We start from the raw sequence: 134,944 nt of genomic DNA, 5'->3' as shown, positions 1-134,944 counted from the left end.
TCTCTCTCTCTCTCTCCTCTCTCTCTCTCTCCCCTCTCTCTCTCTCTCTCTCCTCCTCTCTCTCTCTCTCTCTCTCTCTCTCTCTCTCAAACACATCAGTTAATCACAAAGACAAACAGTGAACGTGCTGCCTCCGACCACAGGGCAGGGATCTAATGTGCAGCAACGCAGGGGAGTTAATGAGAAGAAGATGGCAGGAATACTTTGGAGAGCAGAAAGGATAAGAATGCTCCACAAGCAAAATATGAAAAATCATCCGGAGCCTGACTGTAAGGACAAATAGAAGAAAAAAAGGGACTCTTTCCTTATTTTAATATTGCACAAAAGGACGGAAAAAGACAAAGTATTACAAATATAGGTTTGCATGCTAATTGATGAATGTGTTTGGTCAAATGTTTGTCAACTAACTAATACAATCATTGTTCAGAGGTGGAATTAACTAAGTACATTTAGTCAAGTACTACACTTAAGTAAAACATGGGGGTACTTGTACTTTATTTAGTTACTACTTTTCAGATTTAGGTGATTAATACAAAATATGAAAAAACTAATATATAATCAAATATTATGATTCGCGGGCTAGTATTATAATGCCATTCTAATAACACCCAATTTAACCAGGTCTGCACTTGGAGTGAAGTACACATGAATGCATCAATAATTATAGTACTTCTTCCACTTTCATGTATTATTGTGTGTGTGTGTGTGTGTGTGTGTGTGTGTGTGTGTGTGTGTGTGTGTGTGTGTGTGTGTGTGTGGTGTGTGTGTGTGTGTGTGTGTGTGTGTGTGTGTGTGTGTGTGTGTGTGTGTGTGTGTGTGTGTGTGTGTGTGTGTGTGTGTGTGTGTGTGTGTGTGTGTGTGTGTGTGTGTGCACTTGTTGTGGCAGAGGTTGGAGAAACCTCTGGAGGAAATGAAATGTGTTGCAGCGTGGATCAGGTTGTTATAGTGAGAGAAGCAAACATCAACATGAGTCTCAACTTGCACAGCAACAAAGCCTTTGTCTCGTGACACACTCACTTCCATTTCCTTCTTATGTAGCTGCAGGTCCTGAGGAACACGCTGAGTTGAAGTGGAGGGAAAAGCCTTATTATTAATGGAAATACTAATTATGTTTATGTTTGTCTTTTTGCAGAAGGCTATGTGAGAACCCTATGAAGCCAGTGCTGGTGGAAATATATGAGTGGAGAAATCAATGATTTCATCCACAGGAGATTCATTTGCAAATATTAAGAAAGTTCATATTGAAGTCATTTTCCAAGAGAACATACTAAACACATCCTTTATCTTGTGTCTTGTGTAAAAGTTCATCATTTTGACAGGAGGAAAAAACAAGTTGAGTTAAGAGCTAAAACTTTGATTTAAGGAATCCAAAAAGTTTTTTTTTTTCTTTTATTAACTAATAGAGAAATGAACTTGCAGATTATTAGAGAATGAACATAATCATTAGCATCAATAATCTTCTGTTTAGCTGTGGAGATCCACATGTGCAACTCCTGTAAATCTAAACTAACCAGTGATGCAGATTATTTTCCAGATTAATAATTTAGTCCAGCAGATAATAGAGGAAAATGTTGTTTTTAATTGTTTTGTCATTTCAAAGCACAAAGACATTAACTTTAATAAGATATTTCATATTTGAGAGGCTGAAAATATTGTTGCATGAAAATGTACTTTCACATTTAATTGATGATCAAAATAGCAAAACAAAAAATGATTTTGATAAACTAACATTAGTCAACTGATCTTAGCAGCTCTACAGGAAGTCTGCTTAGCTTCAAGCTGATATTAAAAACATCAAATCATCAGGTAGGTAGGTAAGAATGGAGAAACCAGCTCGAGCAAGCTAGAATTTGAAAGTACACAAAACAAATCTGCCCCTTCCTTCAGACTTCCTTACAGAGCCCCTCCTCCAACACACGCGCCAATGACCAATGAGGGCAAGAGATAAGTTTGTGCACGAGATGGAAGGCTGACAGGCAGGTAGGCCAACCAGTTATTTGCTGCGGGCCGAGGCAGATCATTGGACTTGCTTTTTACTGCGCCACGGCTTCCACGGATTAAATATTTGTATATATTTATTGTCAAAGCATTTCATGTATTCATTGCTATCGGGATGTTAAGAGCATTCCATGGAATAACAACAAGTGTTTTCTGAAGTGAATGACCTACCCCACCTTTAAGTGCAATGTAACTGAAAGCTCCATGCTGAACAGGAAAGGAGTAACAGTAGTGTTGTTAACTGTGAAAACTTGTGACAACAACACTCAAATGTCACCATATAGTAAAATAATACAAAACAATAGCACAAAAAACTAGGATGCCGGTAAACTCATTATTAATCTGTTGGAATAATAGTTAGTTTTTATAACTTCAAATGATAGTTTATGATTCTGATGAAGAGATTGGAATAAACTAAGTAAATTTTATTAAGTACCCTATTTAATTAAAATGTTGAGGTATTTGAACTTTTGTAATGCTTGATACTTCTACTCGACTTCATTTATTTAACAGCTTTAGCTTCTTTTAACAAAATGCATCTCTAAATATGAAACTAATGGACTAACTCTTTAAGTCACAGAAGAGTCAACTTATTTAAATATTTTACAAAAAGTAAATCAGAGCTATTTTTAATATAATTATATACATATAAAGGTAATTTTTCTGCACAATGATTTTACTGACGATACTTTTGTACTTTCACTTGAATGCAGGACTTTTACTTGTAATGAAGTATTTTGACAATGTATTACTTCTGATCTGAATGAGAACAATGTGGTACTTCTGATATGAATACTTCTTCCACTGCTGACAACAAACGTGTAAAAAGTAGACGCCTGGAGCCAGGGCCGCCCCTCCCTACAGGCCAATCACGCAAGCTGCATGGGGCCCTGCCTTGCGCAGGGGGCCCCGCCCAGAGGGCCTCAGCTGCTGTGCACAGTTCTCCGCTCAGTTCTCCGCGCACCCCCCGCTGACACGCGAGAGTGAGAGGTGACAAGGGGAGCACGTCTGTAACCCGACACCGTTGCAATGAATCGACATCTGACCAATCACGGCTTTGATACGGCCACTAGTGCAGGTGAAGAGATGTCGGTGAAAAGACAGTTTCAGTCCGGCGCAAGCAAGAGGGGTAAAAAACATGAAGAAACTAGAGCATCACTCGAAGGTGGGTTATTGTATGAGTCAAATGTACAACTTGCGAATGTTGTATAAGTCAAATTGCCATATTAAAACATCAGCTGCAATTCAGGACACGAAGAAGGCAGTCTCTGCAGAGCATACAGAGATGCAGTTATTTCCAGCATTCTTTATTTAACATTCATTCAAGTATGTTATGCCTTTTATCTGCTAGTGTACAGGAGGAAGAGTGATAAACTGTCTGTCTAGTTGGCTTATGTAACAGTTAAAGTTTACAGCCTAAAAAACATGGAGCATTTTTTCCCCTTTTATTCATTTTTATGTCAATTTGCACATTTCATGGTGATGCTCAGCCTCTCCCCTTAACTCCTAACAGTCATCATCATGTCAACCACAACACAGAGAAATACTGATAGAAATGTGTGTGTAGTTGTTGACACATTGCTGACAGAGGGAACTAGAATACAGATTTAAGAAATATCAGTTTTTGAGCATGTCATAAGCATGTTTTGTCTTGACTATTACAACTATATTATAATAAAATAATATGGTATTTATATTATTGAATTGATTATGATTATTATTATTAGTAGTAGAAGTCGTTTATTTGCATTAATTATATTTTAATCTTTTTGAGGCTAGTATTTGGCAGGAAATGCATACGCACCTGTAAACGCATACTGAACGACATACATGCACATTTACCATTTACCTCACTGTATAAAAAAGTAACTGTTGATAATAATAATAATAATAATAAACAGGAATGATATTTGCAAAGTGGCCTACTTTGTTTCCAAAAAAAATGTGTTCACTCCTGTCGGTTGGGGGGGGGCCTCATCTCACAATGTCGCTTGGGGCCCCAAGTTGTCCAGGGGCGGCCCTGTCTGGAGCTATCAATAACAAGTGCATAAACGGAACCCCCACATTCTGAGCCCAACCCCCCCTTTGCTGGGGTCTTGGTTGTTATTTACCCGCTTCCAAGGAAAAGCAACACTCTCTCTCTCTCCCTTACACACACACGCGCGCACGCGCAGGCGCAGGCAAGAGACAAAAAAACATCCGATTTGCGACAAAAATGCCGTAAGCTTGTAGAAGGACTGTGCATGAGCCACAGATACATTCAGACAGCCACAATAAGCGATCAGTAAACGGCTGAATATTACACACCACTGAAGTCCTCATTTATTCAGAGCATGTTACAGTATGATGCACACAAACAGCTTCCACATTACAGAAACCAGAGGGGGAAGTAACCAAGTACATTTACTCAAGTACTGTAGCCTACTGAAGTACAATTTTGAGTTACTTGTAGCCTACTTTACTTGAGTATTTCCATGTTATGCTACTTTGTAGGCCTACTTCTACTCCACTACAGTTCAGAGGTGCACTTTTACTCCTCTACATGTATTTAATACCTTTAGTTAGTGTGGATGAATGATGTAAATATAATCAAGTGTTAAATCTTTAGTTCCACCTGGAGTAAATCCACCAGCTACCCTGCAGTATACAAAGTCATTCAAACTAGCTGCACCTTTACCAGCTTTGAGAACACTTTCATGATAAATCATTATAAAACATATCATATATATTATTCTGAAATGGACCAATCTGCACAATGACTACTTTTACTTTAACTATATTTTGATGCTATTTTTTTGTAATTGAGTAACATTTATAATGCAGGAATTGTACTTGTAAAATAGCTTTCCTACATATGCCTACTTGTACTTTTACTCATGTACAAGATCTGAGTCCTTCTCTCACCACTGACAGTAACTTGTATCAGTCCTCTCTCCCCTCTCAATGGGACGTCCCCCTATCTCCCTCCGCTCTGCATGCGCCACACTTGATAAATATTCGGAAATTGCCTAAAACTCCGCAGATTGTTGAAAACATGAACCCAACATCAGCCCCCAAATTCCGGGGGGCAACGGACAAAGTGCACCGTGTCAAACAACTCCACAGATCCGACCTGGCAACACATTTATCGAGCAAAAAGAGCCTCGCGAGGCAGAGGAGGCGAAATTAAAAATTAAATACCCAGATCCTTCCACGCTGCCAGAAAAACAAGCAAAAGTCCGCTGGTAACAACACAACACTCGGCGGTGGCGCACTTCGATGCGTCGGGCCGGGACAGTGGGTATACAGTTGTTTAAAAGGCAAATAATGCACACATCGGGACGTGCAGCCACATTATGAGTCTAACTGAGAGAAGGGGAGCAGTTTACCCACCAGAAAGTTTCCAGCACCGCATTAGTCAGCTCACATGGAGCCCCGGTAAGCTTCCATCCCGGACCGGATCGACACCCGCCGCACGAGAGCCCTGCCGCCGCTCCGCGTGCTTTCCTCCCCGCGGTCTGGCCTTTTATTAATTTTTTCGATTTTTTTTCCAATAATTTTTCTATATTCGGGGCCTGAGAGTGTGTCTGGCTCCCCTCAGGCTGCAGCGGAGTTATGGGGCGGTAAGCATTGTGGGAGTGTGACGTCAGGACTTTCAGAAACTTTTTTCTTTTTTTTCTTTTTTTTCTCAGCAGAGACAGTTTACTGGTTTATCTCCACTGATCATTCTGTTAACACCTGCAGCTATACATCCTGTGACACATACATAGAATTAGCACTTTATTCTGTCATTCCCGATCCTGGAGCTAGAGTAGCCTATTAGCCTACATATTAGGCCTAATTACAATTCAATATTTCAATTATTTGTGTATTGTTGCCAATAGTCATACATATAAACAGCGTTATTTAGCCTACTGTTTGATAGCCTAAAATGTTTATGTGAATATTTTAAAGCCTACTTTAGTTGTAGCCTACATATAAAAAATTATTCTTAAATTTTTTTAAATATAAAATAACGGAACTATCTTTATTTGTTTAGTTTGTTTTATTCGGCTTTGTGTTGTCATCCGTGAAAAACAAGAAATCACCTGATTCAATTTCTGCTTGTATACAAACACACATTATATCCGCAATTCCATTCTACTTTTCATAAAGTTTAAGACAGCCCATTTTGAATGAAATTGTACATAATAGCTTACAACAGAATGCAGTGCATTTTATGAATTAACGCCATCACCTTAACTTTACATTGTTTTCGTTCAGGGGGGGGGGGGGGGGGGGGGGCGGCTGCAGGAGGAGGGTCGGAGCCCAGCAGCAGGAATGTGGGCCCGGGTCCCCACGTGCAGAGGCTGCCCTGCTGCTGCTGCTGGTGGTCCCGTCCTCTCCCACCTTGTGTTTTTTTTTGGGGGGGGGGGGGGGTGAAAGAATTACTTCCAGGGCACATCAACTCGTTTCCTCATCACCCTAGAACCCCCCCACCCCCAGCCCGCAGGGTGAGTGTGATTGTGAGAGAGAGTATGAGGGGTGGGGGAGCAACAGTCTTCAATAATGTTGCTTTCAAGCGCTGCCCGCCTGCTCATATTTGATATCTCTAGGGAAAAGAATAATTGTGTGTGAGTCTTTAAGCCCTGCTGGAGATACCACCAGTATAAACGCACTCACAAAAGAGTCATATGTGTAGGCCTGTTGATTTATTTAAAAATTACTTATCATTTTTTATGTTTTTATCATTAAATAACCATGCTTCAAAATGACTACTTTAGCTTTTATCAGACCACTAAATCAAAAAGGACTTCAGCCTCATGGTCAACATTACTATAATATATTAATATTTCGTTTCGTAATCAATCGCTCCCTCGTAATTGCGAAATTTCCGACCGAACATGTAAGCATCAAAAGGCATTGTCGTGTTCAATACAGGAGCGGCAGAACTGCCGCTGTTAAAGAGGGAAGCTTCCGAAAGAACAACGGCTTACCTGTGCTGCTGAATATATATGATAATATAGTTTAAGAGTTCGGTAAAAAAAAAAAAGACAAGTGTGAGGACCATGTGGACCAACATGTTCAGGTACTGCTTCATCCTCAGGGTCGGCTCTGTTTTCTGTGGAGTCTCATTTCCGTTCAAACTAACTAACTACTACTTTAGAACTTCGTCGAGAGCTGGAGAAGTTCTTCATATCAAATCGGAATATGTCCAGAATGATGTTTCACTTTCGATAACGCTTTAAAAAGTTACGTTTTTGTCTTGAAGCAAACTTTTATTTCTGAAAGCATGTCGGATTGAAAAAGATATGAATGAATCATGAACTGAGAGACAGAACACAGGCTCTTTAGGAACGAGTTTCCTAAACTGCTTTAATTGTTTGAATACAAATATTGGAAATAAAAAATGTAATTACTTATAGGCCTAAGTGATATCATATTCGAGAACATCGGATTTCTATATGTTTTATTAATCTTAAGGGCACATGTAAGGTTATTTATCATTCATTAGTCATTCATTAATAAGGAACAATTAAATAACCGTTTAAAATGCTTTTTTATTTAAAACATGCTCACATTAAAATGTTAAAATGATATCAGTTTGCTTCTGTTGTGATGTCTCCATCATAACACCTTTAAACAAGAAACATCCAAACATGACAAATATTTCATCAAAATTAAGTTACAATTTCATTGCTTTTTGTTTTGGAATCATTCTCTTTCTTATCAGTCAATCATATACACAGTCTTTCTCAACTGTATATATGTGTGTTTGTATGGAAGAGGATAAGGGCGAGCCTATGGGAACACCTTGTTTGGGATGTGACCAATAGTAACCAAGAGTTTTGACTTTAATCTCAGAATTCGGACTTTCTTTCTTAGAATTCTTAGGGGGAAAAAAGGTTAATTTATTTTCTTTAAATCTCAGGATTCTGACATTTCTCAGAACCCTGAGATTAAGATCAGATCTCAACATCCAGAACACGTTTCTCATGTGGCCCTAATCCTCTTCCGTATTGATGTACTATGCAAAGAAAGTTTCCTACAGATCCTCACTCTGTCTCACAGATGTTTTATTTATTATTTGCCTGCAGGTTTTCACGTGATGATGCGGAGACACAGGAATAGATGAGCAACAGAGAGATGGATGAGGATGAGGAGCGTTCCCAGCCTATGAAGTCCAAGACGTCTTTCATTATGCCATTGTTTGTTTATTTGGATTGCAGTGTGGTGGTTGATTGCAGTTGCGTGGTGGTCTGTTATTTAGAGTTTGGAGAGATTTGTAACTATCTTATGAATGCCATATATACTTGCTGTGATTCCTCTCTGTCTGTCTGCCTCTCATCTCTGCAGACAGTACACACAGCAGCATCCCCCCTGATTAGACTTATGTAGGGACGAGCAGAGCTTCTGATGACAGGACAGAAGGAACCATGGGCTCCTTAAAGGAAGCTTCATCAGACATCAGCACAAACATAGAACCAGTGAACCATTTATCCATTCACTATTTTACCCTTTTTGGTAAGTATATTATATCATCAAGTTCATCTGGACTCTTTATCTACTTTCTGTAAGAGGAAACATCCAAAAAACACATTCCAATGTTTATTTTCATTCATTCCTATTCCACATGCTATTGTAAATGATTCCTCACGTTACCAACAGTTTGCATTCGATAAGACCTTATTTGCAGATATAAACAACTTTTCAGAATGACTAATGCAAAAAACAACTTTCTTAATAAGTCATCAATAGGGGATATTTCGTGGTGATATCAGTTAGAAATGTTTACCCTATTCACCTTTTGAATTTTAAAATACATATATAGTTTTCTCTGTCATTCTTACACATTAAACTCTCCATTTTCCAATTATGTTTAGAGAGGGTTTTCCTAAATCATTCAAAGTCTGATTTAAAGAGCATTTTATTAGACATGATGAATATTGGTTTATGGCTGTCGACAGTATCTGAAGACACATCTAAAATGTCCTCTGTCAAGAAAATAAAACAGGAACTTTAACCTGGCTTTATCCAATATTGACATTTCTACAAGTCAGCACATTTTTATAACATAATGCCTAATGTGGATATTTACCAGAAGAATTTAGGAAACACAAAAAGAATAATTCGCCAATGGAAGTAATCAACAGGACTCGACACACACACACACACACACACACACACACACACACACACACACACACACACACACACACACACACACACACACACACACACACACACACACACACACACACACACACACACACACACACACACACACACACACACACACACACACTCACACACACACACACACACACACACACACACACACACACACACACACACACACACACACACACACACACACACACACACACACACACACACACACACACACACACACACACACACAGCACTTTCAGTCCCAGTGCGAAAAACATAAGGCATCTAAAATCAGCATCAGTGAACAACAATAGTAATTAGTGCAAGGGACAATTTGTTCACATCTGGAGTGGATTTCCCTGCCCCCAGAATACCCAGCAGTCCCTTCTTCAGGCCCTGCCGTGGTGGGAAATGACTGTGTGTGTTTTTATGTGTCTTGTTTAAAACAGATGGGCGGTTTACTTCAGCAGAGATGGCTATAAACAGCTCAGGGAAACCTCCGGGACACAAACACTACTGATGCTAAAATAGTAGTACAAATATATCATTTACTATATACTTCAATATGTCAATTTAAGGGGCTGGGGATTGAACCACTGACCCTCTGATTGGTTGACACCAATTACCCCCCTGAGCCTCATCCTCCTTTTTATAATGTACATTCACTGGGCAATATGAGAAAAATATTTCAACTCATATTACATGTTTCTTATGTGATATATTGGCCTGTCATATGAGGAAATGTGTAGTTCTAGACATGCTTATATTTCATTTGAAAGCTTCTTCGCATGACGAGGCAATATCACCGCGCATAGAGAAAAGGTAATGTTATTCTAGCAGGTGTCATGAGTCTGGGTCTCATGAGGCACAACATAGATCCTGTTTGCTTCATGGGCAACAACAACTTGGTAATATATGAACATGAGTCAGACATAAATGACAGCACAGCATCATCCAACTACATTGGAGGTTGATTAAAATCCAACTCTAAGGCCTTATGATCTATATGATTATTGCTCCAAATACAAACATGATACACAACATGTGGCCTGAGATGACACTCACTGACAGTATGATCAATCCCTTTACAAATGATGCAAGCATTAAGCTGATGGTTGTGCTTCATTTCTGAGTCTATCTGAGACCCCGGCCACACGAGGACGAAAACGCATAGGATTAACGCAAACGCAATCGCAAACAAGCTTCCGTCCACACGCAATAGTTATCCGGATAGTGTCTGCCCACACGAGACAGCTCCGTTTAGCTCCAACCACTGGAGAAGCTGCAGTACATATGCAGGAGCCTGTACGTGGCGCTGTAACTTCCTCCACAAAAGCAGCGAAGAAGCATGGTTGTCATGGTTGCCCTTCTGTTTATTCTCCGCGGTGGGGGCCGAGGGAATCGGGCAGAGTTTTTCGCCAGTCAACGTGAATTAAAGTTTAAATCTTCCGACAAAATTATAAAAGTGCCGGTCAAAGGTCTTCTTTGTTATAGATGAGAGTAACCCCTACGTCACTTCCGGGCAAAAATTACGGCCCCGCCCACTTTTGGGGGAAAACAACGCTGTCATTTGAATGGCGGTCAATACAAATTCTGAAGTTTTTGCCAATCCGATCACATTTTTTTGAAAACCGTGGATTTTTGGATCTTCAAAGAGCTCGATTACGATGGCCAGTCAGGCAAACAATTACATTCGATCATTGGAAATCGACAATCAGTCTCGATATATGGTTAAATTAAAATCAGTAGGCGAGCCTGTAATTTCTCCAGCTGTTACTCTCATGAGCGAGGCGGAAAATAATAGTTTTAACATGACAAAAAGCTGCTGTGTCGTTTATTGCACCTCAAACATAAAAAATAATCAAGAGTTCAGTGTTTCTGAACTTCCTCTAAGAACAAAGGACAGTAGCAGAAGAGCTCTGTGGCTTCAGGCTCGATCGCCATTCAAATGACAGCGTTGTTTCCACCAAAAGTGGGCGGGGCCGTAAAGTGACGTAGATGTTACTCTCATCTATGAAAATCGATAACCTACTGCTATATTTAACCATATATCGAGCCCGATCGTCGATTTCTAATGGCTTAATGCAATTGTTTGCCTGTCTGGCCATTGGAATCGGGCTCTTTGAAGATCCAAAAGTCTCCGGTTTTCTTACATTTCTGATCGGATTGGCAAAAACTTCAGAATTTGTATTGACCGCCGTTCAACTGACAGCGTTGTTTTCCCCCAAAAGTGGGCGGAGCCGTTATTTTTGCCCGGAAGTGACGCATTTGTTACTCTCATCTATTTATTGAGCTTTAAAACAAATGAATAACGACTCTATATAATATAATAATAAAAATACACGGAGCCTCTCTTTTTCCTCCCTCTCTTTGGACAGCGTCAGTGTCTGTCTCATGCATCAGCTGATCCAGTAATGAGTGACCCGGCCGACAGTAAAAATAAACATATTTATAACTAGTCTAGGTAGTTTGAGAGGTGTCTCCGTCCTATCAGATTAGACTTCACTCGCGTTTATGTCCATATCGAGAGAAAGATCAATAATCTGAATTCAGTGTGCAGTTTACTTTAACGAGCAGCAGAGGTGGGGAGAGGCGGGGCTATTGCGCAATCACTATCAGAAAATGTTCATATAGGGCGCACACACGGAGCCGTTTGACCCCCCAGAGCGTTGCGTATGCCGTTCTATCCACCTTGGGACCCGTTATCGTTTCCTCAGTCGTTTAGTGCCGTATTCGGTCGTCCTCGTATGGCCGAATGGTCTATATGACACTAAACAGTAACGCAAACGGCCGTTTTCGTCCTTGTGTGGCCGGGGCATGAGACAGACCACTCTGTGCTGGCGGGGTGGGGGGGATCAGGTCTCACACAGCTGACAGGAGGGGCTGCAGCAGGTTGATAAGGTGGATGGGTGGAGCTGTCCTCCACTTCTATGTCACTGGGGGTCCCAGTTCACAGACACACAGACCTTTGGCTAGCTCTCCTATCAACCACACGTGTAAATAGTATTTAGTTGTAATGTTTGGAGCCTAAATGTTTTATACGGAAATTATTCTTTCTTTGTCCCAGAAATATCACGTATATCTTACACTAAGTAAGCCATCCTGCTGCCCTTGTGTTTTTGTCATTTTTGCTGCTTTTAACCTTTTAGGTAGAATTTGAAGGTGTCCTGAAAGGCTGCTACATCAAATATTATAATAAGAGCAGATCGTATACACTGGCACACAGAGAATATGCAGGCTCTGAGCTGGGAGGAAAAATAAAAATAGGCATCGGACAACACTTTCTTTTTAGTTTTGCTATTATATGAACACATTTAATTTAAATAAATATTTAGAGAACAAAAGGTTTGGTTAGTTTTGTGGCTGGGTTAGGTGTTATCAGCATCACTACATCAAGGCCATGGGCCTTTCTACTGAGAGAAAACCATTTTTGAAGAAAGTAACAAAAAAATCCTCTTTTTACAGCTAGATTTTGTTGGTTATATGTTTGATTTGGTTTGTATTCATGTCTTTAGGAACACAGCTCCCACTTCCTAAGCAAGACAGTATTTGTTGAAAGATTTTTGTTAATTTTGACACGTTTGTAAAAGTCCTGAAACTAACTGTATTATTAGAGCCCATGTGTCACAATCCTAATGTCATGTCACGTTTTTAGTTTAGTCCGTCTTGTTTTGGTGTTATGTTGCTGTTCTGTTCCCACCTGTGTCTTGTTATCCTGTCCTTAGTTTCCCTGGTGTGTCTGATTGTCTGATTGTGTTCACCTGTTGCCCTTGTGTTTCTCCTCCCCTGCCCGGCTGTTTCTTGTCTCGTGATTACCCCTCTCTGTATTTAGTCTTGTCTCTTCCTGTGTTCCCCCGTGGGTTCATTGTGTGTTTGTCCTCCCTCACGCTTCTTGTTAGTCTCTCCTGTCTCCCTCCTTGTTGGTCACGTCACTTTTGTGTGTTTGTGCTACCTGTGTTTTTCATGCCATGTTTGTGTTTTTTCAGCTTTTAAATAAAGCTTGCTTTTGTTTATAACCTTTACCTTTTTGTCGTCTGCATTTGGGTCCTACCTTTTTCCACGATTCCTAACAATATGGGTTAATTTAATGTCATATTATACATTTTACTCTCAATAAAGGTGCCTCATATTCAAACAGGTGAACTGAAAATGAAAACTATGTTTGACTAGCCAAACTCTAAATCTTAAAGAACGTTCAAATGGAAGAAAATAAGTACAAATTAGCATTTTTTTCAACAGTTTTTACTGTATTTTTTTGACATCTCGACTATATTTCGTATTCCAAAAAAGTGACTTTTGTTGGATTATGTTTTTAGCTGCTCTTTATTTTGTCTTACAGGCCTATTTGGTGGAGAAACTGCAGTTTGATGCAACCATTTTGGGCCTTTGTTGAATATTTTCTGAAAAGTGAGATAACAGCATGCTAGTCCCAGCCTCACTGAGCATAAAGCCAGGTTGTAAGTAACAACAGAGGAAGGTCACCAGCAGGCGGGTTGTTGAAGGTTGTCTACCTTATTCCCCTCAGTGAAAGGCCACAGGCAGAGTTAGGCCTGTTATTCTGCACCAGCAGAGAGAGAGAGAGAGAGAGAGAGAGAGAGAGAGGTGGAGGGAGAGGCGGGGAAACAGGAGTGACATAAGCATCCGTAGAAGGTATAATGATATGCAAACGTCACCTACTTCCTCTGCAGCTTCAAGTCAAGTGTCGGAGGAACTCAGATTCAAAAAGGGAAATGACATTTTTAGAACATGGAACGTGAGTCAGAATCACACCAAAAAACGAAATGTGAAATCAGCCTTTATATTAACAGATCTGTTGAGAGCAAGATCATTTACACAAACGTTCAAAAACACTGAATAGTTTAGGGAAGTCACATGTGTATGTCTCTTTAGGTCATGTTCATTGGTTCACCTGAAGGAAGTCTGTGTGTTTCTCATGGTCGGCCTGTGAGTTGTGGTTCTTTGCATTGTTATCATTGCTGTCATCTCTAACAATGAAAAACAGTGTGTGTTCAGGGGATGGGGGAGGAGCAGACACAGAACGACACAGGGAAAGAGGGAAAGAGCAGCCAGCTGTCGAGCATCAGAGAAAAGAAAAAGGAGTGATCGAACACAAAGAGAGAATACGTTAGGCTGGGTCGGCTGAACCCGAGGATGTGGAGGGATTACAAACCCTTCAAAGCAAAACAGAAGAAAACATCTCAAACTGCACTGTGAAGACTCCAGAACTCCTGCACTGAGGAAAGAAAGGAATATCTTAACATGTTTTTGCTCATGTGTTATTTGTTAGATCCTCAAAGTGTTATCAGCATTGGATTAATTAATTGCAGTAATAATGAACAACATGCCAATCCCATCAGCTGGAGCAGTAGATAATAATCTCTTTAATGTGACTTGTTTAAGCAATTATGAGTGGATTCATTCAAACAAGGCCGGCTGGCAGAGTCCACACATTTAAATGAAAGTAACAAAGGTTCTGAGACCGCACCCAGCCACATGTTGCCATGCGGCACACATGTGAAGGTATAATGAAGAGGGCTGCTCCTCCACCCTGTCAGAGGAGGAAAAATGATTAATAATCTTTACTAAGGTAAAAGTGCTGATACATTAATGTTACGTGGAAGACATTTCTTAAACAAAAGCTGCTCATTCTGCTGCAAAATGTCCACTATATTATTATACATTCGACATTGATTGTTAATATTGTTCAATTTATGAACACACACACACACAAAAGGACACGGTAACGTTGTGATTCACTTCAATTAATGATAACTACGGAGCTTGCTAACAGCAAGGCACAAGGCTACTTCACTGATTTAGCTAATGTAAGATACAAATGCTGTCGAGCCCTCACTGCTTGTAAAATACTGTTCTCCATCATTTTTCTCCCGGGTTGTTGTGATCACATGACTGACAAAGCCGTGCTCTGATAGGCCAGAAGTCGGTTCGATTGCATTCAGGCTCGATTGCTTATCCTGTCTGAGTAGCCCGGATGATGTTGCATCGCAATTTCGGACATCGAATTTTAAACACCGAAATATTTGACGTTGAATTTTTTTCACTTGCATTTTTACATTTGAATTTCACATAGGATAATTCGGAGCAAAAATATTCAGATACACGATTTTCAAAGTAATTATTTTCAATGCTATAAATTCGGGGGCTGATCAAATTCAAATACTTCTGTCTCTTGTTTGCTTCCATAACAGCATTTCACAAAACACAACAGCATTTCAGAAAACGCCACAGCGTTTCAGAAAACGCAACAGCATTTCACAAAATGTGCGGCAACCTGGAAAGGCAACCTGGAAAGGCAATCAGCCACCTCCACGCTTTGGCAATGCGTCCAAACCGCAACAAACAGTTCTCCATGTCCTCACCGCACTGGTACTGTGGAATCTCCGCACCGCTCAGTGCCTCCACCCAGGCGCCGGCCGATCAGGCTGGCCATCGGAGTTCGAATGAGGAAACGGATCACCAACCGGAACAGAAGTCTGTAGGTCCCGGAGCTCCGCCAACAGCAACCCCTCTCGCCCTGGTCCACTGGCCGACCCCGAGGCCGCAGGAGCCGCAGGAGCCGCTGGGCCCACCCAGGACCCGTCCTCATCATCGTCCTCCATCTCCCATGCCCGCTCCGACCCGGCAGCCGCGCTCTCCTCCTGCTGCTGACACCGGGATCTTTTCCCGGAAGGAAAAGCAGTTCAGTCTTGTCAAGGTTGAGCTTGAGGTGATGAGCAGACATCCACTGAGAGATGTCAGCTAGACAAGCAGAGATGCATGCGACGACCTGGGTCTCTGAGCGGGGAAAGGACAGAATTAATTGGGTGTCGTCAGCGTAGCAGTGGTATGAAAAACCATGCGGGCTAATGACAGATCCGAGCGAGTTTGTGTACAAGGAGAAGAGGAGGGGACCAAGAACAGAGCCCTGAGGGACCCTGTAGTTAATTGACAAGGGTCGGACTCTGACCCTCTCCAAGTTACCCTGTAGGTACGGTCTTTGAGGTATGAGGTGAGGAGGGAAAGTGCAGTGCCTGAAACTCCAAGTTCTTGGAGAGTGCGAAGGAGGATCTGATGGTTCATCGTGTCGAATGCAGCAGACAGGTCCAGAAGGATGATGACAGAGGAGAGGGATGCTGCTTTGGCAGCGTGCAGTTCCTCAGAGAAAGCAAGGAGAGCAGTTTCTGTGGAGTGACCTGCCTTGAAACCAGACTGGTGCAGATCCAGAAGGTTGTTCTGATGGAGATAACAGGAGAGTTGTTTAAAGACAGCGCGTTCAAGTGTTTTAGACAGGAACGGGAGGAGAGAGACAGGCCTGTAGTTTATAACATCAGACGGGTTGAGAGTGGGTTTCTTTAGGAGAGGGTTTACTCTTGCCTCCTTGAGAGTGTTTGGAAAGTGACCAGAAGTTAGAGAAGTGTTGATGAAATGGGAGAGAAACGGTAGAATATCAGGAGCGATAGTCTGAAGGAGGTTTGAAGGGATAGGGTCCAGAGGACAGGTGGTAGGGCGGGCAGAGGTAATGAGGGTAAGAACCTCACTTGGAGAGAGGGGAAAAGGAGGTCAGTGTGTGGGTGAAAGGAGGGTCTGGTGACCCACCAGTAGAGGTGAGTCAGAAAAAGAAGAGCGAATATCATCAACCTTTTTTTCAAAGTAGTTAACAAAGTCGCTTGACAGAAGTGAGGAGGGGGGAGGGGCTTTTGGAGGGTCCAAGAGGGTGGAGAAGATGGAAAATAGTTTTTTGGGATTTGAATAGGAAGATTGGATCTTATCTTGAAAGAAAGTGCTTTTTGCCTGAGAGATCGAAGCAGAGAAAGAGGAGAGGAGAGCTTGATAGGTTAGGAGGTCGTCATGGTGTTTGGATTTCCACCGTTTCCGCTCTGCTGCCCGAAGGATGGTTCTATTAGCACGCAGTGCATCATTTAGCCAGGGAGCAGGAGGGGACTGACGAGCCTGCCGAGATGTGAGAGGACAGAGAGAGTCCAGAGAGGATGAGAGAGTAGAGAGGAGAGTTTCTGCAGCAGAGTTTGGAGGTAGGAGTTGGAACGAGTCAGAGGAAGGGAGGGCTGAGAGCACCGATGAGGCAAAGATAGAGGGGGAGAGGGAACGGAGGTTACGGCGGACAGGTGCAGGATGAGAAGAGATTAGTTCGTTATGTTTGGATAGGGGTAGAGAGAATGAAATGAAGAAGTGATCGGAGGTGTGGAGCGGGTTTACAGAGAGGTTAGAAGTAGCGCAGTTCCTTGAGAATATGAGATCAAGGACATTGCCAGCTTTATGAGTTGGTGGGGATGGAGACAGTGAGAAAGCAAAGGCGGTTAACAGAGATGTTAGTTCGTCTATCTTCCCTGTCTGGAGGTTGAAGTCTCCGAGAAGTACAGCGGGAGGGCCAGTTTCAGGGATGTGTGAGAGGAGATGATCTAATTCCTCCAAGAAGTCCCCCAAGGCGCCTGGTGGACGGTAGAGAACAACAATGGTTAACTGTATAGGATGGGTTACTGTGACGGCATGGAATTCAAAGGTGGAAGGAGTGAAGTTAGGTAGCTTGAAGAGGGATAAGCTCCAGTTGGGAGAGAACAGGAGACCAGTGCCACCTCCTCTGCCAGTGGGTCTGGGTGTATGGGAGAAGGAATATGCAGTGGAAAGAGCTGCTGGGGTGGATGTGTTGGATGGAGTAATCCAGGTCTCAGTGAGAGCAAGGAAATTCAGAGACTGCAGGGAAGCGTAGCCAGAAGTGAAGTCAGCCTTAGGAACAGCTGACTGGGATGGGCTCAGAACAGTCTCATAATACACACATGCACACAGAAGGATTCACACTTGTATTTCCGGATCCACACTTGTGTTTTTCAATGCACACACAAATGTGTTCCGTTTCATATAGGCCTACATGTAAATAAAATCCAAATACAGAAAGAAGTTTTACATATGTATGTTTGATCCACACATATTTGTTTTCCGTTTAAATCCTCTGAACCTGCAAACACAAACCGCTTTCTGTGCACAGATCGCTGTGCATTCGTGTGTGGGTTTTTTGAGACTCCCCTGACGGTCAGCCGATTCGTACTTGTAATTTTTCTATCTATAGCCAATCAGATGTCTCCTCAATTCTAAGCCAATCACATGAGCGCGCCCCCACGAGGGTAGATTTCTTGCGTTCATGACGTAGTGCTTCATATACGCATTTTGCGCAGTCCGGAGCTGACAGCTCCATGGAGCCACTATCCGAACCATTGAATGCTTGTGTACACAAAAACGGCAGGCAAAACCGTTTTAAATGTGTGTTTCCTGTGTGGCGAATACAGCTGCTTTATTTATGTCTGTATGAAGTTGTTGTGAGTGTGGAGGGAGCAGCTACAGGTTAGCTTAGCTTAGCCTAATCGATCAGTGCACTACGAAGCCAGTGCTAGACAGTGAACTGTCAACGGGGGAGCCCCGCCGGTCATTATCGGCCGATATTCACTCTTAATAGTTTGATCGGTGCTCTCTATAAAGGCCGATCAGGAGAGCTGGATCTGATCGATATGGACATAAACGCGAGTGAAGTGTAACCGGACGCGAGAGAGAGATCAGATCAGCTGCTGAGTCTGATGGACACCAGAGACACGCAGCTCTGCATAATCACCTGAAGCTCCGCCCTCTGTTTAGCAAGCTGACCGGACTGCGCAAAATGCGTATATGATGTGTCATGAACGCAATAAATCATACCCTCGTGGGGGCGCGCTCATGTGATTGGCTTAGAATGAAGGAGACATCTGATTGGCTATAGATAGAACAAATTACAAGTACGAATCGGGTGAGCGTCAGGGGAGTCTCAAAAAACCCACACACGAATGCACAGCGATCCGTGCACAGAAAGCTGTTTGTGTTTGCAGGTTCAGAGGTTTTAAACGGAAAACAAATGTGTGGATCAAAAATACATATGTGAAACCTTTTTCTGTATTTGGATTTTATTTACATGTATATAAAACGGAACACATTTGTGTGTGCATTGAAAAACACAAGTGTGGATCCGGAAATACAAGTGTGAATCCTTCTGTGTGCATGTGTGTATTGTGAGACTGTTCTGAGCCCATAGACTGGCAGTTCCACAGGCCACCTGCAACTAGCTGTTGGATCTCAGTGGAGCATGTGGGATAGACGAGAGCAGGCCGGTTATATCGATTAGGAGATGCACGGGGCCAGTGATAATTGCGACACATGAACAGGAATGGAGAAAATACACATGATTATAGCATGAGGGGCTAAAAAACCAAATAAAATAAAATACTAGAGATACTTAGCTCAATCAAAGTAGGATTTGCCTCCTCTTTGCCTCCCTCGTGACTCCAACAGGACTCCAGCAGGACTCCAACAGGACTCCAATGTCTTTGTCAGTATTTGACTCCAGCAGGACTCCAATGTCTTTGTCAGTCTTCGTCTGACGCTGAAGTTGACGCTCCAGGAAAGAGCTACCTAAAATGGACACCTGATTGCTGAGTTCTCACAGCTGTGGGGCCATACCCCTCTAATTAGTTAACTCTCTACAGCTGATGGGCGACAGCAGAGTCTTCCTGCCTATTGTAATGCAGGGTTGAGACGAGTGACCCACTGAGACCTGTGTAACAGGTTCTGTTGAGCAGATCTGAGATTTAAAATCTCACAAAAGCGCCATTTCAGCTACAATAACTGCAGAACAATTATACAGAGTAGAATAAATGAAACAGAGAAGTCTATTTAAACAAGAATATAACTTACAGTGATTGCTGCGTCAATAGGTAGTGTCGTCACCCGGTCTAGATGCACACTGAGTTCTTCAGATTTATAATAGCAACAAAAAAAAAATAGCGAACCAGCACAAGTTAGACAACAAAATCAAAATCCACAAACAGTGTTCTGAGTGACACAGTCCAAAAAAAATACAAGGAACCAACACTGTCCCTTTTGACCCCATAGCTCCTCCCACAGGCTCACCGTCAACAGGTGACACAATCAACTCAAAACCACATTTCAACAAAAGAATCCGACCCAAACATACACAGGTTAACCACCTCTTAACATAATCATTCCCCGTAATTAACAAATGTAAAATAAATAAGAAATTGCATGGTTCATTTGACGGAAGAGAGCAGGAAATGTTTGGTGTGTGTGTGGTGTGTGTGTGTGTGTGTCGGCTGTCAGTGGCAGAGTCAGTCACTCTGTGACCCGCTCTGTCACAGCCACACACACACACATACACACACACACACACACACACACACACACACACACACACACACACACACACACACACACACACACACTCTCTCTAACACACACACATACACACACTCTCTCTCTCTCACACACACACACACACACACACACACACACACACACACACACACACACACACACACACACACACACCACACCTCACACACACACACATACACACACTCTCTCTCTCACTCACACACACACACACACACACACACACACACACACACACACACACACACACTGGATGTCTCTAATACCTCATTCACACCAACGGTGTTTCAGGGCCGGTTCGGAGCTGGAGCTTGAAAAGCACCGGGTTTTCCTGTTCACACCGCAGCGGAGCAGCCTCTTAGCTCCGGAATCCGGTTTGTTTCAAGCACCAAATAATTGTCCGGCTAGAGCAAAAGCACCGCATACGTCACGCTTACGTCGAGGCGGGGTCAGGGGCGGGATCAACTCCTGAACAACAACAAAAAGCCTGCGATGGAGAAACTTAACAAGCAGCAGTGGTCCACTGAAGAGACCAGTTACCTACTGGGAATATGGTGTTCCGAAGAGGTACAGAGGAAGCTGGAGCACAATCGGCCATTGTTGTTGTTGTCGGTGTGAGCTGTGAGGGGTTTCCGCGTGGTTTGGCTAACGGTTACGTCATGACGCAAACGATGACGCAATGATGCAGCACCAGTCGGACTCTGGGCAGTGTGAAAAAAGCCGGAGCTAAACCGAAGAACCGGTTCTGAACCTGAAAAGCTCTAGCACGGAGCTTGAACCGGAGTTGCGTTGGTGTGAATGAGGTATAATACATACAGTTGCAAGAAAAAGTATGTGAACCCTTTGGAATTACCTGGATTTCTGCATAAGTTGGACAAGCCACTGCTGTCCACGTTTGAAGTTTGCAAAAGAGCACCTGGATGTTCCAAAAATATTCTGTGGACAGATGAAACCAAAGTTGAGTTGTTTGGAAGGAACACACAACGCTATGTGTGGAGAAACATCAAAACCTCATCCCAACTGTGAAGTATGGTGGAGGGAGCATCATGGTTTGGGGCTGCTTTGCTGCCTCAGGGCCTGGACAGATTGCCATCATTGACGGAAAAATGAATTCTCAAGTTTATCAAGACATTTTGCTGGAGAACTTAAGGCCATCTGTCCACCAATTGAAGCTCAACAGAAGATTGGTGATGCAACAGGACAACGACCCAAAGCACAGAAGTAAATCAACAACAGAATGGCTTCAACAGAAGAAAATACGCCTTCTGGAGTGGCCCAGTCAGAGTCCTGACCTCAACCCAATTGAGATGCTGTGGCATGACCTCAAGAGAGCGATTCACACCAGACATCCCAAGAATATTGCTGAACTGAAACAGTTTTGTAAAGAGGAATGGTCCAAAATCCTCCTGACCGTTGTGCAGGTCTGATATGCAACTATAGGAAACGTTTGGTTGAAGTTATTGCTGCCAAAGGAGGGTCAACCAGTTATTAAATCTAAGGGTTCACATACTTTTTCCACCCTGCACTGTGAATGTTTACATGGTGTGTTCAATAAAAACATGAAAACATATAATTGTTTGTGTGGTTTTAGCTTAAGCAGACTGTGTTTGTCTATTGTTGTGACTCAGATGAAGATCAGAACACATTTTATGACCAATTTATGCAGAAATCCAGGTAGTTCCAAAGGGTTCACATACTTTTTCTTGCAACTGTATGTAAAGACACACACACACACACACACACACACCACACACACACACACACACACACACACACTGAACATCTCTACCACACACACACACACACACACACACACACACACACACACACACACACACACACACACAACACAACCACACACTCTCTCTCTCACACAGACACACACTCACTCACACACACTGAACATCTCTACCACACACACACACACACACACACACACACACACACACACACACACACACACACACACACACACACACACTGAACATCTCTACCACACACACACACACACACATACACACACTCTCTCTCTCACTCACACACACACACACACACACACACACACACACCACACACACACACACACACACACACACACACACACACATACACACACACACACACACACACACACACACACCACACACATACACACACACACACACACACACACACACACACACACACACACACATGCACACACTGGATGTCTCTAATACACACACATGCACACACTGGATGTCTCTAATACATAAAGACACACACACAAACAGGCCAAAGGCCTTTGCCCACCTAACCATTGTTTTTATGGGTGAACCTCCCAATGATTGATGTCAGACATCTCATTTCGTTTTTCTACACCTCACACTCTCCAAAACAAAACACCCCTTCAAAAGAAAAGCCCTATAGATGTAATGCTACTTGAACTTATACTACTACTACTACGTACATGTGATATCTAACTCCTTCAGCCTACTTTCAGCTGCACAAACTATTCAACTATTAACTTATTCAGCTATTGCAGGACATTGAGGCTATACATGTTGTTGTTTATACCTTTTTTCAAACTTTTTCTTTGAAATATTAAACTTCTTCACTATGTTTCCTCCTCTTCCAGTTTAACATTTCACTTTCAAGTTTTCAACAAAGTCATTGCAATGCATTTCAGCTGTAACATTTTGATTCAAATCATTTCACTTTTCTGCATTTCTCCGCTAAGTTCAGCAACACACTTACTTGGTCTCTGTAGCTAAAAGCAGCTTCCATTCAGCTAATAACATATTCAGCTTTTTCTGCATTTTCAGCTAAATTCAGCCACAAATGTTCACAGTTTACAGCATTCACACACATTTTTTGCAGGAAATGCATTTTCTAGTTCAGTCTGATCATCATATGTTGTCAATCAAATAAAAATAAAACCACACCCACACAATATAGTTTTGGAGTGTTAAAGTGCTATTAAAAAAACAAAAACCCAATCATGCTTTATTCCTCATGACTCATGTTCAATGATATACAAATATGAACCGAAAGAAAACACTAACAGTTGTGAAGAGGGAATGGAGAGCAACACAATGCTCTACAATGCTCTACAACAAGCGGAATAAGTAATAATCCTGGGGAATAATAATAGATACTTTTTCTAATATTTATCATTTTACCAACTGTTTATTTCCTACCTTACACATAACACACTCTTTAAATTGAGTTGATTCTTGCATATTTGTACAGCTTGTGAAACTTGTTTTTGTAATATTATTTTGTTTTCACCTGACATATTAAATTAACTGTTTTTATGGTAGTGTATCTCAACTTATCCAATTATATAATTTTTGTAACACTGATTGACCTTGAAACTAGGATGGTTTATGCAATCTTGTCATCAATTTCATTTTCGTTTCGTTATCGCTGCATAATAGGGGAGGTTTCTTCATTAGCAATTTGTTGGCTTCTTACCTCTCTTGTGCAATGTTCTAACTTTCTCTTAAATTCTTTATGTTTTTTAAAATGTTAAACATATATATGTACAATCAAACAAAAAACGTTTAATGCTAAAAAGGAATCCGAGGAGCAATAGTTTATATCTTTATCTTATAACTGTTGAATAATATCTATATTGTTGCTATTGTTATGTTTATTTCAATTTTATTTTTTTAACGATTATCAATTTAAACCTTTAAATACTTCGGCCCATCTGTGGGAATTTTGTGTTGAACAAGAAAATGTATTAAATATTTTGAAAAGAAAATATTTTGAGTGCACCCATTATCCCAGCGGTTCTGTGTATATTCTTTGTGCTCCACCCCCTCCAGAACACGAGGTGGCGGTAAACGTGTTGTGCAATTGAAATCTCACTAAAGCGGCAGAAGAAGAAAGAAGCCGACTGACAGTCAGCCAGTGCATTCTGGGATATGTTATGCACAATAATGGCGGTCAATCAGCAGACTTGCAATTCTCTTACACTAACGTCTCTACTTTTAGCATTTCTTCTCCAAACGTGTCGGACTTTTGCCGAAGAATTGAATTGGGATGAGAATGGCTACGTGTTGTACTGCCCGTGCATGGGTAACTCCCTTTTTGTAGCTGATACTTTTAAATTTTAAATTCATGTTGCATGAAAACAGTAGAGCTAGCGAAGCCCAGACTTTAGACGTCCATTAGTTTACAGTGGAGGTCTGTGGAGGCTCATGATGCATACACATGTCGCACGACCTGGGGGGAAATACAGTGCAAGAAAAGCAAAGATGTTCTAATGTTTCAATATCAGAATAACAAAAGAAACATATCTTTAGATGTCATTCTAATCGGTGGTGTAAGAAAGTTAGCAGCTAACTGAGTGGAGTTTATTTCTTTTTTTAATGAGTAGCCTACCAACAACATAGCTTTCAGAGTCTTCAAATAATAAAATCCAGAAGGCACAGGTTCATACAGAAGACAAGAATAAACATAACAACAATTGACAAAACTCATTGTCAAATGTAGGGTTTGCTTTTATAAATGTGGATTTATGAATTTAAAATGTACACAGAATAACAATATTATTGAAAAAATTATCTATATGGTTGTCTAAAGTTAAATGAATTATTTATTTTTTTGAACAAATCACACATTTTGGAAAAGCCTACTGAGTGGCGCTTAGGACAAGCAGTGTGTAATACTGAGAGTAATAATAGAAGCACAACGTCCCCTCCGGTCAGTCAGGTGTCCACTTTCTGAAGAAGAGGTATAACGTTTACTGTTGATGCTGAGAGCATAAAGTGCCCACTGTTATTGTTTAGGTCGCTTTGGAAACCAGGCAGATCACTTCCTGGGATCTCTGGCCTTTGCCAAGATGTTGAACCGAACCCTGGCAGTACCTCCCTGGATAGTGTACCGCCACCACACACCCCCGTACACCAATGTGAGTACAGGCAGAGAGCAGCACACACTGACAGACATACAGCATTTATCAGAGAGAGAGCTTCCAAAGGGACATCTGAGTGTTTAAGCAGCCAATTCATAATAATCAGAATAAAAACAACATGAGGACACAGATAGGATCCATTGGGTGTCTGATTTAGAATCTGTATGTAGCTATGTGCAATATGTGATTTTACTATTGTTATCTAGCTGCTATTACAATACTTTCTTCTTGCTACAATTGACTTATTTCATGAATACTGCTGCTGCTACTTACTGGCACATACTTACTACTTACTTACACATTCAGGTTCCTACCTGAATGTGTGCTTCTTTAAATTGTAAAAATTAAATATGTGAATGCCTTTCATCTTATAGTGTTTTATTTGTTGTCTCTATCTATACTTTTGCTGTAAATATGTCAATGTCCCCTCTGTGGGACAAATAAAGAATTCTGATTCTGATGTATTGGATAGACAGTCATGATAGTGTCCCGTAATGTATTATGTGCTACATAAGTGGGCATTTCAAGTAGATATAATTTAAAGCTATACAGTAAGGTGTTGCACACTTAACTGCACACTGAAAATAGATAAAGGGATGGGAATCCTTACTGGACCCAGTATTACCTGTCACCAATTTATCGATGCTTTTTAATGTTTTGGCTTCTCAATTGGACACTCAACAAAAATATAAACGCAACACTTTTGTTTTTGCTCCCATTTTTCATGAGATGAACTCAAAGATCTAAAACATTTTCTATATACACAAAATAACCATTTCTCTCAAATATTGTTCACAAATCTGAAAAAATCTGTGATAGTGAGCACTTTTCCTTTGCAGAGATAATCCATCCCACCTCACAGGTGTGGCATATCAAGATGCTGATTAGACAGCATGATTATTGCACAGGTGTGCCTTAGGCTGGCCACAATAAAAGGCCACTCTGAAACGTGCAGTTTTGCTTTATTGGGGGGGTCTGGGGGGGTCAGTATGACCACCATTTGCCTCACGCAGTGCAACACATCTCCTTCGCATAGAGTTGATCAGGTTGTTGATTGTGGCCTGTGGAATGTTGGTCCACTCCTCTTCAATGGCTGTGCCAAGTTGCTGGATATTGGCAGGAACTGGAACACGCTGTCGTATACGCCGATCCAGAGCATCCCAAACATGCTCAATGGGTGACATGTCCGGTGAGTATGCTGGCCATGCAAGAACTGGGATGTTTTCAGCCTCCAGGAATTGTGTACAGATCCTTACAACATGGGGCCGTGCATTATCATGCTGCAACATGAGGTGATGGTCGTGGATGAATGGCACAACAATGGGCCTCAGGATCTCGTCACGGTATCTCTGTGCATTCACAATGCCATCAATAAAATGCACCTGTGTTCGTCGTCCATAACATACGCCTGCCCATACCATAACCCCACCACCACCATGGGCCACTCGATTCACAACATTGACATCAGAAAACCGCTCACCCACACGACGCCACACACGCTGTCTGCCATCTGCCCTGAACAGTGAAAACCGGGATTCATCCGTGAAGAGAACACCTCTCCAACGTGCCAGACGCCATCGAATGTGAGCATTTACCCACTCAAGTCGGTTACGACGACGAACCGGAGTCAGGTGGAGACCCCGATGAGGACGACGAGCATGCAGATGAGCTTCCCTGAGACGGTTTCTGACAGTTTGTGCAGAAATTCTTTGGTTATGCAAAGCGATTGTTGCAGCAGCTGTCCGAGTGGCTGGTCTCAGACGATCTTGGAGGTGAACATGCTGGATGTGGAGGTCCTGGGCTGGTGTGGTTACACGTGGTCTGCGGTTGTGAGGCCGGTTGGATGTACTGCCAAATTCTCTGAAACGCCTTTGGAGACGGCTTATGGTAGAGAAATGAACATTCAATTCACGGGCAACAGCTCTGGTGGACATTCCTGCTGTCAGCATGCCAATTGCACGCTCCCTCAAAACTTGCGACATCTGTGGCATTGTGCTGTGTGATAAAACTGAACATTTAGAGTGGCCTTTTATTGTGGCCAGCCTAAGGCACACCTGTGCAATAATCATGCTGTCTAATCAGCATCTTGATATGCCACACCTTCGAGGTGGGATGGATTATCTCGGCAAAGGAGAAGTGCTCACTATCACAGATTTTTTCAGATTTGTGAACAATATTTGAGAGAAATAGTTATTTTGTGTATATAGAAAATGTTTTAGATCTTTGAGTTCATCTCATGAAAAATGGGAGCAAAAACAAAAGTGTTGCATTTATATTTTTGTTCAGTGTATATAAAACGATACATGGCTACTTTTCATGAATGAATGCCAAATTGAATGGAGACTGTTGGCTCTGGTCTTACCATTTTGACAATAACAAAGCATTGGAATATGACCACCTTATTATTTATAGCGGAATGACCCTATGCTGCTTCATTCCGTTGTGTTCTCTCCAGGTCCATGTTCCCTACAGTGAGTTCTTCCAGCTGGAGGCCCTGTCGGCCTACCACCGTGTGCTCAGTCTGGAGGCCTTCATGGAGAAGCTGGCCCCCAAACACTGGCCCTCCGGACAGAGAAAAGCCTACTGCTTTGAGACTGCTGCCCAGAGGAGTGCAGACAAGAAATCCTGCCCCATGAAGGTGAGAGGAGTCAGTGTGTGATCCACCAGTGTCAGGTATCTAAGGAGAAGTATATTTATCTGATTACAGGTGCATCTCAATAAATTAGAATGATGTGGAAAAGTTAATTAATTTCAGTAATTCTATTTAAAAGGTGAAACTCATATATCATATAGATGAATTTCACACAAAGTGAATTATTTCTAGCGTTTATTTGTTTCAATCTTTATGATTAAGGCTTACAGCTAAAGAAAACCCCAAATTCAGTTTCTCAGAAAATTTGAATATTACACAAGGGCAATGAAAAAACGTATTTTTAATACAGAAATGTCGGCCTTCTGAAAAGTTTGTTCACGTTTATGCACCCGGTACTTGGTTTGGCCTCCTTTAGCATGAATTACTGCATCAGCCTGTGGCTCTGCTGAGGTGTGACGGAGCCCAGAGTGCTTAGATAGCGGCCTTCAGCTCGTCTGCGTTGTTGTAGGGTGTTGTCTTCCCCTTGACAATACCCTATTAAGGTTCAGCTCAGGCCACTTTGCTGGCCAATCAAGCACAGTAATTCCATGGTCATTAAACCAGGTATTGGTGCTTATGGCAGTGTGGGCAGGGGCCAAGTCCTGCTGGAAAATGAAATCAGCATCTCCATACAGCTGGTCATAAGAAGAATGTTAAAATGCTTTATTTATTGTTATGGTTCCAAATATTTGTCAAAATGTGCTTTTTAGCTAATCTACTTGTTATCTGTATTTTAGCTTCTTGGTTTAACTTCATTCTAAATGAAGTCTCTCCCTCAATGTCTTTCCAAGTTAAATTAAAGAATGAATACAATCAGCCTCATTTGAGAGAAGGTGCTGCAGAGCCTGAGCCTGTGTCAGTATTGATGTGAGGGTGAAATGCTGCCCCCTGGTGGCTCATGGGAACACGCTCAGAATCATGTTGCTGCTGTTACACTGTCTTTGCTCTGATGTGGGCCAATGGTTCTGATTGATTTCCAGGATGGGAACCCGTTTGGTCCATTCTGGGACCACCTGGGTGTGGAGTTTGACCAGTCTGTGTTGTTCGGTGGTATTTCCTTCAGTGCCCACCACCATCTTCAGTGGATTAAGAAGTGAGTACACTACTGTAGAACTGTTTAGGATTATTACAGATGACCAGACCCGGCCCCATGGGGCCCGCCCATCCAGGATTTGGGCCCGCCCAGGAGAAATCAGGGCTGAATAAAACATTTAAACATTTTTATTATTATGTTTATTGTTGTTATTTGTAGGGCTTTGTCCTAATATTTATTTTTGTATTAAACTATGTTGAAAGATTAGTTTAATATCTTTTTCTATTTTGCTAGGAAATTCTGAATGAAAGTCTGCGCGCGAGACCGGTTTTTCGCTGGGTTGAGTCGTGTGTGGATTTTTTTTAAGTGTGGTTTTTTTGAGTGAGATACGGCACAGCAGCCTGTCAGTTTACTCAGGCTAGGTTAGTTTGGCTGTTATCATGTATATTTATCTGCAACAATGGATTGATATCCATTGTTGCAGATAAATATACATGAAAAGTACACATGGAAGTGGTTCACGAACAAAAAGAGCTCACAAAAGGATGGCAACTCAGCGCCAGATGCAGGCACTTTAGAAGAAATCAGTTACGTTACCAACGAGCTAGCAAGCCAGCCAGGGACAGCATCTTTAAAATAACTGTTACGTAAAGAAAAACACACAAGGGAGGCTGGCAATGAATTATATTTTGAAGAAAAATTGACTCTCAAGCCTTCTCACTAACTCCCTCGCTCAACCTCTCTCTCCCTTTCTCTCCCTCGCTTAACCTTTCTCTCTCTCTCCCTCGCTCAACCTCTCTCTCTCTCTCTATCTCCCTCGCTCAACCTCTCCACCCTGTGTTCGCTCAAGTTTGCCTGTGTGCTCGCTCAAGTTGGCACAGCGTTACAAATGTGCCACAAAACCAACCAATGGATGTATAATAAGACCGTCAACAGCCTGATGGCAACCTAAAACCCCTCAGATCGAAGATATGATTGGAGACGAAAACAGCCAATCACAGAATAAAATAAAATATGATATATATTAAAGAAAATTCAATATAAGCTTAATGCTGCGTTCACACCGGACGCGATGCGAATATTCGCTTCGCTCTAATCGCTCGAGTTTCACCGCGGCTGCCAGCTGTGTTTACTCGCATCATTCAAACAAGACGCGCTCGGGAGCTACAACTACAACAAAATGAACATATTTTACCGTGATTAAATTGTAATACACGTTTCTAAATGATGCCGACGTAACAACATACTGATACAGGTTAGTAAAAACCATGAATTAATGCTTTGACAAGTCTGCAGACAGACGGCAGGCGAAAAACCTTTTAGAATGCTTGTTTTCTGAATGGAGATTGGGTCGACCAGGCTAAGCTAACGTTGTATATGCTCACTCCACACTCATAACAACGGCCTACAGACATAAATAAAGCAGCGACTGTATTCGCCATGACACAGACAGTCTGTGGTTTGTACTTGTTTAACTTCTGTACAGTTTCTGAACAGATATGAGGAGCTGTGATCTCTGTGTGCTAACTGTTAACAGCTAACGGCTGATGTTTTCTGGTTGAACGTCAGTGACGGCAGGCTGAGATCCTCACCGATGATTGGCTTCCGCGAGAACGCGTCACGTGAATTTGACGCTCGAGTTGAAAAAGTTTAACTCTCGCGTTTGACGCGCCACTGTTCAATCGCCTCAATCGCGTGATTCATGCCGCGTCCACCGCTTCATGCTCGTCGTCGGAGCGAATTTGCGTCTGTCCGCGTCTCTGCATTGACATGTAATCGCGCCACCCCCAAACATCGCATCGCGTCTGGTGTGAACGCAGCATAAGTAGTGAAAGTAAATTGTCTATTTAAAAAAATGGAATACAAATATTTATATAAATATCAGTAAACCGGTCAGCTGCCTACATCTATTTAAGACCCCCAAAAAAATGCTATATTTAGAATATTTTCACCACTTTACCTCACAGTCAGACAGCCCTTTCTGACAAGGAGCCAAAGCCGTTATCCCAGCTCTCTTCAAAGCAACCTGGACAAAAAACACCATTCTAATTCATAGAAGAAGAAGCTTGCTGGCCTACCTTTGCCTCCATCAGTCAGTTTGTTTTTGTTAATGTGTGACGTTGGTGTTGATTGAGGCAGCGGTAGACTAGCAAAAACTGCTCTGAAAAGTGGAAATACTGTTTGAGCCGTAAAACTATTCTGAATATAGCGTACATTTACACTGTTGGCTTTTTTAGTAACTAAAATCAGTTTTGCTGCTGTACCGGTTTGTTTCTACAAACTCCACCATTTGCTGTAGGTAAAACACTGACTGTGGATAAATATCTCATACAAACATTATGGATGTAACGATATACCGAATATCGCGGTATCGTGATAAATAAACGTCTCAATACCGTCGTGAGACTGACAAAATCTACCGCGATATTACATGGTTAATTCATTTATAATAATTCCTAATTTTTTTTTTAAACCTTTGTTTAACCAGGTGGTCCCATTGAGATCATCAATCTCTTTTTCAAGGGAGACCTGTCCAACATGGCAGCAAGTAGGTTACAACATCAACATAAAACAACAGATAACACAAAAGGACATCATATTTACAGGGCTACTAGAGACATTGACAAGTACCAACAGTATATTTATATCTCGCCCTGTCAATAAGCATCACCTTCTTGGCAAAAACTATTGTTTTTGAAGTGGTGGAGAGACAATGCACAGTTTTACCCACTGCTGTCACCCATGGCCAAAGCATATCTCTCTGTCCCACAGAGGTGGCGTTAGAATTTTTCGCTGTCCGTCATTTTGACAGACAGGATCGTAACATTTACGTCATAATCCTTTATTACCCGTTGGGTCTGAACTTGCCACTAACGTGTCACGCTGAAAGCAGTGCATGAATTGGGCTCACCGGGATGGGACTTACCCATCTGGTACCGTTACTTCTTACTGAGTACCGGTACGGCGGTAGGCCTACTCAGTACTCAGTAGATGCGTCATTTCGGTTCAAATACATCTAACTCAGATGCCTTCACCACAATTGTACACAGTACATTTCTCTGAGTAAAATTGACTCAAATTGAAGAAAATGTTACTCTAAAAATATTACATTTGGTCCCAACCTATATATGTAAAATGTACTCTTTGTTCAGAGTTGTATTTTTAGAGTTCATTTTACTCTATTACGTGCCTAGATTTGACTCTGCTTAATGGTTATTTACTCTATGTAGTGTATATTAAAATTAACTCTACTGCCATTTTACTCATAGAAGGTAATTTTACTAAAAATAGAAAGTAATTTTACTCCCAATGGAACGTCATTTCACTCCAACTAGAAGGTAATTTTACTCCCAATAGAAGGTAATTTTACTCAGAATAGAATAAATTAACCATAATGATCTTTACAATAAAGAGCTTACGAAATGAAGGACAATACTGTTCTTATTACGATAATATATACTATTATTAATGGTAAATCATTTGTCATTCATGACAATATGCCCGCTGTATTTATAAATCGTGATTTATTACAACTTTCCATGCTCAATTCTGATGTTACACAACCGCTCCGAACAAAACAGCTTTCGCCGGTTAGTGTAACAATGAAGCACAAAACGCCTCTTTGTATTAAGCGAGCTGCCACATAAAGTACAGCTTAACATGCTAACCTTTGGTGAGCTACAGTAAAGCTAACTTCATGTTCAACACAAAACCTTTAACGTGCATTACGTTGACGATTTTAAACACAACTTAACGGTCTCTACTACCTCATTCACACCAACAGTGTTTCAGGGCCGGTTCGGAGCTGGAGCTTGAAAAGCACCAGGTTTTCCTGTTCACACCACAGCGGAGCAGCCTCTTAGCTCCGGAATCCGGTTCGTTTCAAGCACCAAAAAATTGTCCGGCTAGAGCAAAAGCACCGCATACGTTACGCTTACGTCGAGGCAGGGGCAGGGGCAGGGGCGGGATCAACTCCTGAACAACAACAAAAAGCCGGCGTTTTATTCAGTTTGTACACAACGATGGAGAAACTTAACAAGCAGCAGTGGTCCACTGAAGAGACCAGCTACCTACTGGGAATCTGGTCTTCTGAAGAGGTACAGAGGAAGCTGGAGCACAATCGGCCATTGTTGTTGTCGGTGTCAGCTGTGAGCGGTTTCCGCACGGTTTGGCTTTATGAAGCAGGCACGCAAACGCTTACGTCATGACGCAAATGATGACGCAATGATGCAGCACCAGTCGGACTCTAGGCGGTGTGAAAAGAGCCAGAGCTAAACCGAAGAGCCGGTTCTGAACCTGAAAAGCTCTAGCACAGAGCTTTAATATACAGTAAAGAGACAAACCCACCAGCATTATAGGATATACTCAGTGCTTGAATTGCAATAAAAAAGGTGCCATGTTGCAGTACTCTAAATCAGCAACTGTTTCAAGTCAATTTATTTATACAGCCCAAAAACAAGAATTTGGCTCAAAGTCATAGTATATCCTATAATGCTGGTGGGTTTGTCTCTTTTACTGTATATTTTAGAAAGGCTCACTGTACTTAAACAAAATGACTCAGGGTGCATCTGAGATTAGAGGGGGTGCAGGGGTAAAGTGATATTTTTACAAGTGGGGAGTGGATCTAACACAAGATTTTTTTTTTTAATGTTGAAGTTAAATGCATCAATCTGGTGCACTTTGAGAGCAAAATTAAGAGAATTATGGATACATCTCAACATCCATATGAAACAGAACTGTAAACAGATTTACTATTTCTTTATGGATATTTTACAAACCACTCCCCTTTTAAACTCTATTCTGGTTTTACTGTCATATACACTGAACAAAAATATAAATGCAACACTTTTGTTTTTGCTCCCATTTTTCATGAGATGAACTCAAAGATCTAAAACATTTTCTATATACACAAAATAACCATTTCTCTCAAATATTGTTCACAAATCTGAAAAAATCTGTGATAGTGAGCACTTCTCCTTTGCCGAGATAATCCATCCCACCTCACAAGTGTGGCATATCAAGATGCTGATTAGACAGCATGATTATTGCACAGGTGTGCCTTAGGCTGGCCACAATAAAAGGCCACTCTGAATTGAATGTTAATTTCTCTACCATAAGCCGTCTCCAAAGGCGTTTCAGAGAATTTGGCAGTACATCCAACAACCGCAGACCACGTGTAACCACACCAGCCCAGGACCTTCACATCCAGCATGTTCACCTCCAAGATCGTCTGAGACCAGCCACTCAGACAGCTGCTGCAACAATCGGTTTGCATAACCAAAGAATTTCTGCATAAACTGTCAGAAACCGTCTCAGGGAAGCTCATCTACATGCTCGTCGTCCTCATCGGGGTCTCGACCTGACTCCGGTTTGTCGTCGTAACCGACTTGAGTGGGCAAATGCTCACATTCGATGGCGTATGGCATGTTGGAGAGGTGTTCTCTTCACGGATGAATCCCGGTTTTCACTGTTCAGGGCAGATGGCAGACAGCGTGTGTGGCGTCGTGTGGGTGAGCGGTTTTCTGATGTCAATGTTGTGAATCGAGTGGCCCATGGTGGTGGTGGGGTTATGGTATGGGCAGGCGTATGGTATGGGCAGGCGTATGTTATGGACGACGAACACAGGTGCATTTTATTGATGGCATTGTGAATGCACAGAGATACCGTGACGAGATCCTGAGGCCCATTGTTGTGCCATTCATCCACGACAGCGTGTTCCAGTTCCTGCCAATATCCAGCAACTTGGCACAGCCATTGAAGAGGAGTGGACCAACATTCCACAGGCCACAATCAACAACCTGATCAACTCTATGCGAAGGAGATGTGTTGCACTGCGTGAGGCAAATGGTGGTCACACCAGATACTGACTGGTTTTCGGACCCCCCCCAGACCCCCCCAATAAAGCAAAACTGCACGTTTCAGAGTGGCCTTTTATTGTGGCCAGCCTAAGGCACACCTGTGCAATAATCATGCTGTCTAATTAGCATCTTGACATGCCACACCTGTGAGGTGGGATGGATTATCTCGGCAAAGGAGAAGTGCTCACTATCACAGATTTTTTCAGATTTGTGAACAATATTTGAGAGAAATGGTTATTTTGTGTATATAGAAAATGTTTTAGATCTTTGAGTTCATCTCATGAAAAATGGGAGCAAAAACAAAAGTGTTGCATTTATATTTTTGTTCAGTGTAGTATTTCATTTTTAGTGAGTTACTCAGATGAGTACCAGGAGACAGCGTTTGGTACTCTGGTACAATTGTGGTGAAGGCAGCTCAGTTAGATGTATTTGAACCGAAATGTCTACAGGCCTAGCAGAAGATGGCATCTTTTTTACAGGAAATTCCAGCCAATCTCTGTTTTTAAACCATGAGCTGCAAAATGAGCGCCTTACCCCACTGTACAGACGAGTTGGGAACTTGTTTAAATATACCTGGGCAGGCTCTGTTTTGCCGAGGTCCTCTGGCACTTGCGGGCCACCGAGGGGTGGCGGTGTTTGGGGCGACGAAGACTGCTGCTCCGGGGGCGGGCAAAGCGGTGGCGGCACCTCATGACGCATCTACTGAGTAATGTGTACCGCCGTGCCGGTACTCAGTAAGAAGTGAGTACCGGCCCAATTCAAGCACTGGATATACTATATGACTTTGAGCCAAATTCTTGTTTTTGGGCTGTATAAATAAATTGACTTGAAACAGTTGCTGATTTAGAGTACTCGCACCTTTTTTATACCAATTCAAGCACTGAGAGAAAGAGAGCACGCTCGTGAACTGATGTTTTATTGAGAAGATGATCACTACGTGACAGAAGTTTTCAAAACCGTTTATGTTCCCTGGTACTTCCAGTCCAACGCCTACTGTTAGAAAATCAGGCCTTCAAACGCGACCCACCAGTTGAGAACCACTGCTCTAATGGGTCCGACTAAAATGACAAATAGCGTTAGTTCCACCTATTCCGTCACCGAAGAAATCATTTAATCATTTTTTTTTTTCAGGGGGGCCACAGGGGGGTCCAAAGTCAGTGTTAGGCCGGCACTGCCCCCCCCCCCCCCCCCCCCTCATCTCACTCCTAACACATTTAAATCTACTTTCAGCAAAGATAAATGTTCATAAAATACATCCATTGTTTGTTTTATATGCTTCTTGAAATCCTAAAAAACACATTGTTTTTCTAGAACAGATTACAAATCGCCTGAAAATGGTACAAACAAGTGGCTACATGTTTGACGAAGGTGTTGCGCTGGGCTATATCTTGCAATCGAAAGTGAAACTTAAACTCGCTCCATTGCGGAGATATTCCCGCGAGAGTGCGGAAAACTTAAATGAATTCACCCCCCCCCCGTTGACAGGGGTCGCCAGTCTCTGGCACTGTTATTTTGAGGGTCGCGGGCTGAAAAGTTTGGGAACCCCTGGTCTACAGTATAGAACATCTACAGTCGAATATATTTATTTATATACTATTACAATACACATTATTACAGTATTTCAAATTCTACATTCTGTTTTTATCTTATCTTACTCTATATGTATATAGTTTACTCATACATTACATCACTTTACTTTCTTTGCAACCCCTTAAAGCGCTTTACATCAGCATTTGCCCCAGTAAAAAGCAGCTTCTCTTCATCCTTCTGCTGTGTTCTAGGTTCCCCCCCTCGGAGCACCCGGTCCTGGCCCTGCCGGGGGCTCCTGCTCAGTTCCCGGTGACGGAGGAGCATGTGAGCCTGCAGCGCTACGTGGTGTGGTCAGACAGCATGGTGGGGGAGGGGGAGAAGCTCATCGCTGCCCTGCTGACCCGGCCCTACGTCAGCCTTCACCTGAGGATCGGCAGCGACTGGGTGAGATGTTTATCACAACTCATAAGCTAAGTTTGGACATATAAGGTTGTTCACAGATATATATGATCTCTCCTCTGGTTCACTGAGAAATTAAATCAGCAACACTAACATTCATTAAGATAAGCATGCCTTATTTTATTGAGGAAATGCACTTGTATCAAATATTTAACCTTTCACAAAAAACACTTGTCCTCCTTGAATTTAAAATTGTATTGATCATGTAAACCAGGGGTGGGGAACCTCCGGCCCCCGGGCCGTATACGGCCCGCGAGACCATTTGGTGTGGCCCTCGAGGTAATTTATAAACACACGCAAAAAAGAAAAAAATTTAAGAAATCTAGACCGCAAAATAATTAAACAAGTGAGTGCCTGTTTTTCCTGGCCAAGGTCAGGGTCCTTGAACACAACACAAGCCTAACGTGTCATCACGTGGTATATGTCTCGTCTGACAGGGGTGTAGTTCTGACGGAGAGCACCAGAACGCCGCTCCGCTCCGGCACTTCCAAACATTGCAGTACCCATAAGGAGCCGTACACATGCTGCAGTTTTTGCGTGGCTGTGTCTTAGTTGTAAGCCCAGTGGCGATCTGTTCATCTGTCATACAGTCAATAACTGTGTTGTTATTAGCATCTGGTTAGCTAGCTATGCTAACGAATATAAGAAGCTTTTTCTACAACCAGTGAGGCAAAGGCACATCTTTATATGATCATTATAGTTATAAAACAAATAAGAGAATAAAGTAAGCAGGTATAAAATACTATATGACAGTAAAAAAAAGTTGTTATTAATAAACAAGAATACAGTTTGAAAGGAGAGTGATTTGTAAAATATCCATAAAGAAAAAGAAAATCTGCTTACAGTTGTGTTTCATCTGGGTGTTGAGAGATGTATCCATAGATCTCTCTCAAAGTGCACCAGATTGATGCTGTTAGGGTTAGGGTTACACTGGGTTTTTTAACTTCAACATTTAAAAAAACAAATCTTCCCGGGGGAGCATGCCCCCCGGACCCCCCTAGAGGAGGTTAGGTCCCCCCCCACTTAAATCATGTTCACATGGATAGGAGTCTAAATACATTTGCACACATCTTGTGTCCATATCTTTCTGTTTTGGTGGTCATGCCACAACCGTGCACGTGCATGCATGCGTGAGTCATGGCAAGATATCTGGATTAAGAGGTTGCTTTTTCTTTGCACAGCATGAAAGAAAGGTGAAATGAGTGGGCTGTGATTTTAGTATTTTTAAGCTAGGTCAATAATTTGTACGGCCCTCGGAGGATGTTGAAAACATTGAAATGGCCCTTGAGAGGAAAAAGGTTCCCCACCCCTGATGTAAACCAACGTGTATGAGTAGGGTTGGGTATCATTTGAATTTCCACGATTCTGATTCCGATTCCGATTCTACTTTTCGATTCCGGTTCTTAACGGTTCTTAATTCCGATTCTTTGAGGGGCAGGGTAAAAAAATGATACATGCTTCTTCCACCAAAAAAATTACATTTATTCGAGAAACTTTTACACAGGTTAGTATACAGTAATATTCACATGAATCAGTCTGTTTATATTCACTGCTATGTAACTTTAACCTGAGAACCACTGAAGCTACAACAGTGCAACAGTCCAACTTTTAAAGAACAGTTCTTGTTGAGAAAAACAAGCATATCTGCCTTCTCAGGCATACCAGGAAGAAATGTTTGAACATTTTAAAGTAAAATGCTTCAATCTGGTGCACTTTAAGCAGAATTACTAGATCTAGGGGGTACAACTCTAAACACCCATATGAAAAAGATTGGTTTACATTTTAATAATCAAATAAGTATGTGAGCATAACCAATAACCCATAGCCAATAACAAATACATGGAACGTATTTTATTTTTGTTGTTCATTCAGATCTTATTTTACTATTTTATTTATGCATATTTTTGTATCTCTCCAGTTTAAAACGATATGTCTGGTTTACTGTCCTATAGTATACATTGGAATGATTTCAAACCTGTTTTATCCCAATAATTATAAAGGAGTGCCTTGGAAATATGTGTTTACATAAATTGTGATCAAAACGTTTGAGACCCACTGAGACAACTTAGACAAAAGTGAACTATCTAAACACTCAAGAGTCCTTTACCTCACTGAGCTGTAGTCATCAGCCTCAGTCTGACTGGACTGGAGAGGACTCTCCCTCCACATCATTGTAGAAACATCTTCTTCTTCCGTTAGAGCAGCTAGCACCACATGCTAATAACAACAGCGCCCTCCCTTTCTCCCTCGCTCTCTCCCACGCTCACTCGCATTTTGGCTGTGAGCTGCGGGTGCCAGATAATCCAACATCCCCCATTTTCATCACTGACAGCGGCCATCGTACAGGGCAAATGAAAAGTGTAACCGGGGTGAAAAGGGTGTTACATTTACTTAATTATGAATGTTGTTACATCAAGGCCAAAAATTAGGATGAGCACCAACGGTCAAAACATTTGTTTTTCCTCCCAGAGCTGTCAGCGCAGCGCCTCCACAGATCTGGCGCCCTAGGCGAACATCTATAATGCCAGTGCAACGGGCCGGCCCTGGGGCCTCATTTATAACGCCGTGCGTAGGATTCACGTGGGAAGGTTGCTTATGTAGTAGAAATCCGAAAAATAGGTACAGAAATTTTCCGACATTTTCCGATTCACCAAACATTGCGTACCGGCGAGGAAAGTGCGTACAGCACTTCCTACGCCGGTTTCCCTTTATAAATCACAATCGACTCGAAATGTGGTGCAGCTTTTGCGGGCTTCACGTAACGCCCATATTTGCCTATAAATAGTCAATGAAACGCCCATTCATTCATTCATTCATTCTGACTGACTGCATGAAGAAGATCGCAGGAAATGACGACAGAACAGCTAAAAAAGACATCTCACACCGTGTCAGATTCTGGTTCTTTTGGGGAGGTGGAGATAAATCATATTGTTTGGTGGATGCCGTTTGAACCAGAGTAGCAGCATGGAGGTCGGATCGTCACCAAAATAAATAAATAAGTGGTCTGAAAAAGGTTCATGACAAAAAAAATACACATAGCCTTCCTCAGGCAGTGTGTTTGTACCGGGGACAGGAGACCCCCCCTTGATGAGAGACTGTAAGAAATTATCGGGGAATCCCTCCGGAGTGGAGTCATGTCGATTGGATCTGAATTATGTTTTTGTATTTGGTGGTTTGTGTCCCAGCTGTCGATCAGCTGTGCGCAGCGTCTCCACTGCAGCAACTCTATATCCACCAGTTAAAGGAAATACAACTAATGTGTTGTGTTATATTAGCTGTACAATTTACCACATATGGTGTTCTTAGCTTCCATACCTCCTGTGTTTTATGAGCGACTTATCAAGTCTTAGCAAACGGCATAAAACATGATTAAACATGGTAGTATATAAAACCATGCTCGTACAACCTATAGAAATGCAAAACCGCATAATTTATGAGAAAACATTTCATAACATTAACACAACATATTCGAGGTGGTTTTAAATAACATATCCGTATTTATTTATTTCTCCAAGTTATGTTTTTGTGTGCACTGAGGAGTCTCAAACAAGCGTTTGTTTCATCATTTTAAGATTGGCTTTAATCAATGTTTGAAAATGAATTCTTCATATATGATAAATGAGAGGTAACGTTTTATTTATGGTATTATTTCCACATATTTCTCTCCATTCTTCCTTCTGCCAACGGTGTCGCAGTTTCTCGTCTCTCCCGTTTTTGTGCTTAGTGCGTACGCATGGGTTAGAGTTTGCGTGGAGGACCACACGTTTTCCCGTCAAGTTAGTATTTTATAAATCGCAAACATTGCGTAGAAACTGGCGTACGCCATTTTTTGAGCGTATATCCCTTTATAAATGAGGCCCCTGGTCTCAGGTTACGCTGTAGGAAGTGTAGGTACAACGCTACATTTCCCGCCCTGCCGCAGTCATACAGTAGGCTACGGAGAGCGGCGAGAAACATTTCCTCAGGCATCGAAAAGCGGAACCGAAATTCACATTTTTAAATGATGCCGTTGGAATCGAAATGTTGGAACCGGTTCCGAACCGGAACCGGTTCTCGGTACCCAACCCTACCGAAGCACAGCACGGCTGCAACTACTTAACCCCAAATAAAATAACCCAATAAAAAGAGTTATTAAATAATAGTGAATTCACGTTGTAATAACAATAACTCATCTCTCTCGCGTTTTCTTTTTGTGATTTGCCAAAAGCCACTGTGTCCTACTTGGGTTGCCGTCCGGAGTTGTCCAATATGGCGGACCATCTCGCACATGCGCACTGCAGATCGGGCAGAGCTGCAGATCGGGTAGTGACAGGGGGGAGTCTCCCTCCGCAGCCGGTTGCCGTAGTTTTGGCACAATTCCGTACAGACCGACGTTAACAGCAGCCCTGTCTGTGCACACGGAGACCGACTCTGTCGTCCGGTGATCTAACCGCCTTCTGGAAAAGCTTCACAAGTACGTCGGTACGCAAATGCGCTTTGTGACACAAGTGACGGTACGCATTTCAGATTGTTGCCGCGCATGCGTACCTGCGTACCAGTTATGTGCACCCCTGGATATATATATAAACACTAGATGGCTCAAGGGGGAGTCGCCAGCGTAGCTCACCGGTGGCCATCTTGCCACAGTCAACAACTACTGCTACAGCTGTTGTAAGGTGAGTGATCTGCACAAATATACTCTTAACTCGCTGAAATCTTGACTGATTTACAAATGGTTTGGTTTATTATAAACGTTATTAGCATGGCTGTGATACAGGAGACAACAAGACATGTTGAAATGATTATAAGTATGCAGTATCATAACTACATCTTTGATGTTTATAACAAACCAAACCGTTTGAAAGTTGGTTGAAAATTGAGCAATCTACGGTTATTTCAATAGTGCACCATAGACATAATGTTATGAATGAGCGAGCTGCCTGTGGCAAGATGGCCGCCATGTGGCAACGTCGGTCTCCATTGACCAGCAGCGCGGGTGAGTCATCTAGTGTTTATATCTATGGGTGTAACGGTATCCGTATTCGTCCCGTACCGTCACGGTTCGGTGCATAGTCACACGACGAATACGCCTTTTTTTTTTACGAGTCATTCAGGGCAGTATCCACTACACTATATATAATCCAGGGGGCGGTATTGCGCCTAAAAGCTGTTTGCCAGCTGCCCTTAACCTGTTGAACCCATGGATGTTTAATAGAGTGGCGAAGTCACGCCCATCTACTTCCGCCCCATGGGACCTTATTTCTTAAAAATTATGTATTGAAGTCAATGGAGAGAGAAAACGTATCTTTCGATCCCGTTTGAATTGTGCCATGAATTACACATATGATGTTTGTCAATCTTAAAAAATAATTTCCATGTCAAAAAAGTCACAGTTTGTCTTAAAACTGTTGAAATATAAGACTATGAAAAATTCGCAACTAGAAAGACTACAAATCCCAGAGTTACACATTACACTCGTGTTACTCACCGAAACCTTGTAAAGCCGGTCCCGCATTCTGGCTCTTACGGAACCGACTAACTCCCCTTTTGTGTATGTACAGTTCTCAACATGCCCAGACTTGTAGTGATTTTCACCTCTTTTAATACTTTTCACTTAATTCTGAAAGAAAGAGGTGAAATGTGCCAATGTGACGGCCATCTTGGTGTTGGTGACATATGCAAGAGCAGAGATGTAGTTCATTGAGCGCTTCACAAAAAAAAATGTGTGACAGCATGGTACTGGATTGTTATGATGGATTTGATATGAACAAGGCGGCCGCAGCAGTTAGCAGCTAGCAGCTAGCGGCTAGAGGCTAGCTAGTAATTATGCTAATGTACACATAAATCGTTATGTACTTTTATATTACGCTGATAACAGGATCTCGTGATATCCAAGCAACAGAGCTTCATTTAGCATGATACTTTTGTGGGTTGTACATGGGTTATACACAGTGTTGTGCTAGTTACTGAAAACCAGTAACTAGTTACCATTACCAGTTACTTCATTTTAAAAGTAACGCAGTTACTTTACTGATTACTTACACCAAAAAGTAATGCGTTACTGTGCAAAGTAACGTTTTAGTTACTTAGAAAAAGGGCTCCCATTAATGCCCTTATAGCCTTCATTTCAGTACTGTTATTGCATTGGAGAATAATACAATCTGTTGATCAACTTGACATGCATTATATGCAATCTGGATTGCATCGATATTAGCTGGCTTTCCATTTTTGTATATTCTTTCTCCAGGTAGTTGGAAAAAGTTTTCCGTCCCATATGCCGTGTGCCGCCCAGACATGGTATCATGCTAACTAGCTCCCTGAAAGCGGGTGACTCCACTGTAGCAATAGCCTGCATGTGTTCTACAACATACCGTGCAATGGCTTTATCGACTTTTCCCTGGCTAGCAGTCCCTTGGTTAAAATCCAGCCGCTGTTGCTTAGGTGGAGGTGGAGTGGCGTCGGCTGAGTCTCTGTGGTCTTAGCTACTAGCTTCGTCCCAGCATGTTGTTTTTGCAGATGTTTTAAGAGATTTGAATTACTGGTTTGGGCAGTAGATCGGCTCTTTGACCCGCCAGGACACAACTTACATTTAACTAAAACGTTCTTGTCTTTGTGCTCGACAAAAGTGAAATAGTGAGAATATCTCCAGGTGGAGAAACTAGACTTGAGCTCCGCCGCCGCCATGATAGTCTTGTTAGTAAACAACACAAACACGCCCACAGCGCGTCTCCGCATGTGACACAGGAAGTATCTAAGTACATTTACTCAAGTACTGTACTTAAGTACAGTTCTCATCTCTGTTCGCCTGGCTGTTGACTATATAAAAAAACTAACGCAGTAACGGAGTAACGCGCCATGTAGTAACGGTAACTGAGTTACTGAATTTAAAAAGTAATGCGTTAGAGTACTAGTTACTGCCAAAAATAAGGCGTTACAGTAACGCGTTACTTTATAACACGTTAGTCCCAACACTGGTTATACATGAAACCACTTACAAATATATATGTATTTTGAGTTATGATCAATTGTGATTTAAATCTTTATCTAAAAAGTAAAGCTGATGATGGATTACTGTGGTGGGGTTAAAATAACAATAGCCTATTTATCTTTGAAATGTGATGGAGTAAAAGGATAGTAACTGTGATTATTCATGTTAAGTACCCCACAAGTAACTAAAACATATAGTACTTGAAGGAAAGGTGTAAAATGTTGCCATAAATACCAATATCACACACTACAACACAGACTATAACACCCCTTGTTGTTAAATACCAGCCATGTGCAATATATCTTTAATTACATTTTCGTAGAGCATTGACTTTTTCAGCTGAATAAATATTATAACTCTCGATGGTTTTGTTCAGCATTGCCAGCTTTACTGTTGAGCTTGATGTTGTGCCCAGCATTCTCCTGTCCTGTGCTCTGAAATCAAAATGCGGATAAGCATAAAACAACACTAAAATAAACACTACAATACAATACAATATTTGTTTTTTGACAACAAAGGTTGTTCATTTGTGTGTATAAATATACAACACAGGCTATATGTATATATATATATATATATATATATATATATATATATATATATATATATATATATATATATATTAGGGCTGTCAAAAGATTACAATTTTTAATCAGATTAATCACAGCTTTAAAATTAATTAATCATGATTAATCACCATTCGAACTATGTCCAACATATGCCATTTCTTTATGTATATTGTTGTGGGAATGGAAAGATAAATGAAAGAAGGCGGATATATCCATTTAACATACAGTATGTATGTTTATTATAAAACATTTCTGTGTGTCAAAATGAAAGCCCACACACCTATCAATCATCAAACCGTGGGGTCTTAATTCATTACGTGTTGATTTCTATCAACGGGGGGGTAGGCTACTTCAGGAAAGTCGACGGGGAGTACTTCGTGACCACAGAGTGTGAACGTTGTGATCAGCTGTTTTAGCGCAGTTCTCCAGTGAAGGGGGGGAGGAGTCTCCCTCCGCAGCCGGTTGACGTAGTTTTGGCACAATTCCGTTGTACAGACAAAAGTTTTCAAAACCGTTTCTGGTCTTCAGTATTTCCAGACAAGTGGCTACTGAAATCAATCTTACTAACTGCTGTCTGTGCAATTCTCAGCGCGAGTTGGCGGACTTTATTTTGCTTACTTTAACATCATTTTTCATGGTGGGGCTGAGCCATTTATGGTATGGGTGTAGCCTACCCCAGCCATACCCTGGCGCTGCCACTGGTGGGATGTATGGGGCGGGCCATTCTGCACATGCGTTAAATGCGTTAAATATTTTAACGCAATTAATTCATTAAAATAAATTACTGCCGTTAACGCGATAATTTTGACAGCATTAATATATATATATATATATATATATACAGTTGGGCAAAAAAGTATTTAGTCAGCCACCAATTGTGCAAGTTCTCCCACTTAAAAAGATGAGAGAGGCCTGTAATTTTCATCCTAGTTACACTTCAACTATGAGAGACAGAATGGGGGGAAATAATCCAGGAAATCACATTGTAGGATTTTTAATGAATTAATTGGTAAATTCCTCGGTAAAATAAGTATTTGGTCACCTCCAAACAAACAAGATTTCTGGCTCTCACAGACCTGTAACTTCTTCTTTAAGAGCCTCCTCTGTCCTCCACTCGTTAACTGTATTAATGGCACCTGCTTGAACTCGTTATCAGTATAAAAGACACCTGTCCACAACCTCAAACAGTCACACTCCAAACTCCACTATGGCCAAGACCAAAGAGCTGTCAAAGGACACCAGAAACAAAATTGTAGACCTGCACCAGGCTGGGAAGACTGAATCTGCAATAGGTAAGCAGCTTGGTGTGAAGAAATCAACTGTGGGAGCAATTATTAGAAAATGGAAGACATACAAGACCACTGATAATCTCCCTCGATCTGGGGCTCCACGCAAGATCTCACCCCGTGGGGTAAAAATGATCACAAGAACGGTGAGCTAGGTCCCAGAACCACACGGGGGGACCTAGTCAATGACCTGCAGAGAGCTGGGACCAAAGTAACAATGGCTACCATCAGTAACACACTACGCCGCCAGGGACTCAAATCCTGCAGTGCCAGACGTGTCCCCCTGCTTAAGCCAGTACATGTCCAGGCCCGTCTGAAGTTTGCTAGGGAGCATTTAGATGATCCAGAAGAGGATTGGGAGAATGTCATATGGTCAGATGAAACCAAAATAGAACTTTTTGGTAAAAACTCAACTAGACGTGTTTGGAGAAGAAAGAATGCTGAGTTGCATTCAAAGAACACCATACCTACTGTGAAACATGGGGGTGGAAACATCATGCTTTGGGGCTGTTTTTCTGCAAAGGGACCAGGACGACTGATCCGTGTAAAGGAAAGAATGAATGGGGCCATGTATCGTGAGATTTTGAGTGACAACCTCCTTCCATCAGCAAGGGCATTGAAGATGAAACGTGGCTGGGTCTTTCAGCATGACAATGATCCCAAACACACCGCCCGGGCAACAAAGGAGTGGCTTCGTAAGAAGCATTTCAAGGTCCTGGAGTGGCCTAACCAGTCTCCAGATCTCAACCCCATAGAAAATATTTGGAGGGAGTTGAAAGTCCGTGTTGCCCAGCGACAGCCCCAAAACATCACTGCTCTAGAGGAGATCTGCATGGAGGAATGGGCCAAAATACCAGCAACAGTGTGTGAAAACCTTGTGAAGACTTACAGAAAACGTTTGACCTCTGTCATTGCCAACAAAGGGTATATAACAAAGTATTGAGATGAACTTTTGTTATTGACCAAATACTTATTTTCCACCATAAGTTGCAAATAAATTCTTTAAAAATCAGACAATGTGATTTTCTGGATTTTTTTTTTCTCATTTTGTCTCTCATAGTTGAGGTATATTCAGGATGAAAATTACAGGCCTCTCTCATCTTTTTAAGTGGGAGAACTTGCACAATTGGTGGCTGACTAAATACTTTTTTGCCCCACTGTATATATCAGGGATGCAAACTCATCAGGTATGAAAAAGGTGATCCGAGCCCCCCGACCCCACGGAATATCGGCTTTAAAATGAGGAATAACAGAGGATTTTAGCAGTCAGAACAACTAAAGCAGCAGTGTTAATAATAACAGAAATGCCAAAGAGTCACATCTAATAAAAATATATAAAAGCATTTATTTTAATTGTGTAACAGTCAGTTTATAATTTTGGCAGCACTGTTGAGCATTTTTGAAAATGTATTTTCATGCCTCTGTTCAAGGCTTAGTCTTTCTATCTGTATAGCCGGTGGTATAAAGTAACTAAGTTCATAAACTCAACAAGTACTATACTTGGGTACAATTTTGAGATACTTGTACTTTATTTAACCTGTTAACATAGCCGCGGGAAGTCATTTTGCTCAGGGGGTGCTGCCAAAAGTGGGGAGGAGGCCGCTTCAAAAAATAAAATAAAATGCGGGGCCGGGTCGGGCCCAGCTGTCAGTGATACGAGCCGCATAAATTGTCTGTTAAAGGCGAGACACCGCAGGCAAAAACATCGTTTTTCATGCACTGGTCAATTTTGAGATGTTGTGCTGTTTTGATTCCATTACATGTTTTCTTTCAGGCTTTTGGAAGGAAAACGTACAAAATACACATTTAAGTGTTCATTTTACTATAGTTTGTCTATTTGCGTCTGTAGATTTCTCCTAAATTCACCAAAAGTTAGCATTCTAACGTAACATAAAGTACCGCGACCGCTGTGTGCACCATGTCAACAGAGATATCGTTGGAAAGATCCGTCTCTCCTGCACAATCTCATCAGATCCAAATATGGTCATTTCCTTTGTATCAGCAACCAATCGTGAAAGTACAAAAGGGTCTTAAACCAATAAACGAAATCTCATTGGCTGGTGTCAATTTCTGACAACGTGATTCGTTCAGAAGCGTCACGTGGTGTGCTAAAAAACTTCCTGGTTAGCTTTCCGCTAGAAATTGAAATCTCAAAATGGCGAAAGAACGGCGAAAAAAACGTTAACAGAGAAGACAACAACAATTGTCACTTGCACGAAGCAAGATTATACAAAAAACAAATGACCCCGAACATGAAATACCTTCACGGAGTGCGTCGATGCGCAAGCTGTCATGCAAAGAACAGGAGGCTTTAGATAGCGCCTCACTGCAATCTTTAAAGGTCGTTTTCTCAAAATGAGTTTTTTCTCCTACTCTGAGTTCGAAATGTCAACTTCAGTAGCACGTAGATACACCAAACCTTCCAGTTATATTCCTATCAATATTATGAAGGCTTTTACAGAAGGGTTTGTTCATATGTCATTCATAGCCTGAATTATATAAGATTTTATACCTAGAAACATGGCGAAAATTGATATGTTAGGGCTGTTGACAGTATTTTCTGATTTATGGAGTGATAAAGAGAGATATCCAAAATCCCTTCTGTAAAAGCCTTAGATGCTAATATGACTACAAAATGAAACGAGAATTTTGAACCTGGCTTTATCCAAAGTTCAGATTTCTGTTCCTGAAATCTGTTAAAATATGCGCACATTTAATCAGATAATGGCTCATTTGCATATTCAGAAAACTTGTAATACAAGAAACAATTGCCTTATTGTAGGTAATTAACTGGAGACATTTCTAGCTGATGTCTTTAAGTTAAAAAAAATTACCCTATTCACCTGGGGTGTCTCGCCTTAACTGTTTAGCTTAATAAACCATTATAGACCTACATCACTTAGCAACAGCTGCACTTGCCCACATGCTAACTATGGGTCTTACAAACCTACATAACATTACAAATAGTCAGAAAATATTATTTACAATATTAATAAAACTAGGAATTCAATTTTAACTGATTGACAAGGCAAAACACTGCACAGCAGCAGCAGCATTAAAGGAAAAATATCGTTTTACCTTGTGTTGGTGCTTCACAAAACTCCAAATGTAGCCTGGGGTGGCACTAACGAAGACCCTCATTAGAGCAGATACATCCACATTGTCCAAAATGTTACTGTGGACATGCATCAAAGTCAGATGTGTCAGTCTCTTCTGTGTCATATTACTCTAGTTGTAGAGGCGATGGGCTGAGGAGTAGCTGGTGGTCCACTCTTTTTATTGAGTTGTTTGTTGGAGAAAAAAAATCCAAAATCCTTTTTTGCGCCATTCTAGAAAGTTGTCATTCTGCAGTGTCTTGTCAATTACGTCACTCTCCCACGACCTACGACCTAGATGACTCAGATTTTATTTATTTGGAAAATAAATTCAAGCCACCTGACTGATACAAATATATACTATGACTGTATACAGCTAATTTTATTTTAAGTAAAATCATAACTTTAATCATTTTTATTTAGGTGGTCACTCAGTTTTTCAAATGTACACCACTCGCCAACAGGGGGTGCTGCAGCACCCCCAGCACCCCTACTTCCCGCGGCTATGCCTGTTAAGCCCGAGAGACCCCGGTACCGGAGCCCTCCCCGCAACATCTTGCAGGAAACAGTGTCTGAGGGCATCTTAACATTTAATAAACTATGAATGTTTTATATCCATGTAGCTGGAAGAAACTCATCTAACTGATCATTTTTTTATTTTTTTATTTTTTAAAACCCACAATGCTAACACTGAGCCTCTGAATTAGAAACGAGCTAAAAATGCTAACAGATTACTGCACCGAAACTCACTTATAAAACCTTATTATTTATCCTTTCTGCACATCCAACACATCGATTCGCATCGTGAGATGACACAGAATCGATGGGTACATACATTATCACTATATGATAAGAACTCACGACTTTATAAACAAAAACAGACATCAAAACATGTGGCGCTAGGTAGCTAAAAAAGCTAACATGGTTTACCTGTGTCGTTGTCTGGTCAAAAGTGGTCTTCAATGGCATTAAAACGATAACAACGCTGCTGAAGTTAATCCATAGGTTAATCCAATATGTCTGTGTCCCTTTGAAATGATTTCTGATCATCCATAAGCAATAAACCTGCTTTTCCGTTTCCAGATGTCAGAGCGAGAGATAGGTTTACTCTGATGCAAACCTGCATGCACAAAGCCCCCACCTTTTTTTTTTACCATGTGTGTGTGTGGGGAAATTCCCCTTCGATTCCATTAGCTCTAGCGGTTATAAAGAGATTTCATTCGTCAAAATCGACCAAGGTGGGCCAGAGATATGGAAAATCCACCCAATTGACCCCAGAAGTGTTTTTTTTTTCTTCTAAATCTCTCTAAAAAGGTAAAATGTCACTTTTTTTTGCATCAATCTTGATACAGGGTACTTATTATATGTTGTACTTTGGATTCCTAAAGCTTTTAGTCTACCTTACCATCATCCAAGGGTAGTTTTCACTATAAGTAAAAAATAATTTTTGGACGGACACTATAATTTACAGTTTTTTACTCTGTTCAATCTGAATTTTCTTTAAAATAAAAAAACATCTATATTGATTCTGACTTTTCTACATCCAACTACATCATTACTTTGAGAAAAAATATTATTAATTTAACCCTTTTAGAAGGGAAGATATGGTCATTTGTTCTGGGAATTTTCGAGCCTGAGACCTGAAAAACAGGCTCAGGGCTTAACAGGTTAAGTATTTCAATGTTTTGCTACTTTGTTCTTCTACTCCTCTACAATTCAGAGATAAAAGGTGTACTTTTACTCCACTACATGTATTTAATACCTTTAGTTACTTTACAGATGTGGATGAATGATGTGAAATATAATCAAGTGTTAAATCAGACTTTAGTTCCACCTGGAGTAAATTCACAAGCTACCCTGCAGTATAAGTCATTCAAACTAGCTGCACCTTTACCAGCTTTGAGAACACTTTAATGATCAATCATTATAAAACATATCATATATATTATTCTGAAATGGACCAATCTGTACAAGGACTACTTTTACTGTCGCTACTTTAACTATATTTTGATGATAATACTTTTGTACTTTTACTTGAGGAACATTTTGAATGCAGGACTTTTACTGTAACAGAATATTCCTACACTCTGGTACTTCTACTTCTACTCAAGTACAATATCTGAGTACTTCTGTTTTACTCAAGTACAATATCTGAGTACTTCGACTTTTACTCAAGTACTATATCTGAGTACTTCTACTTTTACTAAAGTACCAGATCTGAGTACTTCTACTTTTACTCTAGTACAAGTTCTGAGTACTTCTACTTTTACTCTAGTACAAGATCTGAGTACTTTTAATCAAGTACAATATCTATACTTATACCATCTCTGTTTACAGCCTATGAAAACAACTATTAGAAAACGAAGACTAAAGCTAACGTTAGCAGATAGTGACAATGTATGTCAGTTAGCTAGCTCAACGATTCGTTAAATAATATTGCGACAGAAAAAAATGTCTGTTCACATCACGCTCTGCCGCTCCGACAGGGAGCTCTGCTCTGAACTCCCGAACGGTAAGGCGATATGGGTCCGTTCTTATTGTGCATCCATGGCTAAAGGTAAAACGCATGTAGTACTGAACACGTAACATGAACATGCCGGGCGGCGCGGTCCCGTGGGTTAGATGCGCGTTCATAATGCCGAGGAAAATAACTCTCAGAATAACGTTATTAGCACATTTTACAACTTGAGGACCAAATGTTTTCAATAAGGGCTATACAAACGTTCATACTGGGTAGTTTATTTAGTTTAAAAAAAATTATCCAACGATTTACAGACCACTATTTCCCAATGTAAGTCAATGGGAAAAAGTGTTTCCGCGCCCAGCAACCTAACAGAAGTGTAGTACCGCCGTTTGGCCACAACGAATATTTTCCTCAGAGTCCGGCGCACTTCCTGGGGGCTTGGTTGAACCCATAGACTGTATATATAAATGGACGTAGGGTCCGTGACGTCACCCATAGGATTCTGCAGATTTGCCGAGAAGCCCTTAGTAGGCGGAGTCGGACACTAACGGCTCGACAGTGACGTCAGAGTTCAACTCCCGCCTGCTCCAGCCTGCTACAAATAAGGGCAAAGAGGCAGAGCCGAGGCGGGACCTCCTGCACACCGAGCTGGAAGTTCCAGAGCTAGCTGAAGCTACCAAGCTAAGCTAACATGCTCCCCATCTGCACACTGCCGTCGCATTTTACGTTTCTAAGGTAAGCGGACATGAAACTATTCAGCAAAACTATAAATAATAATCTAAGTTATTGAGTTTTTAGCATAATACTTCAAAATCCTAAAATCCCTTAATGTTTGTATGCAATTGGGCTAAATTCAACACTGGAATCAAGCAAATATTAATATGTTTGCATGACATTAGTTATTTGTATTTTGATATCACTTAATTATACGTTTAATACATTTAAGTCAAGCTAAGGTACATGTGATGGTAGCTAGTTAGTGCTCTTACCTGTGAGGCCTCCTCCAAACAGCATAATAACCAGACTGTATCATTAAAACTAGAAGTACCAGTTCTAGATCCTTGACTTTAGACAAACAATTCAAAAGACAAAATGTATTTAAAGACCAATCTTTATTTGAAGGTGCCTCTTAACCTGGGATATTAGTTATACAGTAATAGTATTGACAATCTAAAAAAACTGAGCAACTCAACAGTCAACTTTATATTTCTTATTGTCTAAAGCATTTATTATTTTCATTTTCCCCCTCTCATATTCAGTGTGGACGGATTGAGACAGTGTGGTGTCCAGAGAGCTGCAGAGACTTCAGGGAGAAACCTCTGTGTGATGGACGTCCTGTCTGTTGGTTTGGAGAGGACTGAGGGTCTTTCCTCAGCGAGGAGGACCAGGCCTGATGGAGGAGGACCAGGCCTGATGGAGGAGCCCATGCTGGGCAAAGCTGATACCAACTGCACAGGCCTAGTCTATCACTTTATTTGACTAAATGTGTTTACTTATACATTTAATAGGTTTACACCTTCTGTCCATATGTGCTTTTTATTTAAAACATGTTTGATTAACTTTTGGTTCACATCTCAATAAATTGTATTTGTATTTGCACTCCTTTCGTCCATTATTCTTACTGAAAATGTTAGATTACACATTCACATCTGACTGAAGATTGGCCCCATTTATTTGTGACGTTGCAAACTCTGCGGTACAAGGCACAGGTGATGTGAAGCTCATAAAGTGAGGCAAATAGAAATAATCAGCTGATGGAGTGTAGATGTAGAAATAGGTGCATTCGATCAGCTGACTGTGTTTTCACAATAAAAGTAGTTTCTTAGTGAATGTCCTGTACTGGTCTTAAAATCTCATAACATCAGCTTTTAATGTTCCTCTTGGATGTTCTTCTTGACCCTCAGAGAAGGAGAAAATGTTGTGTCTTTCAGGCATGTCCTTTCCTAACAAAGATTGCAGGAAACATAAAACATATTATTGCAGAACAAGTGTGTTATTTATGAAAGCGGTGTGTTTGTGTGTTTAGGGGCTGTGGATATAATTATTTTGTAATTGTAATTTCTTTTTTTAAATTTCAACAGTGAGCTACAAAGACAATCAGATTATGAATGAACAGTATGAAGTTCATCAACATTGAAATATATGTTATTATCAAAATAATATTTAACTGTTATCAAAACGTAGTGCAACTGTAGAAGCTTGCTCTGTTGTCTCACTGAAAGAATAACTTTTACCACGTTTTTACAAACAATATTGAGAGATAAATAGTAGCAGTTCTCACTATGTGTTAAATATCTTTGCCTTCAATACATTAAATTAGAAAGCTGACAAAGTCATATTACTTGTTAACATCTAAATGTAACTTTTTGCATGGAAAAAACCCTCAACTTCACTGATGTGTAGGTGATCTAGTATTGTTTAATGGAATGTATATCAGTGTATTAAAGTCAATACTTCATTCATTTAAACCAATATATTTCTTGATTCTTTGTACAGTATGAAAAATAGAGTCTTTGTACCTGTGCTGAAGTTCACTGCTGTGAGGAGTCCAGTTCTGTCTCTCACTCTCTGGTCCAGCCTGTCTGCATCACCTGGACACCTTAAACAAACAGATATATATGTAAAGTACCATGTGTACAAACAATACAACTTATTCTCTTCTGTTGAACATGTTGGATTGTGTATTGTCCGAGTCAGGGTCCTTTTTATTTTACTGTAACTTTGGAAGTTGTGTTACCAATGCTTACTGTTTATTTGATACCAATTTGGTAATGCAATTAATAAAAACAACAAGGTTTGGGTTCGTTCTTCAGATGACTGTGACTTTAACGTGTAAGCTCAATAATGAACTCCAGCTCAACCAACCATATCTAAGTAATCATCTTGAAATATGACATTAATAATTGTAATATACACACATCTTATTGTGAGGTTGATTTCACATACACTACTTCGACATTAGCTTGTCTACATACTTGAGCATAGCCAATTTAAATTAACCTTAGCGATGCATACAGTTCCTACCTACATAATAAAATATCTCTAAGTTACAAGGATGACCTTATTTTATCAACCTCAAACAGAAGCCGTTTATTGTACATTATTATCCCACTTAAAGCTTAACACTTGTCTATTTCGTTTTAACCTTTATATATACAGTCTATGGTTTTAACTTGGAGACTACGATTAGCATCGTTAGCACCGATGTAGCTACCACTCGCTTACACGCTAACCCAAGCCTTAACATTAATTACGTAGCTGATTCAAATCATAAACAGATCAATAAGTACTCGAATTTCACTTACCGCAAAAACCGCATTCATGCACCGTCTGTTTTAACCGCAGAGAGAGTCACAATAGTCAATATATAAGCATGAAGAACAAACAAACACGGCCAGGGTCAAGTTGTGTTCCCTAGATGAACTAAGCAGGCAGAGTGCCTGTAGCTTCACGGAGCAGCTAGCAGAGAGACAATAAGCTAACAGCAGCAGTCACTTGACAGAGCTGTCACTCAATGTGACCACGCCCTAATTTATGCAAAAACTTTAAGACCTAATATAAATAATCGGCCAATATATGAACTGCAGTGTGTGGCACTTCCGTATTGGCGTCCCGGCTCTTCCCCAGAGTTCGCCGCTTGGTTGAACCCCATCCCTGTTTTTCAGGTCTCAGGCTCGAAAATGACATTTCCAGAATAATTAATTAAATTAATAATCTTTTTTCTCAAAGTAATGATAAACCTGTGAGTTGGATGTAGAAAAGTCAGAATCAATATAGATGTTTTTTATTTTAAAGAAAATTCAGATTGAACAGAGTAAAAAACTGTAAATTATAGTGTCCGTCCAAAAATTATTTGTTACTTATAGTGAAAACCACCCTTGAATGATGGGATGGTAGACTGAAAGCTTTAGGAATCCAAAGTACAACATATAATAAGTACCCTGTATCAAGATTGATGCAAAACAAGTGACATTTGACCTTTTTTAGCAAAAAAAACTCCACCTCCACCTGTGACACAGACACATTGGATTAACCTATGGATTAACCTTCAGCAGCGTTTTTATCGTTTTAATGCCATTGAAGACCACTTTTGTCCAGACAACGACAAAGGTAAGCCATTTTGCCGTTTTAGCTACCTAGCGCCACATGTTTTGATGTCTGTTTTTGTTTATAAAGTCGCAAGTTCTTATCATGGAGTGATAATGTAGGTACCGATGGATTCTGTTTCTGCTCACGATCAGAGATGGGGTCCTTACTAAAAAAAAGTAATACATTACATATTACATATTACTTTAAAAAAAAAAGTAATATATTACACTACTTCGTTACTCTCAACATAAAGTTACTTTACTCGTTACTTTACTCGCAGGGCCGGCCCGCCCCTCCCTACAGGCAGATCACGCAGACTGCTAAAGTTTCAAATGTTCTCTTTAGTTCAGTTTCCATTAAGACTGATCCAGATAGCTCCTGAATGTTTTCCTATCTGACCATGGCTGTCCTCTGTCTCCTGCTATCTGTATTTTGCGCAGTATATCTCTGAACGATGGTGATTCCACTGTGCAAATGGGCAACATTTCCTCTACTATGAAGGATGCTACAAGCCTGTTCATCTCTGCTTTGGTTACCGGTGCACTCACAACATCCTCACTCTGGGTTCGGGGGTCCTTAGCTATTAGCTTCACCTTAGCATGTGTTCTTTGCAGGTGTTTGTTGAGGTTTGACGTGGTGTTTACAGCAGTGGATAACAGCTTCTGGCCTGGACACAGTTTGCACCTCACCGTCACATTCCTGCCTATTCTTCGAACAAACTCAAAATAATGGGAATACCTCCACCCCTCGAAAGTTATCGCAACCCCAACCCGAGGTACATACCGAACCGTGAATTCTCTGAACCGTTACACCCCTAAGTTCCGGTGTTGTCTACGAGTTCAGTCCTTTTTCATCTTCTCGCTGCACAGGTTACTACTTTATGAGTAGAAGCCAAGCTAGCCTATTAAAACTTCGATTATTCAAGCTCATCGCTACCTTTTACCTCATCTCGATCGGAGCTGCGGGCTAAAACGCTCGCCCTCCAAAGGCTGCGACGAGCTGTCCCCCTCCCAAGGGAGGGGACCGCAGTGTTCACCGCTTGGACTCCCAGGAGCTCCGGACCGGTAAAGAGCGGACGCTCCAGCACGTCAGTCGGTGAGATCGCTGCCATTCTTTCTGATTGTGAGCTAATTTGTGCTATCTATACTCAAGAGGCGCTTTCACACCGCAGTACTTTTCCCACAAAGGTTCATCAGAACTTAGTTCATGAGAACTCTTTAGTTCTCATGAACTAAGTACAGATCGCATTCACACCGGAATAAGTCCCTGGGGGTGGATTAGGCAAATGAAACCGCTGACGTCACTTCTTCTTCTTCTGCTTTGGGTTTACTGACAGGCCGCAAACAACTTCACGGCGTATACTGCCACCCGAAGTCCCCGGCCGGAAGTCCCCGGAGTTGGGGACTGGCTTCAGTAGAAGCTGCTGGGACTCCCAGCAGCTTCTACTGAAGCCTTCCGAGTAAATCGCCAGAACGCCGACACCTCCTCATCTCCACTGCTCCCATGTTTTATTTTGTGTTGCCATAAGTTAGTCTCTCTGTGTTTGTGCTGGGCTAATGCTAATAATGCTAATGCGAGGATAATAAAATGGCGGCTTCACAAAACTTTTTGGGAGTTTTACGGGGCGTGGTTTGCAATCCGCCCAGCCAATCAGAAATAGGAACCTTTTTCTCCCACGAAAGTCCCTGCTCTCTAGCAGGGACGGAAAAGGGGGTAAAAAGGTTCTCATGAACACATTTTAGTATCCGGATGTTTTTGGCGTGAACGCAACATTTCGGAACTATATCGGAACTAAAGTGGGAAAAGTACTGCGGTGTGAAAGCGCCTAAGATTATAGATAATTGCTCCATCCCCAAGTTAGCTGAGTGCTCTCGCTCAAAGCTAACTTGTTACTGCGCTAGTGAAGAGAGTGTCCTCGCTCCCCTCTCACGGCAAACAATTGGTTCCTGTTCCATCCTCCAGTTAGCTGAGTGCTCTCGCTCAAAGCTAACTCGCTACTGCGCTAATGAAGAGTGTCCTCGCTCCCCTCTCACTGCCCACAATTGGTTCATTACCCGTTCCATCCTCCAGTTAGCAGAGTACTCTCGCTCAGGCTAACTCGCTACGGCGCTAGTGAAGAGAGTGTCCTCGCTCTCCTCTCACGGCATATATACTGTTAACTGACTTGTTTTTTCTTACCCCAGTTAGCAGAGCGCTCACGCTCATGCTAACTACTATTGTGTTAGTGAAGGGAGTGCCCTCACTCCCCTCTCACTGCATATATTGTTTCCTGGCCCGGTTATTTACAGTCAGCGGAGTGCTCTCGCTCAGACTGACTTAAGCTGCCACCAGCAATTAGTGTGGAGTTTTCGTTGGTGCTGTCACTATGTTTAACTCTCCCGGCTGTAACACCTGTATGGCTCCTCTTCAACCAGAGGATGGTCATGACCTTTGCCCCTCTTGTCTTGGCCTTGAGCATCTGAGGGAGGGCCTTTCGGAGGACCCGTGCATGAATTGCACCACCATGCAAGAGCTGCTAGACTGGCCGAGGTAGAACTACTGGCTGAGGGTGGCCTTCCCCCTGCACAGTCGACTCCAGCCCAACCTACCCATCCTAGGCGTTGGACCGCAGAGGCTGCGGGTGCTCCGCCCAAGAAGAGGACTAAGCCTGATAGGGTGGATCTGCTAACTACTGAGCTAGCCCAGATGAAGTCACTCCTCCTGGCTCTCCATTCTGTTGCCCGTACAGAGCACGCCGCTGCACCCAATCCACCCATGGCTGAGCTGGTTCCAGAGGACGATGTGGTCTCGATGGCAGCTTCAGCCACTCATTTTAATGCGTATGACGGGGAGGGCCCATCCCATGCTTCTGGGCCTGGCTCCTGTCCCTCAGCTCGTGGATCCTCGGAGGGGGCAGATGACGGCTCCATGGGTGCCGTCATTCGCATGGCACTGGCTCGCCTGCAGCTGGATGTACGGCAGCCAGAAACAGCGCCTGCCAGTGCGTTCTTCAGGCGCACTCTGGCACCTGCCACCTTTACCGTTCCTCCCTCTGGTGAGTATCTGAGGGAGTTACATGCATGTTGGAGGGACACTAAGGCTCTTTCCCGTCTTACGTCCGATGGCCGAGCCCTGGCAGCCATGCAGGATGCAAGATTTGGCCTTGACCACATGCTGACTGTTGCTTCCCTCATGTTTCCCCTGACGAAGCTCTGAGGTCGGATGCCAGGTTCCCTCGACCCCAATGTCGCGTCACTGATGACCTGCTCACTAAGGCTTATGATACAGCAGCGCACATTAGCCGTATAGGCAATTCCCTCTCTCACCTCTTGCTCGCCCTCTCAGCTTCCCTGCAGCAGGATGCTCTCAGCGCTTCCTCTACCAGCCTCAGTGACGCCTCATTACACAATGATGCAAATTAGTCGCTTTTCGGCGCCTTCCCGCTTTTTTAACGCTGATTTGGGTGACACGAGCGTAACGTGGTATATGTCTCGTCTGAAAGGAGTGTAGACCTGTATGAGGTGTGATTTGTGCCAATGAACGAACTCACTGAGCTCACTAACGTGTTGATCGTCGCCTACCATGCCGCGAACTATGCCGCGAGAGAAGTAACGTGACACTCTCGTCGCCACCCCTCTCGTCTGAGAAGCTACATGACGTCTGCGTCTGAAGTTACTTTACTTTGGTAGTTATCACCTAATAACCCAGTAATGTTACAGCTACGCTGTTCAAGCGAGACTCTATTTCAATATAGTTTTGGTATTAAAATAATGTTACACCCCTTGTATGCCCTGAACGCCAACCACAGACAAGAATATATATTTGTAATTATCAAAATGATAACAAAGGCTGAAAAAACAGGAGAAGCCTGTCTTCTCTTGGTCTCCAGCAGAAAACGCCACTGTGTATCACCAGGTCTTCATAGTTTTGTGTGTAAAATAGATCGCTGCAGTGAACACGACTTTATGTATTTGTTTATGGTTTATTTGATATGGAGGGATGCAGTATATAGAAGTTCAGAGAAGAAGCAACCCCTATATATTGTTTATTTTATTTCGTTTCATTTTGGCACCATGGCAGAGGCAAATATAGAGTTAATGTGCGGAGATTATAATGTCCCGTTTACTAAAATATGTATTGTTTTATGATGTTTAGTTGACAAAATAGTCACTGAGCTAAATTTTGCTGCACTCAAGCATACATCTGAAGACAAGAGTTGTGTCTGCCTTTGGCCACAAGGGGGAGTATTGTATATTTATATTTTGTATAGATGTTGCAACTATACAGAGCTTTGGCAATACTATATGTAACTGAGGTCATGCTAATAAAGCTATTGAATTGAGTATACCTTTAAGTGAGCTGTCAGGAGGAAACAAAGGTTCACCAACACATTGCACTCTACTGCTGAGAAAGGCTGTGCAAAGACGTGACACGATGTGCTGCAATGTCTGTGTATTTTTGAAGAAAGTAATAACTCGCACTGAATCCTAATACATTACTTTATTTCATTATTTTCCCCCTTCATTTGAGAAACACTATCCAATGATTTATTATGTTTGTGTTACACCATTACTGAATTAATTCTAAAAACAAGAATAACCTACATACAGCAATAGGGAGCCCTGGATCAAGGACGGACAAAACAAGGACACCACACATGATTCTTTTCCAATTACAGTATATTTATTTAAAGAGAGTAACTCAATTGTGATATCAGTTCATCAGTAATGTGTGTGTAGTGTATGAGTGTGTGATGAGTCAGCAGGGCCGGACTGGGACCATAGGTCAGGTCGTGAATTATACACCCATACCAGTTTGTTTTGGGGGCGTTTTGCTGGATGTATCGTCAATATTTACAACGTTGCTGCCCTACTCAGTTGCAATTTCCCTTGTGCTGGACCCTGAATCTTGAATTGTCTTGTCAACCTCCTCAGCATCTGCTGGTACTGAATAAGAACCAGCATTGGGATGGATTAAACTCTGATCAATAACTATAACTTATTGAGAGAACATGAACATAGCTTGCTTATACTGTTGTCATTACATTTCCTTTGGTTTTGTTCAGTGTCAGTCATAGCCTATTGAAACAGTTTCCTCTGTACCTGCCAGTTCTGTCCACTGAGCTCTGCCTGCATCTCTCCCTCAGGGCCATCACCATCAGCATCATCTGATAGTGGAACTGAATAAGGAGAACATGTAATCATTAACAACTATTTATGAAATAACATTATTCAAGAACATATATTATGCAACACTTATTTTATCACTAAGTTGACCCTGTATTTGCATGGCCTGATACCATAATGATTGTCTCCCCTTTATAGGCAACATAACCATCTCAAGTTATTCACTCACAGTATGAGGGGTTTGTAGCCCCCCAGTTAGCTGCAGTCTAACGGTTATATTACATATATTTGCCTTGAGTAACATTAAGGACATGTTTGGGTTTTGTGTTGCCTTATAGTCTCCAGTCACACAGGGCCTGCCACTAACTTAGCATTGGACTGAGAAACTGTTTTGTTGACAGTCGATGTGCACATCAGGCTACAAGAAAAGTGGATCATATCACTCCGGTTCTGAGATCATTATACTGGCTTCCAGTCTGCCAAAGAATTGATTTTAAAATACTACTGCTAGTTTTTAAATCTCTAAATGGCTTAGGACCGAGGTATATAGACGACCTCCTCCATCACTATGAAGCATCCAGGAGTCTCAGGTCTTCTGGGTCGGGTCTGCTCTCTGTTCCGAGAATAACCACTAAACATGGAAAAGCAGCTTTTAGTTATTATTCCAACAATTTGGAACAAACTGCCTAAATTGTGCACGTCCGCCGAAACACTTCCTATTTTTAAAACTAAAAACGCACCTATTTGCCACTGCTTTTAATTGAGCTGCCCATACTCACACTACAGTATGCCTTTTTAGTCATGTATTCTGTACCTGCTGTGTTTATTTATTTATTTAATTTCATTACCTTTGCTTATTATGCCTGTTTTTAAATGCCTTTTTAATAATGTATTTGTTCTTAAATGTCTTTTAATCTGTAGAGCACTTTGAATCGCCACGTGCTGAAAAGTGCTATAAAATTGCCTTGCCTTGCCTTGCCATAATGTTCGCTCACTTACATTCTGCTTCGTCATTCTATACCATACGGGGGTTCTGAATAAATCAGTGATTTTAGCACATTTAGCTTCCTTTCGTTGCAGGATGGGGGTCCGTCCTTCCACAATGATTAACCTTGCCGTCAGTTTCAGTCTGTCCAGTCTACACTAATGTAAACAGCAGCGCGCTGGTCTCGTGAGAAACGGAGAGTGGAACAACCAATCACATCTTCAATATTCTCCTGAAATTGAAATGTGCCCATTCGCTAGTCTGACAGGTGCGTGGTTCTCACTGCGCCTCATACTGGTGCAACTTCACAAATATATGCCGCATTAATGGTTTGGCCTGCAGTCACCGCATCTGGGCTGAATTACACACCTATTATTTTAGTCCTGTGTGTTTATTAGAGGCCATGTCAGCAACATCATATTATGCCAGCGTTGCGTTCACAAGACATACAAGCCACAAGCTGGCAATCGAAACATGCTACAACCTGAGGGACAATGAATGAGACACACAGACACACCCACACACACCATGAGGGAGGGAGGGAGGGACAGCTGATCGCCGTGCAGCAATCAGCTGTTCCCGAGCAGAGAGAGAGAGAGCTGCTAGACACAACTCTTATTAATCCCCGTACCAGATACTATACAATGCTGACAGAGGTGAGACGTACGTTATTAACACGCTTATCCACACGTAAATCATTCACGCGCTAATGCACACGCACGTCGTTCACGCGCATATCTAAAGATAGCACTTTCAAACTACGACGCCGCCACGTGAGCGCGTACTTTGAGCGCACCTACGTCGCCGTGACGTCTGACAACGTCGTGACGTCGCCTGTATTGTACGTCAACCCATTCAAAATTGATGGAGGCGTTGGCGCACGTTGACACGTTAGCTCTCCGCTTAGATATCTGTTCTTTGGCACAAATGACACCTCATAGACTAGAGTGCTGACTGCTGACGGAGAGCACCGGAACACCGCTCCAGCTCTTCAAATATTGCAGTACCCATAAGGAGCCGTACATATGCCGCAGTGTTTGCGTGGCTGTGTCTTTAGTTGTAAGCAGCACAGTGGTGATCTGTTGTTATTAGCATCTGGTTAGCTAGCTATGCTAACGAATTTAAAGAGCTTCTACGGTGGCCCTGAAGTGCAAGACACCACAGCATTTCACAAAACACAACAGCATTTCACAAAACGCCACAGCATTTCACAAAACACCACAGCATTTCACTAAACGCCACAGCATTTAAGAAAACACAACAGCATTTCACAAAACGCCACAGCATTTCAGAAAACACCACAGCATTTCAGAAAACACCACAGCATTTCACTAAACGCCACAGCATTTAAGAAAACACCACAGCATTTCAGAAAACACAACAGCATTTCACAAAACGCCACAGCATTTCAGAAAACACAACAGCATTTCACAAAACGCCACAGCATTTCACAAAACGCCACAGCATTTCAGAAAACACAACAGCATTTCACATTGGACGGAAAGGGTATTCCTTAGGGAGAACACTTCTTATTTGTGATTGGACAGAGCCAGCCATAGAAGCACTGCTGTGATTGGTTGGTTTTGCTGCCAGTCAAGAAATGACGCTTTGTGATTGGCCCAACACATCAGCCGTTAGCTGTTAGCACACACACAGAGCTCACAGCTCCTCATATCTGTTCAGAAACTGAAATAAGTTAAACAAGTACAAAACACAGACTGTCTATGTCATGGCGAATACAGTCGCTGCTTTATTTATATCTGTATGACGTTGTTGTGAGTGTGGACGAAGCAGCTACAGGTTAGTTTAGCCTGGTCGATCCGATTCCGATAGGATTTACATGGAGATACGGCCCGCCCCCTCTCCAGCGTCTTGTTTGAATGACAGGAGTAAACACAGAATTAATGCTTTATTCATTCATGGTTTTTAAGGGGCTTATCTCCATGTAAATACTATGGTAGACTACCCAATATTCGCATCGCTCTAATCCAGGGGTGGGGAACCTCCGGCCCCCGGGCCGTATACGGCCCGCGAGACCATTTGGTGTGGCCCTCGAGGTAATTTATAAACACGCAAAAAAGAAAAAAATTAAAGAAATCTAGACCGCAAAATAATTAAACAAGTGAGTGCCTGTTTTTCCTGGCCAAGGTCAGGGTCCTTGAACACAACACAAGCCTAACGTGTCATCACGTGGTATATGTCTCGTCTGACAGGGGTGTAGTTCTGACGGAGAGCACCAGAACGCCGATCCGCTCCTGCACTTCCAAAAATTGCAGTACCCATAAGGAGCCGTACACATGCTGCAGTTTTTGCGTGGCTGTGTCTTTAGTTGAAAGCCCAGTGGCGATCTGTCATACTGATCATACAGTCAATAACTTTGTTGTTATTAGCATCTGGTTAGCTAGCTATGCTAACGAATATGAGAAGCTTTTTCTACAACCAGTGAGGTAAAGGCACATCTTTATATGATCATTATAGTTATAAAAAAATAAGAGAATAAAGTAAACCGGTATAAAATACTATATGACAGTAAAAAAAGTTGTTATTAATAAACAAGAATACAGTTTGAAAGGAGAGTGATTTGTAAAATATCCATAAAGAAAAAGAAAATCTGCTTACAGTTATGTTTCATATGGGTGTTGAGAGATGTTTCCATAGATCTAATGGTGCTCTCAAAGTGCACCAGATTTAAAGAACATTTAAAAACAAATCTTCCCGGACCCCCCTAGAGGAGGTTAGGTCCCCCCCACTTAAATAATGTTCACATGGATAGGAAACTAAATACATTTGCACACATCTTGTGTCCATATCTTTCTGTTTTGGTGGTCATGCCACAACCGTGCACGTGCATGCATGAGTCATGGCAAGATATCTGGATTAAGAGGTTGCTTTTTCTTTGCACAGCATGAAAGAAAGGTGAAATGAATGGGCTGTGATTTTAGTATTTTTAAGCAGAGGTCAATAATTTGTACGGCCCTCGGAGGATGTTGAAAACATTGAAATGGCCCTTGAGAGGAAAAAGGTTCCCCACCCCTGGTCTAATTGCTCGAGTTTCACCGCGGCTCTCAGCTGTGTTTGCTCCTGTCATTCAAACAAGAGGCGCTGGAGAGGGGGCGGGGCGTATCTCCATATAAATCCTATGGGAGATACCAACTACAACAAAATGAACATATTTGACCGTAATTTAATTGTAATACATGTTTCAAAGTGATGCCGAAGCAGCTACATACTGATAACGGTTAGTAAAAACCATGAATTAACGCTTTGACAAGTCTGCAGATAAGACGGCAGGCGAAAAGCTTTTGAAATGCGTGCTTTCTGAATGGAATCGGATCCATCAGGCTCGTGCTTCTCAAAGTGTGGTCCGCGGACCACTGGTGGTCCGTGAGCGCCCCCTAGTGGTCCGTGAGTATATTGGTAACATTTTTAATTAATTAATTAATTAAAGTTTTTCGCACTCTCGCGGGAATATCTCCGCAATGGAGCGAGTTTAAGTTTCAATTGCATAATATAGCCCAGATAAACACCTTCATCACACATGTTGCCACTTGTTTGTACCATTTTCAGGCAATTTGTAAAAAACGATGTGTTTTTGGACATTTGTGGAGTTAGGTGGTCCGCGAGTGTTTTTTTATTGGTTAAGTGGTCCTTGGTATGAAAAAGTTTGAGAAACACTGGCTAAACTAACCTGTAGCTGCTCCGTCCACTCTCACAACAACGTCATACAGACATAAATAAAGCAGCGACTGTATTCACCATGACATAGACAGTCTGTGTTTTGTATATGTTGAACTTTTGTCCAGTTTCTGAACAGATATGAGGAGCTGTGAGCTCTGAGTGTGTGCTAACGGCTGATGTGTTGGGACATATTTCGCTGTCGGGTGTTGACCAATCACGAAGCGTCATTTCTTGACTGGCAGCAAAAACAACCAATCACAGCATCTGGCTGGCTCTGTCCAATCACAAACAAGAAGTGTTCTCCCTAAGGAATACCCTTTCCGTCCAATGTGAAATGCTGTGGTGTTTTGTGAAATTCTGTTGTGTTTTCTGAAATGCTGTGGTGTTTTCTGAAATGCTGTAGTGTTTTCTGAAATGCTGTGGTGTTTTCTGAAATGCTGTGGTGTTTTCTGAAATGCTGTGGTGTCTTGCACTTCAGGGCCACCATACTTTTCTACAACCAGGTGGAAGAGAGCTCTCTCCTGAGAGGCTAAAATAACGTCAGCTCAGTGAGGTTAAGACACACCTTGATATGATCATTATAGTTATTAATGAGACATTAGAGACTACATGAAAAACAGGTATAAAATACGATATGACAGTAACAAAAAAGTTGTTACAAATAACAAGAATAGAGTTTGAAAGGGGAGTGATTTGTAAAATATCCAAAAAGAAAAATCTGCTTACAGTTCTGTTTCATATGGGTGTTGAAAGATGTATCCATAGATCTCTTCATGTTGCTCTCAAAGTGCACCAGATTGATGCTTTCAACTTCAATATTTAAAACAAAATCTTCCGGGGGAGCATGCCCCCTAGAGGAGGTTAGGTCCCCCCCCCCACTTAAATCATAGGATAGGAAACTAAATACATTTGCATACATCTTGTGTCCATATCTTTCTGTTTTGGTGGTCATGCCACACCGTGCACATGCATGCATGCGCGAGTCATGGTCAGATATCTGGATTAAGAGGTTGCTTTTTCTTTGCACAGCATGAAAGAAAGTTTGATTTTAGTATTTTTAAGCAGAGGTTGAGTTCAATAATTTGTACGGCCCTCGGAGGATGTTGTAAAAATTGAAAGGAGTTCCCCACCCCTGCTGTAAATAATAATAAAAACCCTTGATTTATAACTTAACATCTCTGTCTCCTATTGATCTGAGTATATTATAAAGAATAGCAGTTAATTGAAGCATTATAGCACAGGCCTTTGTCAGATGGTATATTACGCTGTTTTTTTTCTGCTTCGAATAGTTCTCTCTTTTTTCACCACCTGTGTTTGCATCACTGATTACAAGCATTCACTCTGATATCTAGAGAGCTTGGGCGCCTGATGTCCACTTTCGTCCGGGGTCATACGAGGTCACACGTGACTTTCTTGACATAAATATTCGACATGCGCGAGACAGAAGATATCCAGTGCTAAGCACTGCCTCTGGCAGTTATCCAGGATTCATAGAACCATAGTTACATACGTAACTTTCGTTTTTCTAATTATAAACGAATAATATGAAAAATCTTAATGTACAATGTTTATCCCTCAGTACTTGAGCTCATTGGTTCCTACTGTAAATGTCAAAATGAAAATAAAACTCACACAAATATAGATTGGTGACAGGCAGCTAACGTATTGACATGTACATGTAGATTTTTCTCATGTTTCTCATCCAGAAAGAGGTAGATAATTGGTAGAGGACTATTTTCTGTTGCAGAGTAAATTCAGATCTTAATGTTTTCTATTTGTGATTGAAGGACAGTGCATGTGGGATTGAGTCAAAATAATGAATGTATTGGCGGAGTCAGGATCAGCTTTATTGTCAATTTGTCATGTACAGTATGTTTACACATTCGGAGCTTATTGCTCTCTATGAACGTACACAGAAATAGATACACGGCTAATATAAAGAACCAGTAAGCTGAACAGGACCAACTACCTGTGCATACATATATGCAGTACACCCACACAGCTGCTAGGTCATCTGCAGCCTTAAAAACAGACAAATAGACCAGCGGTTCCCAACCTACCACTAGTGGTCCACGAAGGCATTGCAAGTGGGCCGCCAAATAGTTTAATTCTTTATTTTTTTGTACAGGCTAAAGACACAAACATGGTCTTTAGCAATAACATAAAGAGATGACATTCCCATCTCAGACAACAACAAAACAAAAACAGAAGAAATAAAGATACAGTCGGTAGGATCACTTCAACATTTCACAAACAAAAATAGGTTGACAACCAAATACCACCAAAAACACAACATGGCACGCATATTTATTGTTCCTTTAATCCCACTCTTCGTTAGAGCTAATTATTTCCCATTTCATGGCGTGTTCAGCCACCCTTTGATTTTTTCTGGCAGTCATTTTTTTCAAAATAAATTGTATTTTTAATCTACTCTTCAAACACCTTAAATTAAGATTACTCCTTGATTGACTTGACTGAATATGTATTTTAGCCAGAAGAATAGTTGTATTTATTAACTGTGCGCGGTCTTCATCTAAAAGCCCAAATAAAATATGAAAGGGTGTAAATGTAAATTCAATATTTGTCGCCAAATAATTTGCAAAACATTCTGATTTGTGTGGAAACATTTTCATTATTAAGATTTTTTTTGTTTTAACCTCTTTTCCTTTCTCTTTCTTGATCCTCCTTGGTCATTACAGTCCTTATCTGTTCTGGATTTACAACGTGTCACATGTTCTGAATTGACTAATCAGAACTTTATTTAGCCTCCGTATTGTTTATGGTTGAATGTGGGCTGCGAAAATGTGATTCTTAAGTGGGCCCTGAGTTGAAAAAGGTTGGGAACCGCTGAAATAGACTATTCGATTGCAACCCAGGCCTGTAACTCTGCCAAGAAGAAGCGGCCATCTCCTATCACATCTTAATCATTTTGTTCTTTCCCCCTTACACAGCAAAACGCCTGCAAGATGCTGAAGAACGGTGAAGCAGGGCCTCACTTCATGGCCTCTCCTCAGTGTGTGGGCTACAGCCGCAAGACAGCGCTGCCTCTCTCCATGGACATGTGTCTGCCCGACCTGACGGAGATCCTCAGGGCCGTCAGGCTGTGGGTGAAGAACACCTCCGCCCGCTCCGTCTACATCGCCACCGACTCAGAGTCCCACAGCAGGGACATCCAAAAGCTCTTCAACGGCAAGGTGTGTACAACCTCTGTGATGCATTCACATGTGTCATAAATTACTTCTGGCTTCATTTCTGTCATGTGTTATAACAATCAGACTGCTTGATTTATCCTGGGAGGGGGCAGTTTCTCCATTTTAGGATGAAATAAAATAAAAGATAAATACAAAAATGTAATGGACTCGCTTCTTTTTGACTGTGCTAGTTGTCACAACTAGCACATTCTTTACACAGTCAACATGCCTTAACCCAGAAGACCTTGAGTCTGAGTCCAGATTTGCATGCAAACTACGCCATTTGTCTAAAATGGAAATATTACAGTTTTTGACACCAAGCATTTTAAGAATGTCCAAAAATGGTTTATTTGTGTTTTTCCAGGTGAAAGTGGTGAGTCTACAGCCCGACTCGGCCCAAATGGACCTGTACATCTTAGGCCGAGCCGAGCACTTCATCGGCAACTGTGTCTCCTCTTTCTCCGCCTTCGTGAAGAGAGAGCGGGACGTCCACGGCCTCCCATCATCCTTTTTTGGCATGGACAAGCCTGGAAAATTAAATCAAAAAGAAGAACTCTGAGAACAAAGGTTACATGGTCATCCTGGAGGACTGTAATGAGGAGGTGAGGGAACAAGTGGAAGGCAAAGAATATTTAAATGTGACATGAGGGTTCAGGAAGGCTGGTCCTGTTTTAGAATGGGTTTTAATGTGAGAAGGAGGAAGGGCTTATAAAGTATGATGCAGCATGTCAGTACTGTCTGTGAAAAGTGCTATGATATGGACACAGCTGCCACCAAGGAAAACTATTTTTGTCTGTTACCTGCTTGAAAATCCAATATTTGCACCCTCCCAAGATTTTCCATCCATAAGCCTGTCAAAGCTAGTTTTCCTTACGATCAGGAAAAGCAACAGATCCTCTAGCATTTCCTTTAGCTTCTGCCATAGTCTGTGCTGCCACCATGCTTTGCAATCCAGACATGTTCGCAGGACCTCTGGTGACCTCAGTGAACCCTGAAAAAGACGGCAGTGCCAGTGATCATGTTCCCTCCCTCTCTTTTTCCCTCTTCTCTTTCCACCCCTCCATGTCTTTTCCTGCTTGCTCTTTCCTTTCCTCTCTGCCCTCCATTCCAAGGAAGGAAAAAGGAGACCGTTAACTGAACAGTATTGATATTCATTGAATGTGAATAAATGTATTAGGATGACAAAAAAGTAGATTTGCAGAGGTTAAATTGATTAAATGCGGTTGTGGAATGTGTGTCAAGCTAATTGTGTTCCTCTGTGAATGCAATGATTTTTAAGTCGAATGTTTTGTATAATGTTTTCCAACATTAAAGTGATGCACACTATTTTGTTTTAAGTACAAACCGCCTCTGTTTACATCCGTGAGTGCAAGCTTAGCTGTGAGTACGGTGGAATCAGCTGATATACTAAGCTATGTTGAGACCTGGTTGCCAGTTAAGCCAGGGAACCCTGCATCTGTATTCTTCATAATGCTAGTGTTGCGTTTAACGCCTTGTTATTCACATTCGACGTTTTACGTTTTTTGAGACTGTGTGCTTAACTCTAAAATACATGCTCACTTTAGAAGCGCATTTTTTTATACGGGTTAATGTGTTTTCATAGGTTTTCACACGCACCTCTTTACGGGGATATGTGTTCGAATCTGGCAACCGTGTTGCGGGACCGCTGTGGGGATGAGCAGCGGCTAATGGCTGACTGGGAGTTCTGATTAGCTTGCTGCTGGTAAGTCTTTATCGACATATTTGTGTCTTCTGTAAAACGCTGTGTTTGTATTACAACGGTGTAATGTGACTAATGTGATTTTTACATTTTTGTATGGTGATATATTTTATGGATTTATGCCCCTCCTGCTAGCGATAGCCAGGTAATGCTACCAGTCCTGTGGCTTCGGTTACTAGTGTTTGTCGTTGCTAGGCCGGTTTTGTGGTCTCGTTATGGTCTGCATTTGGCATAAGCTAACGGTGGTTAGCTCTGCCGAACGCTTCTTTAAAAAAACATTGCTAACATCGTTTGAGCAGCTATTAATCCGCGGGTTATCAACCTGCTACGGCGGACGCATTGTTGTCATTGTATATCCTGGAATTCCACTGAGGTCTAACAGCGAAGTTTATGCCTGCCGGTTAACGGGCTACATGCAGTTAGTCAGCTAAAACGGTGTAGTGGCTCCCCTGTGTGTATAATACATAAGAAGCCGTGGTGCAAAGTAACTAAGTAGACTTACTTAAATACTGTACTTCCACTACAATTCAGAGTTACATAGTGTACTTTAACTCCACTACATGTATTTAATACCTTTAGTTTCTTTACATATTTGGATTAATGATGTGAAATACAATCAAGTCTTAAATCAGACTTTATACCTGGAGTAAATTAAAGCTGAGTACTTCTCCCACCTCTGCACTTAAGTAACATAGTGAAAATATGTTTTATTTGGGCCAACTAAAATCTAACATAATAATTTCTCGGGTGTATTGTAACATCTGGAACAAATATCATTAGGCTTTACCTACGCTTGTGTTTCCACAGGTATAAGGACTTGTCAAGACTAAAGATTACTGAGCTGCAGTACAGGTGTCAGTGTCATGATAGCTAACTATCTCAATAAGAAGTCTGTCAATAGCTTTGACATTGAACTTTATTGATTCTTCCAGCCTGACTGTAAAAATGTGTATGATGCATTTACTGTGAAGGTTGTGAGTCACCATGAGTGTTTCCTTGCAGGTCTGTATTAACCATTGAATGTGTTTTCCCTAACAGTTTGTGATGTGGGACCTTGTTTTGGTGAACCATTCCTGAAGGTGCATTTGGAAGAAAGCCTACGAGTGCCAGGCCGTGTAGGGTTGGCAGCCGCTTTGCAACATGTCCAAAAGCAAGAGCTCGGAGTCGATCAAGGTGGTGGTCCGCTGTCGCCCAATGAATGAAAAAGAAAAGGCAGCCAAGTTTGAAAGGGTCGTCTCTGTCGACGTGAAACTGGGCCAAATAATTGTCAGGAACCCTAGGGAGGCTGCTGCCAATGAACACCCCAAAGTCTTCACTTATGATTCAGTATACGACTGGAACTCTAAACAAATAGATTTGTATGATGAAACCTTCAGGCCCCTGGTGGACTCAGTTTTACTTGGGTTCAACGGGACCATTTTTGCCTATGGTCAGACGGGTACAGGAAAAACATACACCATGGAGGGGGTGAGAAATGATCCAGAGAGGAGAGGGGTGATCCCAAACTCATTTGAGCATGTCTTCACTCACATATCCCGCTCCCAGAATCAGCAGTACTTGGTGAGAGCATCCTATCTAGAAATCTACCAGGAGGAGATCAAAGACCTGCTCTCCAAAGACCAGACCCGCCGCCTCGAGCTCAGAGAGAGGCCTGACACCGGTGTGTATGTGAAAGACCTTTCCTCATTTGTCACTAAGAGCGTGCGGGAGATTGAACATGTCATGAACGTGGGCAACCAGAATCGATCAGTGGGTGCCACGAACATGAATGAACACAGCTCCCGTTCTCATGCTATCTTCGTCATCACCGTGGAGTGCAGTGAGCTGGGTGTGGATGGGGAGAACCATATCAGAGTGGGCAAACTGAACCTGGTAGATCTAGCAGGAAGTGAAAGGCAGACCAAGACTGGTGCTCAGGGGGAGCGGCTCAAAGAAGCCACGAAGATCAACCTGTCGCTTTCTGCTCTGGGGAACGTCATATCATCTCTGGTGGACGGCAGGAGCAGCCACATCCCGTACCGAGACTCCAAACTCACCCGCCTGCTGCAGGACTCTCTGGGAGGAAATGCCCGCACAGTTATGGTGGCCAACATCGGCCCTGCATCCTACAACCTGGAGGAGACACTGACAACGCTGCGCTACTCCAACAGGGCTAAGAACATTAAAAATAAACCACGTATCAATGAGGACCCCAAAGATGCCTTGCTGAGGGAGTTCCAGGAGGAGATCGCAAGGCTGAAGGAACAGCTGGAGAAGCGCTCCGGAAAGAAGAAAAGGAGGAGGAGGAGGAGGAAGGGTGGGGAAGGGAGCGACGGTGAGGATCTGGAGGAAGGGGAGACGGAGGAGGATGAGGAAGAAGGGGAAGATAAAGGGGATTACTGGCGGGAGCAGCAGGAGAAGTTGGAGAGCGAGAGAAAAGCCATCATGGAGGATCACAGTCTGGTGGCTGAGGAGAAACTCCGGCTGCTCAAAGAGAAAGAGAAGAAGATGGAAGACCTGAAGAGGGAGAAGGACGCCGGGGAGATGCTGTCAGCCAAAGTGAAGGTGGGCTGATCCAAACTTTTTCTGTACATCCCGTGTGACTGATTGATTTGATTTGAGAAGAAACGGTGTAGCATAGACTACAGAGGTGGGAAGTAACTAAGTACATTTACTCAAGAACTGTACTCCAGTAAAATGTTGAGGTAAATGTACTTTACTAGAGTATTTCCATTTAATGCTACTTGATACTTCTACTCCACTACATTTATTAAACAGCTTTAGCTACAAAATGCATATCTTAAAATTAAACTAATGGACGAACTGTTTAAAGGGGGGGTAGGTCATTTCAGAGAAACCAGCTCGACTGCGCTAGAATTAGAAAATACACAGCCGGAACAAATCTGCCACTTCCTCACAGAGCCCCTCCTCCAACACACACGAACGCGCACATGACCAATGAGGGCACGAGGTAAGTTTGTGCACAGATGGAAGGCTGACAGGCAGGTAGGCCATCCAGTTACTTTAGCCGGGCCGGCTCAGATGATTGGTCGTGCTTTTTACAGCGCTACGGCTTCCACAGATGATGTTTTTTATGGATTTTTTGTCAAAGCACTTAAGATATTCATTGCTATCGGGATGTTAAGAGCATTCCATGGAATATAACAAGTGTATCTCGAGCCGGTTTCTCAAACTTACCTACTCCACCTTTAATTCACAGAAGAGTCAAATTATTAAAATATTTCACAAAAGGTCAATCAGAACTTTTTTTGTCTACAACAGTAAAATGCTACTTGATGCAACAATATTATCTAGGAATGTCACATGTACATTTTAAGTACATTTAGCTGATAATAGTTTTGTACTTTCACTGAGTTATGTGAGATTCTAAATGCAGCACTTTTACTTGAAATTAGTATTTTGACAATATTGTATTAGTGCTACTACTTAAAGTGAACCTATCATAATATATTTGAAACATATATTGTAGGGCCATGCCTATATCAAGTATATAAATAAACTATTTTTCTTAGCGGATGCATGTCAATTTAAATCAATACAACTATTTTTTAAATCCATAAAATCATTTTCTAAATCCATAAAATCATTTTCTAAATCCATAAAAGCATTTCAATTCATATTGGGAGTCATATCGTTACTTTGTTGAGAATATGGCCATGAAAAGAACACCGACATGCCGATCTAGATCCCTCCGCTTGGCGTCGGGCTCCTGATCAGCCTGTCGGTGTTCTTTTCCCCATAATGACCGCGTCGCTGCACATTATCCCTTATATGATTATATAGAGTCATTATTCATTTGTTTTAAAGCATGAGGCGCAAACGCTTGCCTCGGGGAGGGAGAAAAAGAGCCACAGCGGAGAATAAACAGAAGGGCAACCATGGCAACCATGCAAGGGAAGTCTTCTTCGCTGCTTTTGTGGCAGACTACAGCGCCACTTACAGGCCTGGCATATGTACTACAGCGTCTCCAGCGCTTTCAAGCGGCAATGGCCGGCCGTGGCCCAACCTCTCATTCCCCTGATAGGTGGAGAATTGACCAATAGCCGTAGCACCACTTTACTGACATCAGTAAAGTGTTCAAATCTGGATCAGTCTGTATCAGATCCGTTGCAGCCCCTTTTTTAGAGATTTGGGTATGGAGGAAAAGAGAGAGGGTTGTGTTTTCTGACACTTGGTGAGTTCCCTGGAACACCGGGGACACATCTTCATGCATAAAAGACGTACAAGAGTGCATTTTGCATGATAGCTCCCCTTTAAGTAAAGCACCTGAATACAATTGATAGACTCCAAATTCAGATTCTCTTTCTTTGGATTCTATAAACACAAGCCAGTGGATAAACTCATTATACCCTGCTGGCCAAACTGTTTTTGTATTTGCTGATGAAATGTGTCAGTTGTCAATGCTTCTTCTCCCCAATGGGACTTGGTTTCATCCTCTTCTTTTTTTCTTTACAACCCAGGCAATGGAGAGTAAGCTCCTGGTGGGGGGGAAGAACATTGTGGATCACACCAATGAGCAACAGAAAATGCTGGAGCTGAAGAGGCAGGAAATCACGGAGCAGGTACACCACATCCCCGTAATATGAGTTACGCTTTCAGTAAGCAATGCCTTGAAGGTCACATTTCAGTCAGCAATGTATTGCTGCTAACAGGAAAGCTGTTTTTTTGCTGGGGGAGGGGGACAAATGCATAAAGATAGTTTATTTTGTACTTATAACAGCAAAACAGAACCTCCCTGCTGGGGCCTGAGGTATCACTCACGTTGCCCACTGACAAAGCTATGTATTGGGCCAGAGTGCCTTTTTTGGAGAGTTGAAAGGGGGAGACCGAGGGGAGGACATTGCCTGAAACGTTTGGCTTACTCAGCAGCAGTCAGCGCTGACAAGTTTGGTCAACTTTTGTTAATTTGAGATATAAGAACGTTTTAAAACTATTTTTTCAAAGGTTTCATTGTCATATGCACAAAAGCTACAGTGTAGTTATGGGAATGAAACACTTAAGTCCCAGGCTCCTTCAATAATGCTACTTGAATATATGAGTGCAAAAGAAACAGAGTAGAATTAAAATAGTGCAAGAGAATGTTTGAAGTGACCAATGTACAAGTACATGTGTAAGAAGTACACTGTTTACATGTAAAGTAGAAAAAGAAGAGCAAAAACAGAACTTCAAATGTATAATCTTCCCTTTGTGCTGAACCTTCTGGGGTGAAGGTCTGGTACACAAACCAAATACACAAACTGTTACACGATGGGAATGAATGCTGTCAGGATGAGATGAAATCATTTCTGATGCTTTGTGGGCACCAGGTGTAGACTGCGAGACTTGGGTCACTATTTTCTGTCCCAGATACACTGCTTAGATCTAAAACAACACATCCGTGTCTTCATCCTGTTGGGAGCGTCCTCAGATGCTTTCATGGAATCAGACAGAATAAAACCAGTGCCACTTAAAAATAGCACCAATCGTTTTTTGGGCAAAATATACTGCTGCTTTAATCTATGGCAGGAAAGAGAACGGCAAGGGGAGGGGGTTATAGAGCAGGAGGTCAGCAGGTCAGAGTTCAGGACGTACAGATGGTGCTAATGGTGCTAATGCTTCAGTGAAACAATGAGGTAAATGCTGTAAGAAGATATCAACAGAGCCTGTAGAGAACAAGTATCAAATCAGGTTTAAGAGTCAGGGTAGGGTTTAAGGACATCTTGCCCGAACAACGAATATAGATTTTCAAGTGTAATCTATCATTAAAGATCGAAAAACCCAGGCGTGTGCTTATCTCTAACAATCAAAGGAAATGAACTGGTATGTCATGAAGAATAGGGCCCAGGCTCAACATCAGACTTATTGTTTGACAATTTGAAAGTCCGTTGACAGTAAGCCTAGGAAATCCTATTATTTGCTAATGTAGCTTTAGCATTTGGATGTTAGTAGCAATTTCCCATCCCTTGTGTGTCTGTAGTCCTTATAATCAGACCCACTTCTTGCATTATGGGCCCTGTAGGGCATTACATTGGATGAGGAACATTTTACCTGACACTATCAAGCTTAACTGATGTGTGTCCCACATGTGTGAACGTGTGTGTGTTTGTTGGTTCCCAGAAACGGCGAGAGCGGGAGATGCAGCAGCAGATGGAGAGTCGAGACGAGGAGACTCTGGAGCTGAAGGAGACGTACAGTTCTCTGCAGCAGGAGGTCGACATCAAAACCAAGAAGCTGAAGAAGGTAGCAGCTCCAAGCTTTCATGGCTGTCCTGCTTCTTTGAGCTGTTAACAATCAATATATTAGTACATAAAAGGAGCACTTCTTGTAATGGTACCGCATGGCTATAACGTTTTAAAAACCTGGCGCTCAGAACTTGTGAGGCTTTATATATCTGTTGATAAAATGCTTTGCAAGTATATATGACAGGTTGTATTTCAAATCAAGCAAGAATACCCCATAGGCTTTGTTGCTTGATTTGGATATTCCATTTTTAAGGCTGGATTAATTTACCAAGTCTGAATATTATAAAATACTTTTTCCATCATGGTTAATGGACCCTGGCTTCCTGTCTCCTTCTCTGTCCTCCAGCTGTTTGCCAAGCTGCAGGCAGTGAAGGCAGAGATCCACGACATCCAGGAGGCGCACATCAACGAGCGGCAGGAGCTGGAACAGACCCAGAACGAGCTCACCCGAGACCTCAAACTCAAGTACGCAGTCTGCATATCACTATGGCTGCCCTCGACTAAAAATGTTTCTCGTCGATTAGTCGACTAATCGTCGCACGTTTATGATAAATTATGATTATAAATATATCTTTTTTAATTATAATTGTTTTCTCCCCAAATGGCTGATAAAGAGCGTTATTATAACAGCATGGTACGTTGTGCTTCACATCAAATATAAACAGGGATGCAAACTTGTCACCTTTCGGCGAAATTCGCCGTTTTGAATCCAGTGTGTGATTCATGTAGATCTGCAATAAAAATATTTTTGGGGTATGGGGGGGGGGTCTTACCCGTAGGTAATGTAGCTGCTGAAGCTAGACCATCATCGCGGCTGGCAGATTACTTTACTATTCTTTCCTAAACAATCAAACATTGTACACAGATATATTGGTGCTTGGGATTATTGGCCCCAGAAAGAACCTTGAAAAAGAACATGTGTGTGTGTTAGTGAGGGGAAGTGTATGTGTGTGTGTGTGTGTGTGCGTGCTGATAAGCAGAGGCGTATGTGTGTGTGTTGCTGATATCTGGGTCAAGGAGTTTATGTGTGTGTGCTGGAGACAGGGGGTGTATGTGTGTGTGTTGCTGATATCTGGGTCAAGGAGTTTATGTGTGTGTGCTGGAGACAGGGGGTGTATGTGTGTGTGTTGGCGATATCTGCCTTATGGAGTGTAGGTAAGAAGGTTTATATATATATAGGATTACTTCAAAACAGTCCCAAATAATACATGTTCACTTCAATACAGTTCAAGATAATACCTGTTTACTTTAATACAGTTTAGAACAATATCTGGGTGCTTTACTAGCTAGCATACATTGTCACTATCTGCTAACGTTAGCTTTAGCCTTCGTTTTCTAATAGTTTTTTTCATAGGCTATAAACAGAGGTGGTATAAGTATAGATCTTGTACTTGAGTAAAAGTAGAAGTACTCAGATCTTGTACTTGAGTAAAAGTAGAAGTACTCAGATCTTGTACTTGAGTAAAAGTAGAAGTACTCAGATCTTGTACTTGAGTAAAAGTAGAAGTACTCAGATATTGTTCTTGAGTAAAAGTAGAAGTACTCAGATCTTGTACTTGAGTAATAGTAGAAGTACTCAGATCTTGTTCTTGAGTAAGAGTAGTAGTACTCAGATCTTGTACTTGAGTAAAAGTAGAAGTACTCAGATCTTGTACTTGAGTAAAAGTAGAAGTACTCAGATCTTGTACTTGAGTAAAAGTAGAAGTACTCAGATCTTGTACTTGAGTAAAAGTAGAAGTACTCAGATCTTGTACTTGAGTAAAAGTAGAAGTACTCAGATCTTGTACTTGAGTAAAAGTAGAAGTACTCAGATCTTGTACTTGAGTAAAAGTAGAAGTACTCAGATATTGTTCTTGAGTAAAAGTAGAAGTACTCAGATCTTGTACTTGAGTAAGAGTAGTAGTAGTACTCAGATCTTGTACTTGAGTAAAAGAAGTACTCAGATATTGTACTTGAGTAAAAGTAGAAGTACTCAGATCTTGTTCTTGAGTAAAAGTAGAAGTACTCAGATCTTGTACTTGAGTAAAAGTAGAAGTACTCAGATCTTGTTCTTGAGTAAAAGTAGAAGTACTCAGATCTTGTTCTTGAGTAAAAGTAGAAGTACTCAGATCTTGTACTTGAGTAATAGTAGAAGTACTCAGATCTTGTTCTTGAGTAAGAGTAGTAGTAGTACTCAGATCTTGTACTTGAGTAAAAGAAGTACTCAGATATTGTACTTGAGTAAAAGTAGAAGTACTCAGATCTTGTTCTTGAGTAAAAGTAGAAGTACTCAGATCTTGTACTTGAGTAAAAGTAGAAGTACTCAGATCTTGTTCTTGAGTAAAAGTAGAAGTACTCAGATCTTGTACTTGAGTAATAGTAGAAGTACTCAGATCTTGTTCTTGAGTAAGAGTAGTAGTACTCAGATCTTGTTCTTGAGTAAAAGTAGAAGTACTCAGATCTTGTACTTGAGTAAAAGTAGAAGTACTCAGATCTTGTACTTGAGTAAAAGTAGAAGTACTCAGATATTGTTCTTGAGTAAAAGTAGAAGTACTCAGATCTTGTACTTGAGTAATAGTAGAAGTACTCAGATCTTGTTCTTGAGTAAGAGTAGTAGTACTCAGATCTTGTACTTGAGTAAAAGAAGTACTCAGATATTGTACTTGAGTAAAAGTAGAAGTACTCAGATCTTGTTCTTGAGTAAAAGTAGAAGTACTCAGATCTTGTACTTGAGTAAAAGTAGAAGTACTCAGATCTTGTTCTTGAGTAAAAGTAGAAGTACTCAGATCTTGTACTTGAGTAAAAGTAGAAGTACTCAGATCTTGTACTTGAGTAAAAGTAGAAGTACTCAGATCTTGTACTTGAGTAAAAGTAGAAGTACCAGAGTGCAGGAATACTCTGTTACAGTAAAGGTCCTGCATTCAAAATGTTACTCAAGTGAAAGTAGAAAAGTATTCTCATCAAAATATAGTGAAAGTAGCGACAGTAAAAGTATTCATTGTGCAGATTGGTCCATTTCAGAATAATATATATGCTATGTTTTATAATGATTGATCATGAAAGTGTTCTCAAAGCTGGTAAAGGTGCAGCTAGTTTGAATGACTTTGTATACTGCAGGGTAGCTGGTGGATTTACTCCAGGTGGAACTAAAGTCTGATTCAACACTTGATTATATTTCACATCATTCTTCCAGGTCTGTGAAGTAACTAAAGGTATTAAATACATGTAGTGGAGTAAAAGTACACCATGTACCTCTGAACTGTAGTGGAGTAGAAGTACACAGTACCATAACATGGAAATACTCAAGTAAAGTACAAGTATCTCAAAATTGTACTTAAAGGTGGGTAGGTAATTCACTTCAGATACACTTGTTGTTATATTCCATGGAATGCTCTTAACATCCCGATAGCAATGAATATCTGAAGTGCTTTGACAAAAAATACATAAAAAACATCATCTGTGGAAGCTGTAGTACTGTAAAAAGCACGACCAATCATCTGAGCCGGCCCGGCTAAAGTAACTGGATGGCCTACCTGCCTGTCAGCCTTCCATCTGTGCACAAACTTATCTCGTGCCCTCATTGGTCATGTGCGCGTTCGTGTGTGTTGGAGGAGGGGCTCTGTGAGGAAGTCTGGCGGAAGAGGCAGATTTTTTTCGGCTGCGTAGTTTCAAATTCTAGCGCACTCGAGCTGGTTTCTCCATTCTTACCGACCCTACCTTTAAGTACAGTACTTGAGTAAATGTACTTAGTTACTTACAACACTGCTCATATTTAATCCGTATGAACCTGGAAAAAGAGGGACTTGATTTTCAGGAAACATTAACTGAATCTGAGGTTTATCTTATCCACCATTGCCTTTAGGTTAATATAGATACAATTACTGATTGTCTGTAAAAGCGTAGCTTACAGAAACAATCCCACTGATTTCTGGGTTTTGGTGTCTTTCAGCTAACATCCTGTTATTCCTCATTTTAAAGCCGATATTCCGTGGGGTCGGGGGGGGGCTTGGGTCCTTGTCACCTTTTTCATACCTGATGACTTTGCATCCCTGATAAAATAAAACTGTAATAATGAACCTTTGAAATCGAAATGAAATGTAGAGAGCGCATGAGTCACAGCGCACGGACGCAGCGGTATACATGAAAGCTTTATCGTTTTCTGAGGGCAGAATGATTATATTGTAACGTCTTGCTATAGGAACACAGGGAGGCTTTGTATGTCTTTTATCCGGGAGTTTATTAATAATCAGAATACCTTTATTACTCCCACAGAGGGGACATTTACGTTGTTACGTTTATATAACGATCACAGGTTAACCACGCCAAAATAATGAAATAACTCTGTTAAATCCTCACTCACATACTCCGTCAGCTCTCTCGTATTATTCTCTCTCTAGGAATCTCTCTCTTCACAGCTCCCTGTTTTGTTATGAAGCCAGCATTCAGGAAGCTGGGCTGTGATGGTGTGGATATGGAGGAGACTTTTTGCCTTTGTAGTTTGCATGTCACCTTGTGGGACTCGTCCTTTACTCGCTCAGAAAGATCCACACTTTGGATTTCCTGCTCGACCAAATTAACTTAAAGGGATAGTGGAAATGGAACCTCAAATAGTTTCGTTTTAACTTATATACAAGCATAATTACGTACCAAAACAATCACACCTGATTAAAAAAATATAATAATTGCCTTACGCATGTTAGAAGCACTTTATTGCAGCTTCCCCGAAGTTTTTTAGAAACGAAATGTTCGACTCAGCCAAACCGGAAGTGACGAAAACTTAGGAAGACGATACGATAACAAACCATGGCGTCTATGCAGAATGAACGTGGAAGGGCAAATATACCAGACAAAGAAGAAGGATTGTACGAGGTATCCAGTGATGATAGCGAGTCAGAAACATCCTCTCGGCTTTCCTACGAAAATGTCGTTTTAGGAACTGAATCTGAATCCGGTTCAGTAAGCAACGATGGTGACAATATTGAGCCAGACGATGGACCATTACGTCCTTATTTGTTCGAGCCCGAGGTGATGGTTCACGGCATGGGCAATGGCGAGGATGACCAGGACCAGGCGCCAGATGATGCACCCCTACGCACAAATAATCTTGACTGGTAGGTCCCTAAGCATAGCTCACGCATCTTAAGATCACCTGTAGCCTTTACAAATATTAATCATTGTTAACCAGTTAAGCCCGAAGGTCCCCCCAGTGGACCCCTCCCACAGTTTTTTCTCTCTCACATGTCTCAGGGCTTCTTAACATTTATGAAACTATTAATGTTTCATACCCTTTTAAAGGTAAGAAACTCCGCTAACTGACAATAAGAACAATTGTTAGCTAGAAAAAACACAAGAGTAATACCAAGCCTTTGAATTAGCATTGAGCGAAACAATGCTAACTAATGCTAACGCTTTTTTACACACAACACACGGTAGAAATGCCCTTATTACTATCTTAACTACACAAACAAGATATACGATTTAAAGCTGACACTCCACAGATTCCACACATGTAATCTCATCACTGTAAGACCTCGAATTCCTGGAGCTATCAGCCAGAAAAGAGAAAGTAAACAACATCCGGTTCCAAAAATATTACAATAATTACGTCTTACCTTTTTTGATTTGTGATCAAAAGTTGTGTTCAACGGAATAAAAACGCATCTCAAGGTTAATCCAATGTCGTTGTGTCACGTAGAATTATTACGATACGCCATTCTCTGCATTTGCTGTCGCACTACAGCCATACAAAACACATCTATTCACCATAATAAAGGTCGGCTATTCACATGCAAATGCTATTGAATGTCCGCCATTGTTTGTGCCCGTCTTCCTATGCTCTCGTCATCACCCGAAGATTCCCGACGATTCCCGAAGTATTTCGTTTCATTGAGAGGGCGCAGTAAAATTGAAAATAAAATGAAACTAGGCGCATGAAATTAAAAAAAATTGTTTATTATGCTTATTTTTAATAAAAATACATAAGTTAAACCCAAAATTCGCGGATTTCCACTATCCCTTTAATGACCAGGCTCCGCTCGGAAAGAAGTCTGAGCGGGTTTCCGGCTGACGCTCATAGCACATGCAGCGCACAGATGGAGCTTCTTTTTTTTTTTATAGGGTTAGGGTTATATAATCGACTAATGAAAAATTGCTCGATTAAGACTAGGGATTAGTGGGATATTAGGGGGCAGCCCTGCATATCACACTGTCGGCCTGGCAGGAGGAAACTGAAGCAACTTACTCAATAAATCAATCGTTAGACACAATATATAGATTTTAACATGATTTCATTGATTTGAAAATTATCGTATTACAGCGATGAGACAAAATAATACAGCTCCTCTGCGCACCAACGGCTGGAACTGCGGCGACAGCAACGTAACTTAAAATGTTCAGTTTCTGTTCCATTGACCAGTCTTTAAGCACGGCCAGAGCTCATATTGTGTTTCCTTTAGTGTTTACTTCCTGTCTGTCTTCTTCTGCCGTTCCCTTTAGTGTTTACTTCCTGTCTGTCTTCTTCTGCTGTTCCCTTTAGTGTTTACTTCCTGTCTGTCTTCTTCTGCCGTTCCCTTTAGTGTTTACTTCCTGTCTGTCTTCTTCTGCCGTTCCCTTTAGTGTTTACTTCCTGTCTGTCTTCTTCTGCCGTTCCCTTTAGTGTTTACTTTCTGTCTGTCTTCTTCTGCCGTTCCTTTTAGTGTGTTTACTTCCTTTCTGTCTTCTTCTGCCGTTCCCTTTATAGACCCTCCAGAAAAATGCGGGCAAAAATCCTTGATCATGCGATTAAACATGCAGCGTTTTTATGTGATTTTATGCGGTGAAATTGCGGGAAGTTGCTAATTATGCAAAAAGTTGCAAAATATGCGGGAAGCGGAAAAAAGGTGATTCTTCTCCCACACCCTGTTACTAGGCTACTACTGAATGAAAGGGAGCCCTTTTAAAGAGTTTTAAAGATTTAAAGAGAATAGATTTTTTTTTTTATATTGGGCTGTCTTATTTATTTATTCTCTCTCACACACAACCTGCCACTAACGTTAAACCCCTTTACTATTCAATTAAACACATTCAATGTTTATTTATTGTAAAAGCAATTGGGCTATTTTAATCACACTCTCTCTCACACACACACACTCACACTTCTCCGCCTCATTCTGTTTTCATTTACTTGTTCGTTATCTGACCAGCTTCAATCTTGTAGGCTACTCACCTCGTTTCTTGTAGCCCTCGAAAGGGTTGATGCCTCGGTGAACGTGAGTTGTTTGGCTTTCTTGTCCGCAGCAGCAGAAAGCATTTTCGAATGTTTGAATGAATCGAAGTGGGTCGTCACCGTCGATTTTCTCTTAGAATAGTTTTCCCCCACTTTCGTGCAAGACATCGGGGTACTGCTTTGCCCGGTCTTTAGCAGAAATGTTCGTCGGTAAATGAGATGGATTAGATTTTTTCATCTTGGAAAACACTCTACGGTGTTGTTTACCTTCTGTGATGACGTCGCATCATCATCATCACTACTTCACGTCAAGACGAGTTAACTTTTTTTTTTCTCAACTTTGTGTGGAAAAATACGGGGATTATGCGCCCTTTTAATAAATATGCGCCCTTTTAAAAATCTGCGCCATTTTGCTGATTATGCGGTAAATTATGCGATCGCATAATCGCGTTTTTCTGGAGGGTCTTTAGTGTTTACTTCCTGTCTGTCTTCTTCTGCCGTTCCCTTTAGTGTTTACTTCCTGTCTGTCTTCTTTTGATGATTCCTTTGTCCTCCAGCTCTCTGTCTTTTAACCTCTTTCCTTCTGTTGTGCTGTTATCTTGTTCTCGTTTTCTTCGGATGACTAAAGATTCCTAACCTTTACATTTGTTAAAGTGTATATTCAAAAAACGATTTCATGGTGTTTTCTGATGAAGGAAAAATATATTTGTTTGGGCCCCAGCTGAAGTGTACCAGACTTTTTTCCGTGGATTTTTACGACTTAACATATAATCAATACTCCAATAATCAGAGCGTCCTAATCAACGGTCTGCTATTGAAAGAGAGCAGATGTCCAAATTGAGCAGAATAGAGCATTCAACGTGCTAACGTTTTAATAAACCATATAAAGGAGGAAATGGTTTTCCAGTAAGACTTCAGTTATACTGACACCAGATACTTTTTAAATATATTTGAATGATTAGTAAATGTGAATCGAAAATATTATTTGACACCACAGCCTTCCTTCTTTAGTGAAATAAATAATACAGAGTCACAGACTGAGCTGCTGTGTGTCTATTCTGTTTCACCTGAACACTTCCTGTTCTGTCTGTCTGTGTGTGACGGCGTCTCATTGCTCCTTTGTTCGTCTTTTAGGCATCTGATCATCGAGAACTTCATTCCCTTAGAGGAAAAGAACAAAATAGTCCACAGGGCTTACTTTGATGAAGAGGATGAATACTGGAAAACAAAGCCAATCACACGTCTAGAGGAGTAAGTCACACAGAATCATAACAAAACTCACCTTTCCCACCGTGCTGTATGCAGCGTCTCATCGTGTGTGTGTGTGTGTGTGTGTGTGTGTGTGTGTGTGTGTGTGTGTGTGTGTGTGTGTGTGTGTGTGTGTGTGTGTGTGTGTGTGTGTGTGTGTGTGTGTGTGTGTGTGTGTGTGTGTGTGTGTGTGTGTGTGTGTGTGTGTGTGTGTGTGTGTGTGTGTGTGTGTGTGTGTGTGTGTGTGTGTGTGTGTGTGTGTGTGTGTGTGTGTGTGTGTGTGTGTGTGTGTGTGTGTGTGTGTGTGTGTGTGTGTGTGTGTGTGTGTGTGTGTGTGTGTGTGTGTGTGTGTGTGTGTGTGTGTGTCAGTGACCAGCAGATGATGACCCGGCCTCTGTCTGCAGTGGGCTACAGGAGGCCTCTCAGTCACCACGCTCGCAAGTCCATGATGATGAGGCCGGACATGAGATACAAAGTAAGCTCCCCTTCACACCACTGGTGACTGGGCATGTGTCCACACTTAAACCTCCAGAGAACATTTATATATGAATCACAGACTCCTTGGTTCTGCACTGCTTATCCTCTTCCACTGAGCTTGGATGCACTGAAGACACCATACACAAAGCCAACAATGCAGAATTAACAGTGTAGGTATAAGAAGGCAAGTTGATTTAAACAGCCCATTTGAAAACAAGGAGATTCCTAGTGCTTTACCAGACACATTCATAGCATTAAGATAAAGTGCAACAGAAACATGTTCTAAAAATGACATTTGAAAACAGTCATATAAAAGCCAAGAGAATAGAGATGAAATCTAGCTCAAATAGAATACCACAGGTTTAAAAAGGAAGACAAGTTACAGTGCGGTGTAAGATATGAGTACTTATTTGATTTAAGAAAAGGCAGCAGCAAAAAGGAAAGTCTCGAGAAAGTTCTGAAACATGTAATCACTGATTTGTTAAATGCACTAACTAAGTTCTTGTATTGGACCATAATGCCCTGGGGATGTGTCTGTTTTGGGCATTGTAATTAAATACAACAATTAAGTAATTATGTATTGATCCATAAGGATTATAAGATGCACAGGAATAAAGAATGTACACTAGGTATCATGGTTAGGATTTCCCCAATTAAGCTAATATAAGGGATAGTTTGAATTGTTTGTATTGGGGTTGTATACAAACAACCCCAAACAGCCCTTTCTAACAGGAAACTAAAGCCGTTATCTCTGCTCTCTTCAGGTTCCATTTACAGAAACAGTCATTTGAGTTTAAGAACATGGGAGTTGCTGGCCTGCCTCAATGAGTTATATAGTTTGTGTTATTGTGTGACTTTGCTGGGCTGTGGTAGACCATCAACTCCTGTGTTCTGTAAGCATGCATCATTTTCAATACTTAAATGTAATATGTGCATCTGTACTAGGGCTGCTCGATTATGGCAAAAATCATAATCTCGATTATTTGGGTCAATAATTTATATCACGATTATTAAAAACGCTTCTCCATTTACTTTGAAAACATCAATTTATTGGAGAAAAAAAATGTGAACAGTATGTTTTTAACAGTTGATTACCCTGAACTTTAAGTATAATTCAACTGAAAAACCAATAAAAAGACAATTTAATAATAAAAAATTTAAAAAAGTAATAATAATAATTTTTAAAAAAAAATCGTTTTATTTAGATTACGTTGTTTTCGTAATCGTTGCAAGCCATAATCGTAATTGCGATTTAAAATACGATGAATTGAGCAGCCCTAATTTGTACGTACAGTGGGGCAAAAAAGTATTTAGTCAGCCACCAATTGTGCAAGTTCTCCCACTTAAAAAGACGAGAGGCCTGTAATTTTCATCCTAGGTATACCTCAACTATGAGAGACAGAATGAGAAAAACAAATCCAGAAAATCACATCGTCTGATTTTTAAAGAATGTATTTGCAAATTATGGTGGAAAATAAGTATTTGGTCAATAACAAAAGTTCATCTCAATACTTTGTTATATACCCTTTGTTGGCAATGACAGAGGTCAAACGTTTTCTGTAAGTCTTCACAAGGTTTTCACACACTGTTGCTGGTATTTTGGCCCATTCCTCCATGCAGATCTCCTCTAGAGCAGTGATGTTTTGGGGCTGTCGCTGGGCAACACGGACTTTCAACTCCCTCCAAAGATTTTCTATGGGGTTGAGATCTGGAGACTGGCTAGGCCACTCCAGGACCTTGAAATGCTTCTTACGAAGCCACTCCTTCGTTGCCCGGGCGGTGTGTTTGGGATCATTGTCATGCTGAAAGACCCAGCCACGTTTCATCTTCAATGCCCTTGCTGATGGAAGGAGGTTGTCACTCAAAATCTCACGGCCCCATTAATTATTTCCTTTACACGGATCAGTCGTCCTGGTCCCTTTGCAGAAAAACAGCCCCAAAGCATGATGTTTCCACCCCCATGTTTCACAGTAGGTATGGTGTTCTTTGGATGCAACTCAGCATTCGTTCTCCTCCAAACACGTCTAGTTGAGTTTTAACCAAAAAGTTCTATTTTGGTTTCATCTGACCATATGACATTCTCCCAATCCTCTTCTGGATCATCTAAATGCTCTCTAGCAAACTTCAGATGGGCCTGGACATGTACTGGCTTAAGCAGGGGGACACGTCTGGCACTGCAGGATTTGAGTCCCTGGCGACGTAGTGTGTTACTGATGGTAGCCTTTGTTACTTTGGTCCCAGCTCTCTGCAGGTCATTGACTAGGTCCCCCCGTGTGGTTCTGGGATTTTTGCTCACCGTTCTTGTGATCATTTTGACCCCACGGGGTGAGATCTTGCATGGAGCCCCAGATCGAGGGAGATTATCAGTGGTCTTGTATGTCTTCCATTTTCTAATAATTGCTCCCACAGTTGATTTCTTCACACCAAGCTGCTTACCTATTGCAGATTCAGTCTTCCCAGCCTGGTGCAGGTCTACAATTGTGTTTCTGGTGTCCTTTGACAGCTCTTTGGTCATAGTGGAGTTTGGAGTGTGACTGTTTGAGGTTGTGGACAGGTGTCTTTTATACTGATAACGAGTTCAAACAAGTGCCATTAATACAGTTAACGAGTGGAGGACAGAGGAGGCTCTTAAAGAAGAAGTTACAGGTCTGTGAGAGCCAGAAATCTTGTTTGTTTGTAGGTGACCAAATACTTATTTTACCGAGGAATTTACCAATTAATTCATTACAAATCCTACAATGTGATTTCCTGGATTCTTTTCCCCCATTCTGTCTCTCATAGTTGAAGTGTACCTAGGATGAAAATTACAGGCCTCTCTCATCTTTTTAAGTGGGAGAACTTGCACAATTGGTGGCTGACTAAATACTTGTTTGCCCCACTGTATATCAAATCAAGTTTTATTTATATAGCACATTTATAAACGATTTTTGGTCGAGCCAAAGTGCTGTACACATATAATAAAAATAGCCTACAGTAGAGACACTTTACAGCTAATACAATAGCACAGATTGTTCAGAATATCAGTATGAGAAAAAAAAAAAAAAATGCTTGTCAGTGGTGTTGAAACAGATGTTCATCTCCATGCTCCTTGTATTGACTGGCTCCTGCTCTGTCTCCAGGCTGAGAACATCATGGTGCTGGACATGGACCTGCCTGCCCGCACCACTAAAGAGTACCAGGAGCCCGTTATCGCCCCCAAGGTGGCGGCGGCTCTGGAGAGCGCTCTGCGGGACGAGGATGAGATCCAGGTGGATGCCTCGGGCTTCCACAGCAGCTTGGGATCAACCCCCCCCACCAGCGGCAGCCTCAAGAAGCCAAAGTCTGGGTAAGGAACACCGGCACCACCAGGTCAATGAATGTTCATGTGCATGTACATGGTGACACTGTTTCAAGATTCAGTGGCTTAATTGTCACAATAGCTACAGTGTAGATCAGGGGTTGGGAACCTGCGGCCCCCGGGCCGTATGCGAGACAATTTGGTACGGCCCTTGAGGTAATTTATGTACACACGCAAAAAAGAAAAAATTAAAGAAATCTAGACCGCAAAAAAAATTAAACAAGCGAGTGCCTGTTTTTCCTGGCCACGGTCAGGGTCCTTGAATACAACACGATTCTAACGTGTCATCACGCAGGCATGAAAATCACTCACCTTTCGGCGAAATTCGCCGTTTTGAATCCAAAATAGGTCGTTTGTGTGATTCATGTAGATCTGCAATAAAAATATTTTTGGTGTATGGGGGGGTCTGGGACCCGGAGTAATCTGCGGCCGCGAGCTGTTATGTGCCGTCATGACACGCATGGTGTTCTTTTTTTATATATTATAATGCAGCGCGAGCTGTGTGCTCGAGTCTTCCTGCCTGTCGGCTCTGCTGCTCCGCGATGATGGTCTAGCTTCAGCAGCCACATTACCTACGGGTGCGTTCGTTAATATTAACTGCGGTCCGGAGTCACTGTGGTACAGACTGGACCGCTGGTGAACAGCTGTTAGAACGGGCCGTTCAGGTGTTCAGAGCAGAGCTCCCTGTCGGAGCGCAGAGCGTGATGTACACTGAAAAGTTTTTCTGTCGCAATATTATCGTTGAGCTAGCTAACTAGCATACATTGTCACTATCTGCTAACGTTAGCTTTAGCCTTCGTTTTCTAATAGTTTTTTTTTCATAGGCTATAAACGGAGGTGGTATAAGTATAGATCTTGTACTTGAGTAAAAGTAGAAGCACTCAGATCTTGTACTAGAGTAAAAGTAGAAGTACTCAGATCTTGTATTTGATTAAAAGCAGAAATACTCAGATCTTGTACTTGAGTAAAAGTAGAAGTACTCAGATCTTGTACTTGATTAAAAGTAGAAGTACTCAGATCTTGTACTTGATTAAAAGCAGAAATACTCAGATCTTGTACTTGAGTAAAAGTAGAAGTACTCAGGTCTTGTACTTGAGTAAAAGTAGAAGTACGAGTGTAGGAATACTCTGTTAGTAAAAGTACTGCATTCAAAATGTTCCTCAAGTAAAAGTAGAAAAGTATTCTCATCAAAATATAGTGAAAGTAGCGACAGTAAAAGTAGTCGTTGTGCAGATTGGTCCATTTCAGAATAATATATATGATATGTTTTATAATGATTGATCATGAAAGTGTTCTCAAAGCTGGTAAAGGTGCAGCTAGTCTGAATGACTTTGTATACTGCAGGGTAGCTTGTGAATTTACTCCAGGTGGAACTAAAGTCTGATTTAACACTTGATTATATTTCACATCATTCATCCACATCTGTGAAGTAACTAAAGGGATTAAATACATGTAGTGGAGTCAAAGTACACCATTTACCTCTGAACTGTAGAGGAGAAGAAGAACAAAGTAGCAAAACATTGAAATACTTAAATAAAGTACAAGTATCTCAAAATTGTACCCAATAGGCTATAGTACTTGAGTTTATGAATTTAGTTACTTTACACCAGATGCCATAAAGATAGAAAGACTAAGCCTTGCACAGAGGCCTGACAATAGATTTTCAAAATGCTCAACAGTGCTGCCAAAATTATAAACTGACAGCTACACAATTAAAATAAATGCTTTTATATATTTCTATTAGATGTAACTCTTTAGCGTTTCTGTTATTATTAACACTGCTGCTTTAGTTGTTTTGACTGCTAAAATCCTCTGTTATTCCTCATTTTAAAGCCGATATTCCGTGGGGTCGGGGGGCTCGGGTCCTTGTCACCTTTTCCATACCTGATGAGTTTGCATCCCTGATAATACTTAGTAAGGAGGCCATAATATTTTTGACTCATGGCTGAAGTTAAGTTTCTCCAGCTCTCCCCAGGTTGGCAAAAAAATGCATCTCAAAATGCATCAGATTGATGCTTTAAAATATAGAATATTCAACATTTTCTTCCGGGGGAGCATGCCCCCGGACCCCCCTAGAGGGATAATATCCTTCTCACCTTTTTCCCCCCTGACCCGTTTTCATGCCTGATCACGTGGTATATGTCTCGTCTGACAGGGGTGTAGTGCTGACGGAGAGCACCGGAACGCTGCTCCGGCACTTCCAAAAATTGCATTACCCATAAGGAGCCGTACACATGCCGCAGTTTTTGCATGGCTGTGTCTTAGTTGAAAGCCCAGTGGTGATCTGTTCATCTGACATACTGATCATAAAGACAGTCAATAACTTTGTTGTTATTAGCATCTGGTTAGCTAGCTATGCTAACGAATATAAGAAGCTTTTTCTACAACCAGTGAGGTAAAGGCACATCTTTATATGATCATTATAGTTATAAAAAAATAAGAGAATAAAGTAAACAGGTATAAAATACTATATGACAGTAAAAAAAAGTTGTTATTAATAAACAAGAATACAGTTTAAAAGGGGAGTGATTTGTAAAATATCCATAAAGAAAAATAAATCTGCTTACAGTTCTGTTTCATATGGGTGTTGAGAGATGTGTCCATAGATCTCCTAATTTTGCTCTCAAAGTGCACCAGATTGATGATTTCAACTTCAACATTTAAAAAATAATCTTCCCGGGGGAGCATGCCCCCCGGACCCCCGTAGAGGAGGTTAGGTCCCCCCCCCACTTAAATCATGTCCACATGGATAGGAAACTAAATACATTTGCGCACATCTTGTGTCCACATCTTTCTATTTTGGTGGTCATGCCAAATGCATGCATACGCGAGTCATGGTGAAATATCTGGATTAAGAGGTTGCTTTTTCTTTGCACAACATGAAAGAAAGGCGAAATGAATGGGCTGTGATTTTAGTATTTTTAAGCAGAGGTCAATAATTTGTACGGCCCTTTGAGGATGTTGGAAATGTAAATGGCCCTTGAGAGTAAAAAGGTTCCCCACCCCTGGTGTAGATGGTGGCATTACAAATCAGTCCCAGGGAGGGTTGGGTACCAAAAACCGCTTCGGATTCCAACGGTATCGTTTAGAAATCTTAATTTTGGTTCTGATTATTGACTCATGAGGAAATGTATCTTGCCGCTTCCTGTACTGTTGGACGGGGGAGGGGCGGGACATGGAGCGAGCACAGAACCAGGAGGAATAACAGTTGTGAGGACTCACTGTCACTCTGTCACACTCTCTCTCTCACTGTCACTCTCTCTCTGTCACTCTCTCACTGTCACTCTCTCTCGCTGTCACTCTCTCTCGCTGTCACTCTCTCTCACTGTCACTCTCACTGTCACTCTCTCTCGCTGTCACTCTCTCTCACTGTCACTCTCTCTCGCTGTCACTCTCTCTCGCTGTCACTCTCTCTCGCTGTCACTCTCTCTCGCTGTCACTCTCTCTCGCTGTCACTCTCTCTCGCTGTCACTCTCTCGCTGTCACTCTCTCTCGCTGTCACTCTCTCTCGCTGTCACTCTCTCTCGCTGTCACTCTCTCTCGCTGTCACTCTCTCTCGCTGTCACTCTCTCTCGCTGTCACTCTCTCTCGCTGTCACTCTCTCTCGCTGTCACTCTCTCTCACTGTCACTCTCTCTCTCACTCTCTCGCTGTCACTCTCTCTCTCGCTGTCACTCTCTCTCTCACTGTCACTCTCTCTCTCTCGCTGTCACTCTCTCTCTCGCTGTCACTCTCTCTCTCACTGTCACTCTCTCTCTCACTCTCTCACTGTCACTCTCTCTCTCGCTGTCACTCTCTCTCTCACTGTCACTCTCTCTCTCACTCTCTCACTGTCACTCTCTCTCTCGCTGTCACTCTCTCTCACTGTCGCTCTCTCTCTCTCGCTGTCACTCTCTCACTGTCACTCTCTCTCTCGCTGTCACTCTCTCTAGCTGTCAATCTCTCACTGTCACTCTCTCTCTCACTGGCACTCTCTCTCACTGTCACTCTCTCTCTCTCACTGTCACTCTCTCACTGTCACTCTCACTGTCACTCTCTCTCTCTCACTGTCACTCTCTCTCGCTGTCACTCTCTCACTGTCACTCGCTCACTCTCTCACTCTCTCTCTCACTGTCACTCTCTCTCGCTGTCACTCTCTCACTGTCACTCGCTCACTCTCTCACTCTCTCTCTCACTGTCACTCTGTCTCTCGCTGTCACTCTCTCTCTCACTGTCACTCTCTCACTCCCTCACTGTCACTCTCACTGTCACTCTCACTCTCTGTCACTGTCTCTCTCTCACTGTCACTCTCTCTCTCACTGTCACTCTGTCTCTCGCTGTCACTCTCTCTCTCACTGTCACTCTCTCTCTCACTCCCTCACCGTCACTATCTCTCACTCTCTCTCGCTGTCACTCTCTCTCGCTGTCTCTCTCTCTCGCTGTCACTCTCTCTCGCTGTCACTCTCTCACTGTCACTCTCTCTCTCTCACTGTCACTCTCTCTCTCTCACTCTCTCTCACTGTCACTCTCTCTCTCACTGTCACTGTCACTCTCTGCCACTCTCTCTCTCTCGCTGTCACACTGTCACTCTCTCTCACTCGCTGTCACTCTCTCACTCTGTCTCTTGCTGTCACTCTCATTCTCTCTCACTCTTGCTGTCACTCTCATTCTCTCTCACTCTCTCATTCTCTCTCACTGTCGCTCTCTCTCTCACTGTCACTATCTCTCTCTCTCTCACTGTCTCTCTCTCACTGTCACTCTCTCTCGCTCTCTCTCTCTCACTGTCTCTCTCTCACTGTCACTCTCTCTCACTGTCACTATCTCACTGTCACTCTCTCTCTCACTCTCTCTCACTGTCACTATCTCACTGTCACTCTCTCTCACTGTCACTATCTCACTGTCACTCTCTCTCACTGTCACTCTCTCTCTCACTCTCTCTGCCACTCTCTATCACTGTCACTCTCTCTCTCTTGCTGTCACTCTCATTCTCTCTCACTCTCTCGTTCTCTCTCACTGTCGCTCTCTCTCTCACTGTCACTCTCTCTCTCTCTCGCTCTCTCTGCCACTCTCTCACTGTGACTCTCTCTCACTCGCTGTCACTCTCTCACTCTGTCTCTTGCTGTCACTCTCATTCTCTCTCACTGTCACTCTCTCTCACTGTCACTCTCTCTCACTGTCACTCTCTCACTCGCTGTCACTCTCTCACTGTCACTCTCTCTCTCTCGCTGTCACTCTCTCGCTGTCACTCTCTCACTGTCACTCTCTCTCACTCTCTCACTGCCACTCTCACTCTCTCTGTCATTCTCTCTCTCACTGTCACTCTCTCTCACTCTCTCTCACTGTCACTCTCTCTCTCACTCTCTCTGCCACTCTATCACTGTCACTCTCTCTCGCTGTCACTGTCACTCTCTCTCTCACTCTCTCTGCCTCTCTCTATCACTGTCACTCTCTCTCTCTCGCTGTCACTCTCTCACTCGATGTTACTCTCTCACTGTCACTCTCTCTCACTCTCTCTCTCTTGCTGTCACTCTCATTCTCTCTCACTCTCTCATTCTCTCTCACTGTCGCTCTCTCTCTCTCACTGTCACTCTCTCTCTCACTGTCACTCTCTGCCTCTCTCTCGCTGTCACTCTCTCACTGTCACTCTCTCTCACTCGCTGTCACTCTCTCACTCTCTCTCTCTCGCTGTCACTCTCACTGTCACTCTCTCTCTCACTCTCTCTCTCACTCTCTCTGCCACTCTCTATCACTGTCACTCTCTCTCTCTCGCTGTCACTCTCTCACTCGATGTTACTCTCTCACTGTCACTCTCTCTCACTCTCTCTCTCTTGCTGTCACTCTCATTCTCTCTCACTCTCTCATTCTCTCTCACTGTCGCTCTCTCTCTCTCACTGTCACTCTCTGCCACTCTCTCTCTCTCGCTGTCACACTGTCACTCTCTCTCACTCGCTGTCACTCTCTCACTCTGTCTCTTGCTGTCACTCTCATTCTCTCTCACTCTCTCATTCTCTCTCACTGTCGCTCTCTCTCTCTCACTGTCACTATCTCTCTCACTGTCTCTCTCTCACTGTCACTCTCTCTCGCTCTCTCTCACTATCTCTCTCTCTCACTGTCTCTCTCTCACTGTCACTCTCTCTCACTGTCACTATCTCACTGTCACTCTCTCTCTCACTCTCTCTCACTATCTCACTGTCACTCTCTCTCACTGTCACTATCTCACTGTCACTCTCTCTCAATGTCACTATCTCTCTGTCACTCTCTCTCGCTGTCACTCTCATTCTCTCACTCTCCCTCTGGATCTGAGAACTTCTTTCAACACTGAATGCGAAATAGGTAAACTATGAACATGGAAATCGAATAAGATGAAACAGAATGTAAAGTTAAAGCATGTTCAGTGAAATAAAATCCTGCTCATTGTAGTAATATCAGGGTTCTTACGGCCATTAAAAACCTGGAAAAGTCATGGAAATTCAAAATGCAAATTCCAGGCCCTGGAAAAGTTATGGAAAACAATATTTTTCCCAATATTTTGGAAAAGTAATCGAAATGTAACTAAAGTTGCATCAAATATAATTTATATGTTATCTAATCGCCAAAATAGTAATACTATAATGATAATAAATACTGTATCATATAGTAATGAAACGTAAAATGGCATTTAACGGTCAAGGTTTTTTGCTGGTGAGAGATTTTAGTTGCTTTAGCGTGTAGAAGCTAGTAAGCCTATTTGATTTGTTTTAGATAGGCACAACATGTTTTCATATGCAGACCGTATTTTCCTGTTCCATGTTAAAATAAACAATTTTCAGTGGTACCGCTGAGAGAGTCATGGAAAATTAGGTAAAGATCATGGTGAAGTCATGGAAAAGTCATTGAAAATCATTGGTGAAAAAGTGTATGAACCCTGTAATATGTATTTACATACTACTGCTCATTGTAGTCATATGTATTTACATATGACTACAATGAGTAACAGTGATCTTTTCAGTGTTGAAAGAAGTTCTCAGATGACCTATTTAGGTGGACTGTAAACCGATGAAAGGCACATAGATAATATTATGACAACAAGCCTTTGAATCTTGAATCTACATAATGTGATTTGGGTAGAAATCCTATCATTCAGAGAATAATAATGTAACCTTATTAGGTGCAGGCTGTTCAACTGTAACTGTTATTCCAGTAATGTGATTAACCCCTGCTCTCTGTCACTCAGTCGACCCAGATCAGTAAAGAAGTCGAGCACCCCCACATCTCCGTTCAGCCCCTCCAGTCCAGGATCCCAGCTTTACCCACAATCCCGCGGCCTGGTGCCCAAGTGACATCATCCACAGCTCAAACCACCAACCTCTCCGGTGCACCTTCCACTTTGGGAGAAAGAATGATAAAATATGGGATTCTGCAAAAAACGTTAAAGACTATTGCTGCTTTGTAAGTTTGAACTGTAACCACACCACTATGAGCTGCTGCCCACCCCCCTGAGAGGAACAGCAGCAACGCATGAAGCCTCACATCACTAACTGCTTTACACCTCTGAAGTCTTATATATCAGTCACAATGTTCTTAATGTAGAGACAAATGGACCTGTGCACTTCTTCTCCCTACCTTCCCAGGTGTGTGCTGGGTGTTGTCGTCCTCTCTTACTGTATGTGTGAACATTAGTGCAAAGCATTGTGGGGTTAACGTACAGACACGTGGGTGTGTGTGTCCACGTATCTGTGTGTCTTCACTTGGTGTACGTCAAATTGCGCTGTCTTCTATTGTCAGAGCTCTGATAATGGAACATTAAGTCTTGTATGTGTTGTTTTTTGTCTTAAAGGAACACGTCAACATTTATGGGGAAAAAGTGTATTTGCGGAGTTAGACGGGACAAAGAATAATTACACCAGAGACAAAATATGCCTGTTTGGCAGTCTCGCTCATGGAGACGGCAAAAGTCAAGAGGCTCACAAAAAGCAGAACATGTTGTTTTCAAATATCTGTTTATTGGATGAAACAATTGAGGTTTTAATGATCAAATAGAAGGTGGGTCGAGCTAAGTGCTAGCCCTTCTTTTCGCTAATCACAAATGAAGTTTACCTCAAATGTTGAGTTGATTCTTTCACTGTGTGATTGTAAATGCACAGGCCAGAGAGTGCAGCACACTGCAGACCTCTGTCACAAGTTGCTGTTATCAGTAGATGCTGTTCTTCCCGGGCCACATGAGATAGATGGGGGGACGACGACGACATCCACACTCCCACTGCGGACACTTTCTGAGATTCAGGACATGGGAGCTGGCTGAGCAGATCAAGGCCTTCCTCTCCTCTCTGGGAGTGTGTCTCAGATTCATCAGGGTTCCACGGTGCCTTAATGTGTCCTTAATCTCTGCTCTTTTTATTTCAGGTGTGCACACTTTGTTCATTCCAGCGTCAGGAGATTGTTGTTAGCATAGCATTGCTGTTAGAAAGGGGTGCACTCATGACAGCCGTCAGCCTCTCCATGACTCTGGGAGGGGGCCACACTCCCTCTTAGTTTTTACCTCATCTAACACTAAAGATGCTTTTCTCAGTACTGTGGTCGAAACACTATGGATGTCTTCATAATACACAAATCATTCCGTTTGTTTGCCTGCAGGTGGACAATATGCAGTTTAACTCTGACTGTGAGGCTGCTGCTGTGCACGGTTCACTTCCCACCTCACATTTCAACAGGCCTGGATCATATGACAAAGAGACCTTCACAAATACTTGTTCAGTTGATAGTGTTTGTTTAAAGAAATACTTCACCCACATAATCATGATTACTCACCCTGTTACCTTGGCGAAAAGTGAACTGCCTGAACATAGAGAAAACAGAAGTCTTGATGAATTGAAGTAAATGGGACCACGTTTAACATGAGTCCAATTATATGAAAACAGCAGTTTACAGACTCTCACTCAACCAGTGAAGTATCATACAAGTCTAATTTATCCAGTTGTATGCTCACTGCTTCACACATGCATGCATTTTCACTAATACCTTACTTTTTTATACACTTTGGCATGCAACGTTTCCATTAGTTTTGCTGTTAAACTCAGCACCCATTCACTTCAATTCTTTAAGACCTTTCTCCAAAATCAAGTATTCACCCAAGGTAACGGGGTGAGTAGGCTAACTATAAAGATGAGAATTGTGTGGGTAAAGTATTTCTTTAAGAGCCATCCTGGTTATAAAAAATAGAAACTTAAACTAAAGATGATTTGTTGCTGTTTGACCTTTGACTGCACACCGTATGTATTTAGATATGTAATAATGAGTATAGACTTGTTGATAGGCAATCCTCAGTCACTTTTGCAGATATATAAAATTAATTCTAAAATGGGATCCCATATTGATAAAAATCTAACTTATAATCTTTCATTTTTATATACAGATGTAGATATAATTTTCTATTCAGTTTTCTTCTTCAATAGATATTTGTTTTATTTTTTGAGCTTTGTAATTTAATGTTGAAATGTCATTTGTTGTGTCATACATGTGTCTTCTTTTGTATTCAGCCAGGTACGGGCTTTGTTTGTCTGTGTATACATGCATATGGAAAGTGAAAGTGTGGCTCATCTGTGAGACACTGAGAACAGATGGATGTTCGTCACAGTTCCTTTATGTTACTGTTCATTTAACCTCACAAACATAATCATTAGAATAAGGCTTAACTGTTGTGACTGACATTGCAATGAATGCAGTATACCTGCCACATGACTTTAGCAAGCTTGAGTCAACACTTTGGTTGTGGGATTTTCATAATTCATATAGGAATTTGGTAAGCTGAATGTGAAATATATCCCATTGCTGCATCACTGGATCCAAACTCCATCAGAAGACTGGTGTTTTGAGAGGACCATGACGCTCCTCTCTGAGGCTGGCCATGTCTATACCTTGTTTAGTTTCTTCTGATTATTAAAGACAGTTCAATCATATGTTGTATGTCCTGTCTCTTTAGGTACTTTTACTATGTGAAATGATTCAACCTATTAACTTGTACGGTTTCTAGAGCATAGTTTGAGATGTGACACAAAATGAGTTTGCTTAAAGGGACCGGAGAACAAATAAATAAATACATATTTCTCCTCTTTTATTTTTTTTGTAGGGCTATAAAGAGCAACAACTTTTGTTTTTGATGTCACACCTCTTCTAATAGATAGGTTGTGTGTCACAAACACTGACAGAATGCTGAGAATCATTTATTTGTGTAAAAGAAAAAAACACTTAAAGAATGAAGTTAGGGGCGGCATGTGATTCGAAAATATTTGTCCAGGGACAAGTTCCAACTCATCTGAAATGGCACATTCCAACCCATACTACTCACCTTACTTTGGCTTTTTTATTACATTACATTTAGCTGACGCTTTTATCCAAAGCGACTTGTGCATTCGACCAACAAGAAATCATATAAGTACATCATTTAGATATTTAGAGCTAAAACATTTCAAGTGCTACTCAACTGGCTTTCGATAAGCCAGTCCTTTATTAGTATATAAGTGCTTTGTTAGTAATTCTATCGCTCGAAGTGGAGTCGAAAGAGATGAGTTTTCAGTCTGCGCCGGAAGATGTGTAAGCTTTCTGCTGTTCTGCTCATTCCACCATTTTGGAGCCAGGACAGCAAACCCACGCGTTTTTGCTGATGGGAACTTTGGTCCCCCTCGCAGTGCGGGTGCAGCAAGCCGCTTGGCTGATGCAGAGCGGAGTGCACGTGCTGGGGTGTACAGTTTAACCATGATGTAGGAAGGGCCAGATCCATTCGCAGCATGGTAGCAAACCAGTGTCTTGAAGTGGATTCTAGCAGTTACTGGAAGCCAGTGAAGGGAGCGGAGGAGCGGAGTGGTGTGGGAACATTTTGGAAGGTTGAAGACCAGACGATGAGCTGCAGAGGTCGGATGGCACATGCAGGTAGACCAGCCAGGAGGGAGTTGCAGTAGTCTAGGAGTAGTAGTAAGGATGCGGCATGAATCACATTAGTATGCATAAAAAGTGAGGTCACACCTCACCCTACTTATGCTAATGACCCCCTTTGATATGCTAATGACCCCTTTGTTCGAGGTGTTATCACACGTAGGTGTGATATGCCCCCTGTAGTAGAGCCTTTGTTGTCTAATCTAATTAGCCTTTGATGTCTGTCCTTTGAATGTGAGGTGTTATAAGCCTTTGATGTCAATCTAAGTGTTAATTAAGGCAGTCTCTTTGAAGTTGTGTGTGAGACTGTCTGGCACCCCGTCCCCTCTCACCCTCTTCCTGTCACCCCTTCCTGTCACACCCCCTTCCTTTTGCTGTGATGCCAGAAGATAGTGGGGGGTGGAGTTAAGTAAAAAAGAAATCCGTGCAGACTAGATAAAAAGCCAGTAATTTCCACTCATCAAGTCACCAAGGAAAATGGCAAAGAGACGCATCGATATGGGTTTAATCAGCGAGACGCCTGTGACAACTTACCGCCATCCGTCGGGAGCGCCAATCAAGAAACGGATGCAGTATCTGTGCGGGGTTCAGACACCTCCGAAGTGGCTCTTCATGAAAAATGGAGTCTGGAAAATGGGGATGTTTGGGGTTATGTGTTCAACTATATGGTGAACTGCATTTCTACAATCTAAAGAATGGAGAAACGTATGGACCCCGCAGTGTTAAAGCGACGTTGACGTCAACAGATTGGGCTGTGTTAACTGACTGTGTCTTCCAGAGATCTCCACGCAACCATTGTATCAGAAAAAGCAGTGCATCAAGAAACCATCGTGGATGCATCGGTATACAAGAAACCTGCAACAAAAAGCAAAGAAACGCAAACTGTGGTCGAGATCAAAGAAGAATTTTCACCGCAACCCCTCAATGTGGAGGAAGAGGAAGAAAATATTCACCCGCCGCCAGAAGTGAAAAGAATCCTGACAAGCACCGTCTGTGAAACTAAAAGCGGACCCTCTGGTAGATGGTATTACCGCTCAAGCCGTTTGGTGACGCAGGGGAAGGACCCCTCTGATGATTTTGTTTTGGAGTATTTCAACTCTACATGTGGGGTTTTTCAAACATCCTTGCGTGTCTCTGCGTGTTTTTTCCCTATCACAACACGCCTTTTCTCAACTTGAAAAGCCTTGTCACGAGATACCTTCACTTTTTTGTAACTCTTTCTCATAAAAAGTCCCCTTGATCTCTTCTCCATCATAATCTTTGAGTTTGTAAACAGGTGGTTGACGAGGTATGCGCTCGGACACCGTAAATAATTAGTCGGTATAACTCTGTTCATATTTTTATCAAAGACCCCCTCTCAACTTGGAAACACAACAACACATGCAACACACACAACACATGCAACATCTGCAACATCTGAAACACATGCAACATCTGAAACACATGCAACATCTGAATGAATGTAACATTTATGATATTGGGCTATATAAATAAACATTGATTGATTGATTGACATGCAACATCTGCAACATCTGAAACACATGCAACATCTGAAACACATGCAACATCTGCAACATCTGAAACACATGCAACATCTGAAACATCTTCTCTTACTTTTAGACACACTTTGATGTATGCAACACTTAACAACTGGTAGAATATGAAGTACTTTGTAAGGAATTCGGTTTCTTTTAATGGCCTTTTTTTTTTAAAACACTTGTTCAGTTAAACAATGTAGGTTTTTCTTTTTTTATAACCTCACATATTTTAGTTATTTTCTGCTACCAAGATACTTTTAGATACACTTTTGATGTATGCAACACTTAACAAAAGGGTATAATATGAAGTACTTTGTAAGGAATTGGGTTTCTTTAATACCCGTTTTTTTATTTTAACACTTGTTCAGTTAAACAATGTAGGTTTTTTCTGATATTTTAGTTATTTTCAGCTACCAAGATACTTTTATTGATACACTTTTATGTAGGAACATTTTACAACTGGTATAATGTCAATGACTTTGTAACAAATGTATTTTCTTAAAGACTGTGACTCTAAAAGGCAAGTTTGTGATTGTGATTTGTGACATGTCACGCTTTTCCGGTTAGTACCCGTCCCCTTGTGTGTTATGAAGGTTTTTATGCATGTAAACGGTGTGCAGAGTCAAAACCCTCAAAGTACACCATGTAGGGAGTAAAACTCTAACACAGAAAATACCTCCCCGAAACGCCTCGTTGGAGATACGTCACTGTCCATTTGATTCTTCCGGGGACATCATGATGTCATGTCGACCCCGGAACGAAATGGACCAATCCGTGGAGCCGTTACGTTACGTCCGCGGAGCCGTTACGTTAAGCCCCCGCTGATTGGTCCAAATTGACCAATCCACGGACTTCCTCACACACTCAGTGCAAGCAGCTCTGCTGATCTCTCCTCCCTGGCTGCAGGCTGATAACAGACAGTTGGGATCGCGGCGAAATTCTCTCTGCAGACCCATTCTCTCTGCAGACCCATTCTCTCTGCAGACCCGTTCTCTCTGCAGACCCGTTCTCTCTGCAGACCCGTTCTCTCTGCAGACCCGTTCTCTCTGCAGACCCGTTCTCTCTGCAGACCCGTTCTCTCTGCAGACCCATTCTCTCTGCAGACCCATTCTCTCTGCAGACCCATTCTCTCTGCAGACCCATTCTCTCTACAGACCCATTCTCTCTGCAGACCCATTCTCTCTGCAGACCCATTCTCTCTGCAGACCCATTCTCTCTGCAGACCCATTCTCTCTGCAGACCCATTTTCTCTGCAGACCCATTCACAACGTCCCGACTGGTCCCGACCAATCGGAGCACACTGGGCTCACAGGGAGGGGGGGGGGGGGGGGGAGGGCTGGGGGGGGAGGGGGGGGGGGGGGGGGAGGGGTGGGGGGGCTGTGGGCAAGAGCTGCAACGAGCCGTTTAGTGGAGAGAGTGAATACACGTAGTTTACAGAGATGCTGTATGAGAAACCAATGTGAGTTTGGAAAATTGCACAGTATAAATCTATTCTAGTAGACCTCAACAATGGAATTATGATCAGTGGAAATGGCCATGACATGTGACCTTTAACACTTTTTTACTGACACTAGGCAGGTTTTGGCTTTTTTTCTCTTGCCAAGATACTTTTAGATACACTTTTTATTTTTTCACACTTAAAATCAATACTGATTGTAACATCCCCAAGATCTTCTCCAGCACAGAATCCCCCAGATGAAGGGAAATATTATAATGGAGTTTTTGCACTTCGGCCAAAGTATTCATATGCGGTTTTTGGCACAACGAGTGATTACATCTACAAACAATGCATACAAAGCGAGAAGACGTTGCACTTTTGTTTCATCATTTTCTTGTTTAATTTTTTCTGTAAGGCTACAGAATGTTTCGGGAAATGAAGATTCCACAACCTTTTTAAATGTTTTGTTGACAATCGTTTCCCACTGAAGCAGAACACGGGGGGAACGAACCATATCCAACATTTATTCTAGTTTACACATTTTAGCCGTGTTGTTTACACGGGGGTTACTACTCATTCTGTTTTCAATCGTCATCAACAACACACTTATTAAACAGGTATTGACTGCAATCTGATCAATATAGGCTATACAGATCGTTTTGCATACTAGTTCCCCATTTTTATTTTACTTTAAAGAAAGTCAAAGTATCGGAAAAAAAATACCTGGCTTCAATCAACCGCTGGTTATTAGTCTTCTTCTTCTCCATCCAGCTCGGCATGGATCTTTTCAAGTCTCTCCTTGAGGCGTCTGCAGTTTTTGAGCTTGTGCAGAAAAGCCTCCGAAGCGCCCTGGATCCTCCATTCAGCCGTGTAAATGTTTTTATCATTAAGACTCTGGTCAATCACAGTAATGAAGTCGGCGAGCCAAAGTCTCTTCATTAACTCGTTGTAATTGTTTCTGAAGAAATATTCTGGTATGTCATACTCGTGTTCAGTGGCGACTGGTCATTAGGGGCAGGTGGGGCACAGCCCCACCTAGTGTCAGCAGAAAGTATTAAAAATAATGATTACAACAAAATGCAAAAAATAAATTAAAAAATATATAAAATATATTTTAAGATCATGTTTAATCATCTGATTCGTCTGTACATTGCTGTTTTAGTCTGTGTTCTTCTAATTAGTGTCTACAGTGTGTGCCTATTGAGCTGTTTAGAGCCATGTGGGACAAAACCCGATCCTGCCCCTCCCTCTCTCTGTCTAAGTGAACGGTGACTGTAAAAACTACACTGCGCATGCTCAGAATATTTTCCTATTTAATGTTTGTGGTAAAAAAATAATGACCATAGGGGCACTGAGCTGCCATCCCCACCATACGGCATGTCACATCATTCAGAGCTGATTGGCTGTAAGTACGTGTGCCGCGAAAAGTGTGGTGTGTGAAGAGGAGACGAGAGAGCTGCAGTGAGGCGTCCTAAAACCCAGAAGTAAACTGCGCATGGCTTCCCTCTACAAAAAAGCAATGAGATTTCTCCATAGGATTTTAGAAAATAGCTCCAAATAAGGTCTGTGGGAAACAAACCTGTTAGATAAATGCACGTTTTGTTCAGCCGGATAATATCCACATGTCTACCATACTTTTATAATTTTCGAATCATAAATCTATTGATTATATTTATGATAGACTTTTGAAACTACCAGAACATAAGGACTTTTACAAAAAAGTAAGAGATGTTTGTCCAGAAGCAGGGGCGGCGGGTACTGTAGGCTAGGGAAGGCTAAGCCTCCCCAAATATTTGTGTCACTGCATCCTGGTAAAATAAAAATATAATGTATAATGTTTGTGTCTTTGACATTAGCGCTTCTATGCAGCCACCTGTGCCCTGTACTACGAAGCCAGTTCAACAGACCCTGGATATGTTTAAGTTATCTTAACTAACCCTAACAAACGAGATCTCGCTAAGCGGTCCTACGACGCTGCTGGTTATCAACTCGGTAAATCAAGCCAGGGTTTCTCTCTCCAGCTGAGAGCACGTTCACGTGAAAGGGGCGGGGTTAGCTACATTTGACCAATCACAAACAGGGACAAGTGTAGCCTACTGACAGCGCAGCGTCATACTTCATTAATGAAAAGTAAACTAATATTAGACAAATATGAACTTTAAACATCCATGACTTAAACATATAATCCAGGATACAAGCCACATAGCTGCACCTGCAAGGTGAATATAGAACAACTGGTTAAAAAATAACTACCGAGTGTTTGAAAGCGTACAACAGTTTTATGATATCACTGCCCCGTCTAAGACACGAGTGGATCTGACTTTAATTACATTTGAGTTGAGTGTTTCGTCATATTAATGTGTTGCTTAAAATAATACGTCTGCATACAGTATATGTGACAATGTAAGTGTTGCACGGCCAGATACGGCTCGAGAAGCTGACTTAGATAAGGAAATATTGTGATATTATATGATCGATGATCTGATTGATGATGTGATGTCAGTGTGATATGAATGATAAGTGCGACACGTCGGCGTCTTCTCTGCATACGCCAGTTTAAACTATTTCCTTTTTCCTGTAATATGACTTGATAGATTTAAACTCCGCACACTGAGCTCTGATTGGTCAGCAGACGGTGCTTTCACTGAGTTGATCTCTTTTCTATAGACGCAAAGTCAGGTAAAAAAAGTTATTTAGCCTTCCCAAACCTGAGCCTCACGCGCCGCCTATGTCCAGAAGGATAGGCAAATGGACTTCATCTTCAAGTCAAGGTAAGACTGCAATTTTATTGAAAATGGGATCTTACTAAGAGAGAACAATTCAATATTTAAATGATAAAATTACATTTTTTGGGTATCCTTTTGTTGAACTGTCTGTTTAAAATGAATTGAAGCATCAGACAAAAAAAGCTTTTGAAAATAATATTATATTTTGATTTAGGTCAAAATATAATATTTGTAAACGTGAAGAGTCAGTGCCAGTGCCTCACCAGCCATGAACCTCACTGCAGAAGCTTATAGACATCTACGTTTTTTGTGCCCCACCACTTTTGTACATATAAAAACGCCACTGCTCGTGTTGCCTCTGGCCGGGGTGACTGACTCGGCATCCATTGCAGATTTCTTCTCTGTACCGATACAGCACCCTCTCCAGAATATCAACCAACACCGATTTCACTGTGTCCAAAAACAGAGACGTCTTGGCCCCAAGGAGCAACATCAGCAGCAGTACTGCAAGATTCGGGTGTCCAAAATGGTGGTGATGATGGTAGTCCAGGAGTTTGTTCCTGGCTGCAACTCGCGGGGGGAGACTTGGTTTTTCTCAGATCCATGGCTAGTTTTCAACGGTCGTCTTAGTGGGGTCCTTCGTTTTAGATGATTTGCTGAGTGGGGGTGGGCCTTATTGCGTTGAGTGGGGGGATCTGTAGAATTGAGAGTTTTTTTCACCAGTATAATGTCCCTCGCTGTTTGACTCTTTTTAAAAAGTAATTTTTCATCTATCATTTTCAACCAGCAAGAGGACAAATTTAAGAATAAGTAATAGTTTGTCACGATTTTACGGGGAAAAGTCAGAGCGCGATGTCACATCTTAAAGACAGCTTGAACTGGATAAATGGTTAGTCTTTTTCAAACATGCCATACGTTCTGCATGTTAGTATATCTGGCCAATCGGTTTAGACCCTACTGCCCTAGACGCACGCCCTCAATAGGGAAGTCACGCAATGAAGTGAAGAGGTGTTTCATTTCACAGATCCACCTTGATTGTTGTGTGAGGGGTGAAGGAAGAGGGACGGGGGAGGAAAATTCAGAGGATGAAGAAGCAGAAAACATAACTTGTTTGTAAAACGGACAGCATGTCAGTTTCAAGAAAGATGACATCGTGTTTATGCATGACATGCAAAATATCTTGAAGCCCTACAACAACAAAAAAAGGTACAAGTATATTGTGTTGAAAATATCGCAAAAAGTCGTAATAATGTATAATGTATGCATTATTGCATGTTGTATTTTGATAAAAATCACTGTAGTTTTTCAAAAATATAATGGACAAAGGAGAGAAAAACAAAAACAAATATCACAGTATGTTGAAAAATATGAAAAAAGTAATGTTGTGTTAAAATAACATGAAATAAATCAAAGTAAAGCATCTAAAAAACATATATTTAAAAAAAGTAATGTTAGTCAAGTCAAGTTATCAAAACTGCATTGTTTCATCGAAACAGTGTTAAAATCACAGACTTTCCATTTAGAGATTGATTCTTTAAGAAACTCAATTCATTACAAATTAATGAATATTTTACCAAGTTATAAAGTTTTACATCCGTTTAGATAATGTATATATATTATTTTCTCTTTCCAGTGTTTCCTGGGACATTCTGTATGAAGCACTATCAGTGCCAGTGGACAGCAGCCATTAGCTAATCACATTCCATTTGCAGCTGGAAGCTCCACAAGTGAAGCTGTATCTGTGGCCGTGGCTGTGCAACCTTCCTCTCCAGACAGCCAGGAGGAGAGGCTGGATTTGGCTGTGGTCCAACCGTTCCCCCAAGGGCCCCAACCGATAGGGGACTCTATGGCGCTATTGAGACCCCCGACGCCAAGATCAAAAGCTATATTATAGCAACCGGTCTATGTAGGCCTACGGGCCCATTCCCCAGAGACACACATCAAGGAAACAGGTTTAATCCTCTTCTTAGTTCGCTGTGCCGTTGTCAGGCTGTGGTGGTCTGAGGCCAGGGCAGGCTGTTGTTGATAGCCTATACATGTGGCGCTTCTGAGTGGTTGTGTATGTCCGTGCGTGTGTGAGCGCATCAGTGTGCGCTTATGTTTGGGGCGATGGGGGAGGGGCCCCAAAACAATATTTGCACCGGGGCCAATCACAACCTTGTTACGCCACTGGCTCCATCTAAATATAAACTACAACAGAAACGTGAGAGAAGATGCTTCTTTTACTTATCATGTGTTTATGATTCATATAACATGACATTTCATATGTACACAACACTTCAAGTCTCTTTAAATTCAAAAATTCAAATACAAGACTAAAAAACAAACATGACAGCACAGCAACGTAAATCTGCACACTGTCAATCATCATAAACATTAGTTATGTTTTATCATGCTGGTTTATTTATGTGAATTGGAATATTAGTAGCTATGTGATCCTTTACGGTCATTCTCTTTTGGGTAAGAGAATATTATGAGATGTAAAGAAGCACTGAGACTTCTATTTGGATACACACGTTAGGATTGAGCTCAGAATCTTCTCCATAAGTCAGAAGAAGACTTAACTCATACGATCAAATATATGCATAGAAAAAAGGGAAACTTATTTTAATGGACAAAGCTCATAATAAATCTTGAAATGATGAGCAACACTTGGCCTTTGAGAAGCAGCTCGGTTAAATATGTAATGGAATAAACGCTCGCCTTTTATTTGGGAATCAGTGGAACTATGTTGGTCACTAGCTGAAGCTGCGATATAATCTCAGAATACACATCCCTCACAAAGTATGTCTTCCTTTTCAAACTATACCCCTTCCTCATGAATACACACCACGTCATGCAGACCACCAGCTTCCACACAGTCAGTGTATGACCTCTAAACTAGGGCTGTCGATGGGAGGAGCCCCCTGTCTGAGGGACCCTCTGGGAAGCTGTTGTTATGCAGGGTTTGGTCAGAATATACAGAGCAAATTGGTAATGATTTGTGTATTTACATCTATAGGTGTTAGTGACTGTTTGGTTGTATTGCCCCTCCACCCTCGCCTCCTGGTCTATTTACCAGCTCATAGAGTCCTGTTGTGAACCCTGAAATGTTGAGTACCCCAAAGTTTTATGTTAGAAATGTATAGTAGGGTCCCCAGCACATAGAAACTGCCTGATGCTTAAAATGTCTTGGCCGATTTGGACATTCTTGAAGTGATTTTGGAGGTTATTGAAGAAGGTTGAATCAACTCTGACATTTTCAGGATAAACAATTGCAGTTTTGGGTCCTCCAAAACTTGAAAATCCGGAGTACAAATATCACCACTTTGTGGTTAAAACTGCAATTTTTTATCCTGAATATGTCAGAAATTGATTCAACATCCTCAATAACCCCCAAAACCACTCCAAAATTGTCCAAATGGGCCAAGAATTGTTTTAGCTACTGTCTGCATATCTGCATTGACACCATGTATGCTAATGGTGCTAATACCCAACATATGCAGGTCTGTCAGCTTCTGTGTGCTGAGGACATGTACTTTACATTTCTAACATAAAACGTTGGGGAACTCAACATTTCTGGGTTCAAAATGCTGGCAAGTAGACTAAACCCCCCCCACCCACCTCTCCACAGGACACATTGACCTCTTTACAGTGTCAGGGAATGGAGTAAAGAAACAGCGGGGAACAGAGGGAGGGGAAGAGAATGGATGATGGAGGTGAGCGGGACACCGGGGGTCAGTAAGGGGTCCTCTTCTCTTTACGATGTGGCCCCCGGCCCCTCACTTCTCTCTGTAGTACAGCAGGTACATCTTGAGGGGCTCGGGCAGCGGCAGGCCGAGGATCCTCTCTCTTAGGAGGTTGACGGGGGGCTGGGGTCGCAGCAGCTCCCCGGTCTCCTTCTCCTCTTCCTCCCCCTCCTGCTGCTCCTCCTCCTCCTCGTCCTCTTCCTCCACAGTCTCCTCCTCCTCCACCACGGCCCCCGCTCCTCTCCCCGCCCTCCTGCTCCCTCTCATCTGCTGCTGGGCCTCCCTCTCTCCCGCCTCCTCCTCGTCCTCGGCTCCTCCCCCCTGGTTGTTGTTGCTGTCCAGGGGGGGGGAGGCGATGCCGCTGCTGGCCACCACCTGCCTGGTGGCCAGGACCAGCGCGTTGCAGCGGCGCCTGTGGACGCGCCTGCGCTTGAAGCGGGGGCCGTACTTATGGAGCCCAGCGACCGCCAGGCCCCTGCCCACGGAGAACGAGGACCCTCTGCCGCGTGATAGGCTGTCCCGTCCGTCCGTGGTCACTCTCAGGGTGTGGCGGATGCAGATACGAGCCAGCTCCTGCAACGTGCGTACCTCGTACTTGGCTGGGAAAGAAAATAGAAATTAGAAACAAAGTTTAATAGAACAAATGAAGACCTTAACTCACTCCATCAAGCCCTCTGAGGTATGCAGCCAACACAGTGGATATTTCTGAGCTCTCGCCCCATAAATGAAGGCATTAACCAATCACGTTGTGCGGAACAAACGTACATTGTAGTTATGTGGATATGAGTTGGGATTATGTTTTATAGAACAACGACAACACAGGGCTCTAAAATCTGAACCATGATGGCGAAACGTTATCACTCCTGTGGCAATGTACAAAGACAGTGCAATAACTGGTCTACTGTTTCCTTTCTTTCCTTTCACAACACAGCCCTAGAAATATACATTGCCTAACGTAGGTTACTGAAATCAATTAGAGCATTTTGCAAAAAGGAAACTCTGAAATAGAGAATGATCCATCATCAATCCATTATCAGAAGCAGGATTAGTTTATTAGTCCCCCAGCGGAGAAGATTACAGTATGGAATAGTAGGTCAAAAAGGCAAGAAATAAGAGTAAGCGAACATATTAAATATAGCGAAAGCATCATTTGATCTCCGAAGAATCCGCTAGCATGAACATATTTTAATATTTGATTGGTTATTTTAAAATATTATATTTTATATTATTTAGGTGCATCGCATGTGCTACACATAGTTTTGATGGCGAGTATTTTACTTTTCAACAACGTCTCTTCTTTACGCACCGATGGGTAAGGTCTTCAGACCAGTCCAGTCTATGCTTAAGACCAGTGGTGACTGGTCATTAGGGGCAGGTGGGGCACAGCCCCACCTAGTGTCAGCAGAAAGTATTAAAAATAATGATTACAACAAAATGCAAAAAAAACAATATATATATATAAAATATATTTTAAGATCATGTTTAATCATCTGATTCGTCTGTACCAGTGGTTCCCAAACTTGTTGTGCCCAAGGCACACCAAAGGACAAGTAAAAATCTCAAGGCACACCTATTGTGCAAAATAGCCCTTATAACACGTGTTATCACTCATATCATGTAAAATATCTGTAAATGTGCATAATTATTTACTAATGCCAAATAAAATGTGACAAAGACAACTATATTACTCATGAAATATTTATTAACGAAATATTTCAGAAATTAATTTGAAAATTTATCAAATTAGGCTTCATCAAAGCAGCAACACACTAATTTAAACCAGACAGGTCACACAATTAACATTTCAGCAATCAGCATTGAAACATGTGCTATTGTAAATATTTTTGCCGACTTACAAATTAGTGAGATACACGTGCCTGTCGGGGCGCGCAGAATTTTTTAATCCTTGGTGGCACTGAGGAGAGGGCCACTCGCAAGTCCTGTTCAACAGAGAGCCGTGACCTCCGGTTGTTCTTCATGTAAATCAGAGTAGAGAACGCCAACTCCAGAGATGGGGTCGTTACTAAAAAAATGTAATATATTACATATTACTTTAAAAAAAGTAATATATTACACTACTTCGTTACTATCTACATAAAGTAACTCGTTACTTTACTCGCCGAGCACGTACGAACTTGCGCATGCGTGAGTGGCAATAACTTTCCTTACCAGCAGGCGGCGGTAGTGTGTATTTGTCATTCAAAACAGGCAACAACCGGAAGACAGAGAAGAAGAACAGACTATGTGAAACAACAAATAGCGTGTGCGGTAGCTTGTTCTTTGCAGGTGTTTGTTGAGGTTTGACGTGGTGTTTACAGCAGTGGATAACAGCTTCTGGCCTGGACACAGTTTTCACCTCACCGTCACATTCCTGTCTATTCTTCGGACGAACTCAAAATAATGGGCATACCTCCACCCCTCGAAAGTTATCGCTGACTCAGCCATGTTTATGCAGCACTGCACGTTAGTGCTGTAGCGACGCGTCGACTTCAAAATATCGTCGACAACATATTTCCGCGTCGACGCGTCGCTACACACACGTGGGTCTCCCAAAGCAACAAGCAGTTCGCAATCGCACTTCAAACACAATGGAGACTGAAACGGCTACCACCTCCTCCTCACAGGATTGCGCACGAAGCCCCCAAACGAAAACATCTCGCCCTAGGTCTTCAAAAGCATGGGAATATTTTAAAGTTAGTCCAAAACGCAAAGATATTTATATATGTATATCTCACTGAGACTGCTGCATAGCCTAGCAGAAGCAGCAGCTAGCTGTGGTGGCTACCATTAGCAGCTAGCATTTGCTCCGATTTTTACATAAAATGGAATTATGGATTATAAATTCAATCATTTTTTTATACATAGACGTTAAAAACCTATGGATTAACCGATTCAGCCGCGTTTTTTCTCATTTTATTGCCATTGAACACGTCTTTTGATCAGATTACGGTGGTGAGACGATCTCCCGAGAAGCTCTGTGAAGGTACGTGTTGTGATGACTGTATTTGCTTCCCCTGTCGCGAGTCCGGATCACTCAGTGATGATACTATATACCTACATAATCTGTGGAGTCTCAGCTTTAATCGGATATATTGTATGTGCAGCTATGATAAGTAATAAGGGTACTTTTATCTTGAGTTCTGTGCCAATGTCCGTTAGCATTTTTCGCTCAAGGGTCATTTAGATGCTTCTTATGAGACTTGTGTTTTGTGTTGGTAAACATGGTTTGTATCGTCAGTTAGCTGAGATTATTTCCGTTAATCTGGTATAACACATTAATAGGTTCTTAAATATTAAGATCCCCTGAGACACAGTATCGTGAAATTTTTTTTTTTACATTACGTTTTTTATGAATTGAACAACAGAAAAATAATCGTTAGATTAGTCGACTAATCGATCAAATAATCGCCCGATTAATCGTTTTCAAAATAATCGTTTCCCCCCAGCACTACTGCACGTGGAGATGTGGACGCGCAAGTCGCGCAGATTACGTACATATAAACCTACAAAGTACTGATATAGTAAATTAAAAAATTATTATTTTTGTGTAGTTTTATATTGCAATAATAAAGTATGGTCGTCACAAAATCCCACGGCACACCCGGACTTGCCTCACGGCACACCAGTGTGCCGCGGCACACCGTTTGGGAACCACTGGTCTGTACATTGCTGTTTTAGTCTGTGTTCTTCTAATTAGTGTCTACAGTGTGTGCCTATTGAGCTGTTTAGAGCCATGTGGGACAAAACCCGATCCTGCCCCTCCCTCTCTCTGTCTAAGTGAACGGTGACTGTAAAAACTACACTGCGCATGCTCAGAATATTTTCCTATTTAATGTGTGTGGCAAACAAATAATGACCATAGGGGCACTGAGCTGCCATCCCCACCATACGTCATCTCACATCATTCAGAGCTGATTGGCTGTAAGTACGTGTGCCGTGAAAAGTGTGGTGTGTGAAGAGGAGACGAGAGAGCTGCAGTGAGGCGTCCTAAAACCCGGAAGTAAGCTGCGCATGGCTTCCCTCGACAAAAAAGCAATGAGATTTCTCCATAGGATTTTAGAAAATAGCTCCAAATAAGGTCTGTGGGAAACGTAGCTGTTAGATAAATGCACGTTTTGTTCAGCCGGATAACATCCACATGTCTACCCTACTTTTATAATTTTCGAATCATAAATCTATTGATTAGATTTATGATAGACTTTTGAAACTACAAGAACATAAGGACTTTTACAAAAAAGTAATAGAGATTTTTGTCCAGAAGCAGGGGCGGCAGGTACTGTAGGCTAGGGAAGGCTAAGCCTTCCCAAATATTTGTGTCACTGCATCCTGGTAAAATAAAAATATAATGTATAATGTTTGTGTCTTTGACATTAGCGCTTCTATGCAGCCACCTGTGCCCTGTACTACGAAGCCAGTTCAACAGACCCTGGATATGTTTGAGTTATCTTAACTAACCCTAACAAACGAGATCTCGCTAAGCGGTCCTACGACGCTGCTGGTTATCAACTCGGTAAATCAAGCCAGGGTTTCTCTCTCCAGCTGAGAGCACGTTCACGTGAAAGGGGCGGGGTTAGCTACATTTGACCAATCACAAACAGGGACAAGTGTAGTGCGCAGCGTCATACTTCATTAATGAAAAGTAAACTAATATTAGACAAATATGAACTTTAAACATCCATGACTTAAACATATAATCCAGGATACAAGCCACATAGCTGCACCTGCAAGGAGAATACAGAACAACTGGTTAAAAAATAACTACCGAGTGTTTGAAAGCGTACAACAGTTTTATGATATCACTGCCCCATCTAGACACGAGTGGATCTGACTTTATTACATTTGAGTTGAGTGTTTCGTCATATTAATGTGTTGCTTAAAATAATACGTCTGTATTTGTGACAATGTAAGTGTTGCACGGCCAGATACGGCTCGAGAAGCTGACTCAGGTAAGGAAATATTGTGATATTATATGATCGATGATCTGATTGATGATGTGATGTCAGTGTGATATGAATGATAAGTGCGACACGTCGGCGTCTTCTCTGCATACGGCAGTTTAAACTGTATTTCCTTTATCCTGTAATATGACTTTATAGATTTAAACTCCGCACACTGAGCTCTGATTGGTCAGCAGGCGGTGCTTTCACTGAGTTGATCTCTTTTCTATAGACGCCGCGTCAGGTAAAAAAAGTTATTTAGCCTTCCCAAACCTGAGCCTCACGCGCCGCCTATGTCCAGAAGGATAGGCAAATGGACTTCATCTTCAAGTCAAGGTAAGACTGCAATTTTATTGAAAATGGGATCTTACTAAGAGAGAACAATTCAATATTTAAATGATAAAATTACATTTTTTGGGTATCCTTTTGTTGAACTGTCTGTTTAAAATTAATTGAAGCATCAGACAAAAAAAGCTTTTGAAAATAATATTATATTTTGATTTAGGTCAAAATATAATATTTGTAAACGTGAAGAGTCAGAGCCAGTGCCTCACCAGCCATGAACCTCACTGCAGAAGCTTATAGACATCTACGTTTGTTGTGCCCCACCACTTTTGTACATATAAAAACGCCACTGCTTAAGACATATAATATGTATCAATAGTCATACTAGTATTTCCATATTTAACTCACGCAGTGGGACAGTCTTGGGTTTTCCATTGGTGCTGTGTTTGGGCAGCGCCAGAGGGGCGAAGGATACAGAGATGATCTTTTTGGTCTCCCAGCTGTTCGGCCCTGTGCGGGTGATCTTGGTCAGCTGCAGGAAACACAACAGGAAGACAGTCAGTGTGTGTTCAGAGGACGGGGCTGTGTGCTATTGTTTTCTCTGCTGCTCACAGTCAGAACTTCAAAAAGCTACTCTCTATATTTAGTCCAAATTGTCCAAAGAGTGGTCAATTTGTGTTAATGAAATATACTAAGTCAATTCATCCCATAATAAAAGTGTCAAAAGAAAATATTGGAAAAGCTTTGGAGATCATCTCCATGAAAACTCCACAGTTACAAGGTCAAATATCATTATACAAAACCACAATCACTGATCCAAGACAACATTTATTGGCTCTTAATAAAAACACAAATGAGTGTACAATCATGAATCAATATGGACACAAATATCTGTTAGTAAAACAATATACCTGCTTTTTTACATTGAAACGCAGTGTGTGACATGATTTTATAACATTCATATATGCAGTGCATGACATTAAGGATTTTGGGAGATGGCCCTGTGGGCCATCTAAGCTAATTTACAGATGGCCCTGAGCCCAATAGAGATTGCCCTGAAAAATGCGCGTGGACGAAATGACGCAAGAAGGGTTTGGGGGGCCTCCCCCTAGAAAATGTAGATGTTTGCAGGTCTTAGATGCTGTCTGGTGCATTCTCTAGACTGAATTATAAGGTGAACCACCACAATATTATATTGTACAATTTCAATTGTATTCTTCATTTCCCTCTTTTGTTTGTGTTTGCTCGCTTGCATGCCCTGCATAGCTATAAGAAATACTTAAGTTGTTGGTCAAGACACTTTCCATCTGATGAAGGCAAATGCCTTCCCAGATGTAAAAAAGTAGAAAACATTACATTCAGTTATAATTGCCAAAACAAACATTATTTACACTATTATGGCCCCTGTTAAAAATGTTTGTAATGTTATCTACTGTAAGTTGGTCGAACGAATGCCTCCTCATCCGGAAGCTGACCGAGCAGACCCGAGCAGCAGTCGAGAGGAGCCGAGCGCATCCGCGAAGCACACAAAATGGTGAAGTCAGAGTTCCCGTTAGCCGGCAAATCTAAATCTCTTCGGTCAAAATGTCCGGTCAAAATAATTTCCCTTTAGCGCAATACCGCTTCAGTTGCGCCACTTATGTGACAGACAAGAAGAGTATGTGACAGACAAAAAGAGTCCATTCTAATGTCTAACACTTAATGTGGAGAAAGAGATGTCCTGTATGGGTTGATTGTGTGTTGATCTGTTGGTAATGCCTCGGGGTTCCGGTGGGCATGTAAACAAATGCATAATGCTGCGCTATACTTTGTGGCCTCACCCAGTTGCATAGCGACACTTATTGTTTAGGTGTCTTTTAATAAGCAGGTAGTCATATCATTAGCTAGAACTAGCTGGATCTGATCGATATGGACATAAACTAGGGTGACCAGACGTCCCCGTTTGTATTGGCCGGTCCCCGGTTGAAACTGTCCCCGTTTTTTAATATACGTTAAAAACACATAGCAAGGTGAAATAACACGTGTCATGTCAGGAAACACTGGGTAAACAGACTGTGGTCGAGCCAGCCCCCACTTCGGAAAACACAGTCAAGCCAGCCCGCACGTTGTATTGCGGTGTGCGAATATCCTATGCATTACGGTAGAGGCCTGTAAAAACTGCCTTCAAAATAAAAGCGTTTACTCTGTCAATAACAAATATACCTAAAAAACACACCAAACATATTCATATATACTGGAGCTTAAATTAAGAAATATGTACTATATAATGTGATCAATAATAATTTAAAACAAACTACGTATAACTACCACATTATAACTGAGTGAATGTAATTAATGTAAGGATACAGTTATGAAGACATATCTGACATTTCCACTGGGTGACTAATTTCAATTGATGTTGACACCATCTCACAACACTCCTAAAATAACATTACTTTCTGAAGCACAATTTAAAATGTATGCTGTTTAAAATCTCAAATTAGATCTATTGTCCATCTATATTTTTATTATTATTGAATGGAAATCGTCCATAATCAAAGAGTCATTCGAATTCAATAAAATACTTATTTCACTTCCTTCTGTTTTTGTACAAGAATAAATAAAAAACTGTCAAATTATCAAAGACTTATTTCACTCCAGGGTGATAGCAGGACAGCCCATCTAGTCACTCAGAGAGAATCTGGACAATCTGATGTACAGTTTCAAAATAAAAGACCTTTGAAGTCTCATATATTAGCTATCATCCCTCTGTTTTTAGATAAGAATAAAACAAAATCTATCCAGTATCAAATGCTTATTTCACTTCAGGGTGATAGCAGGACACCCCATTTAGTCACTCAGAGAGAATCTGGACAATCTGATGTACAGTTTCAAAATAAAAGACCTTTGAAGTCTCATATATGAGCTATCTTCCTTCCGTTTGTATCCAACAGTTCAAATGTTCGAATTACATTGAACCAGAATTGTCCCCCTTTATTCTTTAACAGTGAAGAAAATTGGATATGTTATTGACCGCAAAACTCAAAATGTCCCCGGTTTTAATTTTGAAAATCTGGTCACCTTAACATAAACGCAAGTGAAGTCTAATCTGACGGGAGAGAGAGATCAGCTGCTGCTGACGAGTCGACACGCAGCTCTGCATGATCACATGCAGCGGTGAGGACAAAACACACACTTCAGGTTAGAATATCACACGTAGCTATTTTAATTACCTCTCAAACTACCTAAACTAGTTATAGATATGTTTATTTTTACTGTCATTACTCATTACTGGATCCGCGAGCTGCATGATACTGGCATAATAGATTGCCCGATCGGGCAACCAGCAGGTGAGGCTTCATTGCCCGAGCTAAATACTAGATGGCCCCGGGCCATCGGGCAGTCCTTAATGTCGAGCCCTGCATATATGTTTTTATAGAGCAGCCTTACCCAGTACTTTTTGTTGTTGACGAATATTAGACATTTCTATCTGTTTATAAGTGTTAAATGAATCATGTGGTGCCTATAATCGCTAAACAGAGAAGCAGTTTGCACTGTGCTGAGTCTCTGTGGCAGAACACCCACCTTCTCCTCCAGAGGCATCACCAGGATGCCCCCCACCTTCAGCAGGTTCTTCATGTAGTCCTCATGCTCCTTCTGCACCCCCGCCCCACAGTACACCCGGTCGTACTGACGGCTCTCCGGAGGAACCTCCAGACAGTTCCCCACCACGAAGGAGGGCTCACAGAACTCAAACCTGCACAGAGACAGGAGAATGAACAAAGAGTTATACAAGGAAAGAATAAACTGAAAAAATATGCTGTAAACTCTGACAGATTTTAGACACGTACTTGTCGAAGCTGTCGCTTGTTTTGATGAAGGAGTCGAGCTTCTGGTACGCATACTCAATCACATCAGCATGGAGCTCGATCCCATGGTTCACTCCGAAGGGTCCTGCAACAGGTGGAACAGCTCAGTTTGAAATAAGACACATTAACATGGATTCCAAACACAGTATGTGGTGTGATGATGACATAACCTGCGTTAATGAAGACCAGTGGGAACATCCATACACCTTTATGAAATGTCTTTAAATGTGGCCCTGAGCTCATTAAACGCTAAGTGGACGGCAGCAGAAAATCTATTTTAATGTCAGCAATAGTCCTATAACTACCGATAAATCAACTGGACTTTGAGGATCCAAAAAATGCAATTCTAAAAGTCTGAAACATTAAGCTTCTGATGAAGAAGGCTTGCTTTTCACTGAAATATTGTCTCCGATATTCTTTTGACTTTTTGTAAAAGAAAAATGTGTATTCAGTTCAGACCTCGCTCATTGATTAAATGTCATCTCAATGTCTCCATAGATTTTTTTTTAAACCAGATTTCAGTTTTTCCCTTTTAATAATATTCAACAATCTGTATAATTGTTTTGGCAACTTTTTAGGATTTTTTTTTTTATTGTCAAAGCATGTGGGATGTAAACTCATCTCTTCCAGTTCACACACCTTCATGCTGCCACATGTTTACTGAACATCTCTTCTAGGGCTGTGCGATTATGGCAAAAATCATAATCACGATTATTTGGTCAATAATTGATATCACGATTATTTTGACGATTATTCATTGACCATTTATTGAACTTTAAAACAAATAATATTATACCAATAAACAAGATCAATAAATGTGTTGGAGCGCACTTCCAAAACCATACTAAACATATATTAATATGATAAATAAAAATAAATTAGACCAAAATAAATGAAATCAAATATGTTGCAGTGCACTGTCACAACCTACTGAAAACTCCTTAACATATAGCCAACATTTTAGTAAAACATATTCAACATATTCCACTCAGTTAAACGTTGAAGGCTGGCCAACCGTCATGGTCCAGAAGTAACAGGAAATAAATGTTGAACTACAATTTAAGACCAAATAAAAATGTTTAGGCCACCATGGCAAATGCTGGTAGGGCTGCTCATGTCATCTCTTAAAGATTTTTTGCAAGAAATACCAGCCTGTTTACATGGTCTGGTTTCAGAGATGAGCGCAGGCAGGTGACAATATTGCCACCTGTACTGAAGACCCTCTCTGAAGAGGAACTTGTGGCAGTGCTGCCACATATGACACAGGAAAAAAAGAAAAGACTCTGAAGAACCCTTTCTTTGCCATTATATAAAAATAGTGTTGCTACAAAAGTATAAATTAGGCTTACTAATAAGACAACTCAGATCTGAAGCTACACAGTAATCTGCTGCAGCAACAGTGCAATAAAAAAGACAACATTAATAGAATCAAACCCATTTTTTGTTGCATTTTATTAGAGTATACAAATAAATGCCTTTAAAATAGGATGCAAGCAACACTAGTTTCTGAACTGATAGACTATAATCAATTTAAACAGAACAGATCTTAATGTTTGCATTCTTATACCATTTTGTACAATAATTATCATGAATAAATTCAAACAAACTAAAACTTACAGCAGATTAATAACGGTATCTAAATTGAGTTTTTATTATATCAAAAACCTGTTGAAATGCTACTGTCCCACAAAAGCGCGTCGCAGCCTCCAGGAAAGCTTCTTTCATAACTTCGCCGTCTTCGAAAGACTTCATGTGTTTCGCAAGAACGTGACTGACACGATAAGATGCTATGGTAGCAGCCTTGCTCTTGTTGTTGGGCCTGGTGAAAATGGACTGTTGTGCATTTAGCTGTGCTCTCAGGCCCCTCCCCTTTTGGAGCGTAGGGCAGAATTAGGAGGGAATTCCGTCTCGTAGCGTTTGTGCACTGTTTTGAAATGCCGCTCCTAAATTACCCTTCTTCGATAAAGCCACGTTCGCATTGCAGATGAGACAGATGGACTTTGAATTGGAATAGATACAAAAATAATGATCCTCCCACTTGGAGTGAAAATTATATATTTTGGGCTTTTTTGCTTCTGCCATAATTGCGGTCTTGTGTGTGTGCGGACTGTCACTCCTGTTGACCATCCATGCTGTTGACACGGACAACGTCAGCGAACTTGTGCACTGCTCACCAGCCACGCCCGGACACATGGGGTGAGGCCGGCCAATCACAAAGCTTTGATGCGTTCAAGTGCATTATTCTGGCACGGGAACATTATGTTACAGGACATTAACGATAAAACAGAATATTGTTGTTCTATTTTTAGACACATCTCGCGATCGACTGGGAATCTCCCCGCGACCCTTCTTTTTAACTAGTTGCTGCTCTTGTTCTGACATCTTCGCTTGCGCTGAACACTCACAACACATGTCACTCCCACGTGGCCGAGTGGGCTTTTAGGGAGGGGCGAAAGCGCACCCAGCAAAATAATCGTATTTTGTCAATTATGCTGTTTTCCTAATCGTCGCAAGCCATAATCGTAATCGCGATTAAAATACGATTAATTGCACAGCCCTAATCTCTTCCCACATACCCAGTATGAGGCCGACCATGGTGCTGAGGTACCCGGTGCCACTGCCCAGGTTGAGGAAGGAGAGTCCGGGGCAGAGGTCCAGAGCCTCCATCACCTCAGAGTAGATACAGGGAGCCGACAGGTGGATGTTCCCATGCCGCCACGCCAAGTCCTAACAACACCAAGCATTCATTATAACCAAAAATCTCTCAGACTATAAAACATTACAAATGCACCCAAAAAACAAAACAAATATCCAGGGACTAATAACAACAACATGTCCCTCCTCCCGGCTCTCTCCAAACCCTGTCATCACCCAGCTGTGACTCTCTCTGGAGCCAGTATGCTCACCTTGTAGGCGTTGTCCCGGTACTCGTCCAGGTAATAGTCAGCGCGGTCGATGGCTCTGAAGGCCCGCTCCACCAGGTCTGAGCGGATGTAGTACGCCTCCTTCAGGTTGTCAATCAAGTCGTCATTGTCCTCTCCGGCACTGACAGCTCCGCCCATGTTGACTGAAGGCAGAGAGGAACAGGCTGTTTACCATCACAAATAACTTCACGACTTGAAGTGGTGTATGTGAGGACTGCAGGAAGCATTGCTGCACACTGGGCTCAAAGCTGGACACGTCTACTAACACTTCTATACTTCTGCTCTCTCAGACTGACTTTTCAAAGGCAAAATAAATCAAATCAAGTTTTATTTATAAAGCACATTTATAAACGATTTTTGGTCGAGCCAAAATGCTGTACATATAATAAAAATAGCCTACAGTAGAGACACTTTACAGCAAATACAACAGCACAGATTGTTCAGAATATCAGTATGAGAAAAACGACACCCTTAGACCCTCACATCGTACAAGGAAAAACTTCCGGAGAAAACCCACAGTTTGAAGGGGAACATGGGAGAAATCTCAGGGAGAGCAACAGAGGAGGGATCCCTCTCCCAGGACGGACAGACGTGCAATAGATGCCGTGTGTAAATCGAAGAGATAATACATTTTACAGCATATAGACCGAATGTTAGGAAATGCATGTGTCTGTAATAAGAAGATGAATCCACGAGGATGTCAGCTACAATCCTGTGGAAGCCATCAGGGAAGCAGCATGGCGAGACCCAAGGCAGGACCGCAGAGACAGGTTCAGCCACGACCCGAAGTCCACGACTTAATCCAGAACTCAGGATAGAGGATCCAGGACACAGGACTACAGCAAGAGGATCAGCCTCGACTCCGGATCCCGGCGTAGATATAGACAGGGGTGCACATAACTTTTTTGCCCTGGTTCTCAAAGGAGCACCTGGAGATGTTGCTTGGTGCTCATCCTTAAAATGAAATAAATAAACCGGTCTTTATTTGCCAGACACACGGCACTGAACACACATGCAGAGGTGAACACAGAACACACATGCAGAGGTGAACACAAGACAACATTAGCACGACCAGTAATCCTACAAGCTGTCATCACTACCCTCTGACTGTTCTCCTCACTGTCTTCCTCTCTGTCAGACATGGTAGCTGATGATGTAGGCCTACTACTTTCTCTCTGGTTGAGTCTGTGATTAGCTGCTTGCATCCACAAGTCAACAGCTGGGTTTGGGTCGAAAGTCCAGTTTTAAAAGGATATTTTTGGTTACTGTCCTATAGTATACATTGGAATGATTTCAAACCTGTTTATCTCAATAATTATAAAGGAGTGCCTTGGAAATATGTGTTTACATAAATTGTGACCAAACCGTTTGAACTTAGACTAAAGTGAACTATCTAAACACTCAGAGTCCTTTACCTCACTGAGCTGTAGTTATCAGCCTCTCAGTCTGACTGGAGAGGACTCTCCATCCACATTATTGTAGAAACATCTTCTTCTTATATCCGTTAGAGCAGCTAGCACCAGATTCTAATAACAACAGCGCTGGTACCGGTGCACCCTCCCTCTCGCTCGCACTTTGGCTGTGAGCTGCGGGCGCCAGACAAGCCAACATCCCCCATTTTCATCACTTACAGCGCCCATCGTACAGGGCAAATGAAACGTGTAACCGGGGTGAAAAGGGTGTTACATTTACTTAATTATGAATGTTGTTACATCAAGGCCGAAAATTAGGATGAGCCCCAACGGTCAAAAATGTTTTTTTTCCCTCCCAGAACTGCCAGCGCAGCGCCTCCACAGATCTGGCGCCCTAGGCGAAAATCAACGCCAGTGCGACGGGCCGGCCCTGAGTTCATATGCAACTCGCAAATATCTTTCTCTCTCTCTCCTCTCTTTTCTCTTCTCCCTTCTCTCTCCTCTCTTTTCTCTTCTGTCTCTTCTCTCTCTCTCTCAATGTTGGTACGCAAATGCGCCTTTTTTCAAATGACCCGGTGCTCTTTTTTTTGGCCGAGGTGCGCATGCGCACCAGTTATGTGCAGCCCTGGATATAGATACAAAACAAGAACAAAGATTTGGCTGGGTTAATCGGAACAAGAGAATACACAGACACAGACAGAGAGGGAAAAGGTCATTGGATAAAAGTTATTCTTGATAACCCTCTAGAAAGATCTCATGAACTTCCCCACTCAATCTATCAAGACCCGAGCAGTTCTATTAGATATAGGATAAGAAACAGAGATAGGGAGCACAACAACCTATCTCTTCGTCAGATGCACTCCCCCGCTTATCTAATGGCGCATTTCCACTGCAGCGGGGTAGCCCCGTTTAAGCGTCCCTAAGCGTCCTCGCTCAGGCCTCGGGCTGCCTCGCTGGCTGTCCGAGGCCGTGGCGCATTTCCATTACAGTTTAGGACCTGGGGTAGCAACGCAGTGTAGGCGGGGCGATCGGCTTTGTTTTTGTTCACATTTCGAGTTGTTCCGTCGAGCTCCCGCTGGATTTGATCATCCCCAATGAGATGTAGAAACGTCGTCACCTCCTCGGTCGACCACGGTGTGCTTTTCTTATTAGACGTTGCCATTTTTGTAGCTCATCCGTTTACAAAATGCTGTTTATAAAAATGCTGCAAGCTTGCTTCTAAATATATATGCGATGCTAGGGATGAACTCGCGCGCAATCTTGTGACGATTCTCTCTGACCAATCAGCAGTCGAGAGTGTTGACGTCACTAGTTCAGCCCTGGCCCTGGTCTGATAGAACCACGATTTTATGGGGCCGGAAAAAGAGGGAAAAAGTACCCGCTAGCCGGTGCTATGCTATATGGAAAGGCCACCAAAAACTGGCCTGGCCGCTTGAGGACGGTTAAGGACGCTTAAACGGGGCTACCCGCTGCAGTGGAAATGCGCCATTAGCGACTCTGTACCCCGTTACCCTCTACAAGGCCATAGACCAGCAGAGGGACCGTTACCCTCTACAAGGCCATAGACCAGCAGAGGGAAAATGGGGGGTGGGTAAGGGTAAGGGTTTTTAAGAATAAACCGCAAGGGTCTAAAGGGAAAAAAGATGAAATATAAGGTACTTTATTTTAAGTAATCCTATCTACTATTCCTATATTCGAATAATGTATAAACTATTTTAAAAATACTTTATGAAATCCTATGTTATGTTATAAATATTAAAATAAAGAACTACATGAATAAATAAATAACTAAATAAAAAATACTTTGTGTGTTCTTTCATGATTTATATAAAAGAAAGCAGACAACTGCCAAAACACCCACCTACATCTGAACTAATTCATCCATTTGGGAAAATATAATGTTTAAAACTTAAGTATAAATGCTGAATGAAGCAGTTTACGGCTGAAATTCAGTGTTCCCTTGGCTACGCTTGTTTCTCTAATAACTTACGACACGGACACAAATCAACTAGAATCCATTCTCTCGTTAATATATCTTAGAAAACAACTAAGATCTAAGAACTGTCTGGTCAAAATGTGGCTTCAAACTCAATAAAAAAATCAATTTAAGAAAGTTTCTGGAAGACAATGCTGACTCATGCTCAAAGGGGATACAACACTGTTACAGGAGACAACATTTCCACATGACTTTGGTTGAAATAACAGATATTAGAAACATTTGAGAAAATGTAAGTATACAATTCAACAAACTATAGAAAAAAGGGGTAGTAATTCTTCCACATATCATACCTATAAATCTGATTGTTGTGATAACTTGGATAAACCCTTACAATCCCAACCTGTGTATACATGTCTGATCCCACAGTAAAAAGGAGTGGGTATTGTTTGAAAATGTTTCCTATAAGAGCTCTTTTGAGACTTTATGCACAAACAAGCGGACTGTAGAGGCCTTAGGCCCCGGCCACACGAGGACGAAAACAGTCGTTTGCGTTACTGTTTAGTGTCATATAGACCGTTCGGCCACACGAGGACGACAGAATACGGCACTAAACGACTGCGGAAACGATAACGGGTCCCAAGGTGGATAGAACGGCATACACAACACTCTGGGGGGTCCAACGGCTCCGTGTGTACGCCCTATACGATCATTTTCTGATAGTGATGAGGCCCGCCTCTCCCCACCTCTGCTGCTCACCCCCGCGTCAAAGTAAACTGCACACTGAATTCAGATTATTTATCTGGACATAAACGCGAGTGAAGTCTAATCTGACAGGACGGAGACACCTCTCAAACTACCTAACCTAGTTATAAATATGTTTATTTTTACTGGATCAGCTGCTGCATGAGACAGACACTGGCGCTGTCTGAAGAGAGGGAGGAAAAAGAGAGGCTCCGTGTATTTTATTATTATATTATATAGAGTCGTTATTCATTTGTTTTAAAGCTCAATAAATAACAAAGAAGACTTTTGACCGGCACTTTTATAATTTTGTCGGAAGATTTAAACTTTAATACACGTTGACCGGCGAAAAACTCTGCCCGGTTCCCTCGGCCCCCACCGCGGAGAATAAACAGAAGGGCAACCATGACAACCATGCTTCTTCGCTGCTTTTGTGGAGGAAGTTACAGCGCCACGTACAGGCTCCTGCATATGTACTGCAGCTTCTCCAGCGGTTGGAGCTAAACGGAGCGGTCTCGTGTGGACAGACACTATCCGGATGACTATTGCGTGTGGACGGAAGCTTTTTTGCGATTGCGTTTGCGTTAATCCTATGCGTTTTCGTCCTCGTGTGGCCTTAATGCAGCGTCTGGCAGCAGAACACAGGGGAGGAGGGGGGGGGGGGGGGGGGGCCGTGTTAAAAACAACACCAAGGAGATCAGAGGGCAGCCAAATGCTGCCCATGGTCATGAGTTAATAAAAGAACAAAGGGGGGGGCATTTACATATTCCTGCATCTCCGCCTTTCAAACCTCTTGTGTTGAAGATGAAGAGGATGTGTTTCAGCCACAGAATCAACCAACAGCAGATGTTGCAAGAAAGTACATCTACAATCTTTCCCCTCTGAAGATGATATATTATATATACAGTGGTGGAGAGCAACCAAGTACATTTACTCAAGTCGTTTCAGGTGCTTTACTTGTGTATTTACATTTCATGCTACATTAAACTTCTACTCCAGTACATTCTGGAGGTACATATTGTGCTTTATACTCCATTACATCAGTAACTATTAAGAGTTATTATTATCAGTTAATACATGATGATATACTATTATGGATTAAGATACCTGGTAGTATAAAAACGTTAAAGAAATTAGCTCCAACTGTATAAATTGCAATGATGAACACAATAATGGATAACAATTATAATCCTAATATATTATATATATAATTCTGAAAATGGCCATTCTGACCTATGAGTATTTGTACGTTTTGGTACTTTAAGTACTAAGTTTGCATGCTAAAACTAAAGTGTTGAATGCAGGCCTTCTACTCGTCTCACTTACGTGCAATATATATATATATATATATATATATATATATATATATATATATATATATATATATACACACACCACTGTATAATTATTGTTTTTACTGGCTGCTCTCTCGTAGTTAGCCAATTCAACTACTGTAACACATCTGTAATACCTGTGCAATATATACTTTTACTACTGTTATCTGCAATCACACTACATACATTACATTACATGGAATTTGTTAAATGCTTTTATCCAAAGCGACTTACATACATTTAGTACTGTGGACAATCCCCACAGGAGCAATTTCGGGTGTGGAAGTGTCTTGCCCAGGGACACAACGACATGCTGACTGCAGTGGGACTCGAACTTGCTATTCCCTGATTCAAAGTCCAGCACACTATCCACCGAGCGCCTACATGCTACACTTATTTGTAAAGATAATACTTTTACTGTTAGTTTTCCACCTGGATGTGTATTTTTGTTAATTGTAATTTGTGTAACTTCTATTTTTATCTTTTATATATATAAGATATTAAATGGGAGTCTATCAGGATGTTTTATATATTTGTTTATCTTACTTAATATGTGATATGTTTGGCTCCTCGCTTTAGCTGTAACAACGTGTCTTTCCCCTCAGTGGAAGGTATTCTGGTGCAGTTTGTTAGCCTGACCACACGAGGGCGCAGCTCCCCGGACACTAAGCGCTTTAGTAGCCTGACCACACGAGGGCGCAGCTCCCCGGACACTAAGCGCTTTAGTAGCCTGACCACACGAGGGCGCAGCTCCCCGGACACTAAGCGCTTTAGTAGCCTGACCACACGAGGGCGCAGCTCCCCGGACACTAAGCGCTTTAGTAGCCTGACCACACGAGGGCGCAGCTCCCCGGACACTAAGCGCTTTAGTAGCCTGACCACACGAGGGCGCAGCTCCCCGGACACTAAGCGCTTTAGTAGCCTGACCACACGAGGTCGCAGCTCCCCGGACACTAAGCCCGTTAGTAGCCTGACCACACGAGGGCGCAGCTCCCCGGACACTAAGCGCTTTAGTAGCCTGACCACACGAGGTCGCAGCTCCCCGGACACTAAGCGCTTTAGTAGCCTGACCACACGAGGGCCGCAGCTCCCCGGACACTAAGCGCTTTAGTAGCCTGACCACACGAGGTCGCAGCTCCCCGGACACTAAGCGCTTTAGTAGCCTGACCACACGAGGGCGCAGCTCCCCGGACACTAAGCCCGTTAGTAGCCTGACCACACGAGGTCGCAGCTCCCCGGACACTAAGCGCTTTAGTAGCCTGACCACACGAGGGCGCAGCTCCCCGGACACTAAGCCCGTTAGTAGCCTGACCACACGAGGGCGCAGCTCCCCGGACACTAAGCGCTTTAGTAGCCTGACCACACGAGGTCGCAGCTCCCGGACACTAAGCGCTTTAGTAGCCTGACCACACGAGGTCGCAGCTCCCCGGACACTAAGCGCTTTAGTCGGCTAGTAGGGTTCTAAACTTCCTGCAGAAACACTGCTGCCATTTGAAGCTTCGCAAATCATCTGCACATTCAATAAAAAGCTGTCGCGTGCATTATTTCAGTGACAGGGTTCACGGGGACAGTAAAGTCCCGCAGGTTGGATTCCCGCACAACGCACGCTGCACGCGGCTGCTGTTTGCACCACTCGGGGATCCCAATTCGACTAACACTCAAATTCAAGCACGGTTAGTCAAACTATCGTCTCGTATGAACAACTGAAAGTGAATATTACATCTAAAACAGAATGTCACGCGGTGGCAAGGTCGACACCAACAGAAATAACCGCATTCTCTTCGCTGGAGGAGAAAGAGCGAGAGCAGAATGATAAGAGCTAGCTGCTGCAGGGTAGAGACAAATAGCTAGCTCTGACTGAGCCAACATGGTCAAATATGATAAAGCTAATGTTATACCTTGTGAAAACGCAGACTGGTGTTTTCTGAAGCCGCGGGTTTCCGTGTGTTCAGCCTTTTGTTGTTGTGGAGATCCAGGGAGAAACACACCACTGCTGCCTGGATGTAAACATTCGGCCAGCTGACGTCAGACGTCAGTACGTAACGTAACGGCGGAGGAGCCTACATTGTGCACAGAGCAGGAAGTGGAGCACTGAAGATACGAAGATGGGAGTCTTTCAGGATGTTTTATATATTTGTTTATCTTGTTAAGCAGGTCATATTCATGTTTAGAGTCCATTTGTTGGTCTATTTTAATAAATAAATACAAATCTTTATATTATAATTTTGTGTCTTTTATTGCACATTTTTGACTTTAGCTTATTATGTTTGTATAATTACTGTGATTATTTTATTTATTTCATTCTCAACCCAATTTGACTTGGATAAATAAAGTATTATATTTTAGATTCTAATTCTGATTTAATCATTTTGAAAATAATAATACTCTTTATCTGCCGTGAAGCTAAGCCCCTGTCTCTGCTCTAAAGTCTCTAAACTAGTCCAGTGACAGATGTTGGATTTAACCAATGCACCTCCCTTGCTCTATAAAAGTTATACCATTTTCTCTAAAGTCAATACAGGAAAGAACATGTCAGAATCAACAAACTGCCATATTAATATTTGTTTGCAGGATCAATATCTTGTAACCAAATACTGTCCCGATAATCACTAATTATTCATTTATGTTACATTTTGTAACACTTCATATGTAGAATATTTACATTACACTCCTATGGTTTTTTTATGAAGAAGAACACAACTCAAACATTGAACTGTATTTTTTCACAGTGTGTGATATTTCAAACATAACAATATCATTCATTTAGATTCCTTATTAGTTTTTTTAGTACTGTACTTTATTATAGACTTATTATTCAGGCAGAGTTTGAACTTGAAAAGTCAACTCTGCCTAAATGCCTGCCATATGCATTCGACAGAAAAACACTTTATACATTAAAAAGCCAAAATGCAATAAGAAATGCATATGGTGTTGTGGAAAAGAGAACTATGTATTTTAGCGTTTCACAACGTGTTTGAGAATAATGATTATAGTTTGAGGAGTGTGCCAAATCAAAATGTAGAGATCTCCAGAGAGACGTAAGTTATATGATAAACACTGTACTCCAGTCACACAACATGCTGATTACTCAATGCTCCAGCAGAGGCCAGTGCTGCCCAACATACAAACTACATGTAACAGCACATTAACACGCACTCAGTCAGGTCCCCCATTTTGTTCAGCCTGCAGTCAGGAGGAGTGTGTTCTGAGTGTGTGTTCCTGCTGTGTGAATGTATAATATACAGTTCACCTCAAACACACACACACACACACGCACACACACACGCACACACACACACACACACACACACACACGCACACACACACACACACACAGAAGTGGAAAGTAAATAAGTACATTTACACAAGTACTGTACTGAAGTACAATTTTCAGGTACTTTACTTGAGTATTTCCATGTTATGCTACTTCTTATTTCTACTCCAATACAGTTCAGAGGTACATGGTGTACTTCTACTCCACTACATGTATTTAATACCTTTAGTTACTTCACAGATGTGGATGAATGATGTGAAATCTAATCAAGTGTTGAATCAGACTTTAGTTCCACCTGGAGTAAATCCACCAGCTACCCTGCAGTATACATATATTTGAGAACACTTTCATGATCAATCATTATAAAACATATCATATATAGTATTCTGAAATGGACCAATCTGCACAACGACTACTTTTACTGTCGATACTTTCACTATATTTTGATGAGAATACTTTTATACTTTCACTTGAGGAACATTTAGAATGCAGGACTTTACTTTACCCACACAATTATAATGTGTTAATCATTTACTCACCTTGAATTCGTGCAAAAAACTGAATATAGCTTGGATGCCTCCTTAGTGAACACATTTGAAGTAAAAGAATATTGATGAATTAAATGGGGGTCGAGTTAAACAACAAAGCAATATTAAAACATCTGTTCAAAAAAGATAATGTCTGTTCAGTATAATCCATGTCCAGTAAATGCTCACTATCAACTTCCACTAAATGTGCACTAAAACACTTTGAAATAAACAATTGTCTGCTTGAACTCAAGTATAAAGTGTTCTGTATTAAATATTGCAGTTTATGCATGTTTCATCATGTTCCGTTCTCTATATAGATGGATATCTCGGGACCCCCTTGAAAACGAGATGGTGCATCTCAAGGGGTTTATCCCAATCAATACAAATGTCTATATATATATATCTATGTAATGTCTTGTCTTTTATCTGGACCCTGAGTCTGTAATAAAGTTTTCATTCATTCAATCTATATAAAAGTCAAAAATAGTTAATTTTTAACTACATAATAGTCTTTTGGACTATTTTACACAATACTACCGCCTCACCAGATTCACTTTTCATTTGTCATATATTTACTTTTATATATTATATATATACTGCATATTATTGTTTGTACATTTATTGTATACATTTTATGATCTTATAATTAACAACATTTTATATTTGCTCTTAATTCAAATGTAACTTAATGTGTATGCACCGTAGTACACCAAAGCAGATTTATTGTATGTGAAAATGGTCCCCACAAAAGAAGTACAAGAACACACACACACACACACACACACACACACACAGATTGGACAGAGTCGTATTGTCTATGATTCTTTATTTTTGTTTTTCATAGAGAACATTTAAAATGGTTCATACCCCCACAATAACTGACATCACTTCTCTGGTCTTTAACACTGACACAGGAACAAGGGAACATGTACACAGGTACACAAACACACAGTCACAAACATCCCATCTACAGTGTTTACTCCCCCAACAGAAACAACTTAAAACAGAAACATCATGAGACCCCGAGACACACAGCCAAGGCCTGTCCCACTTTACAAAACGGTGCAGTAGTAAAGGAACGACCACATCTACAAAAGTAACAAAAATGACCATGCAATCTATCAGGGTGGAAGTGCTTGTAATTTTGGAAGTTTTGTACTTTTTTAAAAGGATATCAATATCAATGGGTAGAAAATCACCAGTAAAAATAGCTCATCTCTGTAAAAACGTGCTAGCAGGACACGCCTTGGCTGTGGAACTATTTTCTTTGTCACAAAGTTGTTGTTTTTTGTTGCTCTTTTTGTCTCCAATACAACAACAATAACACTGTTTCTTCTTAATACAAATATGTACAGAGACTTCCACATGTTTCAAAATAACGCCCTGCACACTGATGCATTATCTAGGGATGAAGATGATTAAGATGATGTTTTTCAGATTCCTTCACAGAAACTGTCCGTGCAGTTTGGTACCTGAATCCACACAATGATGAGATCACAGTTTCTTTAGCCTAACAGGAGTGTGTACTTCTGTATCTGTGGCACAACAGAATACCCTCTACCTACACAGTAACCCCCCCCCCCACCCCGCCCCAAGATACCGACACACTGATACAAAATGAAATGTTGATTATAATTAAATGTATTATGAGATTTCACAAAACTGTATTAGGTTAGTTGTCAGCAATAATATTAAGTTTAAATTAAACATATTAGGTTCAACTTAATATTATTGCTTTCAACTAACCTAATACAGTGATGTGAAATCTGTTGACATAAGACATTTAATTGATGTCAACGGTTCAGTTTTTTCAGTCCAGAACACTATTAGAACCAGGTTTGCCAAATGTAAACTACCATATGTTGAAATGAGTGGAGTGAGAAAGGCACACATGATAAGACCACACGGCTTGTAACTACAGCGGGGGGTGGGGGGTGTCGGGAGGGGGGGGCTTTTGGTTTTGCTCAGCTCGATGAAAAGTGCCTCGACTAATCATCCCTATCTTTGAGTCAATTTCTACGTCAAAGTGTGACCAGAACCTGGAGCTAACATGGAACCAGGATGCGAAGGTGTGCCCCCCCGCCCCACCTGCTACCCCCTTCCGAAAACACACAGCTGGGTTTTGGTCTGGCCTCCCTGAAAGTTCCATCATGTTCAATTCATTTATATTCCGGCTGGAAACTGGGGCCCTGACCAGCCTGTTTTTAATTTCTTTGCTATTTAGAATAATCTGAATAAAGCTGCCCCCCCCATCACTCTGTACTCTCAGTAAATCAGAAACATAGAGTGCGTGGGCACAGGACCGGCCGGAGGCTGCGTTTGCTTTCTCCGCTGACATTTTTCTGAAAATGCGATGCTTTCATGGCCTCAGTGTTATTCATTTACATACCTCAGTAGACAATTTCATCAAGCAGTTTAAAAGGGGTCATGCCATATCAAATAAGTTACGAGAATATTCACAGTCTTTAACACTCTTGGGTAGTATTCTCGTGCATTTTCAAGAGAGGAAGAATATACTACTTTGTTAACCAAATGCATCAAAATGATCTTTCCTGAGGAAAGGTTACACAAGACATGAGGAAGGGGAGGGCGGGTTTAAAAGTCATAAAAGCTTTCGACACAGCTTTTGAGTGATGGACACATATTTATGCAACGAACGCCTCCTCCTAAAACAACGGGGAGATTGTGAAGCCTGGCTAATACATTTCCCACTCCCACACACACTTCTCATTTCACCCCCCCTGACCTACGGCTCACTGCTTCGGCTGCTCTCCACGCTCACCTGAGAACCACTTCCTGCTTCCTGTCAATCTCTTTTGGTTTTAGTTTGGAAAGGAAAGTAGCGCTTCCTTTATTTATACATTTCTCTGACAGCTGAATCAAAGACACGTCTCTATGTAACACAGCTTGTTGTCTTCTGCAACAAATAATGCCCCCCCCCCCAGCGGAGGGGAATATTGCCTGTGATCTATTAGGGTTCTTACAAGTCAAATTCTGGCATTTTCTTCAGCTATTCAGAAAGTGCGCACAGGAGTTTCATTCTAAATTGGCTAAGAGCACATTTACAACATGCCTCTGACATCAGAGTCACACACGGTATGGTACTGCAACAGATCACTCAAAGGCAGGTCACACTGAACCCCCCCCCCCTCCAACAGCAGAGACATGGGCTCGTAGCAAGCAGGCCTCACTAGTAAAAATACAAGGACTGCACAATGCTGCCAAACACTAAGTGCAGAACATTATTCAGAGGCATTTTTTAACTATACATGAACTCACATTACACTTAGGAACCAACCATGTAGTTTCAAATGACAGTAACTTCAGATTCAGTACAACACACAGTATGTTTCTGACATTTCTGGATCAAGGACAGACAAGTACAGGAAATGAGAAGAAAGAAACCTATGAACACTTCCGACTGTATGATCAAACAATGCCTTCAGCTTGAGTGAATGGTTTGTTTAAAGCCACAGTTGAGCAGGTCTTATGGTATTAAATCAGGTGTAACTGGCTCCTACTGAGAGCGGTCTCCTACACAGCTAGTGATCCTTTGTTCAGGTTATACAAGAGAAGAAGAAGTCAACAAGTACACTGGAAAAATATATGTATGTTTATATTCATATATATAGCATCTTTAAAATCTATTTATACAGAATGTATATATAGTGTACTAATGGCCATCTTGGCAGAGAAATAAAGGCATCTGAAACAATCACCGCTCTCTGATGCCATGGTCGCCCGGGACCAGACATTTGTTACATTGCAGAAATGCGAAGAATCAGGAAAGAAAGTGAGTTCTTTTTTTCTTCTTTTTTTAGTGGCACTTTGTGCATCAAAAAATTAAAATCTAGAGTAAGGCTACAAGGGTGTGTATGTTTATCTGTTTGTCAAAGGAGGCCATCCTACAGTTTCCTCGATATGTTGCTGTGTGTTGTGTGGTGTGTGGTGTGTGTGTTGTGTGTGTGTGTGTGTGTGTGTGTGTGTGTGTGTGTGTGTGTGTGTGTGTGTGTGTGTGTGTGTGTGTGTGTGTGTGTGTGTGTGTGTGTGTGTGTGTGTGTGTGTGTGTGTGTGTGTGTGTGTGTGTGTGTGTGTGTGTGTGTGTGTGTGTGTGTGTGTTACACCCATACATCCGGCCTGAACCACTGCTGGATCACAGCTCTATATATGTACCATTGTGCTGATGAAAGTATAAATAAGACAGAGTTAAGAAGCATCCATGGTACATTACAGAGTTAGGGTGAGCCGGTGCTGGCCGCTACAAAGCGCTTGGGAGAGGTAACATTTTTCATTTTTGAAAATAACTTTTCCTGGTTTTCTTTTACCTGACAAAAGCAACACACAGAGAGCAGAGAGCAACAGAACACGTGTTAGTTTCTTTTCTGTCTTTACAATCAGCTGCTGGTATGTCTAGGTATAAGCCTAAGTAATCAAACAGTATTTGTATTGATTTTCTTTATTTAAATATTAGCAGTGGAATCTTTAAGACTACTCAGACTCAACCGTTACATCACAGAAATAAATAACAAAATAAATATACAGCCATATCAGTCCATTTCTTTCATATTAAATAAATAATAAATACATCGTTTCTTTTTGTCTCAGTAGTGGGCTTCTGAATGTAGCAGTAACAGAAATAACATTTAACAAAACAAAAAAATAAAAACAACTCCAAAAGATTTTTGTAAAATTATCAAAAGGTTTTGTCAGTTATAAAACATCTGCACTTAAAAAGGTTTTTAAAAAGTACTCAAAACAAAATATGCCTCTTCAGTTCTCTATATAGTTTCTTAAAATATGAACTGAGACATCTGCAAATGGCATGATAATCAGTAAGGATGCTTTCGTGTGTGTGTGTTTTACAAAACAAAGTTAATAAATAGATTGCTTCAAATAAATAAACCTCAATAACATAAATGGCAATAAGTTACAATTTAAAAGTTCACAAGTTTAAATAATTAATATATATAACAATAATTAATGTACGAAAAAACTAGTCATTGAAATGAAGTGCAATTC

The 134,944-nt window shown here is 41.6% G+C and overlaps 4 protein-coding genes across 11 annotated transcripts in view; 2 read left to right on the top strand and 2 right to left on the bottom strand.

Moving 5' to 3' along the window:
• Nucleotides 1–24,248: 24,248 nt before the first annotated feature.
• Nucleotides 24,249–69,543, top strand: pofut1 (protein O-fucosyltransferase 1). Its single transcript, XM_034205039.1, has 7 exons — nt 24,249–24,420; nt 25,134–25,255; nt 27,714–27,896; nt 28,871–28,983; nt 36,563–36,755; nt 67,960–68,202; nt 68,564–69,543. Exons 1-7 carry the CDS (start codon nt 24,267–24,269, stop codon nt 68,756–68,758), a joined length of 1,203 nt encoding a protein of 400 aa, XP_034060930.1. The 5' UTR covers nt 24,249–24,266; the 3' UTR covers nt 68,759–69,543.
• Nucleotides 69,544–69,757: 214 nt separating this feature from the next.
• On the top strand, nt 69,758–98,298 carry kif3b (kinesin family member 3B). Of its 2 annotated transcripts, none has more exons than XM_034205038.1 (9): nt 69,758–69,922; nt 70,958–72,463; nt 74,380–74,481; nt 76,016–76,138; nt 76,487–76,605; nt 84,458–84,574; nt 84,941–85,046; nt 88,168–88,373; nt 95,577–98,298. In XM_034205038.1, exons 2-9 carry the CDS (start codon nt 71,060–71,062, stop codon nt 95,680–95,682), a joined length of 2,283 nt encoding a protein of 760 aa, XP_034060929.1. In that variant the 5' UTR covers nt 69,758–69,922; nt 70,958–71,059; the 3' UTR covers nt 95,683–98,298. The 2 variants fall into 2 exon arrangements, 1 of the variants encoding a protein (XP_034060929.1); XR_004567932.1 differs by lacking the exon at nt 69,758–69,922 and having other exon boundaries at nt 71,060–72,463; nt 95,577–95,791; nt 96,977–98,298.
• An 8,881-nt stretch (nt 98,299–107,179) lies between these two features.
• Nucleotides 107,180–128,176, bottom strand: LOC117539048 (protein-L-isoaspartate O-methyltransferase domain-containing protein 2). The gene is made up of 7 exons (XM_034205061.1): nt 128,020–128,176; nt 120,678–120,838; nt 120,348–120,498; nt 117,754–117,856; nt 117,488–117,659; nt 114,332–114,455; nt 107,180–109,300 (listed from the first exon to the last, which is right to left on the bottom strand). The coding sequence occupies exons 2-7, from the start codon at nt 120,831–120,833 to the stop codon at nt 108,735–108,737; spliced, it is 1,272 nt and encodes a 423-aa protein (XP_034060952.1). The 5' UTR covers nt 120,834–120,838; nt 128,020–128,176; the 3' UTR covers nt 107,180–108,734.
• Nucleotides 128,177–130,736: 2,560 nt separating this feature from the next.
• LOC117539031 (myelin transcription factor 1-like) overlaps nt 130,737–134,944 on the bottom strand; it is a gene marked incomplete at its 5' end in the record, with an annotated part of 29,208 nt that continues 25,000 nt past the window's right edge. For 6 of the 7 annotated variants that reach the window (XM_034205026.1, XM_034205031.1, XM_034205030.1 and 3 more), the window contains 1 exon segment: nt 134,366–134,944. This exon segment is cut by the window's right edge. 7 annotated transcript variants of the gene reach the window in all.

This window comes from Gymnodraco acuticeps, unplaced genomic scaffold (assembly GCF_902827175.1).
Source record: "Gymnodraco acuticeps unplaced genomic scaffold, fGymAcu1.1, whole genome shotgun sequence".
Lineage (NCBI taxonomy): Eukaryota > Metazoa > Chordata > Actinopteri > Perciformes > Bathydraconidae > Gymnodraco > Gymnodraco acuticeps.
Note: the sequence above shows the minus strand (reverse complement) of the source record. Positions and strands in the feature narration are given on the sequence as shown.

Bases quoted from the DNA above. Each gene is read 5' to 3' on its own strand.
- pofut1 (XM_034205039.1), top strand. From the start codon at position 24,267: ATGTTATGCACAATAATGGCGGTCAATCAGCAGACTTGCAATTCTCTT. The intron at 36,756-67,959 runs GTGAGATGTTTA...CCCCTTACACAG, and splicing joins TGAGGATCGGCAGCGACTGG to CAAAACGCCTGCAAGATGCT. The intron at 68,203-68,563 runs GTGTGTACAACC...GTGTTTTTCCAG, and splicing joins AAAAGCTCTTCAACGGCAAG to GTGAAAGTGGTGAGTCTACA.
- kif3b (XM_034205038.1), top strand. From the start codon at position 71,060: ATGTCCAAAAGCAAGAGCTCGGAGTCGATCAAGGTGGTGGTCCGCTGT. The intron at 72,464-74,379 runs GTGGGCTGATCC...TTTACAACCCAG, and splicing joins TGCTGTCAGCCAAAGTGAAG to GCAATGGAGAGTAAGCTCCT. The intron at 74,482-76,015 runs GTACACCACATC...GTTGGTTCCCAG, and splicing joins GGCAGGAAATCACGGAGCAG to AAACGGCGAGAGCGGGAGAT.
- LOC117539048 (XM_034205061.1), bottom strand. From the start codon at position 120,833: ATGGGCGGAGCTGTCAGTGCCGGAGAGGACAATGACGACTTGATTGAC. The intron at 117,857-120,347 runs GTATGTGGGAAG...CACCTGTTGCAG, and splicing joins CATGGTCGGCCTCATACTGG to GACCCTTCGGAGTGAACCAT. The intron at 114,456-117,487 runs GTGGGTGTTCTG...TGTTTCCTGCAG, and splicing joins TGATGCCTCTGGAGGAGAAG to CTGACCAAGATCACCCGCAC.